Raw genomic sequence first — 102,491 nt, 5'->3', positions numbered from 1 at the left:
TTGGTATGTTGGTTGCCTGCTGCCCACTCTGTTTATACAACAAAAATGCATTTTCTACAAGAATGCATTTTTGACCAATGCAGAAATTACAGCTTCAATAGCAAGCCAGCTTTTCTCACGCACACACTACTTAACATTCAGTCTGATGAAGGGTTCTGGAGAACTCAATTGCTTGCACAGTTTTGGTGACGTTTGGCCTGGTCCTAACAAGGGATAAGGCAAAAATTGGAGACAGTTCACATTTAAGGACATATCTATCAAATTCGCACTTTCCGAAACAATATGAGAATTGAGACACAGCCATCCTTTGAAAAATGTGCATATTACGCAAATCTGCAGAGGAAATGTACATTCACACTAAAATGCTGGTGAATTTTCATGAGGACTTAAAAAAATTCACTAACTTTTGTGGAAATGCAGAGAACTGAAGATTGGAAAAATGAGAAAACTGGGAGGAATCAAAACTGACAGAATCACTGACAGCCCAGCTAAATCATTCTCTGAGTAAACCAAATGAAAACTGTGGACTTGTATACAGATGTCAAGAGGTCTACTCTTGAGTATAAACCCACTGTTTCATTTAACATGTTTTAAGTTACAGCAAAGCACAAAGGCACCTTTCTGGATTTTGCCACAGACCAGCACCTTGAGGAAAGCATAATGAATGTGCTGAGTAGTGCCATGGTTCAAGCTATTAAAAAAAGAAAATCCTGATGAAGAGGCAACAAAAGTTCCTGCTTAGAGAGAGGGAAATTCTTTCCGACTGCAAAAACAAGGCGCTTTCCAGAAATCCTTGTACCCTGTGCGGTGCAGTGAACTTTTGCAAACCATTGCAAAGAACCTCACCCACTATGTAACTCATGGGCAGGGTTGCCGCAGCAGGAGTGTTGCAGATAGTTCCATCGCAAGCAGAGTTACTGATGATTTGTGTGACCATGAAGAACATGACACTTCTTCAGGTTGAAAACGCTCTCAAGAACCACCAGGATGAAATAATCAAGAGGCCCAGATACAGATGTTGCAATAATACTGAACAATCTTAGGGAGGTAGGGTCAGCTACATGTCAGTGGGGCGGTGGAATCCACTGCAGGTTTTAGTCCAAGCTTTCAAGGAACTGTCCAAGGAGTCGGAGCCACCAGCCGCCATTGCAGGGAGCGATGGGGCAGAAATCTGTTCAGTTTGCATTATAATGTGAACCTAACTAATTCACTGTTCTGAAAGGAATATGCCCACTAAGCCTTCCTTCAAAATTCGTGTGTCTCTGGATTTTGCAGTTTTCCAACCAGGAACTGTGTACACAAAATAAGAATGTATTAAGAGAAAGGGGGAAAGCCCATGTGGTGTAGTGGTTATGGTGTTGGACTAGGACCTGGGAGACCAGGGTTCGAATCCCCACACAGCCACGAAGCTCACTGGGTGACCTTGGGCCAATCTCTGCCTCTCAGCCTCAGAGGGAGGCAACAGGAAACCACCTCTGAATATCCCTTACCATGAAAACCTTATTCGTTGGGTCACCATGTCAGGATCAACTTGAAGGCAGTCCAACAACAAGAGAAAAGGGATTCAAAAATGCATCTGAATGTGAAAACCATGTATGAAACTGCATTACATTAGGGAAATTGCTTGCAAAACTGTGCACATTAGGTAAAACTGGGTACAAAAATATATTAGGAGAAACATGGAAACACATACTTTTAAAATTCACGGGCTGATGAAGCAGTACTGAAGTGAAGGCTGAAAGAAATGAGACAGGTTCATCCACCAGCCCACAACTGCCAGCCAGTTCCAGTTTCTCTCCTCACTGGGGTTAGTCAGCAAAGCCATGTTGTCGATTTGCAAAATGTCACTCTGGCTCTGGGCTACAAAGTTCAATTCCACACATTTGCAGGGTGCGACTCAATAAAAATGCCTTCTACGGCGGAGGACGGGAAAAGGGAAATTTGCCGCAGCATGTGAAAATGAGTTTTCTGATGCTTTCACAGGAAAGACTTTACACGACAAGTTCCAGCCTAGCTTCTGACTCTGCCACCGACACATAGCACATAATTAAATTGGGGAACTTGCTCCCATAGGAGGCAGCGGCAGCCACCAACTCGGACGGGTTTGAAAGAGGATTAGAGAAATTCACGGAAAAGTCTACTAGCCAGGATGGCTATGATCTGCCTCCACTGTCGGAGGGTGTAGGATTCCAAATACCAGTTCCTGGGTGCAGCAGGAGGGGAAGAATGCTCTTGCACTCAGGTCCTGCTTGCAGCCTTCCCATTAGGGCATCTGGCTGGCCACTTGAGAACAGGAGGCTGGACTAGATGGGCCACTGGCCGGATCCAACATAGCTTTTCTTGCGTTCTTCTGTTACAAGTTCTGGGGAACTTGAAAGCTTGCCAGCTGTTTTTGGACATGTCGGGTGGCCTGATGAAGGCGTTGTTCTAATACGTTTCTGTGCATGTTTCATGGGAGAAGAAAACAGGGTTGTCTTAGCAGACGCCAGTTGCAGGCGTAGGGATAAGTGGCCTGTGCATTTGTATCTCTTCCCCTGCGCTGCCATCTAGCGTTAGAGGAAAGGAACACGTACAGGATTCAGATCTGACTGGGAGCAACCAGAACAGTGGCAGAACTGGGATATGCAGCCAACAAAGGCCTGCTGTAGCGTGGTGTGGTGGTTAGAGTGCTGGACCGGGAGCTGGGAGACCAGGGTTCAAATCCCCAGTCAGCCAGGAAGCTCACTGGGTGACCTTGGGCCCGTCACTACCTCTCAGGGTTGTTGGGAGGCTAAGACAGGGAGGAGGTGAGGACCACGGGAGCTCCGTGGGAGGAAAAGTGAGATATAAATAGCACAATAAAATAAAGAGTTAATAATAAAATACAGGAACAGGTTTTGTCGGGAACACTGTGATAATGAATTGCTACTATATATTATGGCTCCTGTGAAGACAAGGAAAGAGGCCAACAAGCGTTCCAATTAAGATATTGATCCGTGGGATGGAACGCTGATGGATTTATGCTTACTTGCTTTTGTGAGGCTTTTTCTTCTTGTTGCATCGCTTCTGTTTTGCGTTGCTCATTGTAACAGTTGGTTGATACGTACGGCTGACCTTACAACGCGGCCGTCGTGTTTGGACAGGAGGGTACGCTCCAGCCCCGCCACAGCCAAAGGTCTCTGAGTGTGCGCAGGTGCTCCATCTCAGCAAGCAAGAGCATCCCCACAAGAGAAAGACAGCAACAAAGGTGGGGAAGAAGCACTTGAAGATGGCCATTGATGGGTGTCACCTAGGGAAGAAGGCCGAAGGCCAGACAGACCCCTGGAGGGCTACAGCCTGCGCTAGATCTGAGGTTCCCCACTCCTGACTGAAACTATCAAGGATAACAGCCACTGTTAGATCCATCCTATCCTTAGGAGGTGGACCCGAGTCACAATCAAAACCCCCCAAATGCCACTAAACTGGAGGCCCAGGACCCATTTAAACCATTCCACGGGGGGGGGAGAGTTATCCTGGAGTTGTATGGGGCGTTCTATTTTCTACACAAAATCCCACAACTCCGCTACAGAACTGTAGAAGACACGGCTTTCCACCCACCTGCCCCTTCCCCTTGCTGGGTCCGGGGGAATTAGTTTTTCCAAGGCTCCACATATCTACATGTAAAAACCAAGATGTTAAGTGTGCATAATTAAAAAGAAAACACAACTTTAAAGCAAGAAGGCTTGTGGTAGACGTTTAATTTCATTCGCCAGCAAATCAGTAGCAGCAGCTATAATACATCTTTCAGGAGTGAAAACAGGAACCTATAAACCAGAGTTAGCACCTAGGGTGTCACCCAAGAGACACTGCTCTGTAACGGAACCCTCTGAGGTAGGAACGAGGGAATCTCTGTGGCCAGTAGTGGCTCCATGTCAGTGGAATCCACTCCAGGCACTTCCTGGGGGTCTCCAAGGTGCTGAAATCTATTAAGTGGGTTCCAGGACCTTGGACAGCTCTGTGGAAAACCTGGAGTGGATTCGACCGCCCCACTGACATGGAGCCATAAACCACCACTGTCTGTGGTCCCTCCAGATGTTGCAGGACTCCAACTCCCATCATCTCTGGCTATTGGCCATTCTGGCTGCTGTGGCTGAGGTTGGCTGGGAGATACCTCAACGACAGCTAGAGGAACAACAGGTTCACCCATCCTTGCTCTAAGAACAGAAGCAATAACAAACTTCTCAGTCAGCTTGTTCAGTTCAGTAAGGAGAAGACCCCCCCGCCCAAAATATTTATATTTTGAGAAATTCAGAAGAGCTAAAAAAACACCACTAAGATAGTTTTTAAAGGAAAGCGACAACATGACAGATCACAGTCTTGGTCTGAGCTTATTGCAAAAACAGAACAGTGCCAGGACAGTGAAAAGTCTGCAGAGCTGCAGTTTTGATTTTTCAGAACAGGATTCGGCAGACTTCAGGCTTGAAGGAATCTACTGTGTTATTTACTCAGATCCCAAGATCTGCCAACTGGAGCCCGGTGCAAAAGACATACACTTAGAACAAAAGAAGTCTGAGCCCAGGAATTTGTTCTGAGTAACACACTAAGCTCATGGTCTTTCTACACAAAATCCCACTCCGGGTTACCTCGTTCCCTTTCATGTCAGCATCGTGATTCTGCACTGGGAGCCATTTTGCTGTTGCCAAGGTTAACCGACCGGGAGCTGGAAACTCCTGCGATCTCTCTGGCAGTAGATCCCACTCAACCTCCTGGCCACCCGTTCTATGAGTTTGCTCAGAAGCATTGCCGGAAAGAAGATGCTTGGAAACCTAGTCTAAAGTACAGTCATGAGCGCAACAGGTACAAACGAGACTGTTAGAATGGAGAAAGCTGAAGGGGGATACGCACAAGCGATTTAATTTTTAAGGTTTGCACTGCAACATATAACACTGCTATAAAGACAACCTTCTTTTCTCATATGCTCTTGAGTGGGGGGCAAGGTGGTCTTGGCCCTGGATTGCAACGCTTGCGTATCACTTAATGTTACTCGGAGTGTTCAAACCCAGGGAGGAGCCACAGCAGGCAAAGGGTCCCGGGTTCAGTCTGCCACATCTTCAGGTTAGGAAAGACCCCGGTCTGGAACTCCAGAGAGCCAACGCCAGCCAGTGTGGACCATACTGAACTAAGTGGACTAACAGCCAGATTCAGTATAAAGCAGCTTCCCACGTTTGCAGATTTGGCATTTTTTAAAAAAGTTACAGAAGTCGCCAATATTTAGGATGAGTTTAATAGCAAAGGGAATGAGCAAGGGGGGAATTGTTCTTTTCTTGGGGGGGGAGGAGGAGCTTCCGCTATAGCTTAATGTGACCCACAGGGGGCGCCACACAGACCTTCCAATACCAACTTTCACACCAAGGTCACGCGGGCCGCAGAAAAAGTATCTGCAATGGGCCAGTATTTGTGCCTGAATGGTCTTGTTGGCTCTTTGACAAAAGGGAGAAGGATTTGACTGAGTGCATGAAAGACTCAAGGGGCGAGGGAGGAAAAGAGAAGAAAGTTATTCAGCGCATTAGGAACCCTTCCAGTGAGCTACTGGAGGGGAAGGAGGGATCAGAGGCATTGAGGTGAGCTTCAACCCAAGGATGAGCAAGGCTACAGAATCTCCCCATCTGCACAAGTCACATAATTCCTATGACAAACATATATATCCCTGTGTTTCTGCCCATGATTTTCGGAGGTCAGGCTTGCACAGAACCTCTTTCCCATATTATGTCAAATAATTTGCGGAGGCAGGGAAAGGCGTGCTGGGCTGGGATGCCATCCTGCGCCCATCACACGCTCAGTTTTACACCCTTTGGTTCACCCTCCTTTCAGCCTCTTAAGGTAGAGGTCCTAAGCGTGGGCCACACAACCACACTAACAACAGGCAGGGTGTGGCCCAGGCAGAGTGATCCTCACCGGATTGCTCCTCCCCACACTCAGCTCTGGATTCCCCAACACAAGAGGTCACTTTGCAACACTGACTCCAAAGAATGCTTAGCAGTGGGGCAATGAGTGAAAACACTTCCAAGATTGTTTTGTTTTCAAAAATGGAGCATGCACAGGTGATTTTTTTTCCCCTGAGCACATTTAATCCCACTTCAGTGATGGGGGGTCAATCTTGCTTGCTTTCAGAACAGAGGAAGTTGCCTCCAAGAATCCTCACAAACATGCGAGTCCTCTGCTCCGTTTCCCTCAGGCGTCAAAGAGATCCAACTATGCCCCTGCTGAAGACCAGCACATGAAGGGTGATTTTCATCTCTCTCTCTCTCTCTCTCGGTATGAATTCAGCCTTCTGCAAACTGGTGCCCTCTGGATGTTTTGGACTACAACTCCCATCAGCTCCAGCCAGCAAATGGGAGTTGTAGTCCAAAACATCCAAAGGGCACCAGATCAGGGGAAGGACGGTGCCACTGGAGGACAAATGTTGTTAAGAGATATCCTTAGCCAAGTTATATAGGTGAGATAAAGCGAGTTTTTTTCCTACAATGTGGCTCTTCCTTCCCCCCTCCACCCAAATTCCTGGGGAGAGAAGAAAAACAATAGGTGCTGAACTTGACCCACCGACAGTGAAATAAAAAATTAGACATTGACCATTCCTTACAGGATGCCATGTGGGTGAGACACGGCCCAACTTTTCCGGCATATTTACATTGTTTAAGTATTTACTTTACAACAGATTTCCTTCCCCCCACCTCCCACTGCGGGGGGGGGAGTACCATTTTATCTTCTTTACCTACAACTTGGCATTCCTAGCAAAGTGCTGATAAACCTTAATTTTTCTGAAGGAGAAAAAGAACGAAGAACACACCAGAAACTTCAACTGATTTTTTTTTAAACGCCACAATCACACACACACACACATCTTTGCCTGGAAGGAGAGGAGGGGGCAAAGAAGGACCACTGTGTTTCCTAAAAATTGTATCGGATTTCCGAAGAAAGAAGTGGGAGTTAAATTCCATTCGAGTACACACACAAAAACTCAGCCCTCATAACTAACTCTGGCAAAAATAAATACCGTGGAACACACTTGCCAGCAGACAGTACCTTTAAAATGTGCCGGTTTTAGACTCCTCTGATTCCCGCCCCCCTGCTTTAGTCCACCTTCCGAGCTGAAGAAAGCTGGGTGGGGGATGTCTCTGAGCCCCGGAAGGCAGTTCTCACCCAGCATAAACCTGAGGCTGCAAAGGAGGAGGCAGCTTATCATTCTCCACATTTTCAGAGTCAATAGCAGCCAAGGCTGGGTTTGGGGGCTTTATCTCCAAGGGATACTTGTCAACAATCTCTTGGACCTCCTTTGCAACCCCGTCGGTCCAGTCAATGAGGTCCCTCTCCAGCTTTCTGGCCTGGCTCACAATCTGCTCTTGCCTCTCGCTGAGTTGAGAGAGGAGGTCAAGGTTCCTGTACATCTGCCGGACCCCCACACAGACGTCGGCCGGCCAGTTCTCTGCCTCCTGCTTCTTTGGAGACGCCTGGCCGGACATGTAGCGGTCGAAGTCTTCCTCGCTCAGGTTGAGGGACTGAGCATCCAGCTTCTCTATGAAGGCAACGGCACAGCACTGCAAGAGGGCCACTTGTTAACTTATATGCCTCCACAAAACGCAAAAGCCGTCTCCACACATACACACACCAGCAAAGGGCCGTTTCGACTCTTTATTTTCATCACAGCCGTTTGGTGTTTCTCTTGAAACCCGACAGGTCAAACTCGTCCCCCTTGACAATCTCCGAAGGGTATTTGCTCAACTAACTTTAAAACTAGGGCTAAAGTGACCAGCTCTGTACTGGAGGGTCTATGACCCTCACTGGAATCAGTCTGTTTATTTGGAGCATACATGCACATACAGGATATGGTCCCAAGGTATGTCAGCCTGGCTGAAGCTAAACGAGTCTGGGTCAGGATGAGTGACCTCTTGGGAACCAAATAATGCTGCCTTGGGTTCCTTGATGGAAGAAAAGCAGGATATAAATCATGGGGAAGGCCACCGTAGCTCAGTTGGGAGAGCACCTGCGTTGCACGCAGAAGGACCCAGGTTCAACCCCCAATGGCGGCCTCTCCAGGTACGGCTGGGAGAGACTCCTGCCTGAAACCCTGAAGAGCTGCTGCCAGTCAGTGCAGACAGTACTGAGCTAGATGGACCAATGGTCTGACTCAGCACCAGGCAGACTCCTGTGTTCCTAAACTCTTGCAAACCACTCTGACACCTCCAGATGTCCCTGGCCTCCCATCAGCCTCGGCAGCCAGTGTGGCCAACCACTGGGGATGATGGGAATTGTAGTCCAGCCATACCCAGAGGGCACCAGATTCTTCAGCCCAGAAAATGTCTGACATCTTTGATGGACCACACTGAGAGATGTAGTCCCCACAGCACTTAACCCTTCGGAGGGAACAGTGGATTATCTCTGACTGGTTGCTAGTGGTTGGGCCCCTATTTATTCCGTTTACATTCTGCCCTCCTGTTAAACTCACTTTACCCATTAAAAAAAACCCCCACATCTCACCTCTTCTCAGCTTTGCTAGGAATTCTGGACTTCCCAATAACCACTTGGGTATTCCTCGTGTGTTACCTTGGGGAGATGGTATTCAAAACCGTTGTTTATTGCCATTGTGGAGAAGCTAACCTATCACTTAAAGGCTCTTTAAGAGGCCAAGTCGACCCAGAGGATTTCATTGCAACTTGGTGGAAGATTATTTTACTCATGAACAATCGTTTCAGACTTTCAACCCGTCTAAGTAAGAATATATTTGGAGGAATTCTTAATTCTCCATTTACTGCCCTTTTGGTTAACTCAGTGGATGCCCCTGATATTTCTAGATGTACCGAAAAGGCTGTTTTAGTCATTCACTTGAATTTATGTTTATTATTTGGTTGATGTATATGACAGACTTTTTTAAAAAATAAAAAAAAATCAGTGGGGAACTTTCTGGAGATGTCTTATAAGAGAGCTGAACTACTCTGAAATATGGAGGCTGCTTTTCATAATAATGGGTTCCCCAGAAAACCAAGGAACAGCTTTGGAAAACAGTGGCTACAGTGGAAGACGGGCAACCCCTGTCTACACACTCATGCTTCCCTATCAACCCCCCCCCCCCAAGATCTTGCCTCATGCCCCCAGCTGTACTTACCAGGTTTGTAAAGTAGTATCCATCCTCACCGGTCATCAGCCTGCTGGGATTGCAGAACCGAGTGATGTACTGAATGTTGGACTGCAGGCGGGGCGGGTTGCCCTTCAGGACGATGTAGATGAGGGTGGGCAGGAAGTCATCCGCCGAAGCTGGCTCGTTCTTAGTGGTCCTGATGGCGGTGAAGATGTGCTTGCTGCAGCTGGTGATGCAAGACAGCTTGTCCCGCGGGACACGCTTGGAGTCCATCTCAATGATGTCTGCAAGACACAGAAGAAGGCCAGAGAGTTAAGGGGAGGGGGGCTGCGTGCATCAGCAACCACGTGCCCACAGAGGCACTGGCAGACAGAACAATCAACTTGTGGTACTCTTGACCGCTACAACTGCATAGTTCCAAGTGGAAGCGATGTCTGCCCTGAGCCGGCAAGAAAAGATTCAAAGATTTTGCTAGGCCTTGCTTGCAGTTTTCTCTCTCTCTTTTGCACTTAGTCTGGCCATATGAAGCCCCTCCACCACCTAGGACCGCAAGAAGCTGCCTTAGATCGAGTCAGATCATTGGTTCACTAACTCAGTATTCTCTACACTGATTGGCACAGGCCTTCCAGGGTTTCACGCACAGGTCACTGCCAAGTCCTACCTGGAGATGCCACTGGGGCGTGAACGTGGGGCCTACCGAGGGCCACGCACGTGCACCGCCACTAAGCTGTGGCCTGCCCCACAATCTGCTATATATTTCGGAAAGTTCTTTGTCCCCTATGCATTTGGGCACCTTTAAAGGTAGCACCACCACATTTTCCATGATGGTTCTTGAGATCAAGGAACAGGTTCTGGTCTATGTTTGGATACAGCTGGGTGCCATTTTGAATCAAGATGGCGGACTGAATCTTTCAAAACAGCACTGACTTAAATGACCGATTACAAAACTGCAGTGATCTTTTGGCTTCTAAGAATTCAAAGAATTACTAAGCTGCTAGAAAACGCAGGAGCCGGAGGGGAAGTCGCCGCAACCGCCAAGGAGCAAGCCCAGAGCAAAGGTTGGGGCAGTCGGTGGTGGCTGGACTAAAATCCACTCTGACAAGCATAGTGTCGCTAATCCATAATCTCAGTCGTCATGGAGAAAGGATCTCTCCTCCAGGTCTTTCCCCTCAAGATCCATTCCTTTGGACTTCTCCTGTGCCCATCCGTCTTCTCGCCCACGTTTAGTTATTTATGTATTGCTTATTGTAAATTGTATTGTTTTTATTGATGCATTTCTATATTTGTGTTCTTCGTAAGCCACCTTGAGGACCTTGTGGCCTGAAGGTGGGGTAGAAATAAATATTAATAATACTAAACACTAGCTGGAGCATCTTGTAAGAAAACACAAAGTTCCTTGAGAAGTCAATCTCAAGCCAATCTTTCGGTAATTTACGCAGAGAGACAAGGTGAAGACAGGCCACGCGCTCTCGGCTTTACAAACTGATACAACTTCCCCAACCCCTTTCCCCCCTGAAGGACAGACGTGATCCATCCACGCTTTGCATACCTGTGATGGCTTTCACAACCACATCGGAGACTTCAGGGATTTCTTCGTTGACAGGAACACAAAGCATCTGTGGAGTAACCCAGTGCAAAGCCCTGCGAGTAGATTTGGAGCAGGGGAGGGAAAGAGAGAGAGAGAGATTCTACAATCTTAAGAAACTAATATTTTATAGAAGCCAAGTAAGTCCACGCCATACATTTGAAGCACTCTTTAACAGCCATGCAGGATCCTGGGAACTGTAGTTTGTTCAGGGTACTGGGAACTGTAGGTCTGCGGAGTCAGCATGCTTAACTACCCTTCCCAGGATTCTTTGGGGGGAAGCCGTGACTGGTTGAAGTGGTATAAGAGGGATTTAAATGTACAGTGTGGATGTGACCCACTTGCTTAAGGGGGGACCACCTTGCTTAAGAAAGCAACCGTCAGCTCCAAGAAAAGCTGAGTCCAGCGACCCACATAATTGGAGGACAAATCTGCATAATGAATCTGCCTCGGCCTCTAAGAGGCAGCTACACAGGGCGGTATTAAAACCATACACCGCCAATCGCAGGCAGCCTCATCTCGCCTCCAAGGTTCACCAAGCACAAGCCAAGGACTGTCCATTTCATCTTCTTACCTATGAGGGTTATAAATAAGAACAGACGCTGGCATCAGCAGCTGGTGCCACATTTTGCCTACGAAACTCAAAATGGGCCGCCCATTTGCCGCCCGCATCACACTGAGATGGGGTGGGGATTACAAAGGGCGGCTTTGCAAAACTGTCACGAGGAAGACCGTTCAACAGGCAGCAAGGGGTTGTGCTCAGACGGGACGGTGGGGAGATTCATCTGTTTGAAATGTCTCTATGCCCGCTCTTCGTCACATCCAAGTGATCCCAGAGCAATAACAACATAATAAAAAAAATTAAAGCATCAAATGACACGTCAGCCAGTACACTAACAGATATAAACACCAGCAGGTTAAAAGCTACGGAGTGGCAGACTCAGGAGGGGCTTCAATGCTGATGCTTAAATCGGGGGGAGGGGTGGCAAGGTGAAGGGAAAACATGCACCCCGAGTGATGCTGCTTCAAGGATCCTGAACTGCCAGTCCTGCCAAATACGCAGGAAGAGGGTCTCTCTTGGCTCTGTCTTACCACACCACTGGTTGCCAGCTCGATCCCTTGGAAGAGCCACCCCGAAGCAGGCAACAGCATAACACAGGGGATCCCAAACTTGTCCCATCCCCACCCCCGTCCCATGGACCACTTGAAAACTGCTGAGGGTCTCGGTTTAAATGATTTTGCTGCCTCTGGCAGCCATTGCAATGCGCTGTGCTAGATGCTGCACAATTTTTAATTGCATCTTTATTGCTCCTGTTTATATGTTGCACTTCACTGTGTTAGAATTCAAGTTGTAATGCCATAAAATACAACATATAAAAAAACATAGGAGCAGCAACAGGGATACAATTAAAAGTCAAGAGGGATACTTAACAGGACAGGAGTGCCACCACCCACCTTCAACCACCAATTCACAGAGATGCCACAAACCAGCTGAATGAAGCTCACGGAATGCTGGCAGCCCCCCGGAGCACAACTTGGGCACCCCTGGAGCAACAGTTGTCCACATCAAGCTGACTGGAGTCAAGAGAAGAGCCTGTCTGAGACAGGACCAGCCAAGGTCAAAGGACAACAACCAACTCTTAGGCCCCCTTGCTCCCTCCCAAAAAGACCTCCATTCCAGAAGCCGCACCTGATCCTCCTCTGAATGGCAAGGTCCTTCTTCTCGTCCTCCGTGGTTTCCGGGCAGAAAACGTACTTATACAGCCTGGTCATGACATACTTCTCGACCTGGTCCATCACCTTCTCCGCTTTTTCCGGGGACACTGAAAAGGACACCGACGGTTGAAACACCCCTGGCTTCCTCGCTCAGTCTGAGGAAGCATCAGCAGAGCCCGCCTAAGGCTGCCAGCCCCATCTGCGTTGATGCAGGCATCACTTGCAAAAACACTCGGCCAGTTTCGAGCCCAGGCCAAGAGCTCCTTAAGGCAGGCCCAGGGCGGCGTCCTGTGGAGTTTGCAAAACTGTTTCCAGACTTATTTCACAGAGAAGCATCTGGCGAGGGGAAAGGTAGGGGGAGGAGAAAAATTAACAATCCTCACCCCATCGTTTCCCCCACCCCACCCAACTTCTGAACCTGGGGGCTCCATATAATTATTATGATGCCCTCCTCTGGGAATCTGTCTAATTCCCTTCTTAAAAGAACACACATCACACTCTGCACTTGGGAAGCGCTGGAGAGCTTCACAGGGCCTGTTCCCCAAATCCTAGCGCCTCCGAGGGCCCACCCTTGGTCTAGCCCAGATGTCCCAACTCCCTTCTCTGGGGAAGCGGGGAGAGGACTCTCCTCTTCACTGGGTGCTTACGCAGTGCTTTGAGTTCCCTTCCTCATGCTCCCAGAAGAGAGACACTCACAAATCCCGGCTTGACTTACTAGGGACAGAGGGAGCTGTGTTATAGTGGCCTGGTTCACACCACACTAAACTATGGTTAGAAGCAGTGGCAGCTGGTAGCTCCATGTCAGCGGAGTAGTGGAATCCACTCTGGGTTTTAGTCCAACTTTCAAGGAGCAGTCCAAATGGAGCCGCCGGCAGAAGGAAGTTCTAAGTAAATGGACACGCAGAACATTGTATATGAAAGACACCCACATGTGTAAATTGGACTGAGGAAAGCTGTGTCCTCCAGATGTTCACGGACTTTAACTCCCATGGTCCCTGTCCATTGGCCATGCTGGCTGATGGCAGCCAGAGTCTAACAACTTCTGAAGGTCACAGGGTCTCCCCCCACCCCCGCCTATGCAAGACAGGCAAGCGTAGGCAAGGACAATGAGCATGCCTGTGTTGCAATCCTACCTTATATTTGGCACATAAAGCAATTCTCCCACCCGCCTCTTTTCTGAGGGGCAGGTTGGCTTCCCCAGAGGCAAGACCACCTCGCCTCATACGTGCCCACTCAAACGGCTTGCTATGCAGAACAGGCCCCGTTACAGGTGCCGTATAATACTCATTCTGCACTTCAAAGAAATCGCTCTTTTAATGTGGCAGCACCTGCTCTTTGGAACTCCCTGCCTGTTGACATCAGGCACCTTTGGCGTATTTCTTTTGGAACCTGCTTAGAGCCTATCCAGACACAGAGATGGCGATCTTTTAATATTTTTTTTAAGTGAGTAGCTGTTTTGTTTTCAACATATATTTTAATTATGTGTTTTCAACTGTTTTATTGATAACGCTAACATCTTTCATAAACCGCTTGGAGGCCTTTGAGTTCAAGCGGTATATAAATGCTGTTAAATAAATAAAACATTTGGACATAGAAAGGCAAAGTCTGCCCCTACAATGTGCAATTGTATCCCAGCCATTACATATAAACACCCAACGGCAGAAACAAGGAATACCTTTCCAGCGGGTCTGTAGCTTGTCTGCCACATTCTGGTAGAAGTCCTGGGCATATTCAGACTGTTCCTCGATACTCAGGTCCTGGAAAAGAGCACTGCTTATGCATGTGAGAATAGGCAATGGTAGCTTGCTGAGGAAACGCCAGTCGCCTGCCTGCCCCCCCCCCCCGACAAGAGCAGGTATCTCCCTGGAACGTGGGACGCCCCCGAGAATGTGAGTTTTATCTTTTAGAAACAAAACAAAAGCCTGCTGGTTTAAACCAAGAGCGACAGCCAGCAACTTGGATGGCTTTAAAAGAGGTTTGGCTCTTCTGTTGTTACCAGCAGTACTCATATACTGTCTCTTTTTCTTTGTTTATTTTTTGTATCTATACTATTTTCATTTTACTTCATTATTTTTGTTTCCTTTTCCTATTATTGTTGAATTTGCAAATAAAAAAATTAATTTTTAAAAAAGAGGTTTAGACAAATTCGAGGAGAAGGAGACGGCGGATAGCCAGGACTGCTAGCCACGATGGCTACGTTACCCTTCCACTATCAGAGGATCACACGCAGGATCACAAGCAGGGGATACAAGTACAAGGAAATATAAATAAATAGCTGGCTCCATTCCGGAGAGACGCCATAAGTTGATCCTGAGTGCAAAAAAAATGCCCTTTGTACCAAATGAGATGATTGCGAGCCAGTGTGGTGTAATGGTTAAGGTGTCAGACTGGGACCTTGGGAGAGACCAGGGCTCAAATCCCCATTCAGCTGTGAAGGTGACCTTGGGCCAGTCACTGTCTCTCAGCTTAGCCTACCTCACAGGGTTGTTGTGAGGGTAAAATTGGGAGGGGGAGAACCATGTCTGTCCACAACCTTGAGCTCTTTGGGGGGGGATGTGGGATATACATGTAATAATCATAACAGGTATAGCCCCCCACCAAATTCCCCTAACCAGATGCTGCCAACTCCCAACAGCCCCAGCTCGGGGGTCATTTTTTTTTTGCACCTGGTTCAAGGACCCTTGAAGCCCACCCACGGACACCCCCCACGGGTCCACGGACCATAGGTTAAGACCCCCTGCACTGAAGGAAAGCAAGGCCTGCAAAGGCTCTCGCTCAGGCCCAGAGAACAGCTTACCCGCTTGTGCTGCATGGCGTCTAGGAAGTGTTTGCACTGCTTGAAGATCTCCTGGCCGGATTTCTGATAGGTCTTCAGGAACTCGATGAAGTCTTTGGAGACCCGGTCAGTTTCAATGCTGACCTGTCGGCTTATGGAAGGGCTGGGAGCCTTGATGTCTGGGACTTCTGGCAAAGGAGAGAAGAGCCACAACAGTTAGAAACCAAGTTATCGGAGAGTTTCCTCCTGCCAGGCTTAATGCTATGAGCTGTGTGGGGTGTCGCCAACCAGCGGGGATTTTGAGAGCGCTCCATGGGCACCCGTCGCAGAGCGGCTGCCGCCTCCAAACACAGAGGGAAACAGCCCTGCAAGCAAAAGGCGTGGGGAAACACCACCATCACCAGAAATCAGGGGGAAGGGAATGTGCCTACATCAACCACACCCACCTTCACTAACAGAGAGAAGCTCTGGGCACTTCTCATTCTGTTCAAAACGGGGAGGGTGACCAATCCTGGTGCTTAATGAAATGTGGGCATGTTTAAGATTGGGGGTGGAAGCGTGTTCAATACAGGATAGAGCCGGAAGTACAAGCAGTCTCTCTTGCACGGTGGATTTTTGCCAAGGTATTTTGCAGGTGCCGCAGAAGCACTGGCACCCGCAGGCGCTGTGTTGGTGACCCCCCCACCCCGATTATATAATAACAGGGTGGGAGAACTGTGCCCAAGTGGAAGAGTGCCCATGGAACTCTTAGGCAGAAGAGCAGAGCTCAATCCCCAACATCTCCAGCTTGAAAAGAAGGCCCCTACACACCTTCTCACGACTGATCACAGGAGGGGAAACCGAGTCGCTTACACCAGCCTCCCTTTCCTTGCAGCCTCCTGCTCAGCTAGGAACCCCCAGGCACCGGGAAGCAATGAAGTATTGTAAAACTATTGCTCACCTGCCCTGGGACCTTTGGGTGGGCAATAAATCTCCTTACTTATAAGTGAGGAAGGGCCTTGCTTTGTAGCGACCTGCCAAATGACTGCTGCAACCAAAGGAAACAGCCTTTTTAATTCCCAACATCTGTTTGCAGCATGAGCCTAAAGACCGGCTTGCCATTTCTGTTCTTTTTTTTTAGCCAGATTGCTCCTTGGTATCTCCCTGACCGCTGGTCAAGAAAAGGCTGACGAAGCGAAAGGCGTTCCTGCTTTGCAAGTCTTTCCAGAGGTCAGTGTTTGTAGTTCAGGGCCAGATCAGAGAGGGAATGCCGTGCCTTCCCAATCTTGACGCCTCAGGCTGCGACTCCCATCAGCCCCGGCCAGCACAGCAGGCTGACAGGGCCTGTAGCCTGACATCCAGAGGGCACTATGTTGGCAAAGGCTGATCTTGCTGCTGTAGTTGTTGTGCTCTGCCTTGGAAGCCCTGGGGCCTCTGAAGCTCAGCATGACACTGTGGCCAAAGCCTGGGGCAAAAGCTTGGGAAGTTTCACACATTTTCGGTTGGCTGTAGAGGATAGCCAAAATCTGGGAATCCTCCCGCCCCCCCCCGCCCCCGTTTTATATGCAGCGTTTAGAAACACCCACATCCCAGGTCGAACATAAAACCCTGCTCAAAGGGGGGGGGAAGCATTTTGTAGGCCACACCAGGGCTGTGGAGTCGGTAAGTCAAACCTTCGACTCCGACTCCTCTATTTTTCTACTGTCCGACTCCAACTCCTTCATAAACGGCAAACGTATATTGATTTATGTTAAAATGTTAATATTAAAATATTAATTTTATTTTGAAGCCGGAGTCGGTACATTTCTACCAACTCCGACTCATAATTGCTTCCAACTCCACGACTCCACAGCCCTGGGCCACACGCACATAGACCACCTCCCACAAGCAAAGCAAGACCGTGAGAGTTTTCTCTTAACAGCGGAGCAACATCACCCACCTCTCCGTTTACCAACAAGCGCTGCTCAGCATGAAGGATGGAGTGAAGAAGATGATGCAAATGGAGGACACCAGGCCAGAAGCGATGAGACGAGAGAGAGAGAGAGAGAGAGAGAGAGAGAGAGAGAGAGAGAGAGAGAGAGAGAGAGAGAGAGAGAGAGAGAGAGGACAAAACACAGGAGGAGGTTCTCAATTCGTGCCTCACAAACACAACACCAAGCAAAGCACAAAAGGCATCAAATATGAAGCACAAAGTGACTGACGCCAGCTTGCAGCAGCAAAGGGAACAGGACGTCAGGAGACATTGTGAAGAGGCTGCCAGCTACTCCGGCAGAGACATTTCGACAGAGGAGGGCACCCTTCGTCACCCTGGCACCCTCCAGAAGCTGTGCACTACAACTCCCATGAACCCTGGCCGGCACAGCCACCATGCAGTCGTGGTGGCTTGGGGCCGATAAGAGCTGTAGTCCAACACAAAGGTAACCAGGAGTTCTCCCAGGAAGCAGAGGGGATCTCTCTCGCTCGCGCTCTCTCGCTCTCGCTCTCGCTCTCCCCCCCCCCAAAGGTGTTTCCAAAGGGTTGCAAATCTCTGGTGGAACACACCACAAACTACTTCCAACACTCCCTCGAGCATAAACGGGAGGGCCAGGGAAGCAGAAATCCCCAACTCTGCTGAGTCTTACCACAAGGCCTCTGTGGATTGTGGCCCAAGAGCGCTGCGGCAGCAGACAGCACGTGGAGATGCACAGCGGCTTAAGACAAGCACACAGAGGAGGCCTATCGGTGGCCATCGGCCACAATGGCTGAGTGGAACCTCCATATGCAGAGGCAGCATATCTCAGAATGCCAAAGGGTGGAACAAATGGACGGTGGCCCTCCCTATCAGCCTCCGCTCATGAACTTGCCAGGGGCCTTTGGGTAAGGAGTTCTCCGCAGAAGCCCTGCCAGCCTGGGAGGAGACCTGCCCTGCCCCTAATTTCCCGAAGTGCCTTTGGAAGCCGACATCTGTCGTGGTAAAGGCGAGGCCAAGGGCTAAGCTCATTTCTTCCTGCTTGAAGAAGCAGCCGCTTCTTTTAAACATGCACTTTATAGATTTGGGTTTCGGATAAAAGTGAGGTGGGGGGTAGAAAGAGGGCACGTGCATGGATTAGCAAACTATGGGAAGACAGACTGAGTGCCACAAGACACACACTCTCTCCGCAGAAGATGTTACAAAAGTAAGTTCTACCCCAAAAGGACACACGTCCCCGGCATTTTCTTTTAAGGATCTTCTACGTAGAGCCTTGGAACGCAAACACTTGGGATCTCTTCACCAAGTTAGCTGTTGAGCTATCCCCACGGTAGACTCTGAAGCGTCCCTGCCTCTATGGAGCCACTTGGCCAAATCAGGGAGGAGAACAGATAGTTGGAGTCTCACCACAAGACACAGAAACACACAGGAGGTTGTCGGGCAGGCAAAGCGCGCATTAAAACTGGCACAGAGAGGAACTTCCTAACTGCTTATGCTACGGCTGTGTCATTTTCTTCACTAAACGAGCGTCAAGAGTATGCCAGGGAACCAACGTTGCCCCGCGGGGCTGTTAGACGTGTTGTGTGTTTCTCGTTCGGAGTTGCACATCTGAAGGCAGTGCCCCACCTGAAACTGTGGGAAGATGCTGCCAGTCAGTGTAGACAGTACTGAGCTAGACGCAATAACGGTCTGACTTAGCGTAAGGGAGCTTCCTGGGTTCGTAGGGGCCTTCCAGACAGACAGAAAATGCAGACAGGCCCACGATGCTGTTAAAATGCTTTCGAGCAGCCGGTCGTCTTAATGATTGCTTTGTGTTGCTTTCAAACGTTTTTATATTGTTGTTTTGCAAGAGGGTGACACAGAAATACTTTTTTATAAATAAATGAAGTGGCAAATGAGAAAAGTATTGTGAATGTAGAATGGGAATCATGCAGGAAGCTGTTTCTATTAAAACTCTACCCTGCAGAACTCTTGGGAAAAAAACAGACCAAAGACAAAGAAACAGCAACAAGAATCACAGCAGATACAAAAGCTTAAACCTGGAAAGCCCACCAGGGCAGGGAACACTATGGGCGGATCAGGATTCCACTAGAGCATGGATATGGCTTTGCCAAAAACAGCTTTCTTGGAAGGGGGGGGGAGTTTCTAGCCTTTATAGGCAAAAAATTGAGTGAGGGATGCCTGACGAAATCTCAAAAGTCAGAGGTGTGGTGCAGCAAGGGAGGAGGGAGGAAGGCTTCAGAGTTCTTGCCCCTCCCAAGACTAGCAAAGCAAGAATTATGAAAGGTTATTCACTTTGCAGAATCTATACAGGTCAGGGGTTGGCTTGTGGACTTGTGCAGAGCTGTAACACAGCTATAGTTACAGCGCAAGGCATGCTCAGCCCTGTTGAATTCCCACATTCAAATACTCACAGTCTTAAAAAAAGGGGAAAAAGAAAACTATTAGATGATCTCTACAGCCCCGCCAAATGAAAAACACAGTGTTACTAATTTCCCATATTCAGATGGCCCAGAGCAACAGTTCTGATCCAACAGTTTCTGTCTCAAGAAGGGGCCTTAAAGAAATCTGCTCTCCTTACAGCTGGAAGGAAATTATTCAGATTTAGAACAGACTCAAGGTTTGATCATTTTGAGTTTAGCTGAAAACCTAATAAGAAGAGTAATTAACACACACAAAAGACACCATTACGCACATTCAACACTTGCAACTCAAAAATCCTGTGGAATGCAGCAACTCTTCCCCATGAAGTGTTTAGTTCCTAAGCTGGTTTCTGGGACATTTTAATAGTCGCTTTAGGCTTGCCTCCTGCAGGCCTGTTGCACAATTCAGATCAGCCTCTCCCCATCGGCCCCTGGCCAGCTACCCAAGGGAGCACCTTCTTCCACATCAACTTGCCTGAACACCAAGATCATGCGATGAGGCCCTCCTGACCGCGCTGCAAACTGGGGAGATCCGTTTGGCTGCACCCAGGGGGAGGGCCTTTCTCGGCATCGCTTCCCTTCCGAATCGAGACAGGCGTCGGCTCCAACAGCACTTCAGCATCTTGCTAAAAGCGCATTAATTTTCTCCCACCTTTGCGGGATGCCAACACCATAACAGACTATAATAACTTAAAATATATCTGTTCTGGCCTAATGTCGACTGCTATTTTATTTACTCTGCGAGTTTTAAAGCCCCGTTTAATGCATTTTGGCACACTGCCCTGTGATGTTTACGTGAAAGGTGGTGTAGAAATGGTTTGACCAATTAATCAATAACAGACGCTATGGAAAATTATTCCTGGCACAATCCCAGCTTTGGATTCGGCAAAGCTACTACAACGGGCAGAGAGGGTTTGGTGCCGCTGTGCCGCATTACCTTCAGGAGGAGTTCTCAGGGCGGAGTAAAAATCTCCTTCAAGTCCCTGAGGTTATCGGCACTGAGCTCCTCCCCAAGCTCTCTGGCCGTAACGCTGGGCTCTTGAGCGGCTGAAACATACGCAAAAAAAGCAAGCAGGACACCCACGGGCGACACAGTGAGAGGAGAAAGAGACCAGAGAGACTTTTAACAGTTCTGGGCCAGGGACAGGAGCAGAGGCATTGAGCAAATGGAGGCGGTTATATCATTGGGATAAGTGGGCCAACACTGCAAGCGGAGAAGAGTGCATTTCACAGCCATGCAGGACTGAGAAGACTAAAATGGGAAACATGCAACCAATCTGCGGTCTGACTTAAGAACTGCACATGCACATTAAGAACGGACCTTGCCAGCCAGCACAAGCAACAGGGTTGATAATAGCTGGGCAGATTTGTAGAAGTCATTTTAAGAAGCGAAAAGCCGCTCCGCCTCACCCTTCTTAGCTCCTGGCCGAGAAGACGCTCCAAAGAACTTTTTCACCGTTGTCACCTTGCGCGACTTCTCGTTGGTTTTCTTCTCCTCAAACTTGGTGAAGGTGAGCGACTGAGCCCCCTGAGGGTGCTGCGTGCTGGCATAGGCCTCCTCCTCCTCACGCTGGAGCCTAGTGCCCGGACAGAGAAACCAGCGGTTCAGTTACCTCCAGCAAAAAGCATCGTCAAGATGCATCGAGGGCTAGGCATCCTTCCCATCTCCTCTAGGGTGAGATCCTGGCTCCACATTGCACTCAAGTCCCACAAGGAGGAGTTTACACCTTGCAGCAGTGTCTGAAGTGCCTCCCCTTAAACAGACACACACCTTTCAGCTGTCCCTTCCCCAGATCTCCTGCCAAGGAATTGGCACATTACTGGGAGTGTCAGTTGCATCTTTGCAGGGGACCGTCCAAAAACACAATTCTGGGCCACAGATTTGTGCGCCATTGGCAGTGCTTCCACAAAGCCCTCTTGCTGCACAGATGGCAACTTCCCCCCTCCCCCACAGCACCTTACCTCTCAGCGAGCTCCCAGTCTTCCTGGATTTGCTTCTGCCTGGCCTTCTGGTATTCCTCCCTCCAGCACTTGGAACAGAAGCCCTGCCAAGCCGGGTTGCCATAGTAGCCACATCCTTTCTTGCAGAGCAGTTCGGACTGATCGACGTGGATGCCTCGGCGCTCAGACTTCAGGCTCATCTCGCTCCTGCTGCGGAAAGGAAAGGCGGCAATTTGGGGTTTCCTTGTTTTTTAAAAAAGACCCTAAAAGGGGGGGAGCGCACTTTGTGTACAAAATTAAAAATATATTAATATATTTTAAACTATGAATAAAAATAAATTATAGAAAACTATTACTTACCCTATACAAATGGGTTTCTTCTCATTTTTAAAATATAGTTTCATAATATTTGAGGCACACCTAGCCACCTCTTAGGGCGCACCAGTGTGCCTGGGCGCACCGTTTAAGAATCACTGTGCTAGGAGAACATGCCACGCAGCCACTCCCCCATTCCTCAAGAGTTCCAACTAGGCAATCATAAAAAGCTACTGAAGCAACGCTGTCTTCAAGACGCAAAGCACTTGCTATGCAATCCTAGGGCAGGCTTCCTCAACTGGCACTCTCCCGATGTTTTGGGCTGCAAAACATTAATGAGAGCTGATAGGAGCTGAAGTTCAAAATGTCTGGAGGGCACTAGGTTGGGGAAGGTTGTCCTAGAGTATTGTAACTAGAATAGATTAGCACTGATTTCCATGGCTTTCAGAAAGTAACACACTGCAAGGCTACTGGACACACCAGACTATCCAGCAGGATGCTAAACCCAAAATGGCCCAGAAAAACCAGATTGCTGTTTAGCTTGGACTTAAATCTGCTTTTTAATTGGCCAGATGGCCAGCTTATCAGTATTGGGAAAAGGCAGAGTCTTGGCACCAAAGTCAGCACAATAACTTACCTCAACCCAAACACCCAGAAGCTGAATAGGATGGGAGAGAAGGCATCAGTTTGCAGAAGGCTGGCTTGTGAGATAATCGCTCACAGCCAAAAAACTGACAGACAAGGAAGGGTTCAGCCTGCCCTTCCAAGCAGCAGTATGGAGATAATATTACTAACCTAACTTCAAGGGCTCCCTCAAGTATTACCAAACATGCCAAGACGTCCCACAGACAGCCGCACCAGCCATGGCTTGTCTCTCCAAACATTGCCTCGTTTTCCAGCTGCTGCTCCTGCCTTGTGCCTTTGTCGCTTGCTGAGTTTCTGGGGCACCTGGCCCAGAGGCACCTAGCTGGCTACTGCAAGAACTGGATGCTGGACTAGATGGGCCACTGGTTAAGGACGGGGGCACGTTAATGCTAAATCACAGGAAAAGGAAATAAGGTTTGCAAGCCAACAACAAGCCATGGCTTCAGACCTTGGGTTTGTTGGCAATAAACAAGCCATGGGCAGGATCCAGATAATCAAACAAATAAAACCTGGTTTGCAGTGTGTGAGAACCAAGCCACACTCTCTGCATGCCAAGGATTCCATCCGGCAAGACTGCAAAAGGATCGTTCTGCCGCCACCAGTTTGAGCAGGCAACTCGAGACTGGCTGGACCCATGGTCTCAGTCAGGACAAGGGAACTTCACAGGTTCACACAGACAGACAAAGGAAGAAGCAGAACATATTAACCTTGTTCTAATCCATGAAAATGCAAACAGGCCTTCTGTTGCTTCTCAGGAACAGCTGTCATCCATCCAGTGAATGAAAACAATCCTCACCTTCCAGCCAACGCTGCCGGGGAAAGAGGAGACCGGCCTCTCTGTGCTGGGCAGACTCCCAGCACCAGGCAAATGTTTGCTCTTGCTGAGTCATGCACACAGAGGAACTGAGGAATGTCTCCGGCATGCAAAAAGCCTCCGCTCCCTTTAAAGGGAACGGAAACGACCAGGATGACTTCATCAGTGGTATTTTCCACGAGTATTCTGCAAGATCCAGGGAGCAACTCAACTCAACAGCCGCCTCAGCACAGAGCATAACTGATTGCCCTTGACTGATTTAATCAAGAAAGGGGCGCTCAGAGAGAGAAAATGAGGTTCTACAACACCTGCCCTGACCCCAAACAGGCATTCTGGCAGGGCAGCCAAGTTGGGAGATCCTCAGAGAATCACGGGAAGGATTTGGGCTGCTGGCCAGGCAGTACAGCAGCCGGGGCTAGAAAGCTACAGGGCAACATGAGCCGGCCAGCAGCTCATTTTTACAGGTACCCGAGGTCTGCTGCTGCAAAATAACAAGACAAACAAGCGTATTGCAGTGCTTCATGAGATGCATCTGACAAATGAGGTGGGGCAGGGAAGGGCAAGAGTCAAGAAAATAGATTCCCAGAAAGCCCTCTGAACAGCGCCACCTCTCTAATCTCTTGTCTCCAAACTGGCGACTGAAAGGGGCGTGGGAGAGAGAGCGCAAGCACACACCGCCCCTAGATTTGGCCTTGCGGCCTCCAACTGCTCATCTCCAGTGCATGGCAGAGAATCACATCCGCAAGTCTGGGGTCTGCACCTCCACTCAAGAGGATGGGAAGAGCCCATCTTCAGCCGTTTCACTTTCTGGGCTATAGTAACACGCGCACTCATCATAACGGCTTTGCAGCATAAGCCACTGGCATTTCCAAACTCCTCTGCTGATCTAATCAACTAATCAGGTCCAGCCAGTTGATCTTCAGTGTAAACTGGCGGCAGCCTGCGCCAGAGACACCACCAGGCACACCTGCCCGGGAAGGAGGAGTAGAGTCAAGGTTCACGGTGCAGCAAGCAATAAGGAAAGAAAGGCGGCGGCTGTGTTTTCTCCTAGTTTCAGAATTACAGTCATCATTTTTGCTCTAAAATCAAAAGCATGCAAAGAAGGGGGGAAGACACAGAGGAAAATCCTGTGGATTGCTGCCCTGATGGGTCACCACCCAGAGAGCAAAGAGCCACAGTGTCTTTCTGGGACAGCATATTGTGGTGTGCTTGCACAAGGTCCCCAATTCAGAACCCTGCATCTTCCTGGGAGACCCAGGTTCGAATCCCCACATATCCATGAAGCTCACTGGGTGACCTTGGGCCAGTCACTGCCTCTCAGCCTCATGAAAACCCTATTCGTAGGGTCGCCATAAGTCGGAATCGACTTGAAGGCAGTCCATTAACATTTCATTTCCTGTGCTCTGTTGCTTTGCTAAGAGGAAACTGACTAGCATGGGTCTGCCAGTGTGGCATAGTGGTTAGAGTGTTGGTCTATGACCTGGGAGACCAGGATTCAAATCCCCACACAGCCATGAAGCTCACTGGGTGACCTTGGGCCAGTCACTGCCTCTCAGGCAATGGTAAATCCCCTCTGAATTCCACTTACCATGAAAACCCTCTTCATAGAGTCGCCGTAAGTCGAAATCGACTTGAAGGCAGTACTTTTTTTTTTTTTTTTACATCTTCCCTTAAGCAATAGAAACTGAGAAAGCTGCCTTATGAGAAGTTGGACCTTTGGCTCAGAATGGTCTAAGCTGACAGCAGCACTCCAAGGTTTCGGGCAAAGGGCTCTTTCAGACATACCTGGAGATGCCGAGGATGAAATCAGAGCCCTCCTGTGTGCACAGTTGGGGCTCTGCCACTGAGCTACAGCCTTGCCCGTCAGTAGCAGGGACAGGCGAGGCTTCTTTCCACAAGACCCTGCAGCGCCGTCGCCAGCAAGAGTAAACTACACCGGGGTTCATGAACCAAACGTCTAACTACAGTAAGGCATCTTCATATGCCCACGCAGACTTCACTTGCCGATTTTTAAAGTCTGCCCATGGGACAGAAATGTCTGTCTACCACGTGATGCTGAGTTCTAACAATCCCCTGCAAACCCTAGGAAGGCCCTGCTCTGCCTCCTATTGACAGGGAGCCTTCGAGATGGAAGGCTATACAAGGCAAAGATCCACTAAGATCTGCCAAGCCTCCATTCTACATAAAGAGAGCGGGACATGACAACAGGTCATTGGACTTGGAGCCCTGCATTCAAATCCCCGCTCAGTCACTCTCAGCCTAATCTGGTCCACCTACTTTACACAGTTGTTGTGAGTGTATAAATATACCCAAAGGCCCACCTCCCCTCTTATGAGTCTTGGCCACTTCTCCAAGATCATCTAACAAGGGCCATTTGGGGGTGCCACTGCCTTCTAAGGAAAGGCTGGTGGCAGTGTACCGGGGGGGGGTGGATGTGGAACTCCTTGCCACTGGAGGTTAGGTTGACTGTTGGTTTTTGTTGCAACAAACTTTAGATTTTCCTAGATTTTTAGAATAAAGTCTGGCTCTTTGTTGGTTATTAGGCTTTTGGTATTAAAATGAAACTCTTGATTCTTTTTTTTTCATGAAGCTGTTTTATTGTTGGTTTGACATTAGGTGATGATGACTTATTATACAGAATGATTAATAATTACTAAAAGCATTTTTACCCTGCTCTTCAGCCTAAAGGCACTCAGAGCAGCTTAGCGATACATAAAAACTGAGACCTTGCCCTCAGGCTTATATCTAAAAGGCAGGACAAAGAAAAAAAGTGTTGCGGAGGGTGGAGGAAAGAAGCAAACTCAGGCACCAGTTCTGAAAATTACAGTGTTCTTATAATGACCAGCTTGGAAAACTGAACATAATACCTCAAGTAAAAGGCATCGTTCATGAATAGGATACCTGAAACAGGTGACTGCAGCACAGCTGCCCTCCAGAGTTCCACTGAGAGAGAACTCCAGCGCCGTGGGACCACCACGGAGAAAGTCCTCTCCCTTAAGCCTCCCAATTCACATCAAGCGTTTTCCTATTTGTGGCTGGTGGACTGTGGATAAATAACTATTAAAATAATACGAAGGCTAATTTTTAAAAAATATAACATCACACACAATAATTCTAAAGATAGATTTTAAAATAACAAAAATAAATGCCCAAGGCAGAGACCTAAAAACATAATTCATTCAGCAGGAAATGTTGACTAACAGTGGCTAGCATCCATAACACTAAATTTTTTTTTTTAATAAGTAATACCATTATTCACTGATAATAGTAATTTATAGTTAATTCTTAGAATGATAAACTTAAAACATGTAAGACAGAATTCATAATGTAATACAACCATTCACTGATATACTCTAAGACCCACTGAAAGTATTGAATCTAATTTAGCCATGTCCATTCTCATCAGCAGGTTCAGTCCATACAGGACTAGCACTGGATGTAAGCTATTATGTTTTTAGAATAATACAGGTGGGCCTCGCTTATACGGCAGATTCCGTTCCTGACTGCCACCGTAAAGCGGAAATCGCCGTAAAGTGAAACCTATTGAAAATAATGGGGTGCGTCACGCAAAAATGTTGCAAAAGCGGCCTTAAAACGGGAAATTTCCCCTCACTGAAGGCCGCCAAATCAGCGGAACACCGGAAAACAGAACACCGGTAAGCGGGGCCCTACTGTAATGCACCAGGGTCAATCACTAATTAACCCTTTTAATTTTTTAAAGAAAAACTATACTTTAATATTATTTATAGGAGCCCTTTATTAAAGAAAACCTAAGCTATATTTTTAAAAAGTTCTCTTACACAGAAAAACTACACTTAAAGCTATACCATAATATTGTTGCTAAAAGTCATATTTAAAGAAAAGCTTTACTATAATTTATAAAAGTTCTTTTATGAAGAAAAGCTATGCCATAATATTGTTTACAATTTATTTATTTATTAAATTTATTAGTCGCCCATCTGGCTGGCTGTCCAGCCACTCTGGGCGACGTACAAAATAAAAACATACAAATACATTAAAACATTAAAAATCTCAACAATAATAATAAAACCTGACCCACCCCAAAAGCCTGCCTGAAGAGCCAGGTTTTCAAGGCCCGGCAGAAGCTCATCATAGAGGGGGCATGAGGGAGATCATTTGTTCAAAGTCCTTTTTTCAAGAAAAGCACCCCCATATTGCTAATAATGTTGAGAGCCAGTGTGGCATAGTGGTTAAGGTGTGTGTGGGAGCACTTCATGTGTAGTCTGAATGCAATTAATGTGGTCTACTATATATTTTGGAAAGTTGTTTATTCCCCATGCATATATAGACACCTCTCAAGATATTGTGACAGCCAGTGTGGCGTAGTGGTTAGAGTATTGGACCAGGACCTGGGAGACCAGAACCTGGGAGACCAGGGTTCAAATCCCCACACAGCCACGAAGCTCACTGGGTGACCTTGGGCCAGTCCCTGCCTCTCAGCCTCAGAGGGAGGCAATGGTAAACCCCCTCGGAATTCCGCTTACCATGAAAACCCTATTCAGAGGGTTACCATAAGTCGGGATCGACTTGAAGGCAGGCCATTTCCATTTTTTTCAATATTGCTAATAAAACAGTCACTTTAAAGAAACGCTATACCATAACATTGTGGACGAAATGGCCATTTTTAAAGAAAAGCTATGCCATAATGTCGTTTACAAAAGCCCCTTTGAAAAGAAAAGCTGCCTCCTAATATTGCTGATAAAAGAGTCACACTTTAAAGCTGTTGACGTCGTTTACAAAATAACGTAACGTGATTTACGTAACGCGACACAAACAAGCGTAACGTAAATAAACAACGTCATTCAGCGATAAAATCCTAGCAATGGCGGCAACGGCTCCTCACGGGGGGGGAGACTGGGGTGGGTCGGTGGGTCCCTCTCCTTGCCCCCCAGCGCCACCCTCACCTGGGACTCCGCCGCTTCGCTCTCCGGCCTTTCGCTTTCGCCGCCCGCCGTCGCCGCCGCCTTAAACTTGTTCCTCCTTCCGGCCCCTCCGCCCACTGGTCCAACCGCTTCGACGCGCTTGCGTCACTTCCTGTAGGCGTACGGGCGTCCGCCGGCGCCCGAGCGACCCGAGCACGTGACGGAGGCTGGCAGGTAAGCAAAGCCCACACGAGGATTGTAGAGATAGGAAAGAAGTTAGAGCGGAGGTGGTGGTCGGCTGTTTCCTTCCGCGTCCCGTTCGTGTTTGCGTTGGGCTGTCAACGCCCACTTTTGTCTTGGCGCCGCCCACTGTGCGCCACCCAACCCAAAAGGGCCCGATGGCCAAACGGGAAAAATGCCCCCCAGCCTTGATGTAGGTTAAGTTGTTGTTATGTGCCTCAAGTTGATCACGACTTATGGCGACCCTATCAGTGACCTCCAAGAGCAAAAGTCGTAAACCACCCCGCTCAGATTGAGTTCTAGCTATAAATAAACGTGGATAGATACTGGAACCCTTTTAACACATGAAATGTTTTTTTAAAATGTTTGGTGTGTTTCAATGTATGGGAATTGTTTTATTTGTGGAACTATTTTTTCATTGTTTTTGCAATGGTTGTTAGCTGTTCTGTTTTGATGATTGTGTATATTGCTTGTTTTAACCTGCCCAGGGGCACCTTAAGGTAAAGGGTAAGAAATCTAATACATTAAATAAGAAAGCCAATATTAAGGGATGGTTTATTTGTGGGATGGGGGGATGGTGCAAATGTAATATTCTATACACCTATGCAGTTGTAAGGCAGCTTGTATTAATAAATGGTGTTACTTCTGTTAAAGCTGTGTGCCCAGGCCAAAGGCCCATCACATCCAGCAGTGGGGAGCCCGCAAGCAGCACATGAACACAACAGTGCTCCCCTCCCTTGTAATTCCCAGCAGCTGCTATTCAGAGGCAGCCCACCTCTGACACTGATGGAAGCCATTGATAGCCATACCCTCCTGCATGGATTTCTCTGGACCCCTTTTAAAGCCATCCAAATTCCCTGCTGTCACTACATCTTCTGGCACCAAACTGCACCTGCACACGACGCTGCCTTATACCGGATCAGGCCCTTTGCCCATTTAAGAACATAGAACATAAGAACATAAGAAGAGCCTGCTGGATCAGGCCAGTGGCCCATCTAGTCCAGCATCCTGTTCTCACAGTGGCCAACCAGGTGCCTGGGGGAAGCCCGCAAGCAGGACCCGAGTGCAAGGACACTCTCCCCTCCTGAGGCTTCCGGCAACTGGTTTTCAGAAGCATGCTGCCTCTGACTAGGCTGGCAGAGCACAGCCATCATGGCTAGTAGCCATTGATAGCCCTGTCCTCCATGAATTTGTCTAATCTTCTTTTAAAGCCATCCAAGCTGGTGGCCATTACTGCATCTTGTGGGAGCAAATTCCATAGTTTAACTATGCGCTGAGTAAAGAAGTACTTCATTTTGTCTGTCCTGAATCTTCCAACATTCAGCTTCTTTGAATGTCCACGAGTTCTAGTATTATGAGAGAGGGAGAAGAACTTTTCTCTATCCACTTTCTCAAGGCCATGCATAATTTTATACACTTCTATCATGTCTCCTCTGACCCGCCTTTTCTCTAAACTAAAAAGCCCCAAATGCTGCAACCTTTCCTCGTAAGGGAGTCGCTCCATCCCCTTGATCATTCTAGTTGCCCTCTTCTGAACCTTTTCCAACTCTATAATATCCTTTTTGAGATATTTCTTCAGCCTTGCATCCTGTTCTCCTCTCGACTTGCAGCAGAGCTCCAGGATCTCAAACAGACCTCCATGCCTCATCTGCAATGGCCATTGTAACTCACACTTTGTCACATATGCAGCAGATGATTTCAAAACATTCACATCTGGCTTTCTTCAGCTACTCATTACATCACCCGAAAGAATGAAGGAACATTAAGCTAAAATAAAGAGTCTGCGTGGTGTAGAGATTAGCACATTGGTCTAGGACCTGGGAGACCAGAGTTCAAATCCCCACTTGACCATGAAGCTCACTGGGCAATTCTGGGCCAGTCACAAACACTCAGCCTAATCTACCTTACAGGATTGTTGTGAGGATAAATATGGAACTTTGTAGGAAAGGTGGGGTATAAGTAATAAATACAAATAAGTAAATAAAATAAAATTGTAGAGGTCTGTGTCCAATGCTGGCATCTAAAATGTTTGTTCTGCCTCCTAGAAAGCGGGTGGACATGACCCCCAGCCCAGCTTTTAGGGTTTGTCAGACATAAGAAGATAATTGTGAGCTACATTAGACAGTGACCATAGTGAGATAATTTATTGCACATTACTCAAATACAACATGTTGAAATACAAAGTATACATTACATAAAGGGGGCCTGGGATGGCATACTTGAATGTTTTCATCATAGCAATATCCACCGTTTGAAGACCAAGAATAACTCCCACCTTCCAAATCCTGTTACATCTCAGTTTTATTCAAAAGGCATTCAAGGTCGTAATGCTGGGTAAAATATACCCCTTTAAAAATGACTTTTTTAAAAAAAACCTTAACAGTCATAATGAAATCATTTACCAAAAGGAATATGTTCAGAACCTTTTTACTTCTCCACAGAAAAAAATGTCAGACTTTTACTGGGGAGGGAGAGGGATGAGAACGTTTCAAGTCCGCAAAACCCATGTCTACTCACTTGGTAAGTTCCATGATGTCCAGTGGGGCTTACTCACCGAGCAGAAGGCTATCAATGGCTACTAGCCACGATGGCTGCATGCTGTTGCCAGTATGAGGTGGCATGCCCTGAATTACCTATTTGGCTGTGGAACCAGAGTGCAGAGAGTGCTACTGATTTGGCTTTCCCAAGACATTTTCTTCTTGAGGCGTAGAACCAGATGGTGCTCCCCTGTCGGCCTACTACAGGAGCCAGAACTGGGTTGGCAGTTGACTCTTACTTCAGTCCCAGCAACAGGATTGGCATCCTCCAGCCCACCTGAAAGCAACAGACTTGTTTTAACGGTTGCGTGGGACAGGCCGTGTAGCTCTATCCTCTGATTATGGGGAACAGCTGCTGAGGAACAGCCAGTGGGCTTCCACCACTGCCCGCACCATCAGGCGACTGAGGCGACCACCCCACTCTCCCTAATCCTAGGGCCGGCCCTCCATAGGTTGGTGCCTGTGAATCTCTCTCTCTCTCTCTCTCTCTCTCTCTCTCTGTGTGTGTGTGAGTGAGTGAGTGAGTGAGTGAGTGAGTGAGAGAGAGAGAGAGAGAGAGAGAGAGAGGGAGAGAAAGAAAGAAAGAAAGAGAGACAGCACTGTGTCCTAAATTGTCTCTGAAGAACAAAGCTGTGCTTTGGGGGGGGGGGCAGATCCAAGTTGAAACAGCCCCAACTGGCCCTGTCTCCGACAGTGCACCGGTCTTGATGCTGATGCGGGAGTTTTAAAAATCAAGGGTGCAAAGCGCTTCCCCACTACATTTCCAGGGTTGCCACAATGGCCAGAGCCAACCTCAGGACAACAGTGGGGCTGTTGCACCACTGACTGACCCGACACAGCCAAGGAGGCAAAGTCATCAAGAGCCTGTTCAAGTCCTTGGCAATCCGACCCTAAGCTCCGGACAAGCCAGCTTGGAGCCGTCACACATTTTACGCAACTGGCGCTTCTGGCGGTGCTCTCCCAGGCGCATGATTTCTGCGCAAAGGAAGCACGGCCGCCGCCAAGGCTCGATAATTGGGCACTGACAGCCGCTGGAGGCAGCGGAGAAAGTTCCAAAGGGGACAGGAGGGGTGGGAGAAGCCAGGACTAGGTTTGAGAAACCTGAACGGAACCCATTTAGATTCAGAGCCTTCTAGGCTTCATACTAGGACAACTGTCAGGCCAGCCCCCTGACAAATACCAAAGCCTGGGAGGCAGCTTTCCCTCTTCAACAGCTCCAGAGGTTCAAGCTGCCCTTTTCAAGCAGTGCCCACTCCTCCACAGACCTCTCAAAACATACAGAATCAGCAAGGGGGGGATCAGTCCAGCCCTATAGCTTGAAGGCACTGCAAGCGTTTCACATTTTCACAAAAGCCTTTTTGTCAGGGAAAAGGAGATTTGGTGCAGAAAAAACGGGCCGCTACTCTTAACTCATCCATCTCGATTTCAGCAAATATCAACCGAGCCAAGAAAACAGCTGGCCTTGCTGCTTCTCTGGTTTCTGTGGGAGCATGCTCTCATCCCTGGAGAAACATACCTGTTATCTCTGGGTTGAGACAGAGTCAGACCCAGTTTCTGTGCTGACAATGTCTTCTAGCCTTGAGATATGGGGCTGGCTCAAGGCCTCTGCAAAGTGACCTACCCAGGTAGAGAAGCTTTTACCCAGCTCAACCACCCAAAGCAAACAGCAGGCACAATTTGTTTTTGCAAACAGCCGTTATTTCCAAATTCCTTAAGGAACGCAATCTATACGGTCTGGACACAGCTTAAAAAACCAAACTACCCTTTTTTTGGTCAGAGAAGTGGAAATAAATTAAATTTCAACGCATAAAATAACTCAAACACATAAAATAATTAAGTAATACAGACTCATAAATAAATCAGGGATTTTCACACACATATACAAAGAGAGAGAGAGAGAACGTTCAGGCATTTCTACACAGAATTAACTTTATGAATTACTTCTGAAACCTCAGCATCTTTGAAAAGTACTCCGACCTGTTCTGAAGGTCATAACATGCCAGCAGGAGTGGAAGTTGTGCAAAAATAAAGTGCTGCTGTGCTGACACCAGGTGGATGCATAACAGCCAACCATTTCTTAGGGGGCAAACAAACTCTGGAGGATTGTGCAACAGTGTGGTGCACCGTGTTACCGCTACAGGCCATCTCTGCTCTCTGCAAGTACAAGCAAGTGAGGGACCAGCACAGGCTATAAAGGCTTGACCTGCAGGGAGTTAGATGTGCATAAAAGCCCTTGAAAACAAACCACACAGGCTGGCACCTTCCTTCACTGTGACTCTGCGTGGTACCCACAGTGACATCCATCCTTCCAGAAGGATTTCTCTTCTTTGAAGCAAGAATCGTGGGACAGTAGTTTGCTGCATAGGTAGGGAGGGCAAACTCTCCTGCCGAGGGAGACTCCAGCACGTTATCAGCAAAGCCACACTTCCCAGAATGCAGGACACGGCAGCGGCAGCAGAGACAGCCAATCAGCCGGCTCTCTTTCCACGCCCCTCGTGCTCACCACCACGTGATCTTGAATTCATAAATGGGGCGCTTGCAGTAGTAATGGTTGATCAGGTGTTTGTCGCAGACCCCGATGCACTGGTGGTCCACCGTGATGCCCCAGCTAGAGAGGTCCGTCACGATGCAATGGAGGAGGTCGTAGACGTCCGCCACAGCCTCCCACGGCCCAAAGGACACGTCCACCTCGCAGTGGTGCTCAAAGAGCTTGGCCTCCCCTTCGCTCCTCTCAAAGCGCAGAGAGTTGAACAGTGGGCACTCGTATGGCGTGATGGGCATCTCCTCCTTGAAGACACAGATCTTCAGCTTGGCAAACCGGGCCTTCCTCTGCATGGCCCTCAGCTTAGCGATTTCCACAATCCGCTCCAAGTGGTCTGAAAAGCAAGAGAGGAGCAAGACACTGACACTGCCCAAGACAGGGAACTGCCGTAAGACTGCTATGCACAGCCTTCCCCAACCCGCTGCCCTCCAGATGATCTGGACTACAACTCCCATCAGCCCCAGCCAGCACAATCAGGCTCCCACTTTCCCTAGTAACATATGACTGTGCTGGCTGGGGCTGATGGGAGTTGTAGTCCAAAACATCTGCAAGACACCAGACTGGGGAAGACTGGCTTAGCGTATCGTCATCGGCAAACTATTTTATTTTTACAAAAAGGCACAACGGTGTTCCCCAAGCAAGACTTTTTTTGGGGAGGGGGAGGAATGAAATAATTGTGCCTTTTTTAAAAAAGAAATATTTTATTATTTTCTTTTCTGCCAATTTGCTACCAGGTTCAAGGTTCGTCTTTTTATTTTATGTTCCAGTATTTATTAATTTAGACCGCACCACTTCTAAACTCACATTTGGCCCATCACAAGGCCTGCGGCTGAAAATCCAAAGGTCGCTGTAGGCGAGCAGACATACAATGCAACATGGGGCCCAATCCACCAAATGGCTCTCACATACAAGGACCCCTAAAATGAAGAGGAGCTGCACAAAAAACACAACTCTTACCAAGGTAAAGTTGTCTCTGTGTAAGAAATTATATAGAACAGGGCTATGTTGATGTGTCAGCTGTTGGCATTAAAACACCAACACATGTTACAAGTGACCTGAAACCAGGGGAGGGGGGGACAGACAGAAGGGCAATCTATTCTGCCCTCTGCTGATTCCTCCTCTAGAGGGTTTGTTGTTTTTGCGGGCTTTCCTCCTCCCATTCCTCCTCCTCCTGCCTTTGTTCTCAGTTAGATAGTAAAGGCTCCCTTGGCGGAAGCTCTTTGTAGGAATAAACCTTTGTTCTTGCAACTACCACTCTTAACAGAACAGTTATTTCTGCACTCCACTGCAATATATACATATGAAAACTCTTAACACCAATCTGCATCCAAACAGCATCATTCCACAGTGACTGGATCCCCTTTTCATTCTTTGTTTTGGGCTCTTGCTAACATTTTGTTCAAACTGACTCCCAATTTCAAAGCACCCCGGCCTGCCATGAGACAAGACCGCAACGCCACCACTGCCCTCCTTCCAATTTACCTTTGTAATAGGGCATTAAGCCCAAAAAAGCCTGCCGGACTTTCTCTCCTTTAAGAGGCTGGAGCTCTTCTAGATGATCTAGCAATGGTCCTATGGAATAATACTGAGCTTCCTTGTAAACTGACCTCACACGTTCCCTCGGAGGCAAATCGCCAGAGCGCAGAAAGTTCAGCACGTCCCTAAAAACAGAAAAAGTAAAAAGAAACTTGCGTAGATCCGACAGCTATCCGTTCTCCTTTCCGTCCCCTTTCCATGAGGCAGCAAGCAATGCATTCAAATTCCTAAAAATTAGGGCATAGCATTTAACAGACTAATCAGTTAGATGACCTGATCAATTTTTTTTTAACTGAGTAAAAAGGTAGCCTTGACTGATCGCATGGCAGGTTTTTATTTTGAAAGAAATGAAAGCAAATACCAATAAAATCATGGTTCTTAATAACAGTGTGTAGAGGCAAACCTTTTTTTTAAAAAGAAAAAATCCACGTTTGAACATAGCCACAGAAAATTGCTACGTAAAAATCTGATCCACAGAGATAAGTCAATAAGCAAAGTAATAAAAAATTCAGTACCAAATCTGAAATTTGGATTTGGGTGGAACTCTAGCACATCCTTAACCGTAGCCCAAGGACACATACCCAAAGAATGTTCCATCTCTGTCGATAAAGTATCTGCCCTCGGCATCCGTTGGGATATAATGCCGGCCACTAAACATGGCCGCCAGCATGGTGTCTTCATGGTGCCGCAGTGTCGACAACCTGGTAGTGAAATGAGTCCCTCCAACGTTCAGGGGAACCACTTCGGGGAACTGGAAGGAACAGACAAATCCTAAGAGGCTTGTAGAATTTGGCACAGCATGGAAAAAGTGGAGAGTGTGAAGTTTTTCTCCCTCTTTTATAATACTGGCTACGGCCATACTACCCTGAACACGCCCGATCTCATCGGATCTCGGAAACTAAGCAGGGTCAGGCTTGGTTAGTACTTGGATGGGAGACCACCTGGGAACACCAGGTGCCGTAAGCTTAGAGGAAGGCAATGGGAAACCACCTCTGAATACCTCTTACCACGAAAACCCTATGAATATATCCAAAAAAGGATCATTTGATCACCATAAGTCGTAATCAACTTGAAGGCATACAACAACAACTTATAATACTGGAACAATACAGGGTCATTCTGGAAAGCTCACTGCTGCAAGATATGGCAACGGCTGCTGGCTTAGAGGGCTTTAAAGGGGGATAAGACAAATTCATAGTGGAGGAGAAGGAGGAGAAGTCTAGCAGACTGCATTTCATTTATTTAAGATAGTTTATATCCTGCCCTTTCACTCTCTTAACTGATTTAGTTACAAAATAAATGTTTTTAAGAAAAATGTACCATGAAACAGTTAAAAAAAAAAGTTGAGATATACAGCAGATATAAAAGGAGGGGACAGGCCTCTAGAACATCAACCCAGCAAGTCAAATGCTTTCCAGAGCAGAAATGTCTCCCCTGGACAGCAGACGGCAAGGGAAGTGGAGGCCAAGCAGACTCCATCATTTAGCTCAGAGGTGGGGAACCTTATCCAGCCCAAGGGCCACATTTCCTCATAGGCAACCTTTCAGGGGCACAGAGAAGAGAGGAGGGGGTGACCTGGGGAGAATGTCTTAGTCCGAGGTCGGGAAACCCTTAGTGGCCAGAACATCTAAAAGTCCAGGGTATATATATTAAATCCAAATTGGGTTTGTATGTTTTGATTTGTGGACCGCTTCTACCTATCTATACAAATCCAAAATGGTTTTTTTATGTCTTGATTTGTAGAAGGCTTCGCTCGGTCGCTCAGTGGATAGATAGATTTGGTTGCTTATCCATCCTTCACCCTAAGGCCCCAGGGCGGGTTACACCCATTTAAAATTCAATATTAAATTTTTTTAAAACAAACAGCAATTGCAAAAAATGGATGGGTTTTGAAAGCGTACATCTCAGCTGTCAAAGGCCAGGGTAAAGAGACGTGTCTTCAGCATACCATGGAACTATATAAGAAAGCTGTCAGATGCACCTCGGGGGGGGAATTGTACACCCTAGGAGCTGCCACAGAGAATGCCCTCGCCTGACCCACCCCCCAAGAGTGCACCCCATCCTTCAAGCTTAGAATAGGTTGCAAAAACAACCAGTCAGTAAAATGGCAACATTTCAATGACAACAGCAACAAAAAAGTCCCTTTATGACTTGACCCACCTCACCCCAAAAAAACCCACCCGCACACACAGACACACCAGCCCGAATGCAAAGCACTGTTTCCGAAAGAAGGTGCCCCTGGGCATGCCAGAGTGACAAGGGGGTGTTAGTGGCATAGACTCACGAACCTGCTGAGGAAGGAGAGGCAGGGAGTGCCCTGCTTGGGTCGCCGTGGGAGTGGCTGGCTCTTGAGAATCATCCTCTGCATCCGAGCTCGACATGACATCCCCCAAGCGTCCGCTCACTTTGCTCTGTCCCGTGACTACAACCATCCCTCTGGCTCTCGTCCCCAGGTCTGCTGGGTGGGCAGCCGTGGCAAAGCTAGAGGAGAGATGAGGACCATGTTCAGTGGGAGGGAGGGAGGGAAAGACGGGGCTTCCCCTAATCAAAGCAGGCCACAGACGGGCAGCAGAGATGCTCCAAGCCAACCCTTGAGGGACAGCAGAGATGCTCCAAGCCAACCCGCGGAAGTGAGTCACAGGATGGTTATCATTTGCTGCTAGTCAGAAGCACACAGGCATGCGCCAGGAGGGATCCACTTTGCACGGCAACCCCAGGAAACCTCTCCATCGGATTTTGCAGCCAGAGATTCCCTCACGGAGGCGGCTGTCATTGGCTGCCTAACTGGCTCAACCTGCTTTCAAAGGCTGCAGGGCTATCATTTGCTTGCTCAAATCAGGTATGTTGCTGGGGACACCTGCTGCCGTGTAGCCATTTGGCGCTTCCCACAGCTGTCAGCCAAAGCCGTTGACTGGTTCGGCCCGGGCTCGGCCACTCCCCACCCCTCGTGGTTCCCCAATACCACAGTACCCTGTCTCAAAACAGTCTAAAGGACATCTTCCTGGGCAGATCCTGTAATCGCTAGCAATTTGCAGAGTTCCAACGGCATTACCAATAGTGATGAAACTGCACAACTGACACAAATGGAAACCACAGCTGGAAAAAAGGTTTGGGGACAGCACGGGCACAGAGTATTCAAATAAAGCCAGGTGGCCAGATTTCAGCATTTGATTCAATTAGAAAGAGGTGGGGAGGGGGTCCGTTTTCAGGCTTATTTAACCTGGGTTCTGAGGAGCATGCAGTGATCGCTGAAACTGCTTCTTACAATCATTTCATTTCTTGATCAGCAAGGAACCAGCACTGGAATAAAGGAGTTTACCTAAACATGTAAAAAAAAAAATCTATGAAGCTGGACCTTTCGTGATGAGGTCAGCTTGTAATGCAGTACACATTCCCAGCACCTGTATCTCCTACTGAAGAACACACAAACTAACTATTTCTGCTCCAGAAGAGATTTAAAGGGAGGGGGGCATACACAATCAGGCAATAAACCTCCTTGCCCTTTTTTTTTTGCAGATTTCTACTCACATCATCAGTTTCGGATGCCCAAACTGGTATGCTTAGGACTTGCGATGGTCCGATGCAATCTTCCCTGATGACAAAACTACCCTTCTAAATTGAGCTTGAAAGACTCATCTAATTGATTCCATTAGATGGGAAGATGTTACAAATCGCTTAGCCCATTAGGTTACTTCCTCATAATGCCTTAACAAGCACTTTTGTCACCTCTCCACATAATTGGATAAACAGGCTGTTGCAGTTAAAAAAAATAAATCTTGTAGCACCTTACAGACCAACACATTTATTATGGGATGAGTTTTCCTGGACTCCAGTTCAAAAAAGTTGGTGGTATAAATAAATTTAATTGTCTTTAAAGTGTCACAAAAGTCTTTGTTTCGTTCCCCCTTTGAATCTTTCCAATGTCAACGATGACACAGAACAACCTACCAATAAAACTGTTTTTGCTTTATTTATAAAGACATATACCCTACCAATTCCCCGCCTCCCCTTCATTTTTTTAGTGCTGCTGGAGAACATCAGACAGAAATCTCACAGCTACTATGGAAGACCTTCTCTTTTTACAGGGGAAAAATATTCCAGCCAACATTCAACTGTCCCAAATGTCTGGCGGTGCTTTAAAATGCAATGCTGGCGCTTAGCAATTTGAAGGATTTCTCCAGCCCTGATCCTGGCATGTTTTGTTGTACATTAAGCATGATCCCAAGGACACAAGAAGCTATGCCCTTCGATGGTGAGCCTCTGAGTGGGCCAAGGGAATATCTATCAAAACCTCCTAAAAAGAGTTACACAGGAGGCCACAGGAAGGGGCTGGCTCCTCCCAACAGCACAGGGATACACCAAATTTCAAAATGGAAAGACTGTAGCTCCGTGATAAAGTACAGGTTTTGCATATAAAAGGTGCCACATTCAATCCCAGATAGGGCTGGGAATCATAGAACTTCTCCCTGATGAAGTTCACCTGACGCCAACATTGTTATCTTTTCGGCACCAGATCAAGACTTTTCTTTTCTAACAGCATGTGCTGTGCTCTGACCCCAGGCCTTTTACCTTGTCTATCTATGCTTCCTTGTTTTAAATTTGGTATGTTTTTTTTTTAATTGTATATTTCTTTGTAATGTTCAATGTTTTTAATTTCTGTAAACCGCCGAGAGAGCTTTGGCTATGGGGCGGTATATAAATGTAATAAATAAATAAATAAATAGAATCATAGAACAGTAGAGTTGGAAGGGGCCCATAAGGTCATCAAGTCCAACCCCCTGCTCAATGCAGGAATCTCTCCTGTCTGAAACTGCTAGTCTGCCTACTTTCCTATGTATGTAGAAGACCAAGAGTGACTGGGTGCTTACAAACCGGTCTTCAGAGACTGTCTGTCTTCTGATCCACTGCTGCCCACGTATCAAGCGGGCTACAGATCTTTATGAAACACATAAAAGGCAATAGAGGCGGATCCATGGGGGGAAATGGGGCACCGCCCCACCAGCCTTAATCAGCCCTCATCCAGGGCCCATCTGCCTTCTTACTTACAGTCAGCCCAGAGGATGGTCCTGGCTGTCAGCATCCTCCTCCGTAGGCTCAGGTTTGCCCATGTAGAACTCAATAGTCAGCTCTGCCTGTCCTTGGCTCTGACTCCACCTGCGGTCTGAGTTCCCTGCCCTGCCAGTCCTCATGGGCAGCAGCCAAAGCTGCATAAAGGGTTAGCAAAATTATCACAAAAGGAGTCCATGGTCATCCCGTCTACCTGGATTAGCAGAAGCAACTGTTCAGAAGAAGTAACAAACAAACCTAAACCATGCTGGGCAACTCCCTGCTCTTTCTTTGGCCATAAGGGACCAAAGGAGGTTTCCTTCCTCCTTGGTTGTCCAGGGGGAGCTAAGCACAGATCACAACACCATCCCCTCCTTGGCCCACAGGGTCCTGAGCGCAGGTGCACCAATTATATGTACAATGAGAGGCAGGAGGGCTCAAAGCTGTTTCTCAGCTTGGTGTCATGACAAGTCACACGCCACTCTGCTCGCTGAAGTTGTGGTTGCAGCACGCAACTTGCAACAGGAGAACAGTGCCACCCACCCAACGGCATGCCTACAGCGGGCATCGTCAGCTCAAGAGAAGGGGAACTGAGCTCTCTCCCCTAACCCCCTCCTAACAGGGCACAGATTCCCATCAGAGCTTTGTAGCTCCAAGCAGCGCAAACGACTCTAAAGGAAGTAGCAGCGCACAGCCTTTTCTGCTAACTAAGTGTGGCGTGGTGATTAGTGCGCTGGGCGGCCCAGCATCAAATCCCCAAAGCTCACTGGGCAACCTTGGGCCAGTCGCTGCCTCTCGGTCTAACCTACCTCACACTGCTGCTGGGAGGATAAAGTGAGGGCAGGCCGTTTTGCCACCTAGAGCTCCTTGAAGGAAAACGAGGATACAAATGCAATAAATGAAGTTTAAAAAAATAATCCCTGCCCAGAGGAAAGAGGGGTGGGGAGAGACGTCACGCACAGCCCCCCACTCCCCAGACAAAAAGCACAGAAGCCCCAAAGGCAAGTAAAGGCACGCTGCCTCCCTCTCTCCACCTCCAGAGCAATGGGGCAGTGAGATCCCCAACTCAAAGAAAAGGGAGGGACCACATACTGGCCCCACCCACTTCCTCAAGCTTGCATTCCCAGATGTTGCTGAACTACAACTCCCACAATCCCTGTCCATTAGGTGGCTGGGGCTTACAGGAGTCGGGATCCCAGCAACATCTGGGGACCCAAGCTTATTTATTTTTTAATTTATTATCACACTTATATCCGCCTTTCCTCGAAAGCAGCGGTTTCCCAGACTTTTCTTTCCAATGGACCCTTTTAAAATTGCAGATGGTCTTGGCAGGCCACTGAACGAGGTTTCAGCCTGCTGTAGCAACTGTAATGCACCGTGCCAGATGCCGTTTTATGTTTAATTGTGCTGTTAATGCTTCTTTCGTCTCTTGCCGTGCATGTTATTTTATTACATTTGCATTCCATAGAGCTCAAGCTGTACTATAACATTCCAGTGCCTGGAATCCGTGAGTGGATGGATGGGAAGGAACAGGCTGAAGTTGAATCCTGATAAGACTGAGGTGCTACTCGTGGGAGACAAGGGAAGGCTGGGAGATGTTGACCTGGTGTTCGACGGGGTGAAATTGCCCCTGAATGACCAGGTCCGCAGCCTTGGGGTTGTTCTTGATTCCAAGCTGTCCATGGAGGCTCAGATTTCGGCAGTGAGCCGGGCAGCTTGGTATCAATTACACCTCATTCGTAGACTGCAGCCCTACCTTCCTGCTCATCAGCTCCCACTGGTGGTACATGCCCTGGTCACCTCTCGGTTGGATTACTGTAATGCGCTCTACGTGGGGTTACCCTTGAAAACAGTCCGGAAATTACAACTTATACAAAATGCTGCGGCTCGACTACTTACAAACGGTCGCCGCCGGGAACACATCACCCCAGTGTTGTTCGACCTACACTGGCTCCCAGTTATTTTCCGGGCCCAATTCAAGGTGTTGGTATTAACCTTTAAATCCCTATACGGTCTCGGCCCAGTTTATCTGATGGAGCGCCTCCAGCGCCACCAACCATGCCGCCCAACAAGATCAGCCACACAGGACCTTCTCTCAATCCCGTCAACTAAAACAGCTAGGTTGGCGGGGACAAGAGAGAGGGCATTTTCAGTGGCGGCCCCCACTCTCTGGAACTCCCTCCCGTATGACCTTCGACATGCCCCTTCCCTGAATGTATTCCGCCAAGCTTTGAAGACCTGGCTCTTCAGACAGGCCTTTGGGACTTACGGGGAGGGTTAAATTTTTACGACGAATAGCCTACTACTCTGTACTGGAACTGTTTTATTGTTTTATTGTATTTTATGATGTATTTTATTATGATGTAATGTATTGTTGTTAAATTGTACGTCGCCTAGAGTGGCCATTGGCCAGATAGGTGACCCACAAATTAAATTATTATTATTATTATTATTATTAACATAAGGAATAAAAGAATCAATGGAAATACAAGAAAGAATCGATATGAAGACTGAACGCAGAACGCTGCGGACTGCCCAAATGAAGCTTGGGAACGAAAGAGCTCAAGGTGGCGTACATGCTTCTCCCCGCCTCCTCATTTCATCCTCACAACAACCCTGTCAAGTAGGTTAGGCTGAGAGGCAGCCGTTATCTGGCCTCCCAAGGTCACCCGTGAGCTCCATGGCTGAGCAGGGATCTGAACCCTGGTCTCTCCCAGGGCCGGGTCCGATTACTCTAGCCACTACACCACCACTGGCTCTGTGTTGGGGTATAATGGGGGGAGTGGGAGGGGGGAGGCTTCGCCCTTTTTTCTGCCCCCCACCCCAGAACTGTGGGTGAAGAAAGAGTGAAGCCTCCCCCCATCCCACTCCCCCCACCCCCATAACGGCTCCCTCTCTCCATCCCACCCAGAAACTGGGGAGAAGAAGGGCTTTCCTTTCGCTGCCCATGGGTCAAACCCAATGAATTGGTTTTTTGGGGGGGGGTGTCACAGGATGATCCCCATTACTAAAGTGCAGCGAGGCTCCACCCAAAAGAGGCGCTATTACGACTTACCTACCTCCGCAGACCAAATGAGGAAAAGGGGGCGGGGCCATCACACATGCTCCGTTGCAGCCCCCTCCAAGAAGGGGGAGGAGCCAGGTTGCCACAGCAACCGCCCCTCCATCGCACTTACCTGTCTTGTTGTCTCTCCGTGGGGCAACGGCGGCGGCGCTCCTCCTCACCGCGTCCCGCCTTAAATAGGGAAAATATTTCCCCCGTCCCTCGGACGCCCCTCATGCGAGGCCCACCACCACCATCTCCGTGCCTGTCAGATTCTGCGCATGCGCGCCCCCCCCATCCGGGTATTTGGGGGTTGACAGCGGAGGAGGCAGCTCGAGAGAAAGTGGGCAATGGGGGCGTGTCAGAGTGACAATGCCCCCCCCGAGGATCCTCCGATTGGCTCAGGCCGACGTAAGGCGGGGAACAATCTCTCACTCTCTCCCCCTCCCATGGCGACAGGAAGCAGGGGAGGCCTCCCTCCCGCCGCTTCCTTGTTACCATGGAGACAGAGAGGGTCGTCTCCCTCTCTCAGTCGGCTGAGAGAGCGCCATCTTGGTTCCTCCCGTCACCATGGCAACGGGATGCAGGCCTCTTTGCCTTGGGCCTTTCGTAGTGATGGAGAAGCGACCTCGTTCCTCCATCTTTCCCCGCAGCGAGATTGCCTGACAGGTAGAAACGCTGCAGCTTACGCTTTCCACAGCATGAAGACACGCTGGGAAGGGGGAAAGCTTTCCCTGATTAATTTCATTCATTTATATTTATATTCATAAATATGAGTATAAATATGTGTGGAGCCTTTGAGTGTCGGTTTTTTGAACAAAAATTATAGGCCACTTAATCAGAAAACTCCCAAAGTGGTGTACATAATAAAGTTACCAATATCACAGAGATAAAATCAACAAAACCTAAAAAAAACACGCCCAGATATACGTAATTAAAATGTTTCAGGCTTGCTGAAACAATGTCAGTTCACAAAGTCACAAAAATGATGTATACAGCAGTCTAAAAAACTGATAGTGGCAGCAGTGTTAAACAAAAGCCGAGAGCTAGGTTGGGACTAGGGGTAGGTGAGAAATTCTATTCAGTTTGCATTTCCAGCCGAACCTATCAAATTTGCACTTTCTGAAACAATAAGGGAACTGAAACACAGCCATCCTTTGAAACTGGAGCATATTCAAATTTTGCAACGCAGTTCTCCAACCAATGTTTTCAAAAATGCGTATGTTGAGAGGAACTGTGCATAAAAATACGAGTAAAAATAACATGCTGAAATGCATTATATGACAAGACATGGTTTGCATTAGTCAAAACTGCCTACAAACATGGGTTTATTAGGAGAAATTTGCACTAACATGCTGGAGAATTTTCATGAGCACTTTTTTTTTTTAAGTAAATTGCTGCAGAAGTGGGGGGAACTGAATTTAAGATTGGAAAAATGAGAGACTGAGATAATTGAAAAGGATAGATCCTTCCATCCTTAGTTGGGACTGACAGCTTTGCTAACAGTGAAGACCTTATTTAGGAGAAGCCTGTTATATAGCTCTTGAAAGTTCCACCTCCCTACCAGAATTAAAAGGTTTATGAGAGGAGTGAAGGCTCCTGGCCCTTTCATTCTTGTGTGAAAATGGGGCAAGAGATCCTATGCCTTTTTGATAAAGAGAATTCAGCAGGGTTCCCCAGATTATAGATGCAGGTATGATGAGTTCTGGTGTATCAGGCAGCTAATGGAACAGCACAGAACCCTAATTTAGGGGAAAGTTGACAATCATATATAGAAGAGATTTTTGCTGTACTGTTTCTCTGCCCAAGATGTTGTGCTGTTTTTTAAAAAAAAAAATCTGGAGGGCACCAGATTGGCGAAGGCTGTGCTAGCAGCTATAAGTCTTTAAATGTGAAAAAAAAAATAGTGACCAATTTTCTATTATCTTGGATGTTAATGAAACACACAATTTCCAAAGCAGTTTTTCTCCTTCCTTCCACCAGAGGTTGCCCTACACCATCTTTTGCTGAACTTTGGCATATTTGATGAATTCTTTGGCTTCCTTTAAGTTTTTTAACAGTTCAGGGAATTGATGTCTCTTTACAGACTCCATGTTTAGCACTCTAGCATGTCCTTGTTGGAAAAGAGGAATAGAGGTACTATTATCCATCAAATTTTACAGTAGTTTAGGAGGGGTGAACACAGGATTATTTTCATTCCATACCCACAACGGAAGAGCTCAGCTGGGCAATGACTACTTTGCTTCAGGGGAAAGCAAGACTTTGCACCCTGGTTGAAATCTGACATTCTACCACGCTGGCCACCTAAGTGAGCAGATGATATAAGGAAGTGAAACCCTTTGACATTAGACTGCCTGGATCTTTGATAACTGCACAGAAAAAATGATTTCTTTTGAAGGTGCATCTCTTCAAAGCCCTCTGGTCTCAGAGCCACAGGGTTAGAGGAATATAGGGTGCCTTTAACCAAATTTGGCATGGGCTGATGTTTTCAGCAGTGAGCCTACTTTTGTTGTCATGTCTAGTTCCACGTCCTCGGCCACCACCAAGCCTCAATTCACTCCACACTCGTCCCCAACGCTAGAAGGTAAAGAAAACGTTTTGAAGTTTTCATCCAGCCCACCAAACCACTTGTCTTATCCAAAGGACCATCTGCTCCCATGCAAACCTGCCTTTTCTTTAGGATCTGTGTCAGGAAGCCCTGCTCTGGGTGCCAGTGGTTTCAGAGGTGAGCCAGGTGGTGACCACAGCAGGGTATTCTTAGGGGTGGCACCCCTGTTGTGGAATGATCTTGTCCCCAGTGAAACTCACCTGTCCCTATCTTTGTCTTCACACGGTGCTGAACACAAAAATGATGGGTTACAGGAAATTAAGTTCTTACTCAACGTAGACCCAATGGAATTAGTGGACCTAAATTAGATGTTTCCACTAATTTAAATGGGTCTGCTCTGAGTATGACTAACACTGGCTTCAACCCAATAATTTTATTTTCTTGTGCTTTTAATGGATGGTTTCATTTGCCTACTGTTTTTATAGCTCACTCATTATTCATCTTAGTATTGTTTTAAATGTTTAAGATTTTATTTTTTAAAGTTGTGTATTAAATATTCTGTTTTGTTAGCTGCCTTGAAAACCTAGTTGATCAGCAGGATAGAACTTTTTTTAAAATAAAAATCATAAATCTGACCCTCTTCTTCCCAGATTTTCCCCAATCAACTACTTATGGCTCACTTCAGTTACTTAAACTAAAAAAGAAGGGCCACATTTAAAGCATTTATTTTGAAAAAAAAATACAAAAAGGTTGTTGAATTGTAAACATACAAGTCATCTCTCCACATCTCAGATATCATTTTTTTTTAAATAATTAAAACTAAGATCATTTTTCACATGTCAATAAAACTGCAAAAAGAAGAAGAGGGAGGAGCACATAAATCATTCTCCAGAAATTGAAAAGCAAATAATCGCCACTGATCAAAGAAAAGGAATACACACAGAGGAGCAAATCCCTGCATGTGTATCAACTGACAGACCCGAGCCATGTGTGGAAAAAGATAACCCACAGGGACAAGAGCAAGAAGAAAAAAGGACTCCTAGCCAGTACCCAAGATTCGTATATGTAGGCACCCTTGCAGATCGCAGATCAGCCTGCATGGGCATTGATGCACAGATAATCTGAGGAATCAGCCTTGGCATTGTCCATCTCCGGTTTGGGGTGAGGGGGCAAGGGAGATGAAGTCTAAGTCTCTGTTTCTCCATCCCCATCATGTGATGACCGCCTACCAACAGTTTGGTGGATATGCACACAGATATCAACAGACATGCTCCAGTGTGGTCACAGCCCGCTGCTCACACACCTGTGGGCCACAGCTAAGTATCTTCAGGCAAGCACAAAAATGTATTTCCACGATTTCATGTATTTGACATCCTGAAGCAGTTTTTAAAAATCCACTCATTTAAAAGCTAAGGTGCAAGAACTAGAGAGAGAGAAAGAAAAAAACAGACAGACTAGCATCTTCAGCTCAGCCCAAACACGCTCTGCTTCTGTGGTTTCTAAACAGTTGTGTAAACGGACAACAAAAGTCCTGGATTTCCAGCACCAAGTCTTAGGAGTTTTGCCATGAAAGTGCTTCAGGCTCAGTCCACCAAGAACATAAGTGTCGTGAACGCTGGACAGCAAGCATGCAATGAAGTGTTCTTGTGCGCTATCCATTGGCTCTAAGGAGGCTTGCCCAGAAGAGATTTCTAACTGGATTGTCCTCTCTTCAGTGCCTTGATCCTGGAATCACTTGCCATAAACAGCTCCCGTATTTCAGTGGAGTCAGTGGCACAAGGAGTGAGACACAGAAGTTTACATGTGCACACAACTCTTCCCCCCTTTTTTTAAAAAAAAGACCATAGTATGAAACAAAAAAATATTTTCTGAACAAACAGCCCAGCAGGTTCTTTGACGATGTCACCCAGCTGCTTTCTTTAAAAGGCAGCCAACATCCCTAATCAGGAAAGAAACGAAAAGAAATATTTCAGTATGTGCTACTCAAGGGTGGGCAATCTACAGCCTGCTTGTGGGAGGAGCCATAACCTGGTAGCAGAGCACCTGATTTGCATGCAGAAGCTCCGAGGGTCAATCTCTAGCATCTCTAGGACAGGCTGGAAAAGACCCCTGCCGGAAACCTTGGGGAGTCACTCCAAGCCAGAGTAGACCATACCAGATCTAGAATGGCCGGTGGTTGGACTCAGTGTAAGACAACTTCCTATGTTTACACCATCTCGTGCTATTGACAGGATCTTAGCATACAGACATGTGGAATGGGCATCTTTGCGTTGTTTTCAGCACACACAAAACAGTTTTCGGTTTCGGCAAACCTACTCAGATGTGCAATTGCATTATATGTATTTGCTGTGGGACTGTTGATTTTCCTTTTGATACAGATATACATTTTGTATCTCCTTTTTTAAAAGTTTGATTTTATCAATATTTTTCTTATGATTAGTTTAGTGTCTTATGTAAACTGCTATCGATTAAGCGGCATATAAATCTGTTGAGAACCATAACTTGCAAGGTTCTCACCCTCACTGGCAACACCACATCAAAGGTTTACACTTATTACCGTGCTCATTTCAAGGAAATCATGGGAAGTGTAGTTTATGAAGGGTGCTGACAGTTAGCACCCCTATTCCCCTCGCAGAGCAACGGTTCTCCGAGTTCTCTGGGAAGAGGGACTGACTGTTAAAATCACTCTGGAAACCTTAGCTCTGTGAGGGGAACAGAGGTCTTCTAAAAACTCTCAGCGCTTGTAACGAACTGACAACAACAAACAATCCAGGATTCTTTGGGGAAAGCCATGACTGTTTAAAGTGGAATAATAGTGGAATAAATGCACAGTGTGGATGTGGCCAGGATGTTCCATTTTATTACCAACTACATACCATTAAGTCCACCAGGTCTTCTATTTCACTAGATCAGTCTATCAAAAGAGAGAGAGGTTTTTCAATTAAAAATCTGCTGCCCATTCAAATCAATTCTGTTTGAAGACACAGGGAAAAGTCAAAAGTAAATTACTAGGAACTGATCAGTAGCAGATTCAGGGCAGGCAAAAAAGACAGGATGCTTTTCAAGCAGCACATGATGAAATTGCTGCCACAAGACTGAGTGACACCAGCGACAGAGATAAAGGAACAGTACAAATTCATGGAGGTGGGGAGTGGCCTATCAGTGCTTTTGGGTCAAGATGGCTAAATGGAACCTCCCACTACAGCAGCAGCGTACCTCAGAAGAGCAGATGCTAGGAAGCAAACCGGGGGGGGGGGAGCTCTGAATTCATCACCATTTAATTAAATGCGGATTGGGACAAAAAGGTCTATATATTTCCAACTCTACTATTCTATAATTCTATTTGATCTGGATTCCTGCACTGAGCAGGGGGTTGGACTTGATGGCCTTGTAGGCCCCTTCCAACTCTACTATTCTATGATATAAGAGCATACAAAGAACGCTGCTAGTTCAACTGAGAGTCTGTCTAGACCAGCTTCCTGTTTCCGCAGCTGATGGGAATCTTAGTCCAACAATGTCTGGAGGGCACCAAGTTGGCAAAGTCTGAAGGAAATAAATAAGTTTTTCTTTCTTTTTATGTTTGGCTCCATAAGAGATGGCATTCCTAAAACTGATTTAGAGTGAGAATACAGGGTGAGGATCAACTTTTTAAACAAGAAGATTTTAACTGGTCCCCATCTGCACTATACATTTAAAGCGGTATCATACGACTTTCAATAGTCATGGCTTCCTCCAAAGAATCCTGGGAACCATAGTACATGAGAGTTGTTAGGAGACCCTTTTCCCCTTATAGAGCTACAATTCCCAGAGTTCCCTGGGAAGAGGGACTGGGAACTGTAGCTGTGCGTGGGGAACAGGGGTCTGCAAACAACTCTCGGCACCCTTCGCAAACAACATTTCCCAGGATTCTTCGGGGGTCCTATATAGTGCAGATGGAGCCTTGGTTGGCAACTCTAATGAAAATGCACAGCTTCTGCAACACTTGTGGGGGTGGGAGGTAATTGCACACACATTTGCAGCCGAGCAGAATGGTTGATGCAGGCGGCACAGAAAGCCAAATGAGGGCAGATCCTTTGCAGCTGTTGGTTAAACTCAGCACAGCCCACCAAGCCAAAAGGCCAGGCGGTCAGAAGGGCAAGCACAGACCCAGCCAAAGCGCCACCACCCTCTGCGCTTCGAGAGGGCACAACGCGCAGACACACACACAACAAGGAGCTGGATGGGGAGGCGTTCTGGTGCCTGCAGCCAAAAATGTGATTGTGCTTGGGGAAAAATGCAAGACAGACATGGCATACTATTCTACTTTTATCAGCTCCTCATTCATTTTATCTTGACATGCGGCTTCCTTTCCACCGTCTTCCTGGGCTGCAATGAGAAGAAAAGCTATTGCTCATTTGGGACAGAAAGCTCTCGCCTTCAGGTTGAACAAATGCTTATTTTAAAAAAAATTCACTTCACAGGAGATCAGTATCGTGCGTTGTTTTTCCAGTCTGGTAATCGCTGCTGTGGGTTGGTAATTGGAACTGTAACTATTAAAGCTTGTGCTTGAGCTTGCTTGTTCCTCCTCCCTCCCTTGCATTTTTCCTTGTGCATCATGTCTTTCTTAGACTGTAAAGTGAGTGATCACCTTAATACTGTTTTTTTTTAACAGCCATTTTGGCAAAGAGGCAGAATATAAACACCGTAAATACACCAGTCATAGTAAAAAATCCATTTTGGCCTCAACGCTGAGTCGGCTGAGTCTTTGAGCGGGTTGCAGGGAAAACCAGCTAAACAGTAACTTTGTGGATGAGCCAATTTCACCCATAAATACTGGGTTCTTACATTACTTTGGCAGGAGCGATGCTCATTCCTGGAACGCCATCAGGTAACTCAAGATGCCTGGATAGCACTGGCCACTTTGCAATGGAGGATAAGACTATCAATGGCTACTAGCCACGACAGCTACTAGCCTGAGAGGCAGTATACCTCTAAATGCCAGTTGCTGGGAATCCCAAGTGGGGAGAGTTGCTGTTGGGCGCTCCGGTCCTGCTTTTGGGCTTCCCAGAAAAGGCATGTGGTTGGCCACTGTGAGCCCAGGATATGCTGAACTAGACGGGCCACTGGCCTGATGCAGCAGCCAGGCTCTTCCCATGTTCTTATAGTGCATTAAAGCCTACCGCAGTGGTAGCCCAAGCACACCTAGGCCATTGTGTGAGCTCTCAGGCAAGGATGCTTGTTGAACCCCTTGCCAGGGCTTCTTCTGTAGCTCAAACTCAATTAAGTTGCAAAAGGTCGTCACAATGAGGTGACCATCAATACCAAAACATTACCTGTGGCATTCCTTTGAGAAAATCAGGAAGCTGAAATTCTCCTTTATAGACCTGGAAAGGAAGACAAAAACCCACAAACTTTTAAATGTAAGTTTTGATTTTATATAAGTGCCAGCATGGTATAGCGGTTAGAGTGTCAGACCAGGACCTGGGAGACCAAGGTTCAAATTCCCGCTTGACCATGAAGCTCACTGCGTGCTCTTGGGCCAGTCACTGCCTCCCAGCCTAAACTACCTCACAGGGTTGTTGTGTGGATAAAATGAGGAGTGCATACAGCACCTTGGAGAATGTAGTAACAACAACATATACGTTTCTCTCAGGCACCTTCCATACAGGATGCTCACAGCAATACTATAACCACATTCACACCAGACGTTTATCACACTATTATTCCATTTCAAACAGTCATGGCTTCCCCCACAAAGAATCTCAAGAAGTGTAGTTTGTGAAGGGTGCTGAGAGTTATTAGGAGACCTCCTTTTCCCCGCACAGCGCTACAATTCCCAGAGTGATTTAACAGTCAGTCCCTCTAGAACTTTGTCACTCTGGACAGCTCTCTGCACCCTGCACACACTACCCTCCCCAGGATACTGTGAGGGAAGCCATGACCGTTTAAAGTGGAATAACAGTGAAATAAATGTATAGTGTGAATGTGGTTTATAAATGTATGACACATACACACACACACAAAATATCAACAGCGAAACCAAGCATCAAGCTATTCGTCTTTAAAATCTGGAAATAGAAAGAATGAACCTGTTCGAAAAAGACAAATAATTGGGTGTTGGAACAAATTAAACCAGAACTATCACTAGAAGCTAAAATGATGAAACTGAGGTTATCGTACTTTGGACACATCATGAGAAGACATGATTCACTAGAAAAGACAATAATGCTGGGGAAAACAGAAGGGAGTAAAAAAAGAAGAAGGCCAAACAAGAGATGGATTGACTCCGTAAAGGAAGCCACAGACCTGGACTTACAAGATCTGAACAGGGTGGTTCATGGCAGATGGTCTTGGAGATCGCTGATTCATAGGGTCGCCATAAGTCGAAATCGACTTGAAGGCATGTAACAACAACAATAAAGTCACTTGAAACTAGAAAAGCTTCCAGGAATTTTTTAAAAAATTAAATTAAAAAGGGTTCACTCTCCAGCAAATTTAAACAACGGAAGAGGTCTGGCAGAATTCCCTGACCTGCAGTTTCATGGAGGCAACCTTTCTAGATGAGAGGCACCCAGATGGAAGGCGTGAAAAGGAACACACAGGTGGAGGTGCGTTCCTTCAGGTATGCCAAGTCCAAGTGGCCTAAACATAATCTTGAATGGTAATAAACCAGCACCTTGAATTGTGTCTGGAAGCAAGATAAGGGGTTGCAGGTATGCCATTGGAACATAGGAAGCTGTTTAATAAGTGTATAATAATCTCACCTCAAGTAATATCCTGGATGTGGGATGTAGACAGGCAACCACCCAGAATGGAAAAGGCAGCTTGCCTGTGTGGACGCATCCACCATGCGTCCTGTGGAAGTGTCGTAGCTCTGCCTTGCACACAGAAGGTCTCACATTCAACCCCCAATGGCATTCCTAACTGTTAGAGCCACACAACAATGGAACCAATGACCTAGAGAGGTAGTGGGCTCTCCGACACTGGAGGCATTCAAGGGGCAGCTGGACAGCCATCTGTTGGGAATGCTTTGATTTGGATTCCTGCATGGAGCAGGGGGTTGGACTAGATGGCCTTAGAGAACCCTTCCAACTCTTGTTGTTATGTGCCTTCAAGCCGATTACGACTTATGGTGACCCTGCGAACCAACGACCTCCAAGAGCATCTGTCATGAACCACCTTGTTCAGATCTTGTAAGTTCAGGTCTACTATTCTATATGATCTCCAGGTAGGGCTGCAAAAGCCTGAAACCTTGGAGAGCCGCTGCCAGTCAGTGTAGACAGCACTGAGCTACCTGGCCCAAAGGTCTGACTCTTTATAAGGCAGCTGCCTGCATTTCCCCAGGTGCTCAGGAGAGGCTTTTGGGCAAGGTACAGAATTCTCCTTGCGTGAGCGTCCTTTGAGCTCACACATTATTTCCTGTATTTAATTTCCATTATTTACCCATTAACCTAGCCCCTCTAGGCAAGGCCAATCAAGCAACAGCGAATCACATCAGATAAGGTAATATCGCAGAAAGATTTCAGAACTGCTTTGGCTCCTTTGTTTTAATTATGTTTTTAGCTGACTCTTTATTTGTGGGCAAGGGGCATTCAATCACTGCATTTATCTGTTGTGTGAACAGTTTCACACCCTCTGATGAAGAAATATTTTAAATTAAATAAAATAAAATGCCTTGAGGCTTCACCAAAATGCTGATTATATCTAGGTAAAGGAAGATACACAAAATTCATCAAAGCAAAAGACCGGGGGGGGGGGATTGCAGGTGATCGCCAAATATAGAGTAATGCTTCTTTTATAAGCACATGAACTGGCTTGAACACACCTCTCTCTTCTAAGATATAAATTCCCTCCTCCTCTCCTGCCCCCACTTTCTCCCCCCACTGTCAAAGGCAGACTGTACTCTCCTCGGGACAGAGACTTCAGTTCTGCCTATGAAGCACTGCAAAGCACTATGCTCCATACAACACCCAACTTGCCAATGCAAGAAGTTTAAGCATCAGAACCGCTTTGCTAAATACAGCCTCATCTTTTACCCTTCTCGTGTTTTCCAGAACTTTCTGATCCGGCTTCCCGTAGTTGGGGGGGTTGGCAAAAGGGTCGTAGCCTAGTTTTGCCAGCATGGAGGCAATCACCGGCATATCATGAACAACGTCATCGGGGATTTTCCCAACCCATTTCGACAAGGCTTCCACGTTCACCGGCTTGATTACTTGGTCCGTAGATCTTTCAACTCTGAAAAAAAAATATTTTTTTAAATTGATAATCTGATATATTCGTGTGAAACTGATGTCCTGTTTAACAAGAAACATATTGCCAGGGCTCAGTGAAAACACTGGATTTCATTTGCACACACAGCAAGAGACCCCTGCTAAAATTCATAGAATCACAGAATAGTAGAGTTGGAAGGGGCCTATAAGGCCATCAAGTCCAACCCACTGAGCAATGCAGGAATCCAAATCAAAGCATTCCCGACAGATGGGTGTCCAGCTGCCTCTTGATACAGAGGGCAGGTACACACAAATTTGCAGATTCCAGAGAATTTTATTGGTTGGAAGCATTCCAAAAGGCAGGGCAAAGATCCTGTTAGATGCTTTTTACGTACAGGACTTAAATCATCTCCCCTGGACATTCCACTTGGTAAACTGAGGCTGAAACTATGGGATGCAGACAACACGCGAGGCTCAAGCAAAAGGGGAGGGAGGGAATCCGTGGTCAAGGGGAAGGTGCTTGACCCTTCCCCACCACCACCCCGACACACACACGCACACTTCTGGTGGGAGAAAGCTCACACATCACAATTTCCTTCCCCAGTTGGCTCAGAGTGCAGAAGTAAGTCCAGTGAGGAGGCAGAGGGCATGGCCAGAACAGAAGACTTTGCAGGGGAGAATTTGCCCACCAATTCTCTCCCAACAATCTCAAACACAAAGGAAGACAGTCAGACCTTTGCTCCATGTTGGTCAGTACTGCCCACACTGACTGGCAGCCACTCTTCAGGGTTTCCTCCGGGGGATATTCCCGGCTCCACCTGGAGGTGCCATTGGAGGACTGAACCTGGGCCCTTCTGCATGCAAGGCTGGTGCTTAACCACTGAACTACAGCTCTCTCCTTAAAACACACACACGCATATACCAAGATTCCAGTCCTCATGGTTCTGAAATATTTATTTATTTATTTGCTGTTATTTATTATTTGATTTATATCCCACCCTTCCTCCCAGCAGGAGCCCAGGGTGGCAAGTTAAAGGCCAAGTTAACTAGGAACACAGAAAGCTGCCAAATGCGGCCCTCCCTGTCTGGCCCTCGGGTCTCTCTGCCCAGGCCACGCCCACTCCCCAGGCCACGCCTCTCATGGGCCCCTCTCTGCAACCTAGTGATTTCACCTGGCTGGGATGGGTCCTAGAACTATAGCCCTCCCTTGCCAGGATGGAGAGTATTTTTTTTTCAGGGGAGGCAAGCCATTCATGAGGGACTGGGCTGAAAAAGATCCATCGCCCCTGTCCTGGGTACATGAGAATCTGCCTTCAGCCGAGTCAGACTACTGGTCCATCTTGCTCAGTATCGCCAACACTGATTGGCAGCAGCACTCCAGAGTTTTAGGCCGGGAGACTTCCCCAGTCGCCTTCCTGGAGCGGACGCTGACAGCTGAAGCCGGGACACTCTGCATGCAAAGCAGGTGCTCTACCAATGAACTACAGCCTTACACAGACAAACACACAGAGCCACATTGCCCAGCAGACGCCTGCTTTGCCAAGGCAAAGTGCAGCTCCAGAGAGCAACCCTTCCCAAACTGCTGCCAACCCTTGGATTTTGCAGCTGATTAACGTAGGGGAGAAACGCCCAGGCAGACTGACGCTCTTGGGCACGTCCTCCCTGATTGTCAAGACAGTGTTCCTCTTTCACCGCAGGAGGCGAGGGGGGGGGAGGAAGACGCCCTCGCCACACTAAACTCCCACAAGGGGACGGTGGGCAGCGTCTAGGGGGTGCCCTCCAGCCACCTCTCCAGGAGGCTGGGCCCCAATTCCCCACCGGCTCCTCTGGGAAAGGCCACAGGGGAGTCAGGCCAAGGCACCCTGGGGCAAGAGCAGGGAAATGGACCCATTTAGGTTGAAGCTCGCAGGCATCCCCTTGGGCTAGTCTCTCTCTCCCCCGCCCCCATCACCTTGCTTATCCTACCTTGCAGGGTGGAGGGGAAAACTGGTCAAGCTCCCCCTCCCAACTTGAATCACCTTGAGATCCTCTATCCATGATAGAGTCACCGGTGGGGGGAGAGAGAGAGAGATCTTATGTTCTTATTGCTAGAGGGTGAGGGTCATCTAATGCATCCTCTCCCTGCAAACATGGCGCCCTCCAGAAGTTTTGGCACCGTAACTCCCATCGCCCTAGCCAGAAAGTCCGAGGAGGCAAACTCGAAAGAGCTGTGTAAGCTCAGCCTGCAGAAAAGGGAATTAATTATCTGTGTGCCATCTTCAAAGGTTTGAAGGGCTGTTCGCAGAGATGTTGGAGCTAAACTGTTTTCTCTCACTCCGGAGGGGAGGATCCAAAGCCAACGGGTTCCAGTTACAAGAAAAAGGGATTTAGACCAAACATTTGGAAGGACGTCCGGACAGAACAAGCTGTTTGACAGAGGAACAGGCCCTCTCGGAAGGCGGTGGACCCTCTTTCGTTAAGACATTTTCAAGCAGAGGCTAGGCAGCAGCAGATTGCATCAGCAAGGGCTTGGACTAGATGACCTTTGGGGAACCCCTTCCAGCTCAACAATTCTAAATTCATGGAGGGGGAGAGGCTTGACAGTGGCTATTAGCCATGATGCCCAGATGTAACGTTCAGAGGCAGTACTGGGTATTAATGGCTACTAGCCACGATGGCTCAGCTCTGCCTCCCCTGTCGGAGGCAGGATGCTTCTGAAAACCAGTTGCTGGAAATTGCAGGAGGGGAGAGTTGCTCTTGCGCTCAGGTCCTGCTTGCGGGCTTCCCTTAGGCATCTGGTTGGCCACTGTGAGAACGGGATGCTGGACTAGACGGGCCACTGGCCTGGTCCAACAGGCAGGCTCTTCATATATTCTTACTTCTCCAAATACTAGATGATAAAGAGCAAGGGCAACAGAGCCCTTCTTAGGCTAGGTGGATAGAGAGAAATTCAGAAGCCCCTTGCCTCCACATTGTAAGAAAAGAAAAACCGGTGAAGACACACACAAGAGACTCACATTGTACATTCCATCTTGCATCTTTGCGGGTTTTGCTTAGAGTAAGAAAAAGAAAGTTGGCCCAGCTCCTCACTGGGGGAAATTACTTTTTTTTTTTCGCCCTGCAGGCTGCCGCAGCCACAGCTGTTTCCCATCAGGGAGAAGGGCAAATGCCAGAACTGGCAGCCCTCGTTATGGGGAGGCTCTGCGCACTAAGCCTGTGCCAGAAGCCACGTTGGCAAAGCCTTCCGAGCCACAAAAAGTCTCGTGCTATTCCGCACCGGTGCCAAAGCCTTTGGTGCGACAGATCTCGCACCAGCTTTCAAACCAAGCTCGTGGGAGACCAGAGGGCGGGAAAAAAAGTATGGAAATTTCTAGAGGACTGGCGCAGTGGGCCAAACCAATAAAAGCAAGCAAGGCCTGGTTTATCCAGTCTCCAGAATCGGAGGGCAAAAACGGCTCCAACTGGGAGGCCACTGAGCTCAAAGTAAATATTGTTTCGTAACAGGAGATGGATAAACTCACTGAAACGAGGAGAAGGAAGAAACTGGCCTCCCTTTCCCCACTTTAATTCTATCCCAATTACCTCCCCTCGTCCCATCCCAACAGGCAGACAGATGCAGTTTGAAAACTGTCCTCACCGATCAGTTCATGCAAGCTTTAAGTCGGTGGATGTTTCTTAAATGTTGGGGAGCAGTTTCTTCCAGCCCCCCCAAAACTAAAACAGGAGGCACTAATCTGGACTTTTATTCCTAAAGAGGTCGACTTTTAGAGCATGGAGGAAAAAATTCCCTGTTCACCCAGAGGAATATCCCTTTTAAAAAAAGTGCTCTCCTCAGCATGCCTTCCAGTTAGGAGCAGACTAGTTCAGAGCAGCAACTCACACAGCGGCCCAAGAGGTAACCGCCTCTGAAGGGTGGCGGTTCTGATCACACCAGCCAGTCAGACCTCATGCAGAGGCACAGCCTGCCCCTAGTAGAGGCTGACTGGTAGGAGGAAGCATAACCAGGGACTCATAGAGAGGCATGACAGGGAGCCCCCTCATCTTGGCTTCAAACATTTAACCCACAACACAGCAATTCCTCTCTCTCCACACAGCAGGATACTCCTGTGTACCGTTCAGATACAAAGATGTGAAAGTCCGGGGGGAAACTGGGAAAATTGGCAGGGAGAGGGAAGTGGTTCCTGGTTTTGCCCCCTTGGAAAAATGGGAGGGGGGTAAACTGGGGAAAAACAAGAAAAAAACTGGGTAGGTATTCCCCCCCCCCCAAAAAAAAATTTCCCACTGTATTTCCAGACCTTCACATCTCTAACTGGGAATCGCGAAACACAAGCTTCAGGCAACAGACCAGTGGCATCAAATCAAACCAAATCAATCCAATTTTAAAACCAGTGGGCTCAGTTTGCATCACAGGGACAAGGGAAGCTGCATTATACAGAGACAGACCACTGGGGTCCATCTAGCTCAGTGATGTCCACATGGACTAGCAGCATCTCTCCAGGATTTCAGACAAGGGACCTTCCCAGCCCTGCCTGGAGATCCTGCTGGGGAATCAAAACTGGGACCTTCTGCATGCAAGGCAGCTGTTCTGCCACTGAGCTGTGGCCCTTCCTCAGGACCAAAGGCCCCTGGCTGTTCTTTAGAGCTCATTGCGGGGTTCATGGACGCCTCCAAAACAGAACAGCCATGGCTGGAACCCGGCGCACAGAGAGGACGCTTCCATCTCTTCAAAGACGGAGGGGGATTTAGCGGCCTAAAACAGGCTGCAGCCAGAGCCAAGATCAAAGACAGCCTCGTGGTTAAGCATCTCAAGCCAAAAGGAAGAAAGAAAAAGACGTTCCAAAACATTGTTGCTCGCCCTGGAAGCTCTTGCTGCTAGGGGCGCGTGTCTCTAGCATGCTGATCTCACATGTTGGGAAGGGGGAAGGCAGACCTCAGACCTACAGGGTCTACTTCAGCCTCTACTAAAACCCTGAGGGTCCAAAATCAGAGCTGGGTACAAAAAAGTAACTCTGCCAGGCAAAGCGTTGCAGGTGTATAGGATGCCTCTGAGCACACACTGAGCCCAGGGATTTGCGATCAATGCTGGAACCAATCTCCCAAATCCTTGTACACAGAGGACCCATTTGCAACCAGATGCTGCGTGCGTCCTGGTGTTGTTTGAGCCCTACGAGCGCACACGCACACATCCCACAGACTGTAGGCCTTGGACTTTGCCCCCATAAGTCCTCACTCAACCAGGCTACCGGCTGCGCAAGAGCTGCACAGTGTGCCCCGTGCAAGGCGAGACCTCATTTCCGCCTCCCCTGTAATCAGATGTAGAAAACGGCCCTCTGCCCTGCCCAAACCAGAAAGAGGAGACAATCCCGCACAGACACTCCGAAGGTCACCGTTAATTGCAGAAGGTCCCAAGGGCAGCGATGGAAACAGTTATCACGGCTATATTCCTTCCATGGAACAACGCCAGGGCTGGGGAGTCGGAGTTGGAGTCGGGAGCAATTTTGGGTGGAGTCGGCGTTGGTAGAAATGTACCGACTCTGACTTCCAAATAAATTTTGATTGACAAGCAGCAATTTTGGGTGGAGTCGGAGTTGGGTGCAATTTTGGGTGGAGTCGGAGTCGGTAGAAATGTACCAACTCTGACTTCCAAATAAATTTTGATTGACAAGAAGCAATTTTGGGTGGAGTCGGAGTCGGACAGCAGAAAAACAGAGGAGTCGGAGTCAAAGGTTGGGCGTACCGACTCCACAGCCCTGAACAACGCAGCGTTTCATTACCTTAAATACATCTAAAGTTCAGTTCTCTGAGCATGCTGAAAAGGGCACGCGAGAAGCTTTCAGTGCCTTTGTATCCTTCCCCCCCTCTTCATGTCCAAACAATGAAACAGAAATACATGCCATTGAACTGACACATCTCAAAATATCCAAATATCTCCAAGGAAAAGAATTTCCAAGAGAAGCTTGGTGTGCAACATTTAAGGCTGCAAACCAACAGCCCCTGGGAAGGCACAGGGTTCCTCCAATTCCCCTCTCTGAGAGTGGAGATACAGGTCCCCCCCATAGAGGGGGACACCCAGCCTCTTTCACGCCCTTTGATAGGCTACAGAAAGGTATTTTTCCTAAGTGTGTTTGGAACAACGGAAGGATGCCATTTGCAATTCCAACACTGGACAAGCTTGATAATTGCAAAGTTGTAATTGAATGTTTTCCAGGCAATTCTCCCTATCAAAGTCTGTTGAGTCAGCGCATCATGCGCAGTTCCTTGAGTTGCTAAAATGTATCCGCATCAACGGCTTCCAAGACCTTTGTTTTAAACTTGGGAGGTGGGGAAGGCGATGCAAAGGGAAGACAATGCTGTTGCCTTAACATTTTTACAATATTCCAAGAGGAAAAAATAATGTCTTTGCAGACGATAGAGCATTTAAGTGTGCTTTAATTTCCCCCCTCAAATGCTTCAGGTCAAAAACTTGTAGTGCATTGGAAGAAAAAAATTAATAACATGGGATACTTTATTTCTGAGCTTTGTTTATTAAAGGCAAGTAAAATAAACATACTTAACTGGATCGCTCTTGAGGACATCGGAAAATTACCCTATGCAAATTAAGGTAACTGGAAGGGGAAATTTTTCCAGTGCAAAGTTTTCTGGAAACTCCACACTGCTAATTCCCTGAGGCATAGCCCTCCATTTCCTCTGATACACACCCCAGAGGAGGAGTGAAGGAAACAAAACATGCCAGCCCTGGAGTTGTCGTGGTTCATTTCCCATTCTTTAAATCTCTCCACTCTGCCCACCACACGAAGCATGCTTCACTGCTTTCTTATTCCTAATCAAATATTTTCGGCTCAAAATACTTATCGACTGCTGAGGGAGAGGAGAAAAATATGAGATGTTCATAGAGCCCATTAAATGAATACTTATTTCCTAAATCTAAGCCAGATTAAAATGCAAAAACTGGATCTCAGTTGATTTAGGGCAGGGGTTGGGCAGCTCAGGCCCAAGGGCTGAATGCGGCCCTCCAGACCACGCTACCTGGCTCCCGAGACTCTCTCTCCAAGCCCTGAGGCATACCCACCCCTACTGCTCTTTGAGGACTGGAATACCTCCTCAAATTTTGTGTGTTCTGTGTGGGTATAAGTTAAGAGTCACATCCATAGCCCCACCTACTTCTGCATCTGGCCCCACCCCTTTTCCCTCTGGCCACACCCATTTTATGCCTCTGGCCCCACCCACCACCATGTGGCCCGCAGTAGGTTCCTTATGAGAAAATGTGAACCTCAGACTTCTTTTTTTAACAGATTTTGTCTAGCTTTTTTTTAAAAAAAATGTTTTTAAGATTTTTTTAAAATATATTTTAAAGTCTGTTTGTATGATGTTTTAAAGTGTTTTTAGTGCTTTTGTATGCCGACCTATGAGGAAGGGCGGGATATAAATCTAAAAATAAATAAACCAACCAGGAAAGAAGTAAATAAATAAATAAAATGTCCCCCACTCCCACCCCCAATTCAGGGCACTGGAGAATTTTTCCCAATTGAAATATTTTCCAGAAAAGCCACCACGGGTGCCCAAGGAAGGAACCGACTCACTTGGAAAGAGAGACGCCCCCGGCTTTCCCGATCATTTCTTCGTGGTGCAAAACGGCAGGATTCCACGGGATGTGAAGGAACTTCAGAAGGGTCCTCAGCCACTGCTCAGGATGCAAGACCAGCTGCTCGTAATGCACAATCATGCAACGGTCCAAGCCGGCCTCCAAGCACTGGTTGTACATAATCTCAATGGCACGATTCCACTTGATCAAGCAGTCCCTGTAGCTGTCGAGGTCAAAGCCAGCAATGGTGACCTTCCGGGAGATCATGGAATGGACGGACGCCCGGCCGTCTCGTACCATCAAGACAAATTTGGCATTGGGGAAAATCTTGGCGAGGTAAGTTAAGGACTTGAGGGCAAAGGGGTCCTTGTTGCACAGGAATGGAGCCGGCTCTCCATGCTTTACGATGATCTCCAACAAGAATGCCTGCATGGCTGAATCCAAGACCTCATCAGTGACACCCGCCTCATCCAGTCGGATCTTCTCCTTGCTTGACCGAGCCCACATCTGCTTGATGGCCAGGATCCGAGGGATCACCCTGGTCTCTTCCCCGCAACGGATGTCCGGGTGAGCATCCAGCATTGCCCGCATCAAGGTCGTGCCACTCCGGGGCACCCCTCCGATGAAGATTAAAGGCATGTCTTTGTGGTAAGGCAAGGTGGCGTTTTCTTTCAAACCCAAGCTGGCTCTCGATGTGGCCCTCGCTGGCTCCAGGCGGACCAGCTGGCTCCGTTCCTCTGTCCAGTGGTGGCATTCCATGGCATGTTGCCCCAAGTAGAAGACTGTCACCGAGCTGACCACTAGGCACGCCAGCAACAAGTTCTGCTTGAGTTTGCCAACCATCTTCCGACAAAAGGCCGCCTCACACGACTGAAGCAGATCGCCCAGCCCACGTCAGCATTTTGAACCACAAAGAGCCTGGACCCCAAAGATCAAAACCTGTCGGGGTGGGGGAGTGGAACAAAAAGGGAAAAGAAAGAAAATTCATGGTCATGTTGGGACTACTGCTTATGAACTTCCCCAGCCCAGAGTAACACTTCAGGCAATCCCTCTGAGGGTGGCTTGGAGGGCGGTGAGAAGGGAGAGGGCCTTTTGAATGGTGGCTCCCCGTCTGTGGAACAAGCTCCCCAGTGAGGTCCACCTGGCACCTTCACTGACATCTTTTCAGTGCCACATGAAGACTTATATTTCCTCCCAGGCATTTGATAAGACTGAGATAATGTTCTTTGTGTAAGTGTGATGCCAAACCTCCCTGTGGCTGTATGGGGGTGGTGATGGTTCTTTTATCCAGGGCTGTGGAGTCGGAGTTGTGGAGTCAGAGTCAGGAGCAATTTTGGGTGGAGTCGGAAGAAATGTACCGACTCCAACTCTGACTCCGATTCAACTCCAACTCCTTCATAAATGGCAAATGTATATTAACTACTAATAACAAATTTACTGTAGTATCCCCAGGGATTGGGCTCGTGGGAGTTGTAGTTCAAAAAAGTAACTTTTCCAAGCTCTGGATTCACGTGGTGGTGATGAAATGCCTCGTGCTACCATTTTACTACAGTAAATTTGTTATTACTAGTTAATATACATTTGCCATTTATGAAGGAGTCGGAGTCAGAGTCAGACAGTAGAAAAATAGAGGAGTCGGAGTCGAAGGTCTGGCGTACCGACTCCACAGCCCTGGTTTTATCATTTTGTTTTATGGTATATTCAGTTTTTGTTTCTAACACTGCTAAAAGTCACCTGGAGACCTTTGAGTAACAAATGACCAATAAATCTAATACATGATGATGATGGCCCGCCTGCATTGGCTGCCTGTATGTTTCCGAGCCCGATTCAAGGTGCTGGTTTTAACCTATAAAGTCTTACACGGCTTGGGACCACAATACCTGATGGGACACCTCTCCCAACAAGAACCCACCTGCACACTACGTTCAACATCAAAGGTCCTCCTCCGGGTGCCTACTCCGAGGGAAGCTTGGAGGATGGCAACAAGGGAGAGGGCCTTATCAGTGGTGGCCCCCAAAACTGTGGAATGATCTCCCTGACGAGGTGCGCCTGGCTCCAACACTGTTATCTTTTCGGCGCCAGGTCAAAATTTTCCTCTTCTCCCAGGCATTTTTTAACAGCATTTGAATAGCGCATTTTTAACTTGCCTATCGGTTTTTATGGTTTTTAAATTGGTATGGTTTTAAATTTGTATACTTGTTTTTAATGCTTTAAATTGTTGTAAATTGCCCAGAGAGCTTTGGCTATGAGGCGGTATATAAATGCAATCAATCAATCAATCAATGATGATGATGACGACAGAGTCCTTGAGAATGGTTGATAACGAATATATTAAGTTCAGAGTCCACTGGGAATTGAGGATGCGCTGGAGCCAAGTTGCACATTTTCTGAAGCTACCTGCGGTTCTAATGCTGGAGCGAGGCACTCTCCCAACTGCTGACGGCCAACAAGTGCACCCCTAGCTCAAGGAGGGGGAAAGTGTTTCTGTTCCATGGAAGGCGCTTCTCCCTCCCATCAGTGCTCTTTGAAGTCCTTAAGAGCCTCCCCATGCTGCTCCTTTGCACTGCCAACACTGGGGGTGCAAAGGAGAGGTGGGTTGCCCTGCCCACCTGTCAAAGTTGGCCCGCAAGGTGAGGCCAGGTAAAGATCTGGCCCCGGGAGCCAAAAACGTTCCCCACCCCTGCTTTAGAAAGCAAATGAACCAGGTCCATCTCTATGCTCCAGTTATAGCGGAGGCTCAGTTGATGGAGGCTGCGGAAACGGCCTTAAGAACCTAGTAAGAGCCTTGTTTGCTGGATCAGGCCAGTGGCCCACCTAGTCCAGCATCCTGTTCTCACAGGGGCCAACCCAGATGCCCTGAAGGGAAGCCTGCAAGCAGGACCCGAGTGCAAGAGCACTCTCCCCTCCTGCTCTTTCCAGCATCTGGTATTTGGAACCATCCTGCCTCCGACCATTGTGGCTAGTAGCCATTGGTAGCCTTATCCTCCATGGATGTGTCTAATCCTCTGTTAAAGCCATCCATGTGTTGGCCTTTATTGCCTCCTGCGGGAGCAAATTCCATAGTTTAACTATGCACTGAAGTCCTTCTGTGAAGGACTTTCTTTTGTCCATCTGCATCTGCCAACATTCGGCTTCACTAGACGACCATGAATTCTAGTGCTATAAGACAGGGAGAAAAAGCTTTCTCTGTCCACTTTCTCCACGTCATGCATCATGCCGGTCGATATAAGGCACCTCCCTATGTTCCTAGAAGCCAATCCTTTTCTGCTGTAAGAGGGTAGTGGATCTAGACTTTTAAGCGCCTGCTGGCTGTTTAAATACACCTGTCGGGTATGCTTTGAAGTAGGACTCCTGCACTGAGCAGGAGGTTGGACTTGATGGCCTTACAGGCCCCTTCCAACTCTACTATTACGTGATTTTATGATTCTGTGATTTTATACTCTTCTGTCAGGTTGCCTCTTGCTTGCCTTTTCTCTAAACTAAAAAGCCCCAAATACTGAGTTTTTCACTGTGGTAAGTCATGGTATTATTTGCGCTGGGTGCAAGGGCGCTCCTAGACACTTCAAGGCCTTGGGGCCACAGGCCCACGATGCAAATAAAACTGGCGAATGTTCATTTATATGTATAGAAACCTATGGGAAATTAAGGTGGTGGGTGTCTCCAGTCATTAACACTCTGTAGTCCTTGCTGTCATATATGAGAGAGAGAGAGACAGACAGAGAGAGAGAGATTGATTATATATAGGGAGATTAGATAAATCTAGGAAAGGCCATATCCCAGTGGGATTCCTCAGGAGGTTCAACTCTCCATCCGATACAATTCCAATCAAAGCAAGGGACAGGTAGAGCCCTCCACACTTGAAAGAGTTCAAGCCACAGAGCAAGAGAGAAAAAATAAGGCAGACAAAAGCAGCTGTTTGGTGTCAAGCTGACTCATTTCCACAAAAGCAGCAGGTGGAGAGAAATGCACGTTTGGACCTGCCCGTCTGACAAGCAGGGGCAGCAAAAAGCATCGCCGAGCCACCCTCAAGGGATGGATGCCCGAGACGGCTGAGCTTCCATCATTCTGACTATCTGGGCAAAAGAATGTCAGTTGGATTTCAACAGCTGCTTTTCCTGGATCTGCCTAAGTCTAGCATGTGGTTGCGCCAGCCAGCCAGGCGCCTCTTGGGAAGCCCCCAAGTAGACCCTGAAGATGGCAGTCCCCGGTACATAGTATGCAGAGTTACACTGTCTCTGAACATGTAGGTTCCATTATGAAAGGCAGCTAAAACAAATTCATGGCAGAGGAGGGGACTAATGCTCATTTAATAAGAACAGGATCAGACCAAATATTAAGCATCTTGTCCAAAAGCTTGAAGGGAGCCCACTGGATTGGCCTTCCCCAAAGCTGGTGCCCTCCAGCTGTTTTGGACTACAATTCCCACAAGTCCTGGCCAGCACCTGCTGAATGGGGCAGATGGGAGTTGTAGTCCTAAACCGCTGGGGGGCACCAGGTTTGGACAAGGCCGGTGTGAGTTATCCCAGTGCAGGATTTGAATTCCTTTATCCCAAAATAAATCCTTAAACTCCTGTTTTGCTGTAAGCTACAGGTCTCAGTCAGAGTTGATCAACAACCAATTAAAAAAAAAACTCTTCTGTAGGAGAAACTTTTCAAGCTTCTCCAACTGACCCAGGTGAATTAGCCTGGCTCGGATCTGTCTATCCAACATCTCCTGACCATCTGTATTCCATTTTCCCCATCGCCACCTATGTTTACACCAAATGCAAAGCAAGGGAACTTAGTTACACACAGACAGACACCGAGACTGCCTGAAGGCTGAACTCAAGAGCCAAGAAACTAACACTGAATGCTAAAACCAGTTTTTTCCATTTCCTGGATCTAAACTTTATTCGAAGGAGTTGGAGGCTGAAAAATCTTGTCTTGAGTTTGGGCAAAGATAGCACTCCTTCCCTCTGGACCTGAGCTACTGCATTTAATTTTAGACACTTTTTTAAAAGAAATTAGAAATTAGACTCAGGGCAAACTCCAGAAAACATCACAGCCATATATAAATGTTTAAAACCTGCCCTGGACAGAAAAAAGTACTTTCTTTTGTCTGTCCTCAGTCTTCCAGCATTCAGCTTCAGTGGATGTCCACAAGCAGCTTTTCTCTGTCCACTTTTCACACCCCATGCATAATTTTATACGCTTCTACCATGTCACCTCTTTCTCGCCTTTTCTCTAAGCTAACAAGCCCCAAATGCTGCACCTTTTCCACATAGGGGAGTTGCTCCATCCCCTTGATCGTTCTGGTTGACCTTTTCCGAACCTTTTCCAACTCTACAATATCCTTTTTGAGGTGAGGCGACCAGAACTGTACAGTGTTCCAAATGCGGCCAACCCATAGATTTATACAACGGCCTTACGATATTGGCAGTTTTATTTTCAATACCTTTCCTAATGATCCCTAGCATGAAATTTGCCTTTTTTCACGGCTGACACACACGGAGTCAACATCTTCATTGAGCCATCCGCTATGGGCCCAAGGTCTCGTTCCTAGTCTCTCACCGCCAGTTCAGACCCTATGAGCGTATATGTGAAATTAAGATTGTTTTGCTCTGATAGGCATCACTTTACACTTGTTTACACTCAATTGCATCTGCTGTTTTACCACCCGTACACTCAGTTTGGAGAGGTCTTTTTGGAGCTCTTCGCAACCCCTCTTCCATTTAACAACCCTGAGCAATTCAGTATCATCAGCAAACTTGGCCACCTCACTGCTCACCCCTAACTGTAGGTCGTTTAAGAACAAGTCAAAAAGCGCAGGAGATCCCAATAAGGATCCTTGGGGGGGCTCTACTTTCTACATCCCTCCATTGGAAGAACTGTCCATTGATTCCTACTCTCTGCTTTCTGTTTCTTAGTCAGTTCCGGACCCACTGGAGGACCTCTCCTCTTACCCTGTTCTCACAATAGCTAAAACAGTAACAACTTTCCTCTTAAGGGAAAAGGTTCTCTCTGTAACATCCTCAAGTTTGCTCATGCCAACATGGTTGAAACCTTAAGCAACCCTAGAAGCGGGCAAGAGAAAAGGACAGCGACCCCATAGGGTGAATATCCACACAGACAGAAAGCATGCCACCCCCTAGCAGGACAATCAACTTTTGTTTTCAAAACTTCTGGTGCCTTTGAGGATGTGCAGAGTATCTTTCTTTGGTTGAGGGAACCAGCTTCCCTGTTGTTATTTTTAATGGTCCGGAGGATACAATGGTTCACACATAACACTAAGCCACGGTTTGTTTAAAAAACCACAAGTTAATCATGAGTTGTCTCACAGACAACCTGGTCTGGGGTGATCAAACAAACCATAGTTAAGGAAGGGCGCTGGGTTCATACATAATGTTGGTTCATAAGCCAACAACAAGCTTCAGATCATGGTTTGCTGGCAATAGAGAAGCCATAGTTAAGCCACTGGGCAGGGCCCACACATAATGCTAAGCAATGGTTTAATAAATCATAATTTGACAAACCATAGTTTAGTTTTATGCGCAACCCAGCATATAGAACATAAAGCACATTTTTTTAAAAATCAATGTAAAGACATAGTAGATCTGAGCATGTATAAAATGCCCTTCATTTCCAACAGTAAACAGATTAAAAAACAAAAAACAGGGTGCCACTGAGCATGTACAGGTCGCTACCCCAGATTTTTTTAAAAAAACACCGATTGGGGAGTTTGGGGACATGCTCAGATACTCTTTGGTGTAACACACATTAAACAGACACAATCACCCCTATTAGAAAATATCTACTAAGACATTAAGAGAAATCTTGTTTTTTTGACTGAGCAATCTTCCCGCTCTGTCAAAGAAATATGAAGATGAATTCTATCGAGGAAGGGTGTGGACAGAGTTAGCCAAAATCCTCAGTGGCAATTGGTAGGTTGGTTGGCTGCTCTTCTTTTAAAGAGTGAAAAGACACAATGTCTCTGAGCACATGCAGAGTATCCTTCACAATCTCACAAGAAACATGTTTAAAACATCAGCGCCAACACCACCGTAGACATACACAACAGCTTCAGTCTTTGGGTAGAAGCAGGTTAAAAGGAAACAGATGGGTGAGTTTTGTGCATGCTCAGAGGCTTTTTCTTCTAACAGACTTCTCTTTTCCTGGGTTTGCACTCTTCACCTTCTGGCAGTGAGAGGGCGGGAGGCTCAAGGGCCAACTGGTTGCTGCCCTTTTCTCCTTTTCAGTTTAAGGGCACACAGCCTCTGAGCACATGCTGACTGCACTCTGTTTCCGACCCAAAAGCAGATTGCCTTCCAGGAACCTGTGCACTGGGGCGCAGCATCGGTGAGCCCGTGCAAGGTGCGCTTGCATGGGGACCAAGTGTACAAAAAAAAAGACTTTGGGGGAATCTGTGCATGCTCAGAGACACCCTCTTCTGATCTTCCTTTTTTAAACCCGGAGTGAAAAGAACGCAGGAAAAGGAAAGGAGGGGGCAGGAGAGAGCCCGAAGCAAGCACCCATGCAGGCACGAGCGAATCAGCCTCTATTGGCAAAAGCAGAGGGCGGGCAGGGATCTTGCCTGCTGATTGGCCCCCGGGCACTAGGGATCTGCTGCACGCAGCTGTGATCCAAGAGGGTCTCCTCCGTCCTTACCTGCCAGGGCTCTCTGGGCGGACCCCATCCTCGCCCCGCCGCGCCTCCAAGCCTCGCCAGGCTCCTAGTCCGCTCTGTCCGCAGCGGCGCTGCCATGGAAATCACAAGCGCCCCCGGATTGGCCGATGTGTCGCCGCGCCCCATTGGCCGCGCTCGGGAGATGGGCGGTGGAGGAGCTGAAGACGGGGCTTTCCCTGGCCCCGCCCTTTGGTGCTTGTCAGAGCCTGGGCTTCCCCCCAACACACACACACACACACACACGTGGGCCCGGGAGGGAGGCGCCCAGCTGGATCTGGCTGCACAGCTGGCGAGGGGGACGGACGGAAAGGGGCAGCTGGAGGGATAGGAGGATGCAGCTGCATAGATGGAGCAAGCCTAACCTGGAATTATTATCATCATTACTACTAGTAGTATGCATAGATAAGGGCAAACCTACCGTGGAATTATTCTTAAATTAGCCAAATTCACGGAGGGGGATCAGGCTAGCTACCAATGGCTACAAGTCCCGATGGCAATGTTGCACCTCCACTGTCAGAGGCAGCAGGCATCTCTGTACTGCTTGCTGGAAGTCACAAGAGGGGAGAAGCTGCTCTCGCACTCAGGTCCTGCTTGCGGGCTTCCCAGAAGAGGCTTCTGGCTGACCACTGTGAGCACAGGATGATGTGCTGGACAAGATGAGCCTCTTGTCTGATGCAGCAGCCAGGCTCTTCTGATGTTCTTACAGGGCGGAGGCAATGACCGCAGAAGGACACAGAGGCCTAAGCCAAGGCCATTAGACTAAGCAAAGGGTAAAGAATGAAGGCGAGGGGTGAGGGGGGGGCAGGCAACATCACAATGATGAATCCATGGCACATCTGGATTAGGAGAGGCATTTCCGACAGATGTCATCCCTGGAACCTGCTTTGAACATCTGGGCTCACAGTATTCAGTTTCTTTTTGTAAAAAAATAAAATTGTCCATGTCTGTTTTTGAAGTTACACCTGCAGGTTTTTACATTTCCCCCTTTTTTGACATTTCTGCCATTTCTGTGATATGCAGCAGAGCCCTGGGTAGAAATTAGACATGCAGCCAAATACACATGCTTAGAATCAGTCTTAATTGATTTTTTTTTATGTTGCTCTTTTACAATGTAGATTTTAATTTAATGGAGGGACTGGGATGGGTTATTGAGAATTTTGTTAATTGCCTTGGATTCATTTTATTATTTTTTAAAAAATGAATGACAGGTTAACATTTCTTAGAAATAACTTAATCCAGAGATTAAACAGGGGGATTATTTGGGAGGCCATGGTACATCACCACTCAATGCATCTGAACCACTTGGGCAGACGAAATGAGGCAGTAAGCTATGACCAAGCCCTGGCACTCAGCACATAACTGACACTCGCTGTGCTTGGTTCGGATTATGCACGAGAGCTCAACATTTCCATATTAAGCGTCAACAGGTCATTTTGTTCCCTGGAAATTGCTTGCCAGTGACAGAAAAGAACGCCTCTAGCCATTTCCAGAATGCCTTTTTGCTCCCTGTGGGACTTACAATCACTCTGCATATGTCTAGACTTCAGGGTAGCGCAAGGAAAAGTCTATGAATACCAGTTGCCGGGAGTCAAAAGTGGGGAAGAGTGTGGCTGTGGTGCTCATGTTCTGCTTGCAAGATATGTAGAGCTCATACCGCTCCGTGGTATACCCCGGAGCTGAGAGCGATGAAACATGAGAGGAGGAAGCTGGAGTGCAGATGGAGGAAAACTCCCAGTGGATACAATCATGCCTTGGTAAGTGCCACCAATAAGTTGTATACAAAAGCGGTAAGGACAGCAAAGAAGCTTTATTTTGCTGCCTCTATTAGATCATCCCTATGCCGCCCAGCGGAGCTTTTTAAAGTCGTGCGTGGGCTCTTACACTCTGGCCCCCACGATACTACGGAAACATCGGAAGCCCGCTGCAACAAAATTGCTGGACACTTTCAAGATAAGATCGCATGTATCCGCAGGGATCTTGACTCCGATGTTGCGACAGATGAATCCACTGAAGTGTCCGGAGCACGGCCTTGCCCTTCATTATTGGATGAGTTTCAGTTGGTGCAGCTCGAGGAAGTGGACAAGGTGCTTGGAATGGTTCGGGCAACCACGTCTGTTCTGGATCCTTGCCCATCTTGGCTAGTGAAAGCTAGCAGGGCTGGGACCACCGGTTGGGCCAAGGAAGTGGTTAATGCCTCCTTGAGGGAGGGAGTAGTCCCTGGTAGCCTCAAGGAGGCAGTAGTGAGACCTCTTTTAAAGAAACCCTCCTTGGACCCAGATAACTTGAACAACTATGGACGGGTGGCGAATGTCCCTTTTTTGGGCAAGGTTTTGGAACGGGTGGTTGCCGGCCAGCTCCAGGCGCTCTTGGATGAAACCGATTATCTAGATCCGTTTCAATCCGGTTTTAGGCCCGGTTTTGGCACCGAAACAGCCTTGGTCGCCCTGTATGATGACCTTTGTCGGGAGAGGGACAGGGGGAGTGTGACTCTGTTGATTCTCCTTGATCTCTCAGTGGCGTTTGATACCATCGACCATGGTATCCTTCTGGGGAGACTCGCGGAGTTGGGTGTCGGGGGCACTGCTTGGCAGTGGTTCCGCTCCTACTTCGCGGACCGTCACCAGAAGGTAGTGCTTGGGGAACATCACTCGACACCATGGACTCTCCATTGCGGAGTCCCCCATGCTTTTCAACATCTACATGCAGCCGCTGGGTGCGGTCATCAGGAGTTTTGGAGTGCGTTGCCGTCAATATGCTGATGACACGCAGCTCTATTTCTCCTTTTCATCTTCTTCAGGTGAGTCTGTTGATGTGCTGAACCGTTGCCTGACCGCGATAATGGACTGGATGAGAGCTAATAAACTGAGACTCAATCCAGACAAGACCGAGACACTGCTGGTGAATGCCTTCCCTGCTCAGACGGTGGATGTTCTCCCTGTTCTGGATGGGGTTACACTCCCCCTGAAAGAACAGGTATGTAGTTTGGGGGTTCTTTTCGATTCTTCCTTGTCTCTCGAGGCCCAAGTGGCCTCGGTGGCACGGAATGCATTTTACCATCTTCGTCTGGTAGCCCAACTACGCCCCTATCTGGACAGGGATGACCTCGCCTCCGTTGTTCATGCTCGGGTAACTTCAAGATTGGATTACTGTAATGCGCTCTACGTAGGGCTGCCCTTGAAGACAGTTCGGAAGCTTCAGCTGGTGCAGAACGCGGCTGCCAGACTATTGACGAGGACCAGTCGGTCTTCGCATATAACACCTATTCTGGCGCGTCTGCACTGGCTTCCTATTTGCTTCCGGGCGAGATTCAAGGTGCTGGTTCTGACCTATAAAGCCTTACACGGCGTGGGACCTCAATACCTTGTGGAACGCCTCTCTCGCTATGAACCTACCCGTTCACTTCGTTCAGAATCTAAGGCCCTCCTCCGGGTACCAGCTCATCGGGAAGCCCGGAGGGTGGTTACTAGATCTAGGGCCTTTTCTGTGGTGGCCCCTGAGTTGTGGAACAGCCTCCCCGAAGAGGTACGCCTGGCGCCTACACTTCCATCTTTCCGGCGCCAGGTAAAGACCTTTTTATACTCCCAGGCATTTTAATCTTTTAATTTTCTTAATCTTTCTACTTTTAACATGTATCCTTCTTAATTTGTGTTGTATTTCGTTTTTGTTGTGCTTTCTGTTGTTTGTTTGTACATGTTTTTGTGATTTTTTACTATGATATATTGTATTTTATCTTGTTTGTTCACCGCCCTGAGAGCTATTCTGCTAAGGGCGGTATATAAATTGAAATAATAAATAAATAAATATCCCTTTGGGGTATCACGTTGGCCACTGTGAGAATGGGAAGCTGGACCGGGTGTGCCTTTGGCCCGCTCCAGTTGCAACTCCTTTCTTATACTCTTCCTAAGTCAGAGGGCATGGCTCTCAATTATGCTCAGGCCTAGTATAAGAACATCAGAAGAGCCTGCTGGATCAGGCCAGTGGCCCATCTAGTCCAGTGTCCTGTTCTCACAGTGGCCACCAGATGCCCAAAAGGGAAGCCATCAAGCAGGACCTGAGCGCAAGAGCAACTCTCCCCTCATGCGGTTTCCAGCAAGTGGTTTTCAGAAGCATCCAGCCTCCGACTGTGGAGGCAGAGCACAGCCATCATGGCAAGTAGCTATTGACAGCCTCATCCTCCATGATTTTATCTAATCCGTTTTTTGAAGCCATCCAAGTCGGTGGCCGTCACTGCCTCTTCTAGGAGGAAATCCCATTTATGTGCTCTGTGAAGAACAGGGATGGGTGGATCTGTGCATTTTGGTTCACTCATTTTTCCAATTTTAGATTCAGGTCTCCACATTTCTGCAGCAATTAGCAATTGGTTTTTTTAAAAGATCCTCATGCAAATAGTGCATACTTTCCCCTAATGCAGTTTTTTTTATGCCTGACAGACACCTTTTTTGACTGACAGACAGGGGCTGCCTTTGAAGACGGTTCGGAAACTGCAGCTTGTGCAAAATGCAGAGGCCAGATTGGTAACAGGGACATAAGAACATAAGAACATAAGAAGAGCCTGCTGGATCAGGCCAGTGGCCCATCTAGTCCAGCATCCTGTTCTCACAGTGGCCAACCAGGTGCCTGGGGGAAGCCCGCAAGCAGGACCCGAGTGCAAGAACACTCTACCCTCCTGAGGCTTCCGGCAACTGGTTTTCAGAAGCATGCTGCCTCTGACTAGGCTGGCAGAGCACAGCCATCATGGCTAGTAGCCATTGATAGCCCTGTCCTCCATGAATTTGTCTAATCTTCTTTTAAAGCCGTCCAAGCTGGTGGCCATTAATGCATCTTGTGGAAGCAAATTCCATTGTTTAACTATCCGCTGAGTAAAGAAGTACTTCCTTTTGTCTGTCCTGAATCTTCCAACATTCAGCTTCTTTGAATGTCCACGAGTTCTAGTATTATGAGAGAGGGAGAAGAACTTTTCTCTATCCACTTTCTCAATGCCATGCATAATTTTATACACTTCTATCATGTCTCCTCTGACCCGCCTTTTCTCTAAACTAAAAAGCCCCAAATGCTGCAACCTCTCCTCGTAAGGGAGTCGCTCCATCCCCTTGATCATTCTGGTTGCCCTCTTCTGAACCTTTTCCAACTCTAGAATATCCTGTTTGAGATGAGGCGACCAGAACTGTACATAGTATTCCAAATGCGGCCGCACCATAGATTTATACAACGGCATTATGATATCGGCTGTTTTATTTTCAATACCTTTCCTAATTATCGCTAGCATGGAATTTGCCTTTTTCACAGCTGCCGCACACTGGGTCGACATTTTCATCGTGCTGTCCACTACAACCCCGAGGTCTCTCTCCTGGTCGGTCACCGCCAGTTCAGACCCCATGAGCGTATATGTGAAATTCAGATTTTTTGCTCCAATATGCATAATTTTACACTTGTTTATATTGAATTGCATTTGCCATATTTCCGCCCATTCACTCAGTTTGGAGAGGTCTTTTTGGAGCTCTTCGCAATCCCTTTTTGTTTTAACAACCCTGAACAATTTAGTGTCGTCAGCAAACTTGGCCACTTCACTGCTCACTCCTAATTCTAGGTCATTAATGAACAAGTTGAAAAGTACAGGTCCCAATACCGATCCTTGAGGGACTCCACTTTCTACAGCCCTCCATTGGGAGAACTGTCCGTTTATTCCTACTCTCTGCTTTCTGCTTCTTAACCAATTTCTTATCCACAAGAGGACCTCTCCTCTTATTCCATGACTGCTAAGCTTCCTCAGAAGCCTTTGGTGAGGTACCTTGTCAAACGCTTTTTGAAAGTCTAAGTACACTATGTCCACTGGATCACCTCTATCTATATGCTTGTTGACACTCTCAAAGAATTCTAATAGGTTACTGAGACAGGACTTTCCCTTGCAGAAGCCATGCTGGCTCTGCTTCAGCAAGGCTTGTTCTTCTATGTGCTTAGTTAATCTAGCTTTAATCATACTTTCTACCAGTTTTCCAGGGACAGAAGTTAAGCTAACTGGCCTGTAATTTCCGGGATCCCCTCTGGATCCCCTTTTGAAGATTGGCGTTACATTTGCCACTTTCCAGTCCTCAGGCACGGAGGAGGACCCAAGGGACAAGTTACATATTTTAGTTAGCAGATCAGCAATTTCACCTTTGAGTTCTTTGAGAACTCTCGGGTGGATGCCATCCGGGCCCGGTGATTTGTCAGTTTTTATACTGTCCACTAAGCGGTCCAAACATATAAAACCGATTCTGGCCCACTTGCATTGGCTGCCTGTATGTTTCCGAGCTCGATTCAAGGTGCTGGTTTTAACCTATAAAGCCTTGCACGGCTTGGGACCACAATACCTGATGGAACGCCTCTCCCAATACGAACCCACCCGTACACTACGCTCAACATCTAAGGCCCTCCTCTGGGTGCCTACTCCAAGGGAAGCTCGGAGGGTGGCAACAAGGGAGAGGGCCTTCTCAGTGGTGGCCCCCAAATTATGGAATGATTTTTCTGACGAGGTGCGCCTGGCGCCAACACTGTTATCTGTTCAGCACCAGGTCAAGACTTTCCTCTTCTCCCAGGCATTTTAGTATGTGTTTTATATTGTTTTAAATTTTTAAAAAGATGTATTTTAAATTGTATTTGTTTTTAGTTACCGTAAACCGCCCAGAGAGCTTCAGTTATGGGGCTGTATACAAGTATAATAAATGAATAAATAAATTTTTATCCAAATGTTCCCCTATAATGTATGGATTTTTGTAAACACTTCTCGGTTGGAGAACTGCATTGCAAAATTCAGATAAGGCTGAAATTCGAACAATGGCTGGGTTTTGGTTCAAGAAGCACAAAGTGGGTAGTTTTTCATTCAAACAAAATTGAATTTCTCCACATCCTTAATGAAAAAGTCCTTTCTTATGCACTTTGCCAGGAAAATGAATTTATTTTGGGGGTTGTTTTTTTAAAGTCAAGTTTTCATTGTCTTAAGTTTTTATAATTTGTGTTTTTTTCTTACTTGTATTTTGTATTTGTGCATATTCTTTGTGAGCTGCCTTGGGGGCCTTTCTGGTATTATTATTATTAATAATAATAATAATAATAATAATAATAATAATAATAATAATAATAATGTCTGACCTAAGTCTTCCAACATTCAGCTTCATTGGATAATCCTGTTAGATCCTAACCCCAAATCATAGCATTATAAGAGAGGGAGAAGAGCTACACTCTACCCACTTTCTCGACACCATGCATTTTTAGCACTTTAATTATCTGGCACTTCTTTCATATTCTGAAACTAATCAAGTCTTCCTCCTGCAACTGTTCCCCATCCAAGCATAACTACTATAGATTATGGGAGCTATCAAACCTTGGCAGCTGGATGAACCTGGGACATTAGCGCCTGTGCTAATGAAAGCAAGCTTGACATGCCCAAGAGCGCCTGGAGACAGATCAGTCACCGCTAGCCTCCAAAAATCTATATATCTGAATAGGGTCAAAGGCATGCATCAGCAACAGCACAGAAATGATCGGCCTGGATTTGGAAGACTAAATGGAGATCGATAAACACATGGGTTAAAATAGATTGCTCCAAGTTCCTGGAGGATGAGGCATTTGCACACATAATCTGTAGCATATGTAACTATCAAAGTTGCCAGTCCTTATGGGAGGAGACAGTCCCAGCCATCTTGAAAGTGGTGGTGATCCGACCACTCCCGAAAAAGCCTACCGTTTTATGAGAGATAACTATCGCCTGGCCACAAATACCTCAAGGGGGGGGGAGGGTTATCAAGAGGGTTCTGGCTAGGAATGGGGGGGGGGATTCGATTTAGTTCAAAGGCGAGCCTACCTACATTTGCACTTTCGGAAACAAAGCAAGAGCTGAAAAGCAGCCATCCTTTGAAATTTGCACTTTTCTGAATTCTGCAATGTCTTCAGCCAAGTAATATGTACAAAAATAAATCTGTTAAGGTAAAGTGTACATATATCAGGGAAAATAACGTACAGAAATGCACTATATTAATTGCTTTGCAAACGTGTATATTAGACAACATTGCATACAAATAAGTGTGTATCAGGGGAAATGTGCACTGAAATGCTGGTGTTCCTGACTGTCTCCAACAGTAAAAGGCAGAGCATAGCCTCACCCTCCATGAATTAGCCTAATTCTCTTCTAAAGCCATCCAAGTTGGTGGCCATTACCGCATCTTGTGTGAGCGAATTCCATAGTTTAACTACGCGCTGAGTAAAGAAGTCCTTTCTTTCATCTGGCCTGAACCTCCCAACATTCATTGGGTGGCCCCGAGTTCTAGCATTATGAGAGAGGGAGAAAAACTTCCCCCATCCACTTTCTACACATCATGCACAATCTTATACTCCTCTATCACGTTCCCCACTTCCGTGCCTTTTGTCAAAACTAAAAATCTCCACGCTATTATTGCAGGTTGAAGCAAAAGGTTCATTACTCACTTTTGTGGCATAGCGGTTCAAGTGTTGCAATAGGATTGGGGAATATGTCTGAGAGTCAAATCCCCCACTCAGCCATGAGCCAGATGCTTCCTCTTAGCTTTGCCTACCTTACAGGGTTGTTGTGAGGATAAAATGGTGCATGAGAGTTTACGTGCATGCATAAGAAAAAATCATGGCCTCCTTGGGGAAAAGGTAGGATAATCAATAAGATTGAAAAGTAATAAATAGAATATGATTAAATAATTAACACCCAGCAATGACATCTGTTAGCCGATGAAAACTAATCTGAAAGGTGCATAATGATAAAATCCAGAGCCCTGTTTCAGAGATTAGGCTGATTTTGCCTTCTGTAGTGGAAGATGTTGGGAAGTTTATCCTTCTAGTTTAGGAGCTCCATCCTAGGCATGTCTACTCAGAAGTAGGCCCCTCTTGTATTCAGTGGGGTTCACACATCGAGGTAAGTCGAATCAAAATTGCAGCCTTGATTGTCTCAGTAATGCTGAATGTGGCTGGCCATTCTATAAAACTTGAAGATCGCTGATGAATGTTTTTGCCTTGTTTTAAAATATTTTTAACTGTGTTTTACAATATTTTGAGTTGCGCTTTAGAATCGCAATCACGTTTTGGAAGGCTTTTAAGTGTTTTCAGCATGTTTGTATTTTTTCTGGTTAAATTGTTTTGTTTATGTTTGCTGACCTGGGTTCCTTCGAGAGGAAAGGTGGGATATACATTAATTTAAAAACAGATGAAAAACAGGAACTCGGGAGGGCAGGCATACTCTAAGAATTCAGGGGAGTTTTCTAGTATTTATTTCTAGTGTTCCCACATTATGAGAGAAGCTTTTCTCCCTTTCTCCATTCCATGCATAACCTCTGCCATGGCTTACTTGCCTTTTTTCCAAAACTAAAAAGCCCTAAATCCAGAGCTTGGAAAAGTTACTTTTTTGAACTACAACTCCCATCAGCCCCAGCCAGCAGGGCCACTGGATTGGGCTGCTGGGTGTTGTAGTTCAAAAAAGTAACTTTTCCAAGCTCTGCTAAATCTTAGTAAGAGCTGCCTACTTTTCAATTCAAAAATGACCCCTCCTCTGGGTTAGGATCAGAGGGGAGGGGTCAACTCTGCAAGAACTTTGTAGCCAGGGTGAAATGTAGGAGGCTGTACAGCTGAGTGAGTGCATGGCAGAAAAGCTGGTTTAGTGCTGATGGAAAGGCACTGTGTACATGCTCTAGGCATTTTCAGTGGCGGCCCCCACTCTCTGGAACTCCCTCCCATTCGATCTTCGCCATGCCCCTTCCCTGGATATATTTCGCCGGGCATTAAAAACTTGGCTTTTTGGACAGGCCTTCAGGAATTCCGGGGAGGGCTAACTTTTTTGGGATATTTTATTATCTATTGATCGCCCTAACTGATTTCATGCTGCTGTGATTAATGATCGTTCTGATTTTATTGTATTTTATCTGTATTGTATTGTAATTTACTGAATTTTAGTTTGTACGTCGCCTAGAGTGGCTTCGGCCAGATAGGCGACACAAAAATTAAATTTATTATTTATTATTATTATTAGGCCCCTGCATATTATTGAAATCCACTAACTCACTTCAGCTGATTTGTTCACGTGATAAAACTTTCACCCAAAAAAGCCGTCTTTTGAGGATTAAGCCCTTGGTCTCAAAATTCAACCTTACTGGCATTCAGAGATCAATTCTGTGAGCCTTGGAAGCTTGCAGCCCCTTTCCAACATGAAACACCAGCAGTAATATTTCAGGCTGGGAGGGAGAGAGTGGGGAGGAACGTGTGATTCAGAGAGAGTGGATCAGGAAGGGCAGCAACCTCAAGGAACCTTTTACGCCAATTTTAGTGACTGGATGGGGTTTGACTTGCTGTCAGCTGCCTTGACATACAACAGCCACCACATTGCCGTATCAAATAACCCAATGCCTGCTCCGTCCAGCAGCATTGAGGCCATTTTTGGCATCAAATGGTTTTTTATCGGCATTCCAAATGCATGACATTTCTAAAACCATCTTTTTCGATAACAGACCGCAAAACAATCAATAAATAAAGCCGCAGGGGGGGATGATGTGCACAGAGATTTGTGTCATCTTTTGAGCACTGGTGTGGGGCTGACTTGCTTGCGCAACAGCGAGCCCTTCGTGAAACAAGGACTCCCTTCCCTGCAATGTTTGACACGGTGCACGGTCATGAAGAACCTCGGACAAAAGTCACAGGCTCTGAAGGGCTCCTTTTGAAGCTGGAGGCAGGATTGCCCTCACCCAAAATGCCAACAAGAGCTCCTCATCTGTACACATTTCAGGCAGTTGCTCCACACCACAGGCTGTGAGGGGGGCTTCTTCATGCATAACTCTGCTAGTTTACAACCCTGCCAATTGCAAAAAGAAGAATGTGCTGGGAGGGAAGTGGACTGAATTCCTAGCCGCTGATAAGGAGAACGTTTCAATTTGTCTTTGCTTCAGGGATCAGCCCTAAACACACCAGCGGGTCCTAATCATTAACTGTCAAGCTCAGATAAAGACTGTCCCATCATACATAGCGCTGCCTAGATAAACAGAGCACACACCCCAAATTAAATCACATCTCTGCTTATTTTTCCATGCATTCATTCTTTAGCACAGCTTCTACAAACACAAAATGCAAACTTTTGGAAAAGGCCACGACGTTCCCATGAATGGGGAGCAGGGAGGGGAGGCGGGCAGATGCTGCCAGATGGCCAGAATGGCAGACACCATGTAGGAAAAGCCACCCCCATTCAGAGAAAGGTCTCCAGTGATGCAATGCGAGCCAGATCCCTCGTGCTTTTGACTTTTTGAGTCCAAATCAGTTCAAAGCAAGCGGAGAATACGAGATCTAGAAAGAGAGAAAGAGAAGAGTTCCTGGGGTTGAGGAATGAAGGAGACAGGGCAAAGTGGCTGAAGAGAAGGGAGAAGAGCAGAGGGCAGCCCAAGCAGCAGCAGCAGCAGCGGAAGGATGGGGATCGGAACCAGAGGCCCAAAAGAACGAGGGGTGGATGTAAAAGATGGGAAAATGGGGGGCCTTGGGAAAATGGGGGGCCTTGGGAAAATGGGGGGCCTTGGGAAAATGGGGGTCACGGGGCCAGGGAGAGAAAGGACTCTGTGCTGCTGGTGAAAAGGCAGCAAGGAAAAGTTTCACCTTGCCAGATCAGAACGCGGTCCAGCATTCTGCTCCCACCAAATGCCAGACGGATGCTTCCAGAAGTTCGTGAGGAGGGCATGAGGGCAACACCACCCCCTGGTTGTTTGTCCCCGGCCTAGTATTCTGAGGTATAGTGCCTCGGTGTAGGGAGGTTCCATTTAGCTATCACGCCTCCCACTTGCTGCAGGCGTGCCCTGGAGCAACAGAGGAAGCTGCCTTATATTAAGTCACACCATTGGACCATCTAGCTCAGTGCTGTCTGCACTGACCGGCAGCGGCTCTCCAGGGTTCCACACAAGGGGACATTCCCAGCCTGACCTGGAGATGCCGCTGGGGGTCAAACCTGGGATCTTCTGCATGCAAAGCAGACGCTCTGCCCCCAAGCAACAGCTCTTTCCCTTCTAGATCTTTTTACAGCCGTCTGAGCTAATGCAGTAGCCATGAATTCCACAAGTCCATTGTGTGTTGTGTCAAGAGCAGAGGTGTCGTCGTCTGGGGTCTCAGGCCCCTTACTTTTTTGGCAGCAGGGTCCCAGCAAGGTCCCTATGTCTCCAGCAACCTACAAGGATGATGCTACCATCCAATCCGCATGAACGGGGAGTGTGTTAGCCACTGAGAAGAGTCTTCTAACATGCTTCCTTGTCCTTTCCTTCTGATTGGAGCCAATCAGCATGAAAGGAGAGTCAGCCACTGAGAAGACTCTTCTCAGTAGCTAACACTCCCCCCTTTCATGCTTATTGGCACCTAGGGATGTCTGTTGTTGTGGGAGAAGGTGTGAACAAGGCTCTCATTCTCAAGTTCCATCAGCAAAAGGAGACGAGAAGGAGCGTGGCTGTGTTTATGAGCATCATGAAGGGGCCCTGCACTTCTGAATTTGCCGCTATACAACTGGCCAAGAGTTACTGCCTTTTGGCATTCCTGAGCCACGTTTACTGGCGTGGGTGACCCTGCATTCTCGTAATAGAAGAAGGAAGACTGGATACACCTCTCTAGTAAATAAAGAAACCACACGAGATTTTGCAGTCCACTGCAAGATATATTTTGCAGAACACGTTGGGCTGTTCAGAAGCACCAGAAAGCGACTGTAATTAGTAGGCCAGCCGGGTGTAAATCTTACTCAGAGGAGTAGAAGAGGAGCCAGCCACGGCATCGGCCGCTGTTGGGTCAAATTCAGTTTTCTTATCCCACTTACAGCTCACAAAACATGAATGCAAGAATGGCGTTCGCTGAGAATTCGGTTGTTAGCAATTGTTGCTCTCATGGTGCATATAAGCAACGAGGCATGAAACAAGCTGCAGAGCGACATCACTGTGGTTGGCTGCTGAGATTTGGGCAAGGCTGCCCACGTGGTCCAGGATACCCTTCCAAGTAGGCCTGCTCCCCTTCCTCCTCCACAGCCATGGCTGACCCCTGCTGTTCTTCTTGCTCTGGGTCTCCAGGGAGGGTTCTGGTGACGGTCTGCAGGAGGGATTCGATCTGCTCTTCAGTGAGCCTCTCCTCGCTTTCCTCCACAATCTGCAGATCAAAAGCAGTTAGCCATCTCCCTCTGTTCCCTTGCCACCGCCACATGCAAAGAGCAAAAGCTCCTGAAGGCAGGTGCCCAACCGATGTCATTTGCTTATACCAGCCCTCCCCAATCCGGTGCCGTCCAGATGTTTTGGACTACAACTCCCATCAGCCCTAGCCAGCGGTAGTCCAAAATATCTAGGACACCAGGCTGGCTTATACCGTAAAAGCAGAAAACAGCAAAAGAGGGTTCGTTGCAGGCTACATCAGGCACGCTCAGGCCCCACTGAAATCAACGTGAAGAGAGAGCCGTGATGAACTCCGCCGATTTCAGTGGAAACCACTAACAATCCCGAGGATGGAATTTGCCTCAATGGGAGAGGCCACTACATTTTCATATTAAAATGATCCTGAGAAGAGCAAGCGGCAAATGCTTCTTTGTATCAAGCTGAACCACATGCAAGCCCATCTCCTCTAAACCCTTAACTCTCTTCCATGTAAATTCTTATCTCAACAAGAAAAGGCCTCAGATTTCTTCTTGGCGTACTAAGTTGCAAAAGCTCGCCTGCCACATATGCACATTTTGCAAGCTGGGTGGGTCGTTTCGGTATTTCCTTCTTCTTGCTGTTCATTGCTTTGGGGGGGGGGGGAAACCGGCACGACAGACGCTCAAATAAATAAAGAAGGGGAAATCTGCTGCTAAGTCAATTTTGCAATGTTGAATCATATCCACCTGCTGCAGTTTCCAAATCTGTCGCCTCGGCTCGGTATCCAGGAAGAGGTTTAGAGCCGAAGTGCTTTTATTGAGGCGATCAACCTGACAGTCACCTTTTGCCTTCTGTCTGCTGTAACCTAATGGACTTCCTTATGGGGAGGACAGGCGGAGGCAAAGAAATCACCTCCTTGCCAAATCAGTGACCTGACAACTCCCAGCTTCAGCAGGCACAGATGCCGTCTCGGAGTGTTTGCTTTATCTCGTGATTTCTTTCTAAAACACAGAGGTTTTATTTGCTCAGGGGCACCATGGCACTCGACAGTGCATCAGTCAATATGCATTTATTACGCAAGGTTTGTTAGTATGGAGTGACGGGCCTGAGGCAGACTGGAGAGAGAAGTGGAGCGGAAACTGGCACGTACTGAGTCCAGGATCCTGGGTCTAAGGGAGAAAACCTGCCCACAGCAGGAGGCAGGCAGGCCAGCTCACAAGGAGCCAACAGGGCTCACTGCCTGGCCATTTTCTCAGCCTAGCCAGGAAGCCAGATCAGGGGAAGCCAGGAGGTGGGCAGGGTCATTCTAGGGGTGATGGCCACAGCTGGCTCACCAAATGGGGCAGCCAAACAGAGCTGCCACCTCTCCCAGTGTCTCCTGGAGGATGCCCACCCTGCTCCCATCTTCTGAGTCCATCTGGCATCCAGCTGCCACCTCCTCCACTGCTGCTTGCTGCTTCTCTCACCCCTCCCTGCTCTTCACTCTCCACCCCCACCTTGCGGAGCCTGCCTAGCCATGAACCACACTTAGCACGTGATTGGTGTCCGCTCTGGTCATTACTGCCTCCTCTTCCGTTAACAAGGGCAGAGCCAAAACCTCTTAAGTCAGCGTGTGTCCAATCTCACGACTCAAAAGCATCTCCCGTGGCCAGGTTACAAATGCACCTGCGGTGTCCCGACACCATTGCTCATCTGGCTCATTCATTATACTCATTATTGGAATTTATATCCTATCCTTCAAATAAGCAAAGATGCAATAAAAACATTTTATTTAATAAATAAATATTTTAAAAGAAAACCCAGCCAGAGACGAAAAAAGCAGGTTGGAACATCTAAAAATAGATGAGGTTTGCCTGTTTTCTGCTGCTCCCTCACTACCCTCAGGCTCATTGGCCCACACTGCCATTTAAGGAGACCAGGTGTGGCCGCCTGTACAGCCTTCTTTACCAGGGCTGTGGAGTCGGTACGCCAAACCTTCGACTCCGACTCCTCTATTTCTCCACTGTCCGACTCAGACTCCACCCAAAATTGCTTCCAATTCCACAGCCCTGGAAAGGGCTGTAAATGTCTTTTTAAATTGGAAGCTCTCGTAGGAGCATTTTTATCGCTGCCTGAATATGCGCTGATCTTGGCATCACAGCATGTTTTCCATCTTGAGTTATGGCGAAATGCTCAACTACAGCTGACTTCATGGGAAGCTTCTTTGACATTGTGAATTTATATTTTAAAACATTTATCAAAATTTATTTTGGAGCCGGAGTGGGTACATTTCTACCGACTCCGACTCCACCCAAAATTGCTTCCGACTCCGACTCCTCGACTCCGACTCCACAGCCGTTCTTTACCATTGTCTGTGATGTCATCACATCAGTTATCACATTGCGACAACTCTGGCAAAATGACGTGAGTTTCCACAGCCAGATTAAACAGGCAGAGGATAGTAAGTTCAACAAAAAAGAAAAAGGGCACCAATCAGCACTGGAACAATGTGAATGTTCCTGGACATTCTATGATTGCTCTTCAAGGTCCAAGAAGGGCTTGGGATGCCTAGAAGCTTCGTAACTTACCAGCTGGATCTCAACGGCAGTCACAGGCCTGTGGTTGAGAAGCTGCAGTTTTTCTGCCCTGTGCAAAATCAAAGAACGCAACACCATGTACTTTAGGGATTCTGGTCACAGGAGCGGTCCACATTCTAACACTTCCTGGCCACACAACACCCCAAAGGGCCTGAGAGCCATAGTTGTAGCCTGACCTCAGATGAGATGCTCAACAATCAAGGATGGAATGATTTTGGGGCCTGAAAATAGCTCATCACCACATCCATAACCCGCTGTTGCATTTAGCGGCCCAAGAGTTTTAAAACCATCCAATTTCCATTGTAACTCTGCTCAGACACATTCACAAACCACTACTCTTTCTAAACCCAGGATTCTTTGGACACAGACTGCAATCCACAACTCACTTTTCCATAGAGTCGTCTCAGAGAGGGCTGGCAAAAGAAATATTTAAGTACAGACGTGCCAGAATAAACCCTTTAGGAGTCAGTTTCATAGTCTAGGGCACACAAATATGCACTGGAATGGGGAAAAGCGAGAGAGAAATCAGAAGCAGGGTGCATAAAAAGTTTATAAATGATTTTTTTAACATGTAAATCAGTTTTAATTTCTTGACTTTTAAGCTACAAGTGTCTTTTAAAAAATAATCTCAGTTAGAACTGTTCAGGCCAAGACAAATAAAACTAAACCGAATAGATTATTTTGAAGTGGCAATGCAGAAGGAAATCCGTGAGGGCCGACACGTTAACAGTGGAAATTTGGGGTTATTTCCAAGGACATTAGGAACTTTTTCTGCACAAGCCCCACCAGAAAACTCATGCACAGCTCCCAGTCAATCCAGCAGGGCTTGCTCAGAAGAACATCCTGGCAAAATGTGCCCCGAGATTTATTTACTTCTCTTGTCTTATATTTCCATTCAGGAGTCAAAGCAACAAGGCACCAATGTGCAGGCAGGAAACTGGGCTTGTCAAACCCCACATGCAAAAGACCTGGGCTAGCAGCACCCTCTGCTGTCAGCATAGTATCCCTACATATAACCCTGTGGTGGCATTTTGCTTTGGTTTTAAACAATATCTACATTGTGACAGCCAGTGTAGTGTAGTGGTTAAGGTGTTGGACTACGACCTGGGAGACCAGGTTTCGAATCCCCACACAGCCACGAAGCTCCCTGGGTGACCGTGGGCCAGTCACTGCCTCTCAGCCTCAGAGGAAGGCAATGGTAAACCCCCTCTGAATACCACTTACCATGAAAACCCTGTTCATAGGGTTACCATAAGTCAGGATCGACTTGAAGGCAGTCCATTTCCATCTACATTGTAAAAACGCCCACTTTTCAAACCTGACTACTGCTACAAGTAAGCGCCAGCATCTTGTGTTGGTCTTAGAAACAGACAGGCAGCCATCTATTTTTCACATTGTTCTTTGGTAAATGCATCCCTGGTTCCGTTTGTGATTCTTCATAATTATATAAACATTTAAATGTAGCAGGGCGATTTCCAGCTCAGTCATACTCGGAGCAGACCCGCTGTTCAATGGGTCTAATGCTGAGTATGATTAATGCTGCATATCACCCATACATTTTGAAAAAGCTTATGCTATGGGTATCAGCAGTAATCCCATCAAAATTAATAACCACCTTGCACTTTGCAATTCTACATTTTCTGATAGACAGTATGTTTATGACCTAAGAAAAGTAATGTTAAGACTGAATGCACAGTTTCTCAATTTAAAATGCTTGCACTGTACACTTCGATATGAGACATGTATTTATGAGGACCCACCCTGTTTTTCTGACTGTAAATTGTTTTAACCAATTTCAACATTGTTATAACTTGGCCTTGGACCTCACGGTGAAGGGTTAGTAAGAACCTGAATTAATACTAAACATGTATAGCATGATATTTGTTTCATTTCAATAGGTCTACTCTGAGCAGAACTTCAGTGGATACAACCCTCTGATACAAACAGACCTGAATTGCATGTCCCAGACTTAACATGAAGACCTGAATGCATTTACCCCTTCAGATTTTGCACTTCTGAATTCTGCAATGCAGTTCCCAGCTCAAAAGGCATACCAAAAGGGACATACAAATATTATTTCAGGATAAAATGGATGTAGATATGTATACTCCAAGAGGAAATATATGTGATTTAAATGCAAAATTACACAATTTGGTTTTTTTTTAAATTGCAGATTAATATGAATGCGCACAAGTGAAACTGACCCAGACTAGAAACAGCCTTCCACACAATCTCTCCCGAGCACCCCTTGAACAGGGACGGCCTAGAGGATTTGCCCAGCAAATTACCGTCCTATAAGCCTCCTAAATGTATCTTTAAAGCTGTACAGCCGATTTCTGTTAAATAAATTAATGGACTGGGACGAGACTGAAACAATAAAACACGATGCACAAGCTGGCTTTAGACCCAAAAAGTGCACTATCGACCAAGCATTTATATTACAACATCTATTAAGAAATACCAGTTCTAAAGCCTCTTCATCTTTATACATCGCCTTTATAGATTTCTCGGCGGCTTTTGACACAATAGATAGAGAGCTGCTTTGGCAAAAATTGGCCCTTACTAACACAGACCAAAGATTGCTATGGTTGATCAGGGCCCTTTACCAATCTAACGTCATCCAAGTCCGACAAGGGATCAAAGGCATCTTGCCAACAAAAATCCCCGTATTCAGAGGAGTAAAGCAGGGGTGCCTATTAGCTCCATTTTTGTTCAATTTTTTTATAAATGACATAGTGGATGCATTATCATCTCCCTCCTTCTTCCCACCCTCTATTGGAATAGAAAAAATCTCCATCCTCCTATACGCTGACGACGTGGTTTTATGTTCTCAAACCAAAATAGGCCTTAAAAGAATGCTACATAAATTGGAAGAGTATTGTCAGTCCCAGAAACTCAAGATAAACCATTCTAAATCAAAGGTCATAGTGAGTGGAAAACATATGAAAGCAAAGAATTCCTGGTCACTAAACGGGGTCCAAATAGAACAGGTTAATTCCTATAAATATCTCGGCATATTGCTGACAAATAACCATTCCTGGACCCCACAGTTAAAAGCAGTGACCACAGCAGGCGCACGCGCCCTAGGTATAGCCAAAAAGTTTTTTTACACGCGAGGGGGCCAATTGGTTCCCCCTATGATTAAAATATTAAAGGCTAAAATCCTAGCTAAGATACTATACGGCGCAGAACTATGGGGCCCAGCCGCTAGATCCACCTTGGAGCCCACCCCAGAACGCCTTTATGAGGATAGTGTTAGGCCTCCCCCCGGGCACTCCGGCTGCTCACATGAGAGCTGAACTGGGACTCCCTTCAGTAAGGGCACGTATAGATATGGCATACCTACGGTCCTGGCTTCGAATTCTTAATATGAATAATACATCTATGACTAAGAAATGTTGGCAGGAACAAATGGCGAAGGGAGGATGCGCGAAGGAATATCAATCAGTACTCATAAAATACGACCTTACATTAGATAAACTTTTAGACTTAAGCAAAATGGCTCTCCGCAATTGGATTTATGAATGTGATGCAGCCCAGGACCGAGCCTCAGTTGTGATGGCCCGGTTTTCAACATGGTACCCTCAAATTAAACTTAATCACACGTTAGCAAATTATTTAGACTCACTTGACAGAGCCCACATTAGAAGAGCCTTTAGAGCTCTGCGCTTTCAAGTTATGTCATCGGCCTATTTGGAAGGCAGATATCGAGGCATACCAGGGGCTCAACGTCTATGCATCTTTGGATGCATGGCGATAGAAGACATTACACACGACATACTCCATTGCCCACTTTATGACAATCCTAGGCGGAAATTTTTATCCACTTTTTTAAACCTTTTAATGCCTTATTCAGATAGGGAAAAGATAATTATGCTTTTATTGGATGAATGTAATTATGTATCACTAGCGGTTGCCAATTTCGCTATGGCAGCACAAAAAACGAGAGATTCCTATGTTAAGAGAATGAATGAGTCACCCAAAGAAATGTAAATTGTAAGGTGGTACGTATCAATGTATGTTCGTATGTTTTAACATGTATTCTTGCACATGGCCCATGGCTAAGCATGCAATAAAGATTATTATTATTAATCAGAGCTTGGAAAAGTTACTTTTTTGAACTACCTCTCCCATCAGCCCAATCCAGTGGCCATGCTGGCTGGGGCTGATGGGAGTTGTAGTTTAAAAAAGTAACTTTTCCAAGCTCTGATTATTATAGAGGATTTGCCGAGGGAGTCATCATGATATCAGAGTCTCTCTGGAGCCCAGGAACACTTAAGATTCATTCCTCATGCCACCTGGGCATGGGAACAGGTGGGAAGGGACATAGGGAGGATGGCTGGCTGTGTGAACAGGCTCCAAAGTTACTGACTGGCATTCTGCTTCAATTGATCTGCTGCCGTGAGTGCAGACTGACATATCTGATTAAAGCTTAAAGCACATCTCTGCTCATTCATGCTGAGAAAACTGAGGACCCGTCCCTGCGTTGCAAGCAGAGGCCCCCAGACTCAGTCCCTGGCATCTCCAGTTGAAAGGCTAGGAAAGGTCTCACTCTGCCCATGAGTTTCAAGAGCTGCTGCAAGTCACAGCAGACAGTACTGGAATAGATGGGCCACTGGCTTGACTTGATAGAGGGCAGTTTTATACGTTCATAAGCTTGAAAAAACAAACATCTACAGCTTCTCTCTCCTGCTGTTACTCAGAGATCCCAGGATCAGCAGCTCCAGGTAAGGGATCTCAGGCAGCAGGGCATGAAAAGATAATTTCCCTGACGGAGCCATAGGACACAACCCTGGGGTGCTAAGACCAAATGTCTGACACAGCGTGAAGCAGCTTCACATGAGGCCTGCCAGGTATATTAACCCTTCCACCCCCTTTCAATTTGGTAAATTGACTCGCCGTCTCTGCTTGCCGAAAACTGCCATTCTGCAAGGCTGAGTTTGAGCATAATCTCTTGATAGTGCTCCCATGTTATCATCACACAGTCTAGTATTTGTTACTGTAAAATCGCTTCGTGTTTTTATGGGAAGTGATTCATAAATAAAACAATATACTATTGCTGGTTTTTTAAAAAAATATACCATTAGTACCTTACCAGGGTTAATCTGTTACTTGAAATCCTCCAACTGAATCAAGTGTGTTTTAATGATCCCATATGATTTCAGCAACATTTACTAAAATCTTCTATTGATGTCTTCTTAATTGTCAGGATATTATTTTTATTATTATTATTAAATAGATCTCCTCCTGAAGGATAACTGAACCTCCCAAAAATTTATTAGCGTACAGTACGGTATTAATAACTTACTTGGTTAATTTGTGGCTTTTCAGCGCTATGAGGAAGTCTCTTACAACCTCAGGATTCTGGAATTTGCATGGCGTCTTTGATATGTATTTCAGTGTCTGAAAGGGCAGGAAAAGAAAATTGTGCAGGTTCAGTCTACGTTCAAACTTTCTGGTCAACTCTAATTTAAAAGCAAACCCCTCCAAACCAAGACCAAAATTCTCTCAAAGCAGCATTGTTCTTAAGAATAGGAAACATATCTAGACATGGACAATTCTGGCCTAGTCTTCTGGATTGATCTCTGAAAAAACAAAAATGACCAACCTGAGTTGGATTTATTTTAAAAAAAAACTTATGAAGCATGCCTAGGATTATGTATCTCTTTGTTTTGTGATGTTGTTGTTCTTGTTGCTTATATCTTGTTTTTTAAAAAAGGAAACATATGATAGGCATGGTGTTATGTGCCTTCAAGTCGATTATGATTTATGGTGACCCTATGAATCAGCTACCTCCAATAGCATCTCTCATGAACCGCCCTGTTCAGATCTTGTAAGTTCAGGTGTGGCTTCCTTTATGGAGTCAATCCATCTCTTGTTTGGCCTTCCTCTTTTTCTACTCCCTTCTGTTTTTCCCAGCATTATTGTCTTTTCTAGTGAGTCAGGTCTTCTCATGATGTGTCCAAAGTATGCAGAAGTCTCAGATTCAATCCCTGGCAGCATTTCCAGGTAAGTCTGACCCTGCCTGAAACCCTGGAGAGCTGCTGCCAGTCTGTGTGTTCAATACCAAGCTAGATGGACCAGTGCTTGATTAAGGCAGCTTCCTAAGTTCCTTGTCAAATCGGCTCTTTCTTCAGAACCATGAGGACAGGAATCTTACTTTGTTCTTTGGGGGAGAACCACAGCTCAGGGGGAGAACTCACACATTTCCTGCAGAAGGACCCGGGTTCAACCCCCGGCATCTCCAGCTAAGGCTGGGAAAAGGCCCCTGCCTGAAACTCCGGACAGCCGCCAACAGTCAGTGTTGAGAGCACAGACCTCAATGACTCAGTCAAAGGTTGCTCCTCATGCACCTCTCTTATTTTTTTTAAAAAAGCAAGCCTAAAAGATTCCAGCTCTTGGGGCTTAGAAAACTGTGTATGGATTTAACTGAGCCACCTGAAATTATGAGCGATGTTGAAAGAGCAGAGACACTGTACTTTTATTTCTCCTCGTAACTTTTGGATATTATTCTGGGTTGATGCTTGGCATGAATAGTTAAGGTTCCTAAATGGCTGGTTGTTAAAAACAAGATGGAATCTGATGCTGCCTTGCTGCTTGTGATGTCCCTGTATTTTAATATCTGTAAATATGGTAAGGGCGGGTTTATTAAGCGATATATGGTAAGTGAGAGGGGGGAGTACATGGGCTAGAATGCTGGAGAATGTTGGATGATTATTGGCTGAACGTTTGAATGGCTGAAGGTATAAATGAGAGGATGACGGGGGAGTTGTTGAGAGGAGTGATTGGCAGAGTTCTGAGGGAGGTTTGGATTATATTTGGCCGGTATTTAGGCAGAATATATATGACCAGAAACATAAAGAGTGACACTGAATGAAACCATACGCTTGTTGAACATTCCTAAAGTAATCTTGTTATTTCCTGGTGTTATCAAATAAATACTTTTATTGGTTTACCTAAAGTCTGATCCTTGGCTGGGGATTCACAGACCAGAAGGGAGGGCAGGGTAATTACCAAGGCTGGAGGGCAACGGTATCAAATAAATGATGGCAGCGGTGAAGAGAGAGATATTGTAACATCGTCAAGCATATAGAGCAACCCAGGGCTGTATACTTTATAGACAAAGTACAGGGGGGTTGTGGACGGCAAGGCCACTCAGACACAAAGTAACAAGAAGCCAGAAGGAGACTAAAGGCGAAGTCTCAGGCAGTATTGTTTACAGGAAGTGGCTGGCAGTACTGCCTAGCAGTGGGGTCTTGCGAGATCTGTGATAGAGCATGTGAGAGAACAAATAAAAACCGAGATCCTGACAGGTGGTGGCCCTGGTGAGAGTATCACAGGTAGAGCCAGCTGGTAGGATCGTCACACTATTCTCTCGCCATGTCAAATGCTCTTATGAGGGAGGAGGGTTGGGAGAGGCTAGGGCGGTGGTGGCAAAAAGGGAATCCTGCACATGTAGGACAGGCTGGTGTCGGGGGGAAGAGAAGATTGCGGCATGGGACTGGACCATTCTCACTGTCTACTGTTTCCATTTTACTCACTTCATACATGATCGTGTTCAGATTCTGCTGGCCAGCACTGTGCTTGCTTCTCCCGGTCTCTCGACGCTGCTGTTTAAGATCAGTCAGCAGCTTATACACCTGAAAGAATGAGCTTTGCTGTGAGGAGGCCTCAAACACCATCGCTAGGAGCCCATCAAATGAGCCAAACCAGTACAAAGGGTCTGGCTGGGCTGCCAACCATCATCATCATTCAATTTGCATTTTCTGTCTCAGGCACTAAGAAGTCTCTGTATTTATTATTTGTGGTTGGCCGTCAATTAATTGCATTTATTTCTGCTAACTTTGGCCCATGGTCCTCTGCTTTTTGGAAGAGGTCCTGAGAGTCAAAATACCAACCACTGTAGGCCGGGTGCATCTCATTCTATGGCAAAAAAGAACAAGCATGTGTTTTATGGAAAAGGGGACATTAAAAAGAAATTTTCAGAGGAATGTGGCTCTGCCCCTAGTGAAAGGGTTTTTTAAAAATTGGCAGTAGATAAATTTCAACCTGTGTAACAACTGTGCAGTTTGACCCCCCCACCTTCCAAATATATATATATGTGCATGGCTGCAATATGAGCTTTCTTTGTTGATCTGATGTGGAAGGACCCTCAAGGCTTTAAAGGCTAAAACAAATGTTTTGAAGAGGGCATGAAAACAAATTTCACGTCACACAACTTCTCATGGCAGTCAGATCATTTTACCTCGTAATTGCTGAGAAGAGCTGCATTTCCATCTTTCCTAGAAAAAAAACCCAAAATGAATACAACATTACAGCGCTTTAAAAGAATTGGGGGCATGTGGGAAGGCCACCTAAGAAACTCCTGTCTCCCCTTACAAGATTCCAAAAGAAATATTTTTAAAACCAGATTGCAGGGTGCTTTTCCTTAGTTCAGTCCCCCCCCCTTTTTTTTTTAACTTGGCCTGGGTGAGGCCATGTATGTGTGAACGGACCCAACTTACCAAAGCCAACTATTACTATTCAGTTTCCAGAATCTTTGCTTGAAAGAGAATTCAGCTCAGGTGAGTCTGGCAAACTCAGACTCTCTGCCAATGTGAACTGATGGGCAGAAGATGCAGGACATATAAAATACTTATTCGCATAACCCACAGAATTAATTGCCACAAGATGTGGCGATGACTTTAAAAAGAGATCATCCTCCACGAATTTGTCCTTCAGTGGCTATTAACCATGGTGGCTAAATGGAACCTCCATGTACAGAGGCACGATACTATAAAAATGGGTTGCTGAGGAGTATCAGTAGACTTCATGACCTGCTTGTGGCATCTGGCTGCGCATGGTGGGAAACAGGTTCCCTGATCTAGCAGGGCCCTTCTTAGGCCCTTGCAACATGAGTCGGTCCTAGAAAAGTATTGTCTAACATTGCTATAAACCACTTCTATGAAGCAAAAAATCCCTACTAAGGACAAAGCTTTACTGCACATTTAAGGCTGCAACCGTATACACACTTGTTTGGCAGTAAGTCCCATTGAGCCCAGAGGGACTTACTTCTGAATGGACCCACACATAGGATTCTGCTGTAAATCACTTTCAAACCGCTGGTTGTGTGCAATGGCTGTTGGTGCTTATTCCAGCAAAAGACTCATAGTGGCAGGAAAGGTAAACACAAGGGGAAGTCTGGAGGGGGGGGACTGCTGCTTTCCCTGTAGGATCCACTGTCAGGGGTGAAGGGGGGCAGATATTTCCTTCACCACAACACTGTTTCCAAGTGGGGCTTTTCATTTTTTCCCCATAGCAATGAACAGCAATCATCCGCACATGCCCCCGGTGACCGAAGTTATTAAGACTCGGATTGGGAAAGCCTGACATCAGTGATCATCTGGACTACCGCAATCCACTCTACATGGGGCTGCCCTTGAAGACAGCTTTGGAGGCTGCAGCTATTGCAGAATGCCACTGCCTGCCTGTTACCTGGGGCAGAGAGAAGGGATTGTATGATATTATACCTAGCCTTAGAATTCACTCCAGTCAAGGCATTAGTAGCCAGCTACTAGGCCTCACACAACCGGATACTGAAGTACTGTACTTAAAGGAGCGCCTCCCCCAATATCTCCCAGCCCATGCTTTAAGGTCTCCATTTGCTCATGGTGCCACCAAGAGGCAACACCCACGAGGCAGTGGGATAGGGGCATTCTCAGTGGTGCCCCCCTAGTTATCGAACTCCCTCCTCACTGAAATTAATGTTCATTTCTCCAGGCATTTGGCAGCTAGCTGTATATCTCAGCAGATATAACTTACTATTCCTGCTGCTGCATTTTTAATACTGATTTTTTTGTAATCATGATTACTTTACGATATTTGTATGGTGTTATGACATTTGCATGATTTTAAGATTGTTGCTAGATACGAGCGTATCTCTTAGGAGATATAAGAGCAGAGATATAAGAGCAGGGCATATCTGCAAGTAATAAAAATAACTACAATGAAAATGAAAAAAATAAAACCTGCTCCTCTGGATGTAACCACATCTTGGCTCCTCTGTCATATGACAGAATGCTGGGAAGAGTGGAAGAATGTTGGGAACTGGCTTTTTATATATACAGATTATTATAAAAAGTTAATAAAGTGTGTAATATTCAGACAGAATCATTTAATTTCTTTCAATTATAAATAAAAGGAAGGTTAGCTTTGAAACAAAACAAAAGCACCACAAAGCCACAAGCATCCTCAGGACAATGGGTTCTGCTGAGCAGGCAGGCGGCACTGACAACAGAAAGTTCCCACAGCAATATAAAAAGGAGGAGGGCAAGGCTATCCATTCTCGGGTCCCCCGTTGCAACATATTTAAAAGTACAACGTATTATGTCAAGCACAGCCAACTGTTTGAACAGGACTGTCATGCTCAGCACTTTCAAACAAGTTCAGCATCTATTCCACAAAATTCCAGTTTCTAGCATTGTTTTTGAAACTGCATTGGGATGCAGCGGGGGGGGGGGGGAGAGGCGAGCCCCTTCTGAAAATACGCTGATGTAGAGTTCTCATCACACATTTTGCTGGTCCAGCAGAAACTTCAGCAAGCAAGCTCACAAAAACACACAGACACAGTGAAAACAATTATCACCTTTTTCAGATAGGTATTATTTCATTGGGGGGGCTCTTTAGAATGTGCCACATATAGGGGAGATATGATAGCACTGTTCAAATACATGAAAGGTTGTCACATACAGGAGGGCCGGGATCTCTTCTCGATTGTCCCAGAGCGCAGGACACAGAATAATGGGCTCAAGTTGGAGGAAGCCAGATTTCGACTGGACATCAGGAAAAACTTCCTAACTGTTAGAGCGGTATGACAATGGAACCAAAGACCTAGAGAGGTAGTGGGCTCTCCGACACTGGAGGCATTCGAAAGTCAGCTGGATAGCCATCTGTCGGGAATGCTTTGATTTGGATTCCTGCATTGAGCAGGGGGTTGGACTTGATAGCCTTATAGGCCCCTTCCAACTCTACTACTCTATGATTCTATAAGAAAACACCACAGCATGTGCAGATAGGTCTGTTGAGAATTATTCTTGATTGGTGAAACAGATTTGGAATAAAGGAGAGTCCCATTTGGAGCTGCTCTGGGAGCCTTGTTTCGGCTGGAGAGTGGGCTAAAAACACTTTAAACAAACATAAATGAAATTATTTTTGAATGTGCAGCTTTTGAAAATGCATTCTGGTGCACTGGTTTTTCACCCCAGCTCTATCAGACCTATCGCTGGCATTCCTCTCTCTAATATCCAACTGTTTTATTGCGTTGATTTTATATTGTAAAAAAAACCAACGTGCAGTTTTACAATGAAAGCCGGCTGATAAATCTGTTTAATAAACCAACAAACATGAACCAGGGTTGCACTGCAAGCTCTTTCCCCAGATATTCATCTGTTGTGAAACGGATTCCTGGAAAAGCAAAGCGTTTGCATGCAAACATTGACAAAAATGCCAAGAAACAAGCCCCTGTTTCAACCTCTTTCGGCTTATGGGGGGAATGAGAGGGGGAAATCTAATTTTGTGGGTCTGAAAGGGGGTCCTCCCCTCCAGTTCCTTCCCTCTCCCTTCAGCGTCCAGGGGGGGAAACCTTTTTGGGGGAGCATTTCCCCGTCACCCCGCCAATGGTGTTATGGGGGTTGCAACATTTCTTCTGGCAATGCGTCAGGCGGGAATGTCTCCCCCTCCCCACTTCTCAGACACCCCAAAAACCCCAGGCTGGGACTGCCCCATTTCTCCCCCCCTCCATTGTGAGGAAGTCCCCTCCGACCAGGCCAATTCCTCCCCGTCCGCGCGCTCAAACAAGAGGGTCTCCCCAGCGGTCGCGCGTAAGGCGCCATCTTACACTTCCATGGCGCACGGCGCGCCTGCGGCCTCCTCCTCCTGGCGCCGCCTCCTGCTCCCTTCGCCGGCCTCCTTCGGCCTGCGACAGCGGCCTGCGCTCGTCACCCGCCGGCGGAGCTCCGCGCTGGCGCCGCCCTCCTCCGCTTGCAGGCGCCGGGCGCTTCCAAGACGGCCGGGCGGAGAGGGGGGACATCCCCGCCGCCGCTGCTGCTGCTATTAATGAATTAGAAAGCATTCATACCAGAGGGACGCTGCACTGGGGAGAATCTTAATAATATAATTAATATTATTATTTCTAAATTGGGGAAAAGTATTCATAATATTCATAATAGAACAGTATCCTCCGTGGCGCAGAGTGGTACGTGGCGGTAACGCAGCCAAAGCTCTGCTCACGGCCGGAGTTCGATCGCAACGGAAGGAGGAAGTCGAATCTCCGGTAAAAGGGGTCGAGGTCCACTCAGCCTTCCATCCATCCGTGGTCGGTGAAATGAGTACCCAGCATACGCTGGGGGGTAAAGAAAGGCCGGGGAAGGAACTGGCAATCCCACCCCATATATACGGCCTGCCTAGTAAACGACACAAGACGTCACCCTAAGAGTCGGAAACGACTCGCGCTACAAGTGCGTGGACACCTTCACCTTTATTCATAATAGAGGAACGCTACTCTGGGAAGGATTATGATGATGATGAAGAAGAAGAAGAACTGATAATAAAAGAAGGCTACACTGGGAAGGAATCTTAATAATAATTAGGATGGAAAGTGTTCATAATAGAGGAAGGATTATTATAATATAATGATATTCTTAATAAAAAGTATTGATAATAAAACAACGCTACTCTGGGAATGATTCTTAATAATAATTCACTAGAAAATACAATAATGCTGGGGAAAACAGAAGGGAGTAGAAAAAGAGGAAGGCCAAACAAGAGATGGATTGATTCCATAAAGGAAGCCACAGACCTGAACTTATAAGATCTGAACAGGGTGGTTCATAACAGATGCTTTTGGAGGTCGCTAGTTCATAGGGTCTCCATCAGTCGTAATCGACTTGAAGGCACATAACAACAACAACAACAACATGACTGCTTAGTTTAACTCATTTGAAATGTGTTGGAGGAGAACTTTGCGCGTACCATGGACTGCGAAAAAGACAAATAATTGGGTGTTAGAGCAAATTAAACCAGGGCTATCACTAGAAGCTAAAATGATGAAACTGAGGTTATACTTTGGACACATCATGAGAAGACCTGACACTAGAAAAGACAATAATGCTGGGAAAAACAGAAGGGAGTAGAAAAAGAGGAAGGCCAAACAAGAGATGGGTTGGTTCCAAAAAGGAATCCACAGACCTGAACTTACAAGATCTGAACAGGGTGGTTCAGGACAGATGGTCTTGGAGGTCGCTGGTTCATGGGGTCGCCATCAGTCATAATTGACTTGAAGGGAGTCAATTTCCATTTTCAGAACAAATTGAACCAGAACTGTCACTAGAAGCTAAAATGATGGAACTGAGATTATCATACTTTGGACACATCATGAGAAGACAAGATTCACTAGAAAAGACAATAATAATGGGAGAAACAGAAGGGAGTAGAAAAAGAGGAAGGCCAAATGAGATGGATTGATTCCATCAAGGAATCCACAGACCTGAACTTACAAGATCTGAACAGGGCAGTTTATAACAAACGCTATTGAAAGTCGTCGATTCATAGGGTCGCCATAAGTCGCAATCGACTTGAAGGCACATAACAACACTTGGAATAATTACAAAAAAGTATTCATAAGAAAAGAATGCTACACTAAGATTATTATTATTATGAATCAGAAAAAAAGTATTTGTAGTAAAGGAACGCTACTCTGGGAAGGAAGGAATGCACGTCTGCCTCATAGCAGCTGCAAGTTCTCCCCTAAAATCACTGATGCAGCTACAGGAACTATTCTGCTTAGGCAGAACCGTATGAAATCATAGTTGGTTCTATGCCAAACAATATTCAGTTTGAGGGTGAAATAATTTTATCAGAGACATCACAAGAGATACTGTGGGGCATGACACACACCCCTCTCAAAAAACAAACCAAAATGGACTGGGGATTTCCTTTAACATTCATATATGTTTGTATTCATTATATTTATGTAGAATTTTAAACAGCAATCCTGCATGCTCAGCATTATAATGAGGATGACATTGTTTGGGATGCATCCAAAAACTTGCAAGAATGAGGACCACTCAGCTTATGGTAAACTGCCACGCAGATGGGCATGGAAGAAAGAGAGAGAGAGAGAAAGTATATTTCATGCTGGTCCATCGTCCAGCCATGTTGCTAGACGACACAGAGAGGACAAAGGCGTATTGTTCATGTTTTCCTACCCAAAAAAGTGTGCTCAGCATGGCAACATTTTGGCACAGTGTTCTGATTGAGATCGCAAAGGCACTATGGTCACTGCTATGCATGTTGGTATTAACTACGAAGACAGAGAGGCTCAAGCCTGGCTATTCTGTCAGCAGATCTGCTCTCTGTCATGAAAGATGTATTTTTTGCTGATTATACAAAGTGTCTTTTTTCATTTCTGTTCCTTCCCTTTTTAAACACACACACACACATTCCCAGTTCATTGAGCAACTCGTTTTAAAAATACAACAATGTCAACACTTCTACATACAAGTTCAGCTGACCATGTGATTCATCAGCAGTTTCAGGTTTTATACAGAATCTTTCCTGCAACCTTGAACATGCTTTTTTTTAAAAAAAATCATTAAATAATGTTCACTGCTTTGTTTTGTTTTTTTAAAAAATCAGTATTATTTCATACAAGGCAGACCTATAATTTCTTGTTTCATACAAGTTTATCTGACAATGCATTTAAGTAGCCATTTCAAGATAAGCACAGAATGACCTTTTCTTTTTGAAGAGAGTTTAAAAGGAACTTTTGCACACTAAATGTAAGTGTAACAAAACAGAGATGATGACTGGAAGGTCACAGACGTTGCCCCAACAATCCATAAGTTCAGTTACACTCTGATTTTGATTATTATGGTGCACCCGTCAATAGGTCTGATACTTTACAAAGGGCAAGAGGCTTATCCCTTGACCCAAAGGAGGTTACCACAAAAAATGACAAATTGTGGTGGTAGGACGTCAGAGGAAGGACGGGGGGAAATCATTGCTTCCTCTACATGTTCAAAGGAAATAAGAACAGGGTTCGAGCATATTAGAGAAACAGATACATAGGAATTTTGGTCTTATACAAGCAGCTAATGGGAGGGAGACTAGTGGCTCCAATGTCAGCGGGACAGTGAATCCACTCCAGGTTTTAGTCCAAACTTTCAGGGAGGTGTCCAAGGTGCTGAACCTAGTTTGGGTATATAACTATTCTGTGACATGTTTCAGCTCCTTGGACAGCTCCTTGGAAGCTTGGACTACAGGCGACTTCCGGGAAGGGTGACTTAGCCTGTGCCTGCTTTTGAGACGGGCTCCTGCCTCAAAAGAAGCTTATTCAGATATATCAGTCAGATTTTTTTTTTTTTTGACTGATTAAACTTCTCCCGGGTAGGGAGAAACGAAGAGATTAACCTCAAAGCCTATTTTTGTTGGGACGACCAGATCTCATTAATTTATGGGACGAGGTCCAGCCGACGAAGGTGGGACGGATTTTCAACAACAAGCTCTATCTGATAAAGCGAACGTTCATCTTATCTTCTAAGAGAGAACGCACTAACAGGCAAGCACCCTTCTTTCTATATTTTTCTTTTACTTGACTTAAATTGTTGCTGCTTAAAAGAGATTTGCCAGATTGATCGGTTTTTGACATCTCACTGGGGAGCCATAACTTCTCTCTGCTACTCACTAATTAATAGCTTATCTCTGTTTTTGTTGCAAAAAGCTGTCCTGGATTTGCATTCTAAAGATATACACAGAAGAGGGATTTCTATTCCAGATTTTTATTTTGAAGAATATTATATTGTCTGAGACTACTCTCTTTTTGGTCTATTTTATTTTGACGAATCTGTTTCCTGACGACCGCCATTAATTGTTTCGATCCTGGGAACTGCATTTTGTTTACTTAAGCATGGAGAGATAAGGCTGTCTGCTCTGTTTATACTGTGATGTCACCAAGTTTGGAGTATTAACCCAATTGTTGCTGAAATAAGAAGTGGTTTTCCTATATTTTTCTTTTAAAATGGCAATTAAGAAAGTGGCTGAGAATCTGGAAATATCTATGTTTCAGAAAATAATGGATGAGATTGAGATAACGAAACAAAACCTGCGACAGGGTTGTAAGGAGCTGAAAATTGAATTGAGTAAAATGAAGCAGGAGATTAAAGATATAGGGGTCCCTGTGAGAGAGGTGACCCTGGAAGGGGTCCCTGTGAGAGAGGAGACCCCGGAGATTGGAACAAACGTGGAACAGGAAAAAGATTTGGAGTCTATGGACTTTAGAAACAAAATCTATTGTTTGGAGACACAGGAGATTAAAGACATAGGGGTCCTTGTGAGAGAGGAGACCCTGGAGACTGGAACAGGGGTCCCTGTGAGAGAGGAGACCCTGGAGACTGGAACAGGGGTCCCTGTGAGAGAGGAGATCCCGGAGATTGGAACAAACGTGGAACAGGAACAAGATTTGGAGTCTATGGACTTTAGAAATAAAATCAATTGTTTGGAACTCAATGTTATCTCTGAAGAAATTAATGAAGATTCTAGAGATAAAGTTATCAATGGCATGGATAATCTTCTGGACTGGAATGATGTGATGGAGCCCAATATAGAGAAAATCTATGGAATTAACTGCAGCCATGTGACAATGGAAAAACTTTCAAGAGATGACCCAGTGTATTTTGAAAAAAAGAACAGAGATATGATTTTACAGCAGTATTTCAGCAACCTATTCAGAATGGATGGCAAGAAAATATTTGGGATAGAGGTAATTCCCATCAGACTCTTACTATATGACTATGGCTTTGACAGCAAGATTATTATGGAATACTGATAATGGAAGATTGGATACTGAAATTACTGGACTTAACAAGACTACTGAAGATGGAAGATGGAAAATGGAACTAATAGGGATAATAGAACAATGGCTACTGAAATTACTGAACCTAACAGATTCTGATGTGATGGATTAATTGAAATGTTTATTTTGACTATGGTTATGACAATAAGATTATCATAATTAGTAATGAGATGGATTAATCGATATGCTTATCTGGAAAAAAAAAATTGATAGATATATTTCTTAAAGAATTGAAACCTCTCTTTGACTTTTTGTGGAAAGAATAAAGTAATGTTTATGAGATTTGATGATTAAGTAAGATAACTACTGGAGGAAAGTGATTTTATAATATGACTTAAGAGACAGGATTGTTATATATTATAGACTTATAACTGATTTGATCTTTGACAAATGGGAAGTCAATATTTTACTCTTTATTTTTTATTTTTGTTTTTTTTTTCTTTTTTTCTTTTTGTTTAACTATTTTTGATTTTGTTTTTTGTCTTTGAATGTTTTATGATTTCGTCTTGTATGTTTTATGAAAATCTGAATAAAAATTATTGAAAAAAAAAAAAGGAAGCTTGGACTACAGGCCAGAGCTCCTTGGAAACTAGGACTAACGCCGAGAGTGGATACACTAACACTGGAGCCACCAGTCTCTCCTGAACAAGACACCCACACACCTTCAGCTGTTTCTTGAGGTCCTCTGCCATCTCCAGTTGTTCCTCTGAGTCTCGGAAAAGGGCTACTAACCTCAGTGACCCTCCCAGTGTTGGCCAGCTCCAGCTCCCAGCAGCCAGCATGGCCAATGGTCAGAGATGATGGGAGTCATCGTTCAACCACATCAGGTTCGCCATCCTGTTCTAGGAGTAGGACCTGAATTCCTATTCTTAGTTGCCCTGGG

At 46.5% G+C, this 102,491-nt stretch overlaps 3 protein-coding genes and 1 non-coding gene across 6 annotated transcripts; 1 reads left to right on the top strand and 3 right to left on the bottom strand.

The window, feature by feature from the left end:
* Positions 1-3,699: 3,699 nt before the first annotated feature.
* RABGEF1 (RAB guanine nucleotide exchange factor 1) lies at positions 3,700-43,346 on the bottom strand. Its single transcript, XM_061605423.1, is given in 14 exon segments — positions 3,700-7,553; positions 9,119-9,375; positions 10,641-10,732; positions 12,367-12,499; positions 14,068-14,149; positions 15,190-15,356; positions 20,929-21,095; positions 21,481-21,669; positions 25,507-25,509; positions 33,692-33,769; positions 35,043-35,096; positions 35,553-35,722; positions 37,260-37,452; positions 43,194-43,346. Coding segments are annotated over 14 exon segments (2,088 nt in total). The 5' UTR covers positions 43,298-43,346; the 3' UTR covers positions 3,700-7,154.
* Positions 35,819-35,937, top strand: LOC133374550 (5S ribosomal RNA). Its single transcript, XR_009759918.1, has one exon. It is a non-coding gene; the product is annotated as a 5S ribosomal RNA (ribosomal RNA).
* A 2,997-nt stretch (positions 43,347-46,343) lies between the features above and the next one.
* Positions 46,344-69,105, bottom strand: TPST1 (tyrosylprotein sulfotransferase 1). 3 transcript variants are annotated; one of them, XR_009759865.1, is made up of 7 exons: positions 69,003-69,105; positions 61,357-62,297; positions 53,624-53,822; positions 50,921-50,971; positions 49,904-49,973; positions 48,485-48,522; positions 46,344-47,547 (listed from the first exon to the last, which is right to left on the bottom strand). XR_009759865.1 is itself a non-coding variant. In XM_061605092.1 (6 exons), the coding sequence occupies exons 2-5, from the start codon at positions 62,199-62,201 to the stop codon at positions 48,505-48,507; spliced, it is 1,113 nt and encodes a 370-aa protein (XP_061461076.1). In that variant the 5' UTR covers positions 62,202-62,297; positions 69,003-69,105; the 3' UTR covers positions 46,344-47,547; positions 48,485-48,504. The 3 variants fall into 3 exon arrangements, 2 of the variants coding, with proteins under 2 accessions (XP_061461076.1, XP_061461075.1); XM_061605092.1 differs by lacking the exon at positions 49,904-49,973; XM_061605091.1 differs by lacking the exon at positions 46,344-47,547 and having other exon boundaries at positions 48,505-48,579.
* Positions 69,106-81,666: 12,561 nt separating this feature from the next.
* Positions 81,667-96,774, bottom strand: CRCP (CGRP receptor component). Its single transcript, XM_061604985.1, has 6 exons — positions 96,596-96,774; positions 92,966-93,002; positions 92,262-92,360; positions 90,029-90,123; positions 84,712-84,769; positions 81,667-82,166 (listed from the first exon to the last, which is right to left on the bottom strand). Exons 1-6 carry the CDS (start codon positions 96,601-96,603, stop codon positions 81,957-81,959), a joined length of 507 nt encoding a protein of 168 aa, XP_061460969.1. The 5' UTR covers positions 96,604-96,774; the 3' UTR covers positions 81,667-81,956.
* Positions 96,775-102,491: the final 5,717 nt, after the last annotated feature.

The sequence above is a fragment of the Rhineura floridana genome, chromosome 21, assembly GCF_030035675.1.
Source record: "Rhineura floridana isolate rRhiFlo1 chromosome 21, rRhiFlo1.hap2, whole genome shotgun sequence".
In the NCBI taxonomy this organism is placed as follows: Eukaryota; Metazoa; Chordata; class Lepidosauria; order Squamata; family Rhineuridae; genus Rhineura; species Rhineura floridana.
The sequence above is the reverse complement of the archived record's forward strand: the minus strand, read 5'-3'. Positions and strand labels throughout refer to the sequence as shown.

Bases quoted from the DNA above. Each gene is read 5' to 3' on its own strand.
- TPST1 (XM_061605091.1), bottom strand. From the start codon at position 62,201: ATGGTTGGCAAACTCAAGCAGAACTTGTTGCTGGCGTGCCTAGTGGTC. The intron at 53,823-61,356 runs GTGAGTCGGTTC...TTTTTTTTTCAG, and splicing joins GGGGGCGTCTCTCTTTCCAA to AGTTGAAAGATCTACGGACC. The intron at 50,972-53,623 runs GTAAAAGATGAG...CTTCCTTTCCAG, and splicing joins TTCTGGAAAACACGAGAAGG to GTCTATAAAGGAGAATTTCA.
- CRCP (XM_061604985.1), bottom strand. The intron at 90,124-92,261 runs GTGAGTAAAATG...CTGCCCTTTCAG, and splicing joins TGAACACGATCATGTATGAA to ACACTGAAATACATATCAAA. The intron at 82,167-84,711 runs GTAAGTTACGAA...TTTGATCTGCAG, and splicing joins CTGCCGTTGAGATCCAGCTG to ATTGTGGAGGAAAGCGAGGA.